This window comes from Pithys albifrons, chromosome 3 (assembly GCF_047495875.1).
Source record: "Pithys albifrons albifrons isolate INPA30051 chromosome 3, PitAlb_v1, whole genome shotgun sequence".
NCBI lineage: Eukaryota > Metazoa > Chordata > Aves > Passeriformes > Thamnophilidae > Pithys > Pithys albifrons.
Window position 1 is genome coordinate 12,075,367 of NC_092460.1, and position 121,145 is coordinate 12,196,511.

At 42.4% G+C, this 121,145-nt stretch overlaps 2 protein-coding genes across 3 annotated transcripts; one reads left to right on the forward strand and one right to left on the reverse strand.

The window, feature by feature from the left end:
• Positions 1 to 541: 541 nt before the first annotated feature.
• MGLL (monoglyceride lipase) lies at positions 542 to 65,193 on the reverse strand. 2 transcript variants are annotated; one of them, XM_071550481.1, is made up of 8 exons: positions 64,872 to 65,193; positions 63,705 to 63,843; positions 43,099 to 43,205; positions 16,960 to 17,096; positions 15,341 to 15,451; positions 11,299 to 11,388; positions 5,280 to 5,495; positions 542 to 4,311 (listed from the first exon to the last, which is right to left on the reverse strand). In XM_071550481.1, the coding sequence occupies exons 2-8, from the start codon at positions 63,827 to 63,829 to the stop codon at positions 4,186 to 4,188; spliced, it is 912 nt and encodes a 303-aa protein (XP_071406582.1). In that variant the 5' UTR covers positions 63,830 to 63,843; positions 64,872 to 65,193; the 3' UTR covers positions 542 to 4,185. The 2 variants fall into 2 exon arrangements, with proteins under 2 accessions (XP_071406582.1, XP_071406581.1); XM_071550480.1 differs by having other exon boundaries at positions 64,402 to 64,963.
• Positions 65,194 to 87,557: 22,364 nt separating this feature from the next.
• On the forward strand, positions 87,558 to 118,379 carry KBTBD12 (kelch repeat and BTB domain containing 12). Its single transcript, XM_071549711.1, has 5 exons — positions 87,558 to 88,627; positions 89,581 to 89,851; positions 92,928 to 93,078; positions 104,782 to 104,979; positions 118,210 to 118,379. Exons 1-5 carry the CDS (start codon positions 87,558 to 87,560, stop codon positions 118,377 to 118,379), a joined length of 1,860 nt encoding a protein of 619 aa, XP_071405812.1.
• The last annotated feature ends 2,766 nt before the right edge of the window (positions 118,380 to 121,145 follow it).

Below are 121,145 nucleotides of genomic sequence, written 5' to 3' on the forward strand. Positions count from 1 at the left end.
TGGCTTGTCCAGAAGTCTGCATGGGAAGGAGAGCAGGAGAGAACTCTGTGACCGCTTTGTGCCCCAGCCACACTCTCTGGGCAGGGGGGACTTTTCTGCAGCCCTGGGTCTGGATGGGCATGGGGCTGTTAGAGCACCTGGGTGCTGCCTGGGAGCCCAGAGCATCAAGCCCCACTCCCCAGTCCAGTCTGCAGCTGCAGCTGGGGGCAAGAGCTAGGATTTAAACAGCAGCTGCTCTTGACCACGGTGCAGATGCTTCCTGTTGGAATTGGTTTAATTCAGGACCAGCATCTTATTTTAATGGGCTTGTAAAAGCATGGGAATCAGGTCTTGAAGCAGGCTGAGTTTGCCTGTTACTGCATATCGTCCACCAGCTCCTCACTGTTTTGTCTGGGGTGTGGGAAGCACTTGAGAATGATTGTGGAGTTTTATTCACTGTTTCTTTTTTTCAAGCTGAACTGCAATTTACTATCTCTCTGCCTTTCTCTTCTCACCCTTCAGAGGGATGGCAGTCACCAATGATGCCCTCAGACACGCTCAGTTCAGAAAACATAACTTTATTATTAGTTGCAATATACATTGTATTCCTTTAAGAATCCTAAATTGTCTATGGTTTTTCCACTGAAAATACATGTGTATGTATATATGTTTTTATATATGTATATATATATATAAATGTATTTTATTTATCTGGAACACAGCGGAACAAGAGAGACAACCTCAGGAATTACTTGTAAAAGGAAATGTGATCCCAAAGGGTTTGTGCTGGCAGTGTGCTAACGTGAGTGGTATAAAAAGAACAGGCTAAATAGAAAACATGATGGGTTAGGCAGTGGGGAATGGCCTCTCAGTGCTACAGGTGATGATATATACAGTAGTTACACGTTGCTATTGCTCAGTCACGAGTGCCACCCATTCTCCAAGGCAGGTCAGATTCTGGTGCAGCTCTGCACAACAACATTCGTAAGGCTGGCTGTGCTCCCTGCAAATGGTACCTGCCAGCTGGAAATAGAGTGTAATTACATTTCCCTCAGCAGCTGCTCTGCTCATTGCTAATCTGGTCAGCGAAGGAAGAATTCCTCCAGGGCTTGGTGAAACCTAACTGGGTCAATATAAAGTAGCTTATAGGCAGGGGAAGGGATCAGCAACAGTGGTAAGAGCTGAAATGCACAGGCTGAGCTGTGGCAGGTGCAGAGCAGCATCTCACCTCACCCAGTCTGATCTCCTCCTCACCCCTGCCCTCTGCACTCATTCCCCCACCTGCAGAGGGGCTGTGGCCCCTCTCCACTCAGCAACCAGGCCAGGGATATGTGGGGTTGGAGTGAGTGGTGTCTGGCTTTTTTGGGTAGGTTTCCTCATGTTAAATGCCTCAGAAGGTAACTCTTCAGAAAACTGGCTGAGGGTGGCAATAACTGCTGCTGTGCCATGGCTTGGGGGTTTGGCTTTTTTTTTGTTGTTGTTGTTGTTCTTTGCATGTTTTGTTTGCTAGCCTGTTTTTCAAACACAGCCTCCCACGTGCTACTGCTGAACTTTGCTATAGACAGAGGGACAAGTCTTCCCCAGATCAACGTAATTGGTTAACCTTTATTTCTGTTGGGCTGTAGATATTTCTTGGGTGAAAGGACACATTTTAGCAAAGGCACTGACCACGGACCTTCCTCTGCCTGAAGCCAGGTTGGAGGGAGCAGACGGGCTCTGACCTTCCTGCTGAAGGGTCACGTCCCTCTCCCCTCCTGCAAAGTGCTTGTCAGTTTGGAAGGGATGTAAAGAATGTGGGCATTGATTTACTCCTCCTGACTTCCTCGAGAAAAGTGCTTTTAAAAATCCCATCCTTAAGTGATCATTTTGCTACTACCCCCACAATGTCTGTCACCTCTGGATCACGCCTACTTGTTTCCCCTTCCAGCTGAAGAAGCAGGTGAGATTTATCACTACTGTAGTATTTCTCTTCTTGCTGTGTTTTGCTAGCAGCATTTGGTCAGGAGGGTGCTTGCTTGAGGAAAAGAAGTAGCCTCAAGCCAGGCAGCTGGAAGATGAAGAGCAGGTGACCTGTGCATTGCTCCTTCCCAGAGCAAGTGTCACCAGAGGTTTAGTGGGGGCTGCTGAGAACAGCTGATTGCACTGGAATAATAGGTCAATAAACAGCTGGCATTGCTGGGAGAACTACAGCTTGTTCCTCTCTTTATAGAGGCAAGAAAATACAAATGGGAAAGTGCCTGGATCAACCTGTATAAAAGAGCTTCCCTGACTGCGGCCCCTGAGGGCAATTACAAGAACACAACCTCCATCCACACATCTTTAATCCACCTGTGCTGCTGGGATCGAAAGGGACTGAGCCCTGATTCCCTTTCCTGAACCTTGCCAAGACTTCCTTCAAAGGGAAGAGAGGTGGGTGATCCCCACAACTGTCAAGGTGGGATCCAACCCTGGGGAAGGCAACTCCAGGCATAGTGATGGTTCCCACTGCTGCCAGGGAAGGCACTCAGGGGTCTGGTTTGCCTTGGGGGGAGATGCCCCACCTTCTCTCATAGTGCAATATTTCCATTTTCTTCTTGAAAAACTGGAGGGAGAGGTGCAGGTTAAACCCCTTCCCTTTGGATAGCGCCAAGAAGTATACTCATGATCAGGGCCATTGTCATCACTACACAGTTTTTACTGTGTCAGTGCAATGTCTCTGCTCTATACCTGGGCCTAAACTCTTTCCTCTCACCCTGTTGCTACCACAGACCCAGGCAGCTCTAAGGTTGGGTTTATTTGCACCACAGGACCGGTCCACAAGCTCTCCGTGGCAGCTTGTACTGTAGGGTCTGTGGATGCCCCCAGTGCAGCAAGGTGTATGTTGGATGGATGGTCATACCCTGTGCTCTGTCTTCAGCTCTCCACATGTCCTAAAGGGGTGAGCTTGGCCCCTCAGTGATCTATCCCAGTGCTGATTTTGAGGACACTGGGATGAGCTTGGACAGGATCTCTGTTCATGCTGTGGGTCTCCTGCTAAACCAGTGGACCATGAGGACACCCACTGCTACTCCCCACCCACCAGATGCTCAGTGCTTTTCTCTAGCATTATTTTCAGGACACTTTCCAACTGATGAAGGAAAACAACAGATTATGACTGTAAAGTTATGGTGAGAGGACTGGATCCTGGTAGGACAACATTATTCCTTGCCAAGAGAAGGAACGATTAACCTCTTTTTCACTCTCCTCCCATTTATTCCCCAGCTTCCAGCCACCTCTATATTCATCATATATTATATTACTATATTCTCTTATATCTTTGACTTTGCTTTTTCAGTTTCAGTAGCACAAGTGATTAATTCCAAAAGGGAAAAAAAGGGGATTAAAAAACAAAAGGAAGGAAGGAAAAAACCCCAACCCCTAGGACTATTTACAGAATAGTTAATTTTGCAGAAGAGATAAAGTTTGTCATTGGGAAAAGCATGGGATTTGAATGTGCTAAGCAGGTTTGATTCCATATTCCTGCTCTTCCCTCTGGGATCCTTCTCTGATGATGGAAATTAAAGAGCTGTTCAACATGTTTTCCCCAAGTGCAAACTCGCAGAGGATGCAGGGTGGCAGGGGAGGCTGGCTGTGCTCTGCTCTGGCCTGGCCTGCTTATAAAGGTAGTGTTAAAAGGGGTCTGACCTTGAAAATCAGCCTTTCACCTTCAGGGAGCCATCAGCTCCATCTTTAGCCTCTCTTCACTACCCAGCACCTTCATTAGTGCTCTCCTCTCAAGGGCCAGGGCTTTTAAGGTGCTGGCTGGTGGGGCCAGAGAAGGGATGGTACACACCTGGAATCAAAACCATGAAGTGGAAGATACTGTCTTCTTTTACATACCAAAAGTTATTGCAGTATAAATACACCCCAGTCACCCCAGCAAAAGCAAAGAAGGGGAAGCTGTGAGGGGAAGTTTGGTGGGTGAGGGACATTTCAGTAAAGTTGCCCGACCCAGAAAGCTTTGACAGCTGCTCCCACAGCTGCCAATTATTCTCCAGATTAGGGCAATGGCCATTTACATTAGCAAATAATGCCCTACCCTGTGCCTCTCCCCCCACCCTCCCTTATGCTTTGTGTGATAAAATACCCCAAGAGTCCCTCCATGTTAGATCTTTTTCTGAGAGACTTCTAATAAGAAAAGCTTCTATTCCCAGAAAACCCCAGTAAAAGATGCAAAAGCAATTGCTCCTAAGTATGGCTGGTTTCCCCAGCTGCTGAGACCTTCTGGCCAATCCATGTTAGTATTTCTGTGAAGACAGAGGTAGAGACCTCAGGCAACTCTTTGTGGAGGGCATGATAAGCTTCCTCATACACCTGCAACCAGGGAAAGAGTGGAGATTAGCACAGAAAAAATAAATCTGCATGAACAAAACAGCCATCAGTCCCCTCTCATCAACACCCACAGGTCCAACACATCCTGCCCACACCTTGTCAGTTCTTTTCCGATATGTGGCAGGTTATGAAATCAAAGACATGCCACTGGTGGTGCTGGCCCTTGGCAAGCAGGAAGGTGTTGCCATTGCAGCTTGATGTCTATAGGTACCTGAGCACCCTGCTGCCCTTTAGGAACATAATGCTCATCCCAGCCCCATCCATTTCTAGCTTCTTAGTCCACTAAGGAGGAGGAAATACTTATCGTGCCCTTGGAGTGTAAAGGACAATGGGGGATGTTCCCATAATGCCTTGTGCAATTTTACTTCTTTTATGCTCAGACTATCCAGTTATTTTCCCAATTACAAAAGCTTTCCCCTGGTCTCCCTTTCTCTCTTTCAGGCTCATTCATGTGCTAACAATTGGTTAATCAGCTGTGGCTCTCTTGAAATGAGCAGATGTGAAGTGGCTTTTGTTGTCCAGTGCTTTGGAAAGACCCCCCCCGTACCTTTACATGCTGGGGCATGAGGTAAGGTTGGTGCTTGCTCAGTTGGCATTGTTCAGAAGAGCTTTTAGGGTCAGCACTTTACTTGCTTATGAGCCTCACCCTACTTCTACACCAAACTGCTTCATGCCCAAGAGACCTCTAGGCACACAGCCACTGCTGGAGCAGGTCTGGAGATCACCTACCACTCCCTGTCTGCAGCCTGGCAGTAGCTGATGAAAGGCCACCTGAGCTTGGACTACATCTTGGTGATAGGGGCTGTCACCTGCTCAGTGTCACCAAGCCACCAGCCCTCTTCACCTCCAGTTCTGGAGGTGAGCAGGTCCCTACCCCTCCCCTCACAGTCACTCATACTCAGGCCAACACTGACAGGATAATACCCCAAAAATCAAGAAAGCAGGATGACCTTGAGTGTTTTGTCCTGACTCTGCACCGTGTCCATCAGTAAATAAGACCCTCTGATATCACAGAGCTTGTCGGAAGAGCCGTGTAGCACCAGGATGGGCAAAGTCAGCTTGGGCAGAGCTCGCTCAATTCTGGCAATGGCATTCATCAGCTGGATGACAAAGGAGACCTTCATGCCACCATGGTAGACCAAGGGATCAGATGTGTAAGACTCCATCTGCCAGGGAGAAAGAGGTAATTTAAGGTTAACAATATTTCATGCAGATGAAGAAAAGCAGATCAGCCTTGCAGTGAGGAATCTCTTCCCTTGGCTTGGACAATAATTTCCTACTTTCTAAGGACATCCTGCCATCAGAGTCAAGGTCAAGGTCTTTACTGTGGCTTCCCAGAACTGCTCACACAACCTGACATGTTCTTTGCTGTGTGTTTCCCTTTACACCACTGGCAATATTTATGCCAAAGCTACTTCTGCAGCTAAACAACCAGTGTTGGATGAAGACTGTTCCCATGGGGGCACCTGCCTCCATTTTTCTCCTCTGCTGTGTCCTTCTGTCACTCAAACATGGTATCTCTTCTCCAGAGGGTTCTTCAGACTGCGTTACTTGACAGGTGATAGTCTCCAGGCCTAACCCTCTCTGCCGAGAGCTCAGATGTTCTTTTTACCTCTCTGAGGATAAAGACTATGACCTACACCTACAGACAACTGACAAATCTGACTGTAAAGCCAAAGGGTCATCTCTGGGTGCAAAGTGTGTACAGACCAAGGCAGCAAATGATGGTATTAGGTGGTAGGCAAAAAAAAGGAGTCAACAACTCACTCAGCCAGACTGTGAGTGGGTAAAAATGTAAAAGAGCTGGTGCAGAAAGTTGCTAGGAAGGAGTGGTTACTGCAGCAGGCAAATCTACAGTAAATATTTGTATACTGTATGTGGAGACGGCCCACACAGCCCCTACCATCGCAATATTTGCCAGAATGCTTTGATTATGGGCTGGTCTCTGGCACAGCCTCCAGTTTCTCCCAGCCCTGGCAGATGTTTATAGAAATGATGGTTATTTATAGGTTAGCTGAAAACAGTCTCCTCCTCTCAGATCAAGCGATGGGGTCTGTTCAAATTCTTCTTCCATTGCAGAAACTTGAGGTCCTCTTGCTGCAGCACGTGTCTGTCCTGAGCAGACCAACGGTAGGAGGGGAGCCACCACGCCACCCCAAGGACATGTAGCCATGTGTAGGTGTAGGCACAGGTCTGCAGTGCAGGACAGCATAGAAAGAAAGGTTTTGGGGTGGATTCTGCCTTCATTTCCCTGCGAGGTGAGATTCTCAGAGTGGCAAAAGAACACTACATGGCAGGGCTTTCCCACCTGGGGCCATTTACTTGCCACAGGTTTTAATGCCAGTTTCCCTTGTTGTCATCTCAAATGTGCTGGAGCACAAAGCACTGGAAATGGAGCTGACAGTCAGGTATGCTGGTGCTCCTGAGTCTCCATCACTTTGCTGCTTCCAGTCCCCACTATCTCCTGTCACTTGAATCCATGGTTTCTATCCCTGAATGCAGCAAGGTGAGGAAGCGGGGTGAAAATTGGGATTATTAATGCCTGGCACCCTTCAGGCCCAGCCCACAGTGCTGAGGACGGTCAAGGGAGGGACAGCTGCAGAGCCAATCTGCTTCGTGTTGAAGTTACACCAAAGAAATTCAAATTGCTATAGAACACACTTAGGGGTTCTTTGATGTGGTGGATGTTTGAGTAAGGTCATAACTGTGTTTTCGTTGCTGTGCAAGATCATGGCTACTTTGAAGTGAGGAGTAATTTTTGACAGGAAGACAAAGATAATCATCACAGCTCATAATATTAGAATATTACACACAGTGTCTCCCTTTCAAGTGGCTGTGCATGCTGAGGATCTGGAAAACTGCTTGTAAGAGGCCACTGCAAAGATAAGACTGTGGTTAACATATTAAGACATGCTGAACATCCTCTGCTCCTGCTAACATCCTTAGGAAGGTCAGCCTAGAGGGTTGGCAGCACATGGTTCTTTTGACTCTGCATAGATCCTTCAAGTGCCCAACCAGTTTGTCCGTGCAGAAACCTTCACCTGTGTCCTCCATGCCCGACATTGTTCAGCTTCCCTGCTCTCCAAAGTCTTTTAAAAAGGGCAAGAAGTTGCCTGTGTTTAGAAAGAATTTTCCTCTTGTGAATGTGCTCATGGAAAAAGTTCAGCCTTCACATCCAAAACACCAAGTTCCCAGTGTGGTGTTACTTGCTCTCCTGTTGACAGTTGGTGTACCCTGATATTCTCAGCCAAAGGTGATGACTTTTCATCAGTATTTTAAGCAAAACCCCTATGTTGTATTGACTACTTAGCAACTGACTTCAGCCTCATCTGGATCTATGTCACAGTGCTGTGCTAAAGCAACACAGCTTTAGAATGGATTTGAAAAAAATTTTTAGTTTGATTTCTTTTTAATTGAAGGCAATAAATGAGAGACTTTGCAAGGGGGATTCAGAAAGAGTGGGTGGATGGATTGACATAAGGTCGCTTCCCATGGAGTAAAACAGTATTGATGAATTCATGTGAGCTGGTCTGCTCTCCAGCCTCATAAATGCTAGAATGACCTAATAGGTTTCTTTCTTTCTCTTGTTTGTGTTAAAAGAACAGGGATTTTTTTAACTACTGAGCAGCCAAAAAATGTTTCTGTGTAGATGATGACAGGTGAAAAAAATAATAACCCCATCCCAAGCCAGATTGATCAGGACTGCAGGGGGAGTATCCTGTTCCCAGTCACTGAACGGGAATCCTTCTCAGAGTTAATGCTCAGTGCATGGGATGAGTGCCAAGCAGCAGCTTGGTGGGGAAGGAGGGAAACACAGAGAATGGGCTTTGTGTTCTGCAGGCTATAATCTACAAACCCTGCAAGCCCAAAGCTGTCATTGCTGCACCGAGCTCTGAGACAGCAGGGGCAGAATTGAAGGTGACCCTCGGAGAGCCTGCGACCGCTTCCAGCTGCAGCTCAGCGAAGGCTCTGCAGAGTCCGTCACAACAGCACTTTTAATTCTTTGTGTAATTGTAAGACAGAAGCAACCATCAGGCTGCTGCATTATACTGCCCTGTGCACCTTCCCTTTGCATTTTGCAGAGCAATAAAGTCATTATAAGGTAATTGCAGCCTTATCCTATGTGGGCTTTGCAGGAATGAGACTGAAGTCAGGGGACTATTCACTGAAATCAACAGCAGCTAACACAGACTAATGGGGTAAAGAGGTGCCTGCCACTGTGATGTCATTCCTCCTTGGAATAACAGGACTGGGTTTTAAGGTTGCTTCTTGCTTTCTTTTGTGTCTCTTGTGTTTGAAACAGCAAACAGATCAAACAAACATCTCCCTGTGTCTCCCTGTGTTTCAGTCCCTATACTCTGAAGACAGCCTTCTGGGAACATACAGTCATCAGGAAATTCTTGGATGACGTCCCAAAAATATTTCTAGCAAATAGAAAGTTGGTCTGGCAAGAGAGTATGTGTAACATATAAATAATGGATGTTTCCAGCACATTGTGTGCTTTGAAGCCGAGCATCCTGAGTCCAAAAGGAGGGTGGAGTGTGCATTAGAGGCAGCCAGAGGACCAAGATATTGTGTTGTCTTCAGTAAGTGCCTCGAGCCTCAAATCCTGGTGTCTTGAAGGGAGTCAGCAAAAATGCTTTACATCACAGCCCACAGCTACGGACAGCTCTGTGTTCACTTGCAGGTGTGAAGGCAGCACAGCACTGCGGTTTGTTGTCTCATTTTGAAAACTGCTTCATTCTAAGTAGGCACTAATGAAGCTGACCTACATCTCTATCCACTGCAAAAGGCTCTCCCTTGCTCCATAGAAAGAGCAGAGGAAAAACAATGCTCCAAGGAAGCTTTTGAGACTTGAAGCATCACAGAGCAGAGGAAGCAGCAGCAAATACGTGGTTAGAAAGACAACACAATAGCATTTATTATAAACTATGTCCAGTGGTTGCTGTGGTGATTCCTAACATCATCCCAACACGGAAATGCTTGGTCAATACTGTGCACCAAATTAAGGGAGCTCTCTGACACTTTCCTAAATGCATTATTATTCAGGATGTCCTCACATCATCACTTTTCTCCTGCAAAGTTATTGAGTTCAGCATAGTATCTTCCAGCAGAGGATCCAGCTCTTGGTGGTTTATTTAAAACCTCTACCCTTAAGGACCAGCTGCAGCAGGGAGTTTGATGTGTCACATAACAAATCAGTGCAGAACCAGGTAAAGATCCACATGTCCCAGCCACGCTCACTCTTCAGGTAGGAGGTAATGCTCTCAAATTCCTCTCCTCTTCCACAGCACAGATTGTTTTTATCCTCTAAATACAAATGTAGAGGTGAAACCTTTCCTCTGTGTGACTTTAGTGAATTGACTGTCTAATTTAAACCTTTTATCTGATTATATGCAACCAAAAAGTTATGGAGGCTGAATGTAATTAAAAACAGGTTTCTACAGCTTGACTGGAATCAGCCTTCTTCCTGAGTGTATATTTTGTGTAGCCTCATATGGTACTTTGGAACATATGTCACATGGTGCATCAGCGGATGCACATGATCTCGCTCCATGCTAGTCCTCACAGTTTCCTAGGACTTACTGTGTCTTCTTTTCCTCAGCTCCTTTAATCTTTCCACCTCCAACACACACATTGAAATCTTATGCTCTGTTCACAGATAAGTGAACTGAAAGTTGTTGGACCAAAAAACTCTCTGGCAGTGCCAAGAAACAACGCTGAAATCCTTGAGACTATTCTGGGAGACTCCTTGCTTTCCAGTTTTCTGAACAGGTGAATGAAAGACATGGGCTATGCTGGGGCTGGACGCATTGCACTTACACAGACACTGGCATCGTCTTAGCCCCTGATTCTTTCAGCTTCAATTCTAATGCCAGTTGAGCTGCCTCCCCAGAGAAAGGCAACTTATTAACTCCTAATTAAGATACAAACCATTGCATGAACAGCACAGAGAATTACAGCATCTCTCAGTGAGATGTGTGCTTATGTGGGAGCCCAGGAACAAGTGACCACTGCATCAGTGAAGCTCCTGAGACACTCTGGGGAGTCATTTTCTATCTATTTCACCAAGTTCTGGGTTCAGCCTAAGCACCTTCATTCACTTACAGTTCATGTCTTCCTCCTTCACTCCTCTCACAACAGTGAGAAGGAAAAGCCTTTGTTAGATATTGTTGCAGCAGTTGCAATGACATCTGTTCTTGCAGTGATGGCATGAGTAGGCTGGCAGTGTTGCTATTAGTAGGAGTGGGTGTGAATGGGAGAAGGGCTCCAAGCTGTTGTGGCACTACAAATACTCAACCCTGGGACAGTTTCATGCACAGTCACAGTGGTGAAGCTGGAGCTGGGTTGTTACAACAGCTGCTTCAACTGCAGCTCCTTTAAGTATTAATCTTGGGTGCAGCATAAATGCATCATTTGTTTGGAAAGGTTGTAGCAGAGTTAGAGCATTATCCAGGGGACCTCATAGCCAAGTTCTTTGGGATAAGCACGCTCTTTTCCTCTGCTGGAATGCATCTGGCACAATGTGATCCTCATTTGGAAGCAGGAAAACAAATTTCCAGTACTGTAGGATTTTACAAGATTTCACTGCAAAGAGTAGAGTTGTTAGCAGTGTCTTTGCAAATTGTATGAGCTGGCTTTTGCTGCTGTAATGAGTGTGGTGGTGCAGTAGAGACAAACATGTCTCCTCTGTGCTTCCCACTGCAGCTGTAGCTCTCTGTTACTTCTTGTGCTGAGGGTGGCTACGAGTGCAAGGGAAGGGAAGGGAAGAACAATTGGTTTCCCACAAGCTTCTTCTGTGTACAGTCAGTTCCACTGCCTCCAGAGATGTGTCACCTTTTTACACCAGCATAGATTTTTGCTATCCTGATTTAGCAAAACACTTGTGGCGTTTTTTTTAAAGAGAATAGTGGGTCCAGGACAAGATACCAACTACACAGTGATTTTAAATGGCATTAAGGTTCTTACCTCTTTCTTGTTCCGGGAAATTGCATTTGGATCTATTGATCCCAGTGACAGGTTTGGGAGAACAAAGTTGAGGACTTTCGCTGCAAAAACCTGTGGGAGAGGAAAGGAAGCAGTTAAAGAGCCAGTTAGAGCAAGAGAGAGAACATAGAGGAGCAAATCCTGAGCTGATGGGAATCAGCATGGGAGGTAAATAGTTGAGAATAGTCAACTGACTTTGGAGAAAAATCTGTCTTATATTTAAAGCATTTCTCTTTAACAAGAAAGTGTTCAAACTGCTCCTGGGACCAGGGAGTGGGTGTGCTAGACTGAAATGCCGTCAGCTGTCTGTCCACATGCAACAGCCCAACTTCATTGTACTGCGCCTTCTTCTCATTCTCAAGTTAATTTCTAAAAAAGCCTCAGTTAAGCACTTTGATATGAAAAGGTAATTTCCAAGTCTTGGAAAGGCCGGGGTTTGGTGTTGCATTGCCTTTTCCTTGCTGCCACAGCTCTGATTTCAGCCTACAGTGAATAAGTGATGTTGGGTGCAATTTGCAGGAGTTGCTTAGGCTGCACTCATTTTGATAAGCATATTCTCCAGGGAACCTGTATATAAACAACAGCGAAGTGTGCGTGCATTGGCTAAGGGAATCCACTGCTCACATGTCTCCTGGGAATGAGACACAAAAGCATTCAGCAGCCCAGGCTGGAAACTGCTAGCAGAAGAAAAGGTAACATCTTTCATTTCAATAGCACTATAGAAGCATGTTGATATCACAGTTCTGCTCTGAATCTTTGGTAGCTGCCTTTAATTAAGTGATCACCACTTAAGTCAGAAAATACACAATTAGTGTTCATTCGTCTGTTTTATGGCCTTTTGATGTTTACAGCTGGCATTTCCAGGTAGGCTCTTGCCCATGCCCTCTGTTCCTGCAGGTATGTAATCACTTCTGAAGTACTCTCTGACATTTCAGATCCCAGATGACACATGACAGAGTAATTATGATATTAGAGGAATAACACAAGGTTGAAGTCAAAGTCATCCAAGAGTGAAAAAGCACATTTGGGAACGCGTGTGTACCTTGCAGTAGGTATGACTAGGAGCCAGTGTGACTGTCTACCCATATACTGAGCCCCTCACTGGCTATAACATTGTGGCAGCAAAATTAATTTCTTTTGAGGTCTCAGAAGCTAGACTGGCAAAATAACATATGCACACCAATGCAGGTGTGAGCTCATGATGCAAACAAGCAGGAATGGGGGTGTCTTCATTTCATGTTAACTCCAGGCAGTGATGATTTGAGCTATGCGCCTTCGTAAATCCTAGGCAAGATTATGAACCCTGAACCTGATGACTAACATCTCTGCTAAATTGGACAGAACAAAGCCAAAAAAGGACGTTTTAATATAGTAATTTCTTCCAGTTTGATTATACCTTAGAAGTAAGTCCTCTGCACTGTTACTGGGTGCAGATTCAGGCTGAATGACAGTGAGCAACATGATGTCCAGCTGGCTTGGAAAGCAATAGATCAGCAAGAGGCGAAATGGAAAACACTAAAGGCAAAGAGAGAATATTGTGTAGTGAGTCCCTTAAACAATAGACTGAGGGTTAGTACAGGATTAATCACCAGGGAATATTTCCTAAGGCGTTGTCCTGCCCACCTGATTTCAAAGCATTCAATAGCAGAAATGTAGCAGGAGATGCTCTTTCACCCCTGCTCTGCCCTTTGCCAGCAGATGTGACTCCTATTTCTACACTCTGAAATTCTGAAGATTCAGAGTTAAATTTTGTACAGGTCAGTTGAAAAGAAAAGGAGGAAGGCAGCAAGATCCTTCTCACTCCACTGGATTTGAACTGGATGCTTCCATCAGGACACAGGATTTATAGGGCACTGATGAAATTGTGTTTCTGCAAAGGGCAGCATTTGATCTTCCTGCAACACACCGTGCTTCTCATGCTGCCAGGGCTGGTTCAGCAGCAAGGAAAGGTATTCCTAAGAGGGACTGAAGGACCCAGTGTTTAGTCTGTCTCGCTGTTATTGTTGCCTTGAGCCCTCATTTGTTCAGGCCAAGGTAAATTCTTGCTCAGCTGGAAACTTCCCCAGCAAAAGGATGAATGCAACGGTCCTTGGGAAATGGCCCAGGGCCGAGAAGTCATACGTGTTCCAAGGGAAAACCAAAGCCTTTGTGCCTCAGAAGCACAACCACCATGAAATGTTTTTTGACTCTCAGAGGAAAAAAACCACACAGCTTTATGAGAAAACGTGACTTATGCAGGAATACTCTGCCTGTTTTCAAATCCTTTCTCTTGTAAGTATATTTTCAACTACAGGATGGATTTCAACTGGATTTGACAGAGCAGAGCTATTTCAGGAATACTTAATTTTTTATCAGTTTTCAGATGCAACAATAGATTTAAAAGAGAAAGAAACTGACTGTGCTCTTGTAATACTGCATGTAAGAGATTCTAGGAAAGAGATCATATAAACACCTCCAAAATATTTCAATTAGAGAATAGGATTTCCTACACAAATAATGTATCATTGCATTTATTTCCTACACTGAAATAAAGCAACAATCTGGAACAGACCTGCAACAAACCCAACTTAAATAATGCTAATTCCCACGGAGTGAGTGAATCTTTTATTCAGAAAGGGTTTAGCATCAAGCAAAAGATACAGCTCTAGAAGAAGGAAAATCTTTCCCTATTTTCCTTAACTCAATCAGAAAGAGAAGGCTATCAGTCTCTCAAATTCACATGGAATTTTTTCCCATTCCAAAGTAAGAAACAGCAGGGGTACTGGTGCTCATGGGACCCTTATGTTGAGTCAGGTGTAGCCTCACCTGTGAAGAATTAGGAACCAGCTTCCTAAAGGCAGACTTTGGTGCTGACTCCTATTTAAATTAGTCTACCTGGATTACATGACTTCAGGATTCACTTCCCTTCTGAAAAGTAGAACTGTGGGGAAAGCACTTAGAAGGAAAGTATTGACTGGCACCCAGGTGGTGCAGATCTCAGTAGGGTTTTGCATTTTAAGGCTAGAGGTCTTATGGCATTTCCTTCAGTGTAAGAGAGAGGTGATTAGGAAACACCCTTTGGTGCTTGTAACGATTTGTGAGTTCAGTAGATGGCTTTGGCTACAGCAGAAGGTGGGACAGGATTATACTGAAAGGTGAGGTAATCTGTTTCCTTCCTCTCAGAAGAAAAAAAAAAGAGAAATAACTTAGAAGTAGATTAAAACAAGAAGCTAGCTCTAGGAGAAGAGTCTAAGGAGAAAGGATGAAGGAATGAATCCCGTGGGAATGAGATGCTTTGTCCTTCCTGCTTGTTTAGCTGCTCCTTCCCGTTGCGTCCAGCTTCTTTTAGGATTCTTGTTTATTCTTTTAAAAATGCAGAAGGCAGGAGAGAGCTGAGGCTCACCCTCCCTAGGGAAGGGCAAACTGGGCAGTGAAAATGTGAATTGGAAAGAGCTCTGGAAGGCAGATGTGAATGGGAGGAGGGTAAAGCCTAAATGTAAACCAAAGGAGATTGTCCAGACAAGAACTAGTTATGGTACCAAGCTAAGTGGGATGCAACTGGGGTATGATGCTTTAGCTGGAAGCCTCCTTTGAGGCTCATTCCTGGGACTTAAGACTTCTAGTTCTGTTTAGAAATCGGTCATCTCCCAAATGCCAAAAATAACCTTGGCCTGACTTAGCCAGCGGGCTGTGTTGCAACTACACCAGACTCTGCATGAGTCAGAAAGAAAGCTGTAGGAGAGGAAGGGAAAGGACAGCACTGTGTGGGCTGCTACAGGGTGAGGTGAAGAAAGCACAGTCTGCTACCACCTTCTGAGGTACCACCATTACCTGATTCTTGCTTAAATAAGTTCTCCTGGACAGGTCAGGATTCTCTTTCTCTCTGAAAAGTAGGTGGGACTGTGAGGAAAGCACTTAGAAGTATGGACTGGCATCCAGGTGGCACAAATCCTCGAAGGGTTTTGCATGTCAAGGCCAGAGATCTTAACACATTTCCCACTGTGGAAGAGTGAGGTGACCAGGTGCAATTAGGGTTTGCTCTTACCTTGATGGGAGTGGCGACTTCTGGGCTGGCTACCACTAAGGGAGAAATTAACAGCATGCCTGAAAACTCACTGGGTCGCTCACTAGCTGTCAGAATGGAGATGGCTCCCCCCTGCAATGCAAAATAACAGCCCACAGCTTAATACAGGTGCCAACATCTTGTTTTTATGGTAATCCTGTTACTGGAAGGGGTTTAGTTCAAGCAAGCAATTATTTCTGTTCCACTGAGAGTGCAGTGTGGTCAGTGAGGAAAGCTGGACTAGTAGGAGTGCTAGAAGTGTCTGGTTTTTGTGGGGAAGAGCGTTCTGTTTCTCATGCTATAAACTCTCCTGTCACACTGAACTCAACTCTCTATGCAATATCTGCCAGCTCCCTGTGATGTATTATGTCCTTCTCACTTAAAAGAACTAAGAAGTGGGAAGAAAATGTCTGAAGTGGTAGTGCAGGTGGAACTTGAAAAATAAGTTGAGGCTGTGTCAGCATGCCGGACTGGTGCTGCATCGGGAAGATGCCGTGAAGCCCAGCTCGCTCCGTGCTGTGGCACTGGTAACCTGGGCAACAGCAATGCTGCCATCAGCATGTGAAAATCTTCACTAATTAATGGGAATTAAATATTCTCCTCCTCAGAATCCCCAGCCCCTCCAGCCCCGCAATGCTGTGCCCAAGGCCTGACAGCAAACATCCAGCCCATGGTCCAGAGCCGAACTCCAGCCAGGCTGAGCCATCCCGCACGAGAACAGGGGCCAAAGGCAAGGGATGGGTATGGAAGGGATCTGGTGTGCTTGCTCGGGAAAGTTTGCAGAGGATTAGTTGCCAAGGGAAATACTTGGTGAACTTCCACACTGCTGGAGAACCAGAGGCTTGTTAAATGGAGCAGCAGCAAGAAGTATCTCAAAGACCTCACTGGGAAATTAGCTCCCTGTTACAGCACCTTTGTAGCCTAGCAAGCCCTTCAGAGCATGTCATGCCGCCTTATGCAAGAACACTTGTTTATCTGAGCATGGGCTGAATCCCAAAGTACTTATTCATTTTCTTCTCCTGAGGGAAGTCAGGGAGAGCAGATCAATGACATCAGTGGGAATACTGCTAGCTTGAATAAAGGGATTTGGCCTGTGCTGTCAGAATCAGGCTTCAGATCTGTTCACCAAATCAGTGCCTTTGTTTTTGCAGCCCTAATCCGTGGTACATTTTCCTGTTAGGTTGTTTAACAGAATGAGGCTACAGGATATTTTCGTGCTTCATCCCCAAGCCACTCACAAAGCTTTGGAGGGCTTAACCTCCTGGTTACCAGTTAAAATGAAAGGGGAAGCCTGATGCTGCAGGGAGCTGGTGAGACTTTGCATGTACCTGATGGGAATGAATGGTCCTATTAAAAAGCAGGGCCGTTGTAGCAAATGGCACTAATTAGGGCCATGATGCTGGTAGAAAAGTTAAGGACTGACTATACTCAAGGCAAATCTTGGGGTTATGGCATGCTGGCAAATCAGTCAGTGAACGAAGTGGAAGTGCAGGTTCCTTGTAGTTTTGTTTTCCTGCTGTGGAATGAGTTATTTCCTGTCATCCACATGAGTACCACAGCATTTGTCCTGGATGCTGGGAAGGGTAGGGGATGGTGCTTACCATGGAGTGCCCAAGAATGAGAATGGGCAGCTCAGGGTGCTCTTTTTTCATGAGATCAATGTGCTGCAAGCTGTCCCTGATGAAGACGTGGAAATCTGAGACAACCATACGATCACCCTCACTCTGCCCATGGCCAACTGTAGGGGAAAAGGAGAGCACATATCTAAGTCATTCAAAGCAGTGGTTGCAATCAAGAAAGGACCTAGCACAAATAAGCCTGTTGGACTGTTACTGTCCTAACTTGACCTTCTCCTCTGCAGTAATCTCTCAACAGAAAGAGTGCTGCAGAAACACAGAGGAAGCTGCACAGAGCTATTTAACAAGTCCCATACTGTCCATAATCTGATTTAAAAAAAAATCATAGAATGTTTAGGGGTTGGAAGGGACCTTAAATTTGGAGTTCTATTCCCCTGTGTTTCTGCCTGCTCTTCAAAAAAAAGAGTATTAATCTATTTTTTGCAGCCTTCAGCATCAGGGTGAGGAGAGCAGAGGGGCTGTCTTGCCTTGCTGTAGAGGTGGTGGGTGTAGTGATGCATTTCCCCCCACCCCCAGGTCATTGTATCCTGGGAAATGGTGTTTTGCCCCAGGGAGCATATGGGTCTGGTGGTTCACTGTACAGCTGTGACTGCTGTGTAGAGTCTTGGCAAGAAACAGAAAAATTCTGAAGAATAGATATCCTTGCTATAAACCTAATGAGCCATGGACTCTGCCTTTTCCAAGGCTTGGGTGTGCATGAGCCTGGCAAAGTCCTGCCTTTTTTCATGGTACCCTGGAGCACTGGGTGGGCTGGAAACCTCCTCTGTATGAGATGAGGGGTCTCAGCAGAGAGGGGCAAGTGATGGAGGCTGCAACAGCCTAAAGTGGGCAAGTATCCAGTGGCAACCTCTTCCTAAACAAGTGTTAATGCAAACTGTACTGCACCTGGACACTGTTCCCTCACTCTCTATCTGGGAATTGTCTTCTCTGATCAAACGGAAGGGAAAGATTAAAATGGAAGATGGTGAGTTGCCATGGGAACAGCAGCATCCATGGCAGGGGTGGAGCCAGCATTGCCACCAACACAGCCCCAGGCAATTTTGAGCTTGCAAAGGCTTGAAATTAATACCACCTTGGGGAAGCAGTTTGCATGTTTACCTGAAAACACATGCATGTTATTGTCTATCACAAAAAGGATTCATCCTTAAAAACAGACCCTTTGCTTGTTTCTGTTCAATGTAGGTAGGCCATCCAAAAAAATCACCTTGCAAATTAGGCAGAACTTCTAAGACAAAGCTGGACTAAATTCACTCTTTCTAGGAAAAACTGAACCCCAAACTTGTTCTTTTGTCCTGCCAGGTGGTCTCCATGACTGGGTCTTTTGGCAGTGAAGGCTGCAATCAGCCACGCTGGCTGCCAGAAAAACCCATACATGTCATGTTGGTCAGTTATAAATAATGTATTACTAGTTCTGCTTTCCATGCACACACCAATTTCTGCCAAAATATGGTATAGCAAGCATCTTCTATGGAACAAATTGAAGAGCACATTAAAATGCAAGCTGTAATAATCTACAGAAGTGAAACCCTGTCTGTGGCTAGTGGATCTATTAACTTTTAAACTGAATTTTATTACAGATGGAAAGTGAGCTTTTTACAACTTTTATACACATCCAGTCCGCTCACTTTATAGCCCTCAAATGTGTTATCTGCCTATTATTTAATTTCAAATGTAGCAAGTTAACATGAGTTCAACAGTCCAGAGAGAGGAACATTTTCTCTTAACGGAGCTCTGCACTTCAACTTCTTTCTCCAGTGCTATTTCACTTGCTTCTAGTCTCTCCTTCTCTCCAGCTGAGCAAGCAGAGACAGCAAAACCCTGTGGCCCAGGTCTGTATATAGGCCATGACTCCTTCTTGTGGAGCTGTGAGGATTTGATCTATTTTTGTATGAGAGAGACAGATCTGGAAAACCTCCTTGGTCCTCAGCATGGAGAACTTCCCCTGGTCCTACCATACAACAAAATCACTGCTCGTGACAGTCAGAGTAATGACTGTGGAATCCAAAAAATGCCTGTGCAATGCTGTGAAAAACTTCTCTTTGAATTTCTGCAGGGTTTGTTTTTTTAATTAATAACTTAATGAAATTCCACTCAGATGGCACAGAGCAGTGCCTGAGCAGCAGTCTGTCTGCATGTATGGGAAAGGAAGATGACACAAGTCTTTGCTTTGATACTATCCCTGCCCCTTGTGCAAGCTTAGCTGGGTGGCATTGCTAGGTCATGTTCTTTTATTTTACTGTTTTTCTCTTCTGGTCCAAGAAACTAAACTTATTCCACCAGAGAATGAGTTTATTGCCAGTCTTAATCCCCCAGTCAAGAAAGCTTCAGGGTGAGGAGCTAAGACTTCTTCTATTAGATGAAAGACTTTTCACAACCAAACTTTAAATACAGTCAAGAATATTGACATGTTTTTCTTCAATCTTTTGCCTTTAGAGCTGTTAAGAGTGAAAGGTCAGGTTCACCCTTGATGTAAAGCTATTTGCTCTGGGTTTTGCTGGGAATGAATCTGATGTAGTGGTTCTATGGTTCCAGTGGCAAAACAGTGAGTGGAGGATGAGGGGAACCACCTTCACCCAGGAACTGCAACTAACCAGAGGCTGCTCCACACCCAAGTGACAACAGAGAAGTGTCACAAGAATCACAGCTCCATGAGTTCTTCATCACAGCAGTCCCTCAGGGGCTGCCCGATAGGGCAATGTGAGGTTATAACCACAAGATGCTCATCTGTGCAGAGCTGAGACTGAGGGTGCACATCCACGTGGCACACTCGGTGTTCAAAATCAGCTAAAGAGGTTTCACATCTATCTGGCTTCACATCCAGCTTGTGTGGTTCACTGCTAGTATTGTGTATGTGCAGTGGATCAGTGATTGACCATTTCAGGTTGCGTGCACTGAGCTAATTGTGGGCACCTTTCCTAGGCACAAGCCTTTAAAATAAGAATCCAAAACACATATTTCCAAATTGCAAATCTAGAATTAGGAGGTCTAGGCATCCACTTCCAACCAAACACACCACTGCAAAATAACACGCTTTGCTCAAACGTAGTCTTATTAAAGGCTGTGATGACCTAGACCAATATGTCATAGCTGTTCAATTCTTCCCTCTGTGTTTTCGGCATGAGCCACCAGAGAGTCAAGAGCAGCAACTCATGATCAGTCAGTCCTGTCAGAAAGCATGACTTCAGAGCATGATTTCACCTATGAGTATAGATTGTCCAAAGCTACACATCTCTCTGGAGGGAATAATACTGACTGGCTGTGCAGGAAGACAAAGCTGAGAGTTCAGTGATGGAATATTTGTGGGTGTGAGGGCTCTGGGAGTGCATTATAACCATGTAGGTATGATTCTGCCTGCCAAACAGACCCTGCGGCCTTTGCAAATGCATACCTCTAGGAGTCCCTCCATTCCTCAATTCCCATATTCTCTCCTACTGTGGGGCTTGCTTTTGAAAACCACTCCAAAGCAGCCAGACTTTTCAGCTGACATGCCTCAAAAAATGTTACATCCTGCTCAGATTGGAGATATGCTGAAAAACATGTAAATAAAAAGCACAGTCCAACTCGACACTCCCTTCCCTTCAGTAAAAGCCAAATGGGAACTGCCTGGAGGAATAACCAGTCCAGCTCTGGGCTTGCCGAGCAGGCTCAGTCCGACAAGGGAAGTCGTGCTGGCTCTGCACCAGCATGATGCTCTTTTGCTGGGGCTTTGAGGCTACATCATAGCTGAAGAAATCTGTCCCTAAATGTACTAAGTAAGACCAACAGAGCATTAGACAAAGAAGAGCTCCTGGCAGTGCCTGTTCTCACACACCATAGGGTGCATCAGCACCCAGCCCTCCAAGGCACTGTGGGGATGGATGAGTGCAGCAGCACACCTTGTCTGCCCTCAGATACCTGCACTATTTTTGTTCTGAATGCTAATTTTTATACAAGCCACAAACTATGCATATTTATCTCTCTTTCCAAATGCCCAACCCATCTGACAAAGGCAAAGTCTGACCCTGTGTGCTCAGATGAGGACTGAATCACTCCTCAGACCTTGGGCAGGAATGTTTTCCTACAGAAGATGAGGTGAAGGGGGAAATGCAGGGTCAAATGTTGAGTTCAGCTATGCTGCTGTAAATTTACTGATTTCAGTGCTTCTCCTTAAAGCTTACAGTCATGGGAAAGCAGAAATTATGAACTATGTTGTTATTTCAGCCTTTGCTCCCTATTTATTATGGAAAAGCCGTAAAACAGAGAGAGAGAACAGGGGAAATCTGCCTGGGGAGCAGTAATTCTTTAGACAGAATTTGGATCTTGGCTTTTCACATATTTTGTTGCTTTCAACTTTGGGGAAAAGGGGATGGTTTGGATCCATTTTTATTGTACTGAGGACACCATCACTGGGGCCAAATGCTCTCCCTGTCCAACTGATGGTAGAAACAATCAGGAGGGATGTAGGACTTGACTCCTGACTCAGGATTCATCAACACTGTTTTCTTCTCTAGATGCATAACTCCAAGAGTTTGGAGTATGTGAACCAGAGCAGGGAGAGTTAGGAGTAAGATCAGGCACTTCAGGCTTACTCCTCCCTCAGCATAAATATGTTTTGAATTGCAATGGCACTAACACAGGAGCACCAGGAGTTTTCAGTAGTTAAAAGTCAGAACATCACATTGACTGCAAAGTTGATTCACAGACACAGCCGAGTGCCACAAAATCCCACACTGGCCAGGCATGTCTCAATTATAGCAGAGGGGGCCACTGGCAAGGCTTGGTACTATAGTGTCTGGTTTAATAAGCTGGAGCATGGGTGTGATCCAATTCTCAAAGGAGCTGTTGGAGGCCAGTAAAGGAAATTTTACTCCTTTAGCACTGGCACTGCTGCGGGAGTGGGCAGCAGCACACGACAGCACAGACAGGGGTGCACAAAGGAAGGAGTTTTGTTAGAGCCCACAACCAAGCTCAGGCTGAACACCCTCTTCTTTCACTGCCTCCATCATCAGTAAGCTTGTTGGAGTCTGACAGGTCCCTTTAAAGCAAATGCCTAAATGGATTTTGGAAAAGAAGGTATCAATGTTAGTATTATGTATTTATTGGCTTCCTGAAAGATTTGTTTTATTCCTGAATTGTGCACCTTTATTTTCTGCCCCAAATTTGAGATGAGATGGACTTCTCACTGGTGTTGGAACATGCAGGAAGGTGAGCCCACTTCACTCTTTTTTGCTCTCACCCCACTACAGGTGATGCTGCTGGTGAGAGCCATGAGAATACCATGTTGTCCCTGCTGCTCAACTGTCTGCGTTAAGACAAAACCCCACATAATTAAAGTTCCCGTAGATGTTTTTCCTCTGCAGGTGGCCCACACAGTGGAGCAATGCTGGCTCTGGAGCTCGTGGGAAGGAGATGGTAGTGACAGGAATTTGGATGGCTCTTCTGGTGCACAAGGTGTAATGTGCCAACCTAATCCCTTTCCCATGATTTTCCTGAGCTTGTGGCAGCTTGCTCAGCTGAGGACCTCAACCTGCCCTCAGATCCCACTGCTATGGAAAGGGACCACTTCAGCAGCACATTTTAATACCCAAACTCCATAGACTGGGAGACAGGGACCCTTATCTGCCTCTGCTTTCCTCTCTGTCTTTTACAAAATGCATTCAGACTTGGAGGTAAAACTTAAAACACGAGATGCAGTAAATACAGTTTTCTGAAATGTTTTGGTTTTGGATTCCACTGCAGCAGTTAATGGAGTGGTGTCACAAGGCTGATGCCTTGTATTTATGAGCTCTACTGAAATTCCTTTGAGCAAGGATTGCTTTATTTTACACATATAAAGCACCCAGCACTGCAGAGCATAACCACAGACCTTGGTCCAAAGTACAGTAAGATCTAAAAGTAATAATTAACTCTAATCCCAGACTGTAAGGCAGCATGGTTTTACAGAGGAGGGGATGGGAAAAAGCACATAGATGGAGAATGTGGGCGAGACACAAAACACAAGACGACACTAATAATGGGTTACATAGCAAATGTTGTGTGAAACCTTGGTTTTCTGCTTGGGTGTTTTTTATAGTTTAATGAAAAAATATTAATGAACTAGTAAACACTTGAAATTGTCATAAGAGTTCACTACTGAAAAAACTATACTTGCTTTGTGATGAATTAAGTACACATCCTTTCTGTCATGTGAGCAAAACTCATTAATTAAACATACTGGATTTCAAGCTCTCAGTGTTTAATTATTTGTTTAACAAGCACTACATCTAATCCACCATTCAGAGGCACAAACAACTAAAACAACAGGAAGAAGCTTCAAAGCAGGACAATCAACATCTGGCAAAGTCAACAGACTGTGCCTGCACTGTCAGTAACATGTAAAGAAAATGTTCCACTAGCAGAACAAATACACACAGGAAGAACCTCAGGGATCATTCTGCAGATTCCTGCTCAACAAAGCAGCTTCCTTGCCCTCAGAACAGAAATCACAGTGAGGGAGCTTGTTCTGGTTCTATTTCTCCAATATTTTCCCTTCCTCAAGAAAATCAAGTCTGACGTACAGAGGGCACCCTGAAGTGTCTGCTGTTCGCCTGTGCCTACTCTTCATTTTGCTGCAGGTGGAGAGCAGAGGCAGGACAGACACCTGAGCTAGGACAAAGCAGGGTAAGCTGTCCTAGGATTTGCCATGCTACCTTGTCTCCAGTCAAGCTGCCATCTAGGTCAGCTGCTGTACTTAATTGGTAGCTAAACTTTGCAGGTGAGTGTCTCAATGTCTGCCTGACTGAGCCTTATCTGTGCCACCACCTCTCTCATCCTCTTCCCACAGCTCTGGTTTCCACAAGAGGAAAAACTAGTTAGACACATGTCTGTGGTCTGTGGCTTTTCCTGAAGGACCACTTTCATGTCAGATGGGAAGCATTACAAACTAAAAGGAGAAGGTTCCCTTTCACCACTGATTCCACTTTCACATTCCTTGAGGATCCGAAATACAGCTTAACATATGCTTGTCCTTAGTGATTTTTGACTGCTCTTCTCTGTCTGGGTAGTTCTCAGCATCTCTTCTTTCACTACACCTGTACAGATGCAGTGAGTACACTGGGCTTTTCATGAAAATACACACATCATACCGCCACTAGGTATGATACCCAACAGAATTGTCTCTCCACCCTTGGTGTTTTAGGTATGAAGCATGTAACTAAGAAATACATGTGGATTCTGCCTCCCTTGTACCAAAAAAGAGTCTTATCCTGAAGGCACAAGTTCGTCAACTTCCTTCTTCCTCCTCAAGGTTAGGAAAATCATTTTCCTTTCAGCATTTGCTGGGTAGTTTTTATTCACTTGCCTCACACAAAGAGTGCAGCAAACTGAAAGCCTTCTCCTCCCACATCAGAGACACATTTGCAGAGCTGAGATATTTTTAGAATAGTGCACACAGAGATATATTGTTTGTTGTCTTGGTTAGAGAAAAAAAAACCCAGGCAATTTTCTATACTAAAATTATTTGTGCCTTATTTGCTGGAGAGCAGAGAACCAGTCATCTTGCTGAAGCCATGTAAAATTTTTTCTGTACTCCAGAGATGACAAACAAAATGCCCTGGTACATATCAGAGCAGTTGTTAATTCTGTCTGACAAGGCAAACTGTTTCTGTCAATGTTAAGAGCCAATTCTTCTCTAATGGATACAAACACAGTTCTTTTGGCTTTAGAAGTCTTTTGCCCATTTCTTATGTTGTTGCTGAATTTGGCTCTGAATTGCAGTTCCTTAAAAGTCTTCCTGGAACATCATGTTGCCCATGAAAATATGCTGAAAAAACCCATCTGAGTGTTTGTGTTGCAAAATAATGAGCTGCATTTACAAACAGCAGGCACTGTGGTCAGACTAGAAACATAAGTGTCTCCTGGGACGTTGTGTAATGAAGGGGGACAAGGCAGTATGAAAACCTGCACATACCAACCATAGTCACTTCCCACACTGCCTGGAGAAGGGCAGCTTGTCTTTCCTACCACAAAATCAGGAAGATGTTGTGGCATGGCTGGTGAAGCTAAGGCCCATAAAAGAGGAATATGGAGCCCACCTCCTTTTCCACAAAGCACACAGACAGACGTATTCCACCTTCTTCCTCAGGCCCTTCTGCAGTGGCACCTCAGCCAGCCCTCATGAACATTAAACCAAAAGATAGGAATGCCCTTCTCTACCAGGCTACTGGGATCAATGGTTTGAAAATGCTGCACAAAGCCAGTTTAAATTGTTGATCAGCTGTTGAGTTCCTCTGCAAAAAAGTTTCTTTTGCTGATGGATGAAATGATTCCTGCCTAATCTCTTTTCCCATGGGATGAAAATCACAATATAAGTGTAAGAAATATAATCAGTGAGGCACAACTTATGGTGCCTCTAAAGAGTCAGAGATACTAACTAATTAGGCACTAATTGATTTTATTTAAGACCCCATAATAATTTTTATAAAGTCCTATTATTTTTAACTCTTATTCTTGCAGTGTTGCACTGAGATTTTGCCCTCTTTCATGAGGAACAGATAATTTCCTGAAGTATCATTGAGGCAACTTTATTTAGAATCAGAGTTAGTCTTCAAAGACTTATTCTGGCATGACACGGAAGCAGCATCAATACCCAGAGACTGCAGGAAAAATGCATAGACTTTGCTGGAGTTAATCCAGGGTCTCACCAGTTCATTTGACCTAGATGCTGCTGATCTGCTAAGGGCCTCTTTTCTTCTCTTCACATATGACTTAAGAAACCACTAATGATGGCTAGAGTTTCACTTTCAGTGGAAGAGGCAAGCAAACAAGGACAATTTCTCTGATATTTTAATTTAGCTTTAAAAACATAAAATTTTCTTTTCTTGTCTTAGTACCATAAATTCAAATAAAAATATCAAATAAATAACTTTATTATTTCCTAGCTGAAAACATGGATGAAAGTCCATTTGCATTAGCTTTCTGATCCAAGTTACAGCTTTAACACAGCTGGGGGATCAATTCCAAGTGTCAGGATTTTCAATGAAAAAGCCAGCGCTGGAGTGGAACTGCACAATCCCCTTCCCCTTCCCTGCCCATTTATTCCAAAGCAGGCTGGCATGTGGGATGGCTCTCCAGCACGCACATGTGATTGAGTCCTAAATGACAGCCTGTTTAACTAGAAAACATTTCCATTTTTTTCCTTAACAAAGGCCATTCATTTCTTGCTCTTCTATTTGCTTAAAGACGGTTTCATTTGCCCTACCTGAGAGTTTGCACAACCCTTCTGATTGTTCCCCTCCAAATAGCACTGCAAGTTAATGACCCACCTCCGGGTGGCTGAGCAGGAGCCGCGGCCCGAACGCTGCCGCAGCATCGGCCCAGCTACTTACAGTGCAAAATCCATACGTCTGCCTTGAATATTTTTATGCTTGAGAAAACAATCGAATCAATTCATCTTGTGGAAGACAGACCTAATTCTTCCCTGCTAACAGTAGATTAGGCATCACGGAGAAAAGAAGATGAAAGCTGGATCATGTAAGAACTCCCTCCATGCTGTCGACGAATGTCTTGGGGGACGGATGCAACTTCCTTTCAAGCTATCTTCAAAAGGTTCCCCTTCATGCAGACCACCCACTGGGAACCCACATCAATAATAACAACAACAAAAAAAACAATTTAAAAGACCCATTTTTCATCTGATTTATTTACATGTTAAAATAAACACGAGTTCCCATATAGAGCAAGGGCTCCCAGTGGGTTCTGTTTAGTCTGTGAGATTCTTGGCACAGGAGAACAGCATTTCTCTGTTCCAAAGCAATCTTGGCACAGATTTTTTGGTTATATAATTTTTTTAAGTAACTGGTAAATGAATAATAATAATGTTTCTAAAAAGAGGGACTCATGTTCTAGGATACCAGTGAGGTATTTTACCAATTAATCTGCCAAAAGGTCATTGGCAAACCTGAGCTCCTAAGCTCCTGTATTCAGGGTCAGCTCTCCCCATGGGTTGCACTTCCAGTTCTCAATCAGCTTGTCCAAAGGGAGCTTTCCCACAGAGTTAAAGAGATTTTCACTTTTTGCTTCACTCCTTCGCATTGCCACATGGCAGTGCCACCCTCATTAGACAGGATTTGTCCCTGTTCCTGACAAAGCATGAAGGAAATACCACTCTCCCAGTGCTGATAGCTTTTTATACCCACTTTTACAAGTGCAATGGGTGAGCAGCAGGTGGATTATTTGAAATAAGGGTAAGTTTTTTAAATTTGGTGATGAAGGGGTGGGGGTTTGGGGGGGTGGGGTGGGGGTTTTTGGGGTTTGTTTGTTTTTTTAACAGAGTACATCTGCACAGAGCTGTAGCTCACTCAAACCCTACCAAATCTGCCTCGGAGCAACACAATTAAGGAAAAACCTCCTGATTAAGCAGGTCAGGCAGGAAGCGTTCCTGGGTGGGCCAACCCTGCCCAGAGTGCCAGAGCATAGTCCCAACAGCTGCCAGTTGGCTCATGGCTGGGTGGCATTTAGATGGTGCACGGGGGAAGTCACGGGGAAGTGGCAGGGCAGAAAATAGCTCTCCTAAATTTGTCTTGCAGCAAAGCTGTTGTCCTTTCTTGGTAGAGATTGATTTCAGAGTTATCGTTTCAGCTGCTTTTCAGCACTTGATACCCTTCTCTCTGTAACTCTTCTCCATGCAACTCTGAAATTCTCCTCACTACATATACCTTTACCAAACGAGCCAGGATCAAATAGGCAGCTTATTGCTTTCTATGCTCTATTACTCATTACAAACCATGGCTGGGTGACAAGAGATGGTGAATACCAGCTGCAGTTCAGTAAACAATGCACAGGTACAAGTGTTGAGCTGTTGAAGGTTACAGACCTGTATGTTGCTTCTGGGCTATACCAGCTACTTCACCTTCACAATCAGCCAGCAAGGGCATATTGGCAGCTCTGAGAGAACTCTCTTCAGAATCTGGGCAGCAATGGTGCAAGGTTCATGCAAAGGCATGGGACTGTAATCAAAATGACAGGTGGTATCAGGCAGTCAGATCAGAAGAGCACCCAGCCTTCTCTCCCTTCCCCCAGTGCTCTGCTGGGCTGAGCATGAACTTGGCACCATGATGGGTCAGGCTGCCTGCTCCATAGCATTGGACAAGCTGCCAGGATCTGCCAGCAGGCTTTGTCTCTGGTAAATTCAGAACCAGAAAATAAATGCAGCATGGAGAATGTCAATTTTAAGGGATCTGGGTTGATAGCATTAGTCTTTGTACCATCTACAATTCAGCACTTTCTAAAAAAAATATATTTGAAACTAAACAAGGATTCTCAGATTGGAGAGTACTGCCAAGCCCTGAATAAATCCCAGCATTAGAGATGCTGTGGGTATAACAGCTCTCCCCATGAACTGAATCTGCAGACAGTATCTTCAGAGAAATTAACCCTTGAGTGCCACAGGACAGGCATCAGTTTCAATGATCTGGGAAATCTCACCTTGTGGTTAAAACAGGTTCCTCCTACTCATGAAGCAATCAATACTGATGAAGGGTGGAGTAAAGCACAGGCTTAGACTAACAGAATAGCTGGCACAGAATAAGATTTCTGCATTGTTGAAGTACTCAAGTTTCCAGGTGCAATCCGGAAGACAAGGTCAAACAAAGGACATGTAACTATAAACTAGTCATGTGGCTTGTAATTACCTGACACATGGTTGTTTGTTTTCCAATCACAGTCCCATTCCTCAGCTGTTCTGAAAGCATCTTAGCATTGGACATAAAAAACCACTATACAGTTGCAACTTAACATTTCTTATTTTGCTGCCCCACCCCTTTAAATATTGGTGAGATATTTTATTCTAAGCTGCTCTCTTCACTGGCTGAATCTTCCTCTCAGCCTGTGAAGAGCCACTCACAATAATGGTTTTGCATTTTTGGAGCTCAGGTCTTTTCATCTGCCAGCTCTCTGGAAGTGGGTCAGCATCATGTTCAGATTTTCCCATGACAGACCTGAGATACACTGAGACAAAGTGTTTTTCCTGAGATTCAAGACAAACCTGTGGCAGAGCCAAGTGGGGGTTTCCAAACACCTTGCATAGCCTGATACTGTGACACAGAATGAGGCACATCCTCATCTGAATCGTGCAGGGTCGATCATAGGACTGACAGGAAGCACTACCTGCAAAAGACATCCATGGCTAAAACTGCTGCTTTGTTGAAACCTAACAGATCATAGGCCAGACCAAAGCGATGTGAAATTCAGGGAAGTCTTGAGAAATCTAAGAAAAAGAGCTTTTCTAGTTCACTAAAATTTGGCCACAGCTGGCACAGACCAGGACATGCTACTGTCTGAGGACTGGCTCTTGCTCACAGACATGAGCTGATGAGTTCTCCTTTGATGACTTAGAGCATTATGAAACTGAAATACCCTCACTGTGACTGGCTCCCTGACTGCCAGAGTGCACAGAAGACTTCAAAGCAGGCTTCACATACATCTTCAGGTAAGACTTCTTCCAGATGGCCTTAGGCTTTGGGAGATCTTTTGCCATCCTCATTTTCTTGTTACAAAGAAAGAAGATGCTCAAGGCTGAAAGGAATGTTACTGGGATGCTGAAGAATCTCAACTGGGTTGGAGAAGCAACCAGAGGTTAACCAGATGTTCTGCTTTACTTTACTAATGGGCTCAGAAGTGAAGATGATCACACTGCCAAAAGCTTTCAATTTTCAAGATTAATTTCTTAAAATTCTGAAATAATTTTTCTGAATCACCAACCACGATTCTTAGTTCCCTGTACATCTCTTTATGAGCTAAAATGGTATTTTCTTCTCTGAAATAATAGTCCAAGATATGTTAGCTTCTTACTAAAATAGGAAAAACAACCTTAAAACCTGAGTCAAATCCTGGCCCCACTGAAGTTAGTGACATTTAGCTACTGCCTTCAGAGAATGCAAGAATGTGTGTGTAGCAGCACAGAAGCAATTAAGGCTCAAGCAACTAAGAAATAAATCCCCAAACCATGTAAGAATCACATTATAAACATGGGTTTAAGTTAAGGGCATTCTGAAATGAAAGAGAGGCTGCAGTGCTGAGCTGGGCACGTACACATTGGCATCATCCCTGGAGGAGTGAGAGGCAAAGCTGAGGGCATCTGGCCCCCAGCAGGAATTAGCTGATGCCTCAAAGGGGGAAGGAGAGACAGAACCAGTAAAGGTTGAAGGGATGTGTGGATCGTAAGTGATAGACGTCAATGTTAATGCCTGACAGGCATTGCGTGAGACCAAAAGACCCCAATGTGAGCAGGAATATATTGGGACAAAAAGCGAGGAGCTTCCAAGAGTCAGAGGAGCAAGAACCTGGAACAGCCTGCTCAGCCAGAACAGTGTCTGCTGGCAGCCAAACTTGGTTAAACACTGAGCTTTGACCACTTGTGAAAAACACAGAAGGATGATATTTACAGGAACAAATGCCCAGATAAGGCAGGGAGTGTCTTCCAGCCTGTGCATCTAACAGGAGGATATTTTAATAAACAAATAAATGTCCTCTTTCACATTCAAAATGAAAGTGCAATGGGAGAAGCATGATTAACTTAAAACACCAAACACTGTAACCAAATATTTTTCTCTGCAACACTTTCTGACTTATGAAAAAGGGAAGCACCTGAATATATGAATTGACAAAGTATTAATTTTCCAGTTGTTCACTATTTTGCTTCTGGGACTTGCTTCTGCAATATGCACTTGTTTGCAGTCACTGCTAGAGAACATTTTGGTTTTTTAAAAATTCTCTGCATCTTTCGTAATAACAAATATATCTATTCATTTTAGGGCTTGTGAGATACTCCCTTAAAAGGTCTGCTCATGATTTATAACAAATAGAGCTGCTCCCAGGAAAATCAACAGGGCTATTATTTATGAAGGAGATCCACCAGCTGGAATTAGGCAATCCAGCCTGGGGACGACATGCTACACTTTATGAATGAGCAAATGAACAAACAGCGAACATGAGAACTACAAAGTATAAAAAGCAGTATATGGGCTGCTTCTGCATCCTGATTTTGCCAAGTGAAACTCTGCTCCCAACCCTTAATCTGATCTGTGAGCTTGGGTCATGAAAGAACGTGAGTCAGGAGAGGGGTAATGCCTCAGAAGGAGCCTGAATTTGGTTCAGACCCTGCATCAGCTCCTGCAATTTCAGACTGAGCCAACATACATAGTGTGATAGGTTTGCATGGAGCAGGTCCAGGGAATCTGTTAATAACAAATTCTGATGAAAATTAGATTGAGACTGACAGTTTTGATCAAAACACACAAATGCATGCAGCTTAGGTGAGCCTTCAGACCACTGCTTACATTATAAGGAAAATCTCTCATTTCAAGTTTTGAAAAATTTTGCTGCTTTAGAGAATCATTTCCTCTGATACTGTGGCTGTTCAGTTCAGTAAGAGCAATTTTATTCATCAATTTCCAATGTAGGCAGGACACAAAGAGCATTGTATGTATGGCCAAACTTTGCTAACGAAGATTTGGGAAGGGCTTGCCCCACATGGGGATGTGCCCTTCGAGCCTGCGCAGTGGATTTTTTAGGTGAGACTCAGCATGCGAAGGACTGGCCCCACCGTTTCAGTCCCAAGGTCCATCTGCCACGGCTGAGCAAGCTTGGACAGTGACAGTGAAGTCCTCAGGACTGTCTACAGCACCCGGTACTAACCAGGGCTGACCCTGCTGAGCATCCGGGATCTGATGGGTTCAGATGGCAGGGAGGCATTTAAGTGCCCGGTACGGTCTCCACTGAGACTCGAACTCACGACCTTGTGATCAGAGTCCGGAGTGCTCACCATTACACCACAGGACCACCCCTACAAAGAGCATTAAAACGAAGATAAAATGACAGTTTCGGAGCATTTATTGCCAGGTTATACATTTTCTCTCTCTGTGTAAAACTTCCTGTCCTTTGGTTTTGTTTGGTGCAAATAAGAGCGCTCTTTGTATACCACACTCCTTAATAGGTTAGTGCTGAACTCGTCATTAACCTGAGCTGGACTGTGCTCCTTTGACTCCTGTTATCTACCTAAAAAGGTATTGAATGAAACCAAATAGTGTTTTAATCCAACAGGAGTGATATACACAAAGTATATTTTTTCTTTACTTTTCAAATGGTGTTCAGTAACTTGAAACACTCACTTGTAACTCAATAGGATAACAAAGTCCACATCAGCATGAAGATACCTTTATAGGTGAGGAATCATCAGTAATTAGCTCCTGAAACAACTTCATCCAAATTAGTCACATCTGACAAACAATAGGAAAGATAGTCACATTAAAGAACTGCTGTTGCTATGCAAAAATTGTCCCTATAAAGGTGAAAATAAGCACGCTTCCTTTTCCTCATTGTGCAAAAACTTCAAAAAGTATCCTCCTGAAGATGAAGCTGTTCCTAACTGTGGTTACCATTAGAGTCTGCTTTTAAGAAGGTCATTTATTCACCCATTTCAAAATCTTCCGTGCTTTATTTTTGGATACAACATCCCAAATACTAGCAGCTCTTCAGTTCATAAAGAATAACTGATCCTGAGACATAAGTGATTATCTAGTTCAGGCCCCTACTCAATGTGCTTCCCATTCATTCAGGTTTTCAGGGCCTTGTTGAGTTGGGTTTTAAATATCTCCAAGTTTAGGGATGTCCCTACCTTGCTGGGTCCTGCTCCAACATTTGATTGCTCTCATGGTGAAAACATTTTTCCTTGTACATAATTGGGACTGCTCATGCTATGACTTGGTTCAGTCCCCTCTCATCCCATCACTGGGCACCTCCAAGAAGAGTCTGACTCTGCTGCCTCCACATGCTCCCACTGGGGACTTGTAGACAGCAATAACATCCCCTCTTAGCGTTCTCTTCTAAGGCTAAATGAGCCCAATTCTATCAGCCACTCCTCGTACATCTTGTTCTCCAGTACCCTAATTGTTTTGACAGCCCTCCTCTGGCCCTGCTCCAGTATATCAACATTTTCCTTTTACTGGGGAGCAAATTGGACCCAGTGTTTCAGATGTGATCCCAGAAATTCTGAATGGAAGAGAATAATCGTTTCTCTTTGGTTGCTGCTTATAATCTTTCCAGTACCACTCAGTATGTGGTGTCCTAACTCCCCACAAGGTCACACTGTTGACCCAAGTTCAACTTGTCTGCAAGGATCCCCGGGTCCTTTTCTGCAAAGCTGCTTTCCATTCATTCAGTGCCGAGCCATTAACGCTGAATGGGGTTACTCCACCTCAGATGCGGAACTTCACAAGTGCCTTTGTTGAAACTTCACAAAGTCCCTGCCAGGCTGTCTCTTCAGTGCATGAAGGTTCCTATGATTAGGAGCCTCCCAGCATATGCTCAATTTCTACCCTGTAAACTGACTGAAAGTTTCCTCCATCCCATCATCCACACCATTAATGAAAAAGGTTCACTCATAGTACATGCAACATTGATTTATTACTTTCCCCCTTAAAGAGTACAGATTCCTCTAATGCTTTTTGGGGCCAAAGGCCTTGATGACATGAACTAATGTCCTGCCACGGAAGTCAGTAAAGGAACAAAGTTTGAAGCAAGTTTGATGTCTATCCAGTAGCCCCAGAGAACAGACATAGCTAGCAACATGAAAGGATCTGTTCTCTCAGTCTTAGCTCTAATAACCATCTGGCCCTTGTCCTTCCACTCTCAACCATCTTGCATGCAGACGTTCGCCTACAGCCTGCAAAGCTGGTTATGGGAGAGCAAGTAAGCTGTTGAAAACATTACATGAGGTTGCCAACCCTTCTTTACTAATAGGAAACGCAGTTACAACTTGCATCCTGAACCTGCTTTCTGACATGGAGACAAGGTTATCCGGCATTTACCTGAGCACCTGTTAAAGCAGAATTTGACCCTTGATTTGGGAATTAATATATACAGTAAAGACTGAATACAGATTACAATTGCACAGAACCCTGAGATAACAAAGCAAAACAACAGGTTGTAAAACAAACTGAGCTGAGTTCAGTCAGGGTTATTTCCTCTTTAGTTTCTCTTATTAGCCAAAGTGAACCTTTTGTCCAAATAAAGGATGTTTTATTCCTGTTTATTTGGACCACTCCTCCAAAGTGTCTGTCACTCAGCCCCAACATTATCAGCGCCACACACCAATTCAGTGGCCCACTCCTCTTTATCATGGAGGGTATCTCTCATCTGAGAGGCAGAACTGTGGAAGGGAAGCGAGAAGGACTCAACCCTTCTGGGAAGAAAGAAGCCTTTTAAGATTCCTGAATGAATGACCTGTCTTTCCTCTGTCATGCAGTCTGTCTGCTAACAGTTAACAGTGACAGGTCGAGGAGCACGATCTGGACAGTGGCCAGAGCTGACAACCCCGTGCTCAGTCGTTGTGCTCAGAAGAGAGCACTCTGTTCCTTCTGCCACCATGCCCGCTCTCACTGGGGACTGTTGTTCCAGCCTCACGCCTCCTTGTGTGAAGGCCAACAGCGAGGCTTTGTTCAAGAGGCAGCTGCTGAGAAGATATACTATCTCATGGAATGACCCACTGACATTTCTCCCCCTGTTCATTAGTAAGCAGTGAATAATTAGGAGAACCAGGGCAGATTGTACAGCCCATTTCTTTCAGAGTAAAAAGCCAGCCCCTCAGAGCCCAGTGTGCCCCAAAAGGATTCCCTCATAAAGTGGGCTCGCAGCAAAGCCAGGGGAGCTGGTCTTTAGCATCTTCTCATCACCTGATGGAGCAAGCAAAGAGAATGGCTTGTGTCAGAAGGTGGATGGGGCATGACTGGAGTAAAGGGTGTCCCAAGTCTGCTCCCTTTAGAGCTCACACCACAGCTCTGCTGCACGATGAGCAAGTTCAGTTCAGCCAGGACTCAAGCCAAAGGTCCTGTTCAACTGGATGACATGTTGCTGTTTATTCAATAACCTGTTGTTACAGGGTGGATCTACAGTAGTGAGGAAATGGTTGAGCGGTTGGGAGGAGCAGAATAATCAGGAAACCATAACCACTCCTTTGCAATCTCTACTGCAGCCCAACATTATCATCTAGTGATGTCCACATACAGGGGCAGTGATGAAGGAGCGTCTGCACTGTCTTTTGCCCATTCCAACAATGCCTGCATCCAGCTCTGGGTTATAGCACAGAACTTACCTGCCTGTTTTACATCACTGACTGTACCCTGATTAAATCTGACTTAAAATAATAATTGGTCAGATAAACAAATAGATTGCTTTGAGCAGCCTGGGTGTGTTTGGCAGGTTTTCATAGCATATCGCAGATGACACTATGTGTCTAATTTCAGGTGCTCTTGCTTCTAGCATCTGTGCTAAAGGTGTATCTAGTCTTCACAATTTCCAAACTCCTTTGCCTGAAACAAAGATGCAGGACCAGGTTTTTCTCACTTGTACATCAGCATGGCTCCAGTATTACTCCTGGGAAGTCCATGAAACAAACAAAGTCTCATTCCCTGGGTAGAGAGGAAACACCTCTGAGTATCCTCTGTGCCTTCCCTAACCCAAACATTTTAAGCAAAATGCTCCACTGCAGCATATGTGTGCACTGTCAGACACATCAGCTGTGAGGAGCCTCACTGTCCCTTTATTTTCAGTTTGCTGTGGTCTAACTGCTTCCTGGCTTGACCACATTGTTTCATCTGCCTTCACATGACAAACAAAATAAAGGCTGTGCTTGCATTTCCAAGTCCCAGCTTGTGGCCTCCTCTAGAGCATGAGGCACTGCAGGTATTTGCTTTCATGAATTTACCCAGTTTCTTTTTGTTGTGTAGTTGCTCCTCTCAAATGGAACCAGCACGGACTGCCCTGAAAGCTGCCATGTGGTGCACACAGAGATTCAGGACTGTGTAATCCCAGTGTGAATGAAGGGTGAGAGTTAAAGTGACAGAGTCACTGCTGAGATTACTTCACCAGAGCAAGACCAGGCTGTGGAAGTCTGTAATGGGCTTCTCAAAAATAAAAATAATAGTGTGCAAACCTCCATTTAATAAAACCCCTCTCAAAGTCCTTACAATTGCCTGTTGTGCTACAGGATAGTCCCTTTGGGCTACACGGTATTATGATACAATTACAGGCACATTTCAGCATCATTATGTTACAGGAGGTGTATCCAGAGCACTTTTTCCTACATAAGCTGTGGTCCCTCTGGGAAGTACCATATCACAACCACCAATAGAGTCTGACCCCACACAGCCATTTGGGAGAAAGCAAAGGAAAATACACCACCCAGCTGAAAGACTGTGTCCAAGAGCTTGTCCAGTGTATGGGGAAAGTTATATCTTAGCAGTAGGAATCATTTTGCCTATTTCCAAGAGGCTAAAACTGAAAGACCTGGTTTTCTCAGCAAGCTGTCACTGCTGCTCTGAGATCCTGTGCTACAAGGCCAGTCATCACTCCAGAAGAGTTAGAGGTTTCACTTTGACTGGAGCTCATCCGTGGCAGGAGCGTTCATCTCTTCATGAGAATCCCCCAAACCAAAACAGAGCTAGAGAAAGAAGGCAGAACTAGGTTTACTCACTACCTATTTGTTTTATAGCATAACTTTGCTCCAAGTTCTCACAGTTGTCTCACTGCCTAAAGAATTACATGGTGTACTGCAGTATCTGAACTCTCACCTCGCGATTGCGTTACTGTGGTTTCACCTCCTTCGTGCCACACACATGCTAAGCTTTCCTCACCACTGCCTGGAAGGCAGATAAGCCTGACTGCTACCTTCACTCAACATCTGGAGAAGGAAATGCAAGGAAAGGTTAGAGACTGTACTGAATATGGAGTCAAAACAGGAATAAAACAGCACTGGCAGTACTCTGCAAGCCAGGACAAAAAGCCATCTCCTCTGGGACCCTGCTAAGAGGAAACTATAGCAGATGCTGACAAGACAGAATAGGAGAGGTGGGCAGACCAGAGTGACTCTCCTCTGGTGTATCCACTCAGTTTCCATCTCTGCCTGCATCTGCCTGCTCCTGATGACGTGACTGTGTTCAAGACTCAGTGTTTCCCAGGTTAGAACAGCAGGATGGATGAATTCCAGGCAGGGCTCATGGGTCCATATGAAACTTAACAAGGATCTAGGGTCAAGGAATCATTTCAATGTTACCTTATATTCCCACTGCATTTACTCTGTCATGAGTTTTCAATCTACCAGTTTTCAGAGTTCTATGTACAAAGATTTATGTCCATACACTTGTATCATGGTGGACAGGTTAATCACCTCTCAGCAGCTCACTTTCCACTCCAAATCAATTATCATACAGTACTGAAAGACAGGCAAGTCAAGAGAATTTGAATACCAGAAGTATACCTTTGCCATAGGGTGTGTACTTGCAAAATTTAATCTGAAACTCTGAGGAACGTTCTTTGTCTTGCAATTCTCATTGCTGCAGCAGTCCTCATATGACAAACACAAACAGGCTATGAGTCTTCAGAACCAAATTGTTAGTAAAAACATTAAAAGTTCTTCTGATTCTTGAAGAGTGGGGTTTTATGCAGAGGAAATACATAGGGAGAGAGGGGAACTCAGTCAGACAGCTGGACTCTGACTCTCCTGTCCTCACAGTCACCACTCCAATCTGTGTGGGGGAAACACTCTGCTTTGGCATGAGTGCAGATTTCACTGCCTGCCAGCCATGGTACCCTACCACAGCACCTCTGCCTGCAGCATGCAGTAGGTTCAGGACTTTTATTTTTGCATGAGACTGGGTAGCACTATGAATTTCTCCTGGGAGGACAACTTTGATCACTTCAGAAAAAGCCCAAAAGCAGATGCACTAATACAGGTACACAATAGCTGTGCTATGCTTTCTTTCCTAGCCAAGAAGAGCATCTGTCCAAGGGTGAGTGCAACAGTAGCAGTACAACTGCTGTGAGCATGGCTGCTAGTCTGGTTCAGGCTGTGCAACTTTATGTGCAAGCAAATCCCAGTTCTGTGTGAGGATCTTGCTGCTGGGGGGACAGGAAGAAGAATAACCATGGGGAGAGCAGTCATTTTGCACTCCTGCAAATGCTAACGTGTCCATATCCATGGTTATGACCAGTACCCCATATGGAAGATTGTATTTCCCAGCAATGTTCATGTATCATGCTGAAGGCCAGGAGCCCTCACCTGGAAAAAAGTAAGTAAAAATGCCCACAACCCAATGTAAGCCTTTTGTCAAAGGAAATGAAACAATGAGTGTCATTCTTTCCTATGGATGTGCAGAAAAGCAGTTTAAACCTGTCCTGCTCTGGTGCAGCAGGCTCAGCCTGAGGAGGCAGAAAGAGCAGATTGATGTGGTGGGTAAGCAGCCCCACACCCAGCCACTAAGGAGCATTTGTGCTGCTCTGTGAGCAAACCAGCTCCAAATAACTCTTGCCAAGGCTTTCCTGACTGCATCCATGGAGATGGTCCTAAATCCTGCCCTATCATAACATCAGGGAGTGCTGCTGTCCAGAACATTCCCTTGTGCTGATGTGCATGAGCTCTTACTTCACACACTCAGTGCTACCCTAATTCTCGTTCTTATTAATGCTGACATCCTTCTTGGTCGTTTTCCTCTCCTATTTGACCATATTTAGTCCTTTTTAACCTTCCTGTGTAGATCAATCCTTCTCAGTTCTATGAATAAATAAAAGCCTTCTGTTCTCATCAACAAAATGGTCTTTTAACAGTTGCAAGAACAACACAGCAATCATTTGGAAAAAAAATCCAAAACAAAAGCAGCAAATATTTGATGCATTTAAAAATCTCTGCTCCAACTATTTTCTACATTTTAGAAATAAATCCTTCTTTAAACAGAGAAAGCAGCGATAAAATTAATGGAGAGCACAAGCAGCACTGGGTGTCTGAGAGGGACCTGCTAACCCATCAGAAATGCTCCCCACACACAAGGCAGCAGCAGGGCTGCCAAAGCAAGCTGAACTTCAGTTAAAAACATCTAAGGAATGTGAATAAGCTGTTAGAGCTGCAACCTTTCCCTCTGCTTTGATCTGACATTAAACATAACTCGAGAGTGGGAAATTCAACAGCTTCAAAGGGGGTCAAAGAGTCACAGGTCTCCATGTACCAGGACAGGTAGAGGGCTTATTCTACCTAGAGAAAGCAGGAGGTTGGAAGTGAGTCTGATGGCTAGGAACTGCTGCCAGGTTAGGGCTAAGTATTTCACCTTCCTCATCTTGACATAACACAGCCACAATACCTGTAAGAAGAACCAGCAAAAGCAAGTGAAAAAGAGGGCTACTTTCAACTACTGTTATAAAGTGTAAGAGAAAAGTAAAAACAATTTTGTGGCCCCTGTATCTTGGAAATGCATTTTTTACTTCTACTAGTTGACATCAGTACGTTTGAAGGTGAAATTGTGGTTGTTCTGGGCTCTGGCCATGTAAATGCAAGCATAGAGGATTAGATCTCAGCAAATAAGATGTTCTAAGAAGAGAGACTAGGATAGCTGGAACATCATGTGCTTTACTAACTGAAAATGCCTGGTATGAGAAAACAAAGCCACATTCTCTATCCTTTATTCTTGTTTTCCTTGGCTCTCAGCTTTACTCATCCCTAAAAATACTGCATTATAACTAAAGGAGCTGCAATTGGCAGCTGACTGAAGAATTACAACATTACTCCAGTTTGATGAATCCACACAGGTATTCCTTCAAAGAGTTTTTCTAAACTGACTGCCAATAACCTAATGTGTTTGTCTGCCACTTTTTTTTTGTCATCAGAATCTTGCCATAATAAAAAAATAGTAAGATAGAAATGAAATTGGGAAAGTGAGATGTCATTTCAAAATACCTAATGTTGCAGAAAGGTACCTGAATTGCAAGGTCATCTCAGCAGCCTTAACTCTGTCTTCATGAGGCTGCATGCCAAGTAAACCCAGAAATCAGGGGAAATGGTTACCTGCCTGTTAAATGCATCATATAAGAGACCACAGAAAAAATGCTGTATTACACGGAAATTCCATTTTCCTCTTTCATGGAATTGACATAAACCAAAGCCATTAATAATGTTAGATGTAAGGTAAGATTAAGAGGTCTTCTGGAATTCCATTTCCACTATCACCACAGAAAATTTCTAATACATATCTATGAGGTCCAGCAGTCTTGTGATTACAACAAAATACCCTGAGGAGTAAATGTTCAGATCTTGACATACTAAGAGAACTGAGCCAGTGATACCTTTTACAGGGCAGTAAAGTACCAAAACACAAATTGGGGGGAATAGTGTTACTCTGTGAAGTACCAACCGTTTTGCTGAAGACTTGCATAAGAGGAAACATCGATGCAGAGCTGCCTTTGGCAAGATTTGGAGTCAGTGTGAAAGCTCCTACAGACTCAGCAATAAAAATGGAAATTATTTTTCCTTCTTTTGACTGAAGAATAGACACAGAATAAGTCATTCAAGTCATGCATATTACAGCCCTAGTAACTTCCCAACTCATTTGGGAAATCACGCCAGTCACATCATGAAACCACATTAATGATCTCATGAAAAATGTGCCTGTATTGGGAATTTTATCCATGAGAATATCAGAACCAGAATAATTGTCCAGGTCAGGAAATCTACACCAAACTCATATGACCAAGAGCCACTGTATGAGATGTGGAACAGACAGCTACTCTTGTGCTAATACAGTTGAATAATTAATATTATCCAAAGATATCCAAAGGATGGCACACAAAGGGGGAACACACTGCTGAAGCGATTTGAAATAGATAAAATGGTGGAGAAAAGCTATAAACCTCCCTGTCTGACCAGAGCAGATTTGGCAATGGAAGTGTTTATGTCCTTCAGCTCTTGCTGCCATCCAGCTCAGACTGTAACTTACATTCCATCAAACAAATTTTATCCTCTGTGCTTACCTCTTTACGTCCAAAGATTATTTTACAGAGCCTAAAAGATGTTTAATTGTCTTTCTAACTTACAGTGAATCAAGGCTTAGTTAAATCAGCTCTTTGTGTAACACAACTGTGTTCCCATTGTTCTGCTTGCATGCTCCTCTTCCCTTTCTCCTGTTTGCAAATGAGAAAACCAAAACGAATTTACAAAGAAAATTGTAGGTCTGACAGGGAGAATGAAGTTGTCAACTGACCTGAGCAACCAGATTTATACTAGTTGAACTAATTAATCCAGCAACATCAGTGCATAAAAAGCTCCAAAAAACCAAACAAACCACAAAACATTTATGTTCTCTTGTGAAAAAGATATTCAAGGCAAAGAGAGCAAATAATCACACAGCACAAAACATGCCTGACAGGAGCCTGCACCCCAAAGACCCTTCTCTATCAACAGAAGAGATCATATGAAACCCATGAAATAAATACAATGTTTTGTCATTTCTTCTATGTTTGTTTCTTCAAATACTGTTATTTTAGCTCTACTTTTTGCAACCTTTATCAGGCTTCAAGGGAATGAGGAACTGAGGCACAGCATTAAGCACATATAGTGAACCACTGCAGTCTCTCACAGGCTCATGGGGACTCGCACAAGTTGCTTGTGTGTCCTGTAGTTCAGTAACTTTTTATATGGACTGTCTGTGGTCTGTTAACAGCAGCTGCAGAGTGGGCACCATATGGCCTGTTCCATTCCCTTTCCCATGAACTTTATGCCATGCAGTTAAACAGAGGGGGATGAAGACACTTTCTACTGGGATTACTGCAGACTTGCCAGCCTACCACTGACTCAGAAGGAAGTGTATGGAGGTGAATGAATCAACACTTAGAAACACTGTGCCTAAAGCAGGAGAAAGAGACTCAGGTGGTCAACAACAACACTTCTTCCCAGGTCAACTGTCCTTGCAAATCCAGTCCCCAACGTGGCATGTGATCAGTTGTTCAAAAAAATCACAGGGCTTTTATTTATTTTCCTTGCAAGATGTCCCGAGGACTAGGTACTCTGCTTTTCAGAGAAAATGTAGGGATCATTTCTACACATCAATTAAAGTGCTGTGAGAGAAAATGAGTCACGAGAGCAAGTGTGAGGGGAAGCCTTGGCATCCGGATTCAGTCAGGTTTCCTCTCTCAGACTAAATGGTGCAATGACTCACATGCATTTGGGATCTTCAAACTCAAATTAAGCAGTTCTGTCTTTGAGAAGACCCAGGGGCAGGTTTGAGTCTTGGCTTCAGCTGTGTAAATTGCGGTATACTTTCCAGTGTCTGTGGATGATCTGACCGAAGGACATCAGATTTCACCAACATTCATTCCATTTCAACCTGTCAGCTCAGAATTTGGCCTTGCCTTTTGTCTGCTGCCATCATTAATCCCAATTATTCACTTTGCTAATATCTGTAGTGGCCCTTGCAGGAAGACAGTGGTCTGCAATGGCAAAATCAAGGCAAAGATTTCCAAGCACAAGGAAGTCATGAAGTTGTGAGGATGAGGTGTGACACGAGGCTACCAAAAAACAGACAGTTCAAATATGTTACTGGAATGTCTCAGCCCATGCACTGCAGGAGATCTGGTGATACCCAGCAAGCCTATGTCACAGCACAGAGCACAGAGCAGAGATCTTCAAGCCAGAAGAGGCAGGGACAGTGAGTGTACATTGCACAATGCTGTCCCAGCCTACTGACTGAGGGCCAAAGGGGTGTTGCTGTGTTACCACAGCCTTGCACACTCGGGCTGGTTTCTTGTCAGAGCTGAGGTGTGTACAGCCAGCCCTGGTGTCTCTGCTGCACTGTGGAGATGTGTCCAAAGATGTCTGTGATGACTCCACGCCTCTCCATGTTCCAAGGCTGCAGCTGTCTAGTCGTATACATAAATGAAAGCTATGCTGACATTTCAGCCTTCCGTCTGGGATCATTTAGGACATCAACCATGAACCCAGCAGAAATGGCTCCTAGTCCCACTTCCATAGTGGATAATACCATTTCATCCCCAAGAGGCATGTGAAAGAGAAATAATTCCTCACAGAGAGGTTAAAATTGCATCAGCAGTAATGTCAAGGGCAAGATTGAGGAAAACTCAATGCATACAGAGACAGCTTTTACAGATTCAATATGCAGATCTTTACAAAAGCAACAGATGAACCCTTTCCCATTTATGTCTGGTTGTAAATATTTTATTCACTCTTCTCTCGCTGCTGAGTAGCTTTAACAGCACTTACTTCAGTAAAGGCATGAGCTGCTGTAAATCAAGAACAGTTTAAGGGCTACTCACCATGGTCATGGGCAAACACAAACAAGTTAAGTCCTGTCAGCTTCTGGGCCAAGTCATCGTAGCGGCCGCAGTGCTCCCCAGCGCCGTGAGCGATAAATACCAGGGCCCTAAACGGAGCATCAATGTATAAAATCATTAACATGGCAATCAACCCACAAAGGCTTCAAAGCTGCAAGAGAAACCAGCGTACTCAGTTCAGCAACAGTACTTCAGACATCAGCAAAATACAAGGCAAGTATATAATGGCTGAGAGGGTTTGAGCAGAGAGGAAACTGTTGTCATCATGACCCACCATCAGCCCAGTCTTCACCAGGTGTAGTAGTACAGTACATGGAAGTCAACTGCTCATGAGGCAGAGCCACCATGGTCTACTGCAAGTTAAAGATGCAGATGGGCATCAGTGTCAGTCCCTGAGCCGGATAACTCCAACTCAGGCTTGAGGTGTCTACACTGCTCCTACAGTGTAAATATTGACATTTATTTCTTTTGAGATTGGTATTTCTCTGGGAATTCAAATAAAAATACTGTCCTTAACTTTATAACTCACAACATTGTCTGATGCTCCAGAGCACTCCAAGATGAAATTTTACCCAAGGAATAAATAGGTCCCAAGCAGAGTCCAGAACTTTGTTTGGAGTTTGGAATTTTATCTTTTGACCCAGCTCCAATAATTTTAACATTAAAGTTTCTGCCCCAAAACAGCTGCTTCACTTTTGTGATTAAAGTGACTCTTACGCAGCTGCTGTAAGGCCACAGAGATAATAAAAAAACAGACTACACTTATTTTTGTATATACTTACCTTTGAAGATTCCAGTTTTATGAATAATACTTTATTTTTACTGTAATGTCATCAAGTGAAAGTGACTGAACTTGAATAAACCTCCAAAGTGTTTTTACTAGATAAAGTTTGTATAGACTTAGACTAAAACTATAGCAGAAGTAGCAATGAAATTACAGAAGTTTTGCTGGATTTGACAGGTGACTATTTAAAATCCAGCTTTAGCAACATAAACATAACTTGTTTGTTTAAAAGAACCATCAGTCATTGCAACATCAGCAACCACAAAACCATTTGAAGGCTACAAGTTTGACATTTGCAGTACATGAACAGTGAAATACTACATGAACTGACAACATAAAACAATGACAGCAGTTAACAGTTAGTGAATTTCTCCACTTTATTTTGACTGAGGTTTTTGTTTACCTTTATAGACTATTCACTGCAATAAACTGCAATAAAATCTTAATATATTTAAACTTTAAAAACGTGATGGATGATGTAGAAACTCCTTCTCTAACTCTTTGATTATCACCTCCTTCAACGCATTTGCTTGGCTGGACAACTTGAAAGAGCATCCATTGAAACCAGAAGGATTGTACAGAGCACTACCACAAAAGCAGCAATGCAAAGATGCTCTGGTATCTGTCTGACATCAATTAGCAAGGGTGAATTTAGGTCATGCACCATATTTAACTTGCTGTGCCTTACAAATTGTCTTATTGTCACTGAGGGTTTAAAACCAATCTGTGTGGAGCAGTCATTCCTTCCTTTGTTATCAAGTCTGGTCAATATATTTGTCAAGTTATCAATACACCTGGCAGACAGACTGAATTTAGGAGTGCAGGATCTATTGTTCAAGCTCAAAATTCTGAAGAACTTGAGACACTGCTCATTCCACAGAGTAGAATATTAACTTGCTGCAGCAGAGGCATCACAGCTTTACATGCTCCACTGTGCCAGACTCAGGCAGCCTGGCAAAACACTGCAGCCAGTGCTGCAAGAGGAAATCATTATTCTGTACATCCCCCTGAAAACTGGAGGCACCATCCAACTGCTTCTGCCTCCACCTACACCTAATGGTACCTCAGCCCTGGTTCTGGGTCACCTAAAAAGACCTCACAAGGGGTGGCAGATGTACCAAACCTTCAGAAATGACACGGGGGGGGGGGAGGGGGGGGGGAGGAAGCAAAGTCAGGCTGTTAACCCACAGTCTCTGGACTCTGCAGCACAGTGAACGGTGGCACTGGCTGCATAGGACACTGATGGAGAAAATAAGGGAGTGTGAGAGAAATTCCTGTGTCCCCATTAGCTTGATATCCAACAGACACAGCAGCTTCTCTGAACAATGTCTTACTTAAGCCTTCAGTTACTCTTTAGAAGGCTTTTATTTGTTTTTGCTGACTAGGCACAGAGATTAAGGTGCACCTTGGTTGACTGAATGTAGTCCTTCATTTCTCAGAGAAATATTATTTGAATTTATACACTGAATGGCATCAAGTGAATGCAAACATAACGGGAAGCTGACAAAGAGATCTCTTTCAGGAAATTCTTGGTCATTTCACCGCCCCCCCCCCCTCCACCCGACAGCAAAGCCCTTGTTTTGCTTTCATTCACACAGATGCAGTACCACGACTTGGCCTGTCAGCATCCTCCTAGATGCTCAGACCTCTCATTTTCTGTGAAACCAGTGAGAAAAGAAAAAACCTCAATGCTTCAGAGGGGCAAGGTGTTCCTGTGACCTCTCCTCTCACCTAGCACACAATTGCTAGAACTGAGCAGAACTGAGCCTTTGTGCACCACAGGGAAGAGATCTGTGGGTTATTATTTGGCTGCCAAATACTGAATAAAATCCCCAACCCTGTTTGTGACTTAAGAATCCTAACGACAGTAGTTGTTTAGAAGACATAGGTGCTTTTGAAAGTTTTGTCCTATGAATAATAATAAACAAGGAGCAAAATTTCCAAATTGTTACAATGAAACAAAAGTAACCTGTTCTGTAGTTCAATAAAAAGTGACAGTGGCTTTACTGACTTAAAACTAGGTCACATCTACACAGCTCTTTAGTTCCAGCTTTCAGGTCTAAGCACAGGGGCTGCACATTAAATACAACAGCTTGAAAAGTAGAAATTAGTATAAGCATCATCTGAACAATGACCGAAAGAACCGGCTCTTTCACTTAATCCTCCATTTTCCATTACAAAAGGTTTAGATTTGGCAAATAGTACCTGAAGGCAGTATAACAAATACATGGTCCAACATATTTTCACTAGCAAGCTGCCAGGAAAATGCAATGAGTGATTAGATTGACTGACAGCAGTTCTTTACTGTATGTAAACATTTTTGCAGACTTCTCTGCTCTGGAATCACAGCCTACTCCTTCCTTACCACAATGGCTGGAATAACAGAATATGAGAGATTGCTTTCAATAGAGTCATTTAAAATTAATACAGGAGTCCTGCAGGGTTTGAGATTTTGCAGGACTGCAGTGCCTCTGTGAGCACTCTCAATGAGAATTTTGTTTAATAAAGGTTTGTGTATTGGTCATGGATCAAACTGGTATTGGGGAGAAATTTCTTCACCGCCAGCTCTTGCAGTTGTGCTGCTGAAATCCCTGAAAATTCACACAGATCACGTAGAAAACATCACACAGAGCCTGCAAAGCTTTCTGGTGGAGACTGACCTGTGCCCCAATACATGCTAATTCTGGTCTCTCTCACCTGATGTATCTTTGGATGCTTCAGCTGGCTTTGGCTGGTGGAACTGCAATTGCTGAACATCTCGAAATAGCATTACTTTGGCATCTGCTCAAGAAAGCACCTAATCACAACAGCACAACTCCCCCACACTCGGCAGGCGTCTCCACACAAGGCCAAGGTGTGAGCTGAGCATGAGTAAGTGCCCACACACCTGCTCTCACCCAACTGGTGCAACAACAATTAGGGTTATTAAAGGGAACCAGTTTATTGACTGTTGTTTGCAAAAGTAACAGATGGTTGTCACAGATCTCTGCCCTTCCCATAGCCTTCACCATCTCCTCCTCCTCCTCCTCCCTCCCCGTTGCAGGTTTCTGCCTCCTGGTACTGCACAGCTTGGCAAACAGATGCAGTTACTTATTGCAACAAGAAGGCAGGACAATATTTGTCTTTTTCTATTTAAATCAACTACTGGCTGTATTTAGCTCTCTCCCATAAAGAAGTGAAGTTTTACATCCGTGACCAGTCTCTGCTCCCACACTCCACTGTGCTGGAGTCTCTCCTATGTTGCAGATGCAGCCTGGTAAGCCAGCAATATTCAGCAAATGCCACACCTGCAGTTGGTACAAGGCACATGCAAATACCCTTTCCTGAATCAGGGAGGCTGGGAGTTGACAGAGGCCAGGTTGCAACACAAAGTCAGTTCACCAGCTGATCCAAGCTTTAGCTGTTTCCAACCCTTCCATATTTCTCACTGGAACATCACATGCTAATATTTCACTTCTTGTGTGGGGAGCAGCTTTGCAGGGCAGGGTGGTGTTTAGGTTGCAGTTTTATGTACAAAGATGATACCAGGCTTAGAGGTTCTCACTTTCTTTTCTGCTGGGCACATGTTGTCCCACCTGCTGTGCCAGGAGAGTTGTTTAGAAGTGCAATTCCACATTCAATTGCAATCAGACAGTGCCTTCTGGAACTGAGGCTCAGTTGTTAGAAGAAAAGTACCTTGAAAACACACCCAGAAAGCTGCTCTGCTATGAAACCTTGCAGGCCAGAAGCGCCAGTCAGGACTTGAGTCTTGCTGAGCATATGACCCATGTTCTTGCTTTACTTTCAACAAAATTCATATTGAAACTGAACTAGACAAAGAAGGTTGTGAGCAGGATGGTATGACTTTAATATCTTGTGTCCTCTGGGGGCAGAGCCACTTCTGTGGGACCCTGTGCATGCTCTTTTACCACCAGAAAATAACCCAAAACATTGGGACTAGACCAAAGAACGGAAGACAAGCTTCCTATGACTGCATATATGAAAAATGCTATCTTTTCCACCTCATTCAAAAGCATTCCTCTTCAGAACAATATTTAAGTACTTGCGTAACCTCAGGAAACTTTCTTAAGAAAGTCAACAGGACTCGCAAAGTACAAGATGAAAGTTAAAAAAGGATTTATAAATGCTGTTTGGAATAAGGATCGATTTAATCACATGCAGAAGTGATTTCCTGAATTGAGTCCTTGCAACTTAAACTAATACCATGTTATTCTATGAAGGCAACAGTGCTTTTCATTTGGTCTTATGTATGCTGTTATCAGAACCAGATCAGCTCTAACAAAGAACATCTGACTTGAGCAGTTTTGAATACTAGAGACTAAATGCCTAAAGTAATTTTTAAAAACTGACAGGAAAGCTCTGAGCCAGCTAGACTGCCAGAAAAATGACTGGCTTAAGTATTACATTTTGTTGTTTGAGCTGATTTATCAGTTCCTTTATAGCTGAACAATTAACCTTTATTTACCAAAACCATTTCACTAGTGACATTCTTGGACAAGCAACTGGACAGTTGTTCACAGATCTTTTAATGTCTTAAAAATGCAACGCTATGTGTGTACTTCACTTCCAATGTCTATCATAACGTAAAGTCACTGAAAGGTGTGCATTTTTGTGCTAGCTGGGTGACTGAACCTCACTGACTATGAAAATTAGTTATCTTTCGCATAATAACATTGTGCATTAAGCAACTTGTAACTTTGTTGGAGTTTAAGTGTCAATCTAATTTTCTACCCTTGCTATTTCTTTAGATTATCAGTAAAAAACCCCACAAGTAAAGCAGCAAATCATTTCCAAGAATGCATGATGAAGAAGAAATTTTTTGTTTGCTCTTGGTGACCTTTTCTCTGGAGGGCTCTTCAGCCCCTTGCTTTGGGTGTAAGACCTGAAGTTTGGAAGAAGGATGTCTCTGTATCTGTTTTTTGAGTTGGCTTTTGCATTTTTTTCCTGAGGCGATTTGTGTCCCACACAAACCTGACACAACCTGGGCTATGGGCAGGGATTACAAATAGCTTTGACAATTTCTCTCATCTTGTGCTCAGCCAAGGGTTCAGCCTGGAGACTCCAGTTAGACAGGAATATTTATAGTGGAGTCAGGTGTGTCCCTTCATGCCATCCTTCTGTCTCTAGGAAACACCTGAGTTAGCTCCTTCTGAAGGTCAGGAGGCAGTGACTTTGCTCCCAGTTCCAATCCAGTGCCAAGAAGGCATCGCATCCAAGGGCTTTACTTATTCTCTCACTCAGGTTTTTTGAGAAATGCATTCTTAGCCACTGCCCTACTGTCCCACAGCTGTGCCATATAAATCTGTTATCTGGGTGGCCACCTCTTTCTTCAGCTGTCATTGAATACTGTTGCATGAAACTAGCAGTGCTACAGCTATTTTTAGAAACTATGGGAAAAAAGCAAATCAGAATGGCAGTAGCCTGGTGTTGAGTCTCTATCAACCATCTCTCAGTATCACAGACCACAGAGCATCAGCATGGATGTCTCACAGAGCTCCCCATCTCAGGAATTCACATCTTCCAGGTACACTCAGGTGAGTACTAGTTCATGAATGTAATAGTTTAACTGTGAAAATCCTTTAAGCACAACAGAAGATATCAAAGGGCTATGGACTATGCTCACGCTACACAATTTCTGCTTGACTTTAAAGAACTTGTAGGGATTGAGGATTCTGCACATTTGTGTTTGACGTATTTTGGTCCAGTCTAGTAGCATCAGGAGCTTCATTCCTGTCCAGATCCTAAACTGGCAAGTAAAAAAATAACTCTTCTTCCTACTTTCTTTCCCCATTTCCTCTGGCTTGGAAGTTCCCATGGAAGTCTGTCCAAAGAGGCTGCAGTTAGTTTAAGCACCATCTTACTGTCCTATGCCATAGAGATTTCTTGCTCAGTTTTACAGTCTGTACCTGCTGGTATAAGCAGGTCTCTTGGAACATGTCTGCAAACCTGCTCTCATCATACATTTCAAAGTCACAATTCCTCACCAGCACCAAGTTAGAAGGACATTTGAGAACTGCCATGACATTCAGCAGGGGTAATATGTGTAAGTTCTCCAGCAACACCAGAAAGTGCAGACACTATAAATCAATGGGACAGAGACAGAAATACATAGTAAAAACATTTCAGAACAAAAGGTTCAACAGGATCTAGATAGAGCCAGCACAAAACAATGTGGAGAAACAGTTTACACTGATTTATTGTAGCTTTTCAAAATGTAAGCCCTCACCAAGAATAACTCATGAGCTGTCTAATACAGGGAAAAGACAGGAAGGAAACTTCAGGTGGGGGTGGGAGGGAAGGAATTATTGGATCCTTGAAACTGCATAGCTCTGAATAAATCTCTGCAAAGAGACCGGCTGTATTTTGTTTCAAGGAAGCTTTGAAGTAATATTTCTGGGGACATGAGGCTGAGATCAGAGTTGAAATGCATGGTCTGTAGCTTAAGACTCATGGGCTCGATCTTTCCACCCCTTTTTTGGATAAATCTGAGGAGGAGGGTTTCTAGGGTTACATGGACTGTCTCGGGGAGACACTCCTCCACTTTGATATCAGAGATGGGATTTTCCTGGGCAAAACTGACTGCCAGACCTGGCACTTTGAATCTGCAAGGAAGACAAGATTCCTGCAGACACAGGCAGCCCAGGTTTGGAGCTGCGCTTTCCTCTTGCTGCTGCTCTTCTACAGGGCACAGAAATTTTTGAAAGAAGATTATGACTTCTGTTTCCCAAGAGGGAAGGTGTAGGCATTGCCACACAGGACTGAGGAAGGGATGACATGGGGGCAGCCTGGGCAGAGCTGCCCAGGATCAGACTTGAATGAAGGCTGGAATTGAACATCCTGGTCCTGTACTTTTCTCTGCTTTAGCCCTTCCTTGGTACAAGGGCTACAAGAGAGATAAAATGAAGGTCAGATCTCCCAAGGGGAGCTACAAGGATAGATGCACAAAGCAGTCAGTGTCTTTCTGAAAAAAAAAATGGTGCAAAGCATTGCTTAAATAGAAGTATCATCTGCAAAATTCAAGTCAGTCTGAAATCACATCCAAAATTTTTAACTCAGCTTTAGGGTGTGGAGGAAGAATATGCAAATAAACAAGAGTTTCTGGTATAAATCCCACTGGAAATCAGGAAAAAATAAAACACTTCTGGTTAATTTTATTAAAAATTCATTTTGACTTGGAAATAAAGTCACTGCAGATGGAAGGTGGCTGCGGGACCACCATTCTCAATGGAGAACAAACAAATAGGGAGTAAGAGCAAGAACAGCTTCTGCAGACTGCCCCTCCTCTTTCATGGACTTGCACTGAACCTCCAATGACTTCCAAAGGGACAAAAATTACCATTTAGCCAGTCCTGTAGCAGTTTCTTCTTGAAATCAAAATGCAGGCACTGCCTGCTGAGCCAAAGCCTTGGAAAAAGAAAGTCTCATGTGATGAAAAGGACTGTCCTTTCCAAGCATGAGAAAACTGCAGTTAGAGGGCCAGAGGCTTCTTCTGCACAGTCACTATCACTTCAACTCAGCACTACTCACTAGTTCAGTACTAGATCCAGTCACAGAATAAAAAGGATTTCTTTTTTTAATATAAAAGTATGTCCTTGCTTCAAAGTAGCTGTGCAAAACCAGCTGCTTTTTGCTGAGCTCTCTTGCAGTCTCGGCACATTCTGAGCACTGACACCTGTTGCAGTGACAAGTCACTATTGCTGCTCTAAGTTCATAGCCTTACAAACCCAACTCAGCACTAAAAGCCTCCTTAACCAAGGGGGCTTCCTAGATAGAAACAAGGTGTGCTTCATTAAGGGATCAACTCAAGCCATGCAAGAATGCATGGCATGGTATCCCAGCCCCATTTTGATATTTTAATCTCACCTTTCAGTGTAGCACAGCAGACCAACAGCAGTATGACTGTACTGAGGTGAGAATTTCTAGATGAACCTCTGTAGCTTTCAAATTATGGAAATTATTTTACCTTGTAAACTCATCCCTCTGGTTAGGTCCACACAAGTACTTGGTAAGGTTCAAGTCCCTAGTAGCATGCTTGCTTGCTTGGTTATTTTCAAGTGTTTGTTAAGAAGGGCTCATGGTTTGAGACAAATAATCAAATGCTACAGAGAACATCACATCTAAATGTTAAGCAGCATTTGCTAAAGTCCTCTGAAGCAAGTCTGCAGACTTTTTCTGACTTCAGTTTTTTCACTAGATATTTTTCATGCAGGACATCACTAGTGGTCTAAACCTGGGTGCATCAGAGGCTCTTCACAGTCAATCTCTCCACAAGATTAGTGGTTCTTAAAAACACAGGGATTGCTCCTGTTTTATTCCCTAGCTATGATTCTGATCACCTCCAGTCTCAAGCTGCTATTTCAGGGGGTGGATGGTACAGACAAGTCATGACAAGGAAAAAGTTATTAAAGGAAGAATTCAGCTCATCACCCCAGCACCTGTGCAGGGAAGAGGATGAAAAGTGCACACCTGGCACAAGGTGGCCAGAGCATTTCCAAGCTATTGCTTGCAATAAGAACTGCATGACTGAAGGCATGCATATCAGGCATTTTGGGCTCATGTGGGCAAATCTTCACTAGCTCAGAATCATAGGATGGTTTGGGTTGAAAGTGACCTTAAAGGTCATGTAGTTCCAACCCCTCTGCCATGGTCAGAGACACCTTTCATGGACGATGCTGAGAATAAAGTAGGAAGAAGAAAGGAAATGACACTTTACCTGTTCTGCAAACTCAAAATAGTATGTTATTATTAGTTTTTAATAAAGCACTGACTGAGCAACTCCCAGTTGTATGGCAGCGGTTTTAAGAAAAACTTCAATTCCCTGACAGACTCGATAGTACTGTTTGTAGCCAGGCAATTCCACCCATAATGTGGAACTCTTGATTGCTTCCTGCACTGAGTCAATTGCCAGTTTTGTCAGCGATCCTCTGTGTTGGCAGAGATCTTAATTGGTTATCCTTAACTAACTGACAAACTCATTAAAAGTTCAAATGTCACAGGTAACACAAGTCTCAAAGTTGACAATCCTTTTCCGCTCCATTTTCCAAAAGCTAAGGTGGAATTCTCCCATAAACATAGAAACAGAAACTCAAGGACTGATTTCTTAATCATAAAGTGCTTATGTATATTTTAACATATTTTGAGATTAAACACATTAATTTTCAATGAAATCTTAGCACATCCCAGAGCTGCACTTCAGCCCTGCCCAGCTATGAGAGGAATCTTTACTGTGGGAGTCGTTACAGGCTCTGTCAAAATCAATATCAGCAGCTATTCCTCTGGGAAATCAGGGATGTCACTGGCAAACGTTTGCCAAGGCTTTGAGCATGTTCCAATTAATTTACTATTCCATGCTTGCTGTAGAACTGAGGTAGGAAGGAAAATTGAATGTAAGCAGTTAAACATGATAGATAGAACACTGCTAAGACAGTAACCGCTGCAACATGGGCTTTAACAGCTGCAACATTTATTCACATTTAGACCAAAGTAAATTTTAATCATAGGTGAGGTGTAGTGGTATACCTACAAATGAATTAAAAGTTAACAAATGGATACAGACTTCAGCCTATGGGCTGCCAAATTCAGATGTGTTATTTCTTGGCTGCATTGACCTAATCTGTGTGTCCAAAGACTTTAGCTATGGAAGGTTTGGTTCCTAAAATGTTCTTTCATTTCTAACACCTAGGCATCTTCACCTCTGGCAGTGGTGGCTGCCATGCAAACATAAATAAGGAACTTACCTGCCATGAGTTTTAATCACTGTTTCATTGATTTGTTCTCAAAAAGGGCCAGTAATAGCTTTAAGCTCCAAAATGTGGATGGGGACCTGTCCAACTTGGGGTGTAACTACTAACACAAGGATGAGTGGCAACAATAAAATAAAAGAGTATTTAGTTAGATAAATCCTTGGCTGCAATCACTGTAGGTACAGGCAAAAACAGCAAAAGGCATGTGGGATGTCTTTTCTGCAGAAAAGCTTAAAATAGAAAAGGAAATCAATACTCATTTACAGTATCTGGCAGTCACTGAACCAAAACATACATGTACACCTACAGACAAGCAGAAATAACATTTATTTAAACCACAAGCTGTTATTCTGCTGCAGAAATGCTGTGTTTTATGTGGAGTGCTTCACCAGAGGCTGTACCACATATTTCTGACCATTTTAAAAAGGCATGAGCAATACCAGGAACAAATACCTTCAATACCATAGCTATCAACCCCACCATTGCCATGCCAGCTCTGACTTCTTCAATTGCCAGCAAAGAAAGGGTCAGAGCTGATGTCTGCGAGAGCAGCAGGGAAGATGTTTTGTCTTTCCTCCCCACTTTCTCTTCTGCCAACTTCCAAGACATGTGTTAGTTCACATGTGAGGGGTGCATCTCTCACAGCCTGCCATGGGAATGGGAAGAGCTCCATCAGCTCTATTGCTGCAGCACAACACCAGGGTAGCTCAGGGCATTGGAGGCACGGAGCTCCCAGATGAGGCTTGAACCACTGCATGTGCCATGTGGGATCTGGGGAGAAAGAGAGCCCTAAGTTCTGTAGCTGTGAGGCAGGGATGGGGATCACTGGAGTGTTGTGCCCGTGCCCTGTGTGGTGCTCAAGAGCTGGCAGGGACATTTGGGGCAGCACAGGTTTGGAACTGCCTGTGGGATGGGAGGGTGGCTCGAGCAGCGACATGTCTAAAAATGTTCTTGGCTTAGCAAAATATAACAAACCTTGATGCTACATGAGGTTGTGCCGAGGGATCTGAGCACCCCTCCCAAAGCAACAGGAGAATGTGTACAGCAGGAAGAAAACCTCTGATGGGCAGCACCCTTAAATGATGTTTCAAAAAGGAAACATAAACCTCTGTGTAAGAATGAGGCAATGTTATCACTGAGTAAAGCTAAGGTCCTCAGAGGAAGGAACAGCATTTAACAAATTAACATTCCTCAAACACTGAAAGTGAAATGAAATGTAAACAAAGTAAATCTGCTGATTTTTCCCCATTCCCCAGCTCTGAGAAATGTGACCAGTAAATAAACAGGATAAATAATAACAGCAGCTGGATTTTGTACCACACTCCTCATTCAGAAAACCCAAAATGCTTTAGAGAGGGTGCAAGTAGGACACTTGTAGAGTCACATAAGGCAGAGATGACTGGCACCTCCAGAGAGCCTCTGATCCATCACCCTGTCCCAAGCAAGGATCAGTCCTTCCTCCCACTGCCACATAAACTCAAGCACAGAGGTAAAAAGCCTTGCCCATGGCAACACTGCATGCCAGAGGCAAGGATGGACATACAACATGAGGCAAAACCTGACCCTGCAGCAGCCAGCGGGAGTTTAACAGCAGGGTCAAGATGCCACTGTGGGTGCTACTTGCACAGGGCCACAGGGAGCCTGGAAATTAAAAATTCAATTTTTAAAAGCCTTTCTGTCCTAATGAATTTGTGGAGGTCAAATAATGTTATAGAGGTGCTCTGTACATATTCAGGACAGTCTGGGTTGAGATGCTCCGTGCCCCTTGTTTGCAGTGGGCCAGAGGATGACTGAATGCTGATTGCTTGAATATCTTTCTAATAACATGAGATTATGAATGCTGCTCAGAATACACTTTTTTAATATTTCAAATATTGTAGACTAGCTCTCACACAGAATTGAAAAAAATGAAGAAAAAGCTTAACCATTAAGTCAGTAGATGTTATCTCTGCAGCAATTTAATTACTTACTGTTTCTTCATCACTCCTCATGCCTTTCACCCAGCAAATTAAGCCACTGCAGATTTCTGGAATTTGACAGTTGAATTTGAAACACCACTGAGACAGTTTTAAAAATAAAAGCAAAAAATATGCTGAAAAATTATAAAAATAAGCTCATTTTGCCAGCTGGTGAACCAGCTAACCTGCTGACACCTACAGCAAATTAAATCAACTTTCTGTTCTAAAGGAAGGCCAAAGATTTAAGTTTTATTCCCTCACTCTGCAAGCTTCAAGCTTGAACAAGGAGGAAAGAAAACATACAGAGCAAGCTCTTTTACCTTAGGTCAGATAGACAGCTGAAAAAGATCAGTCATCTTTCTTGTATAGCAAATCTATAGTAGTAGTTTGTACATGTTCTCCTTACCCATCTGAACACAACACTAGAGCAAATGATTACTGCTGAATGTTTAGCTTCAGACCAGAGGTCAATATTTTGTTCCCTTTTTTTCCTCCTGTCCTTTCTTTTCAATAATTGCTGCTGAGACAATTTGCTTGTAGCTGAACAGTAGAGAACAACTAAGGCATCACTTAGGAGACTTTTTAAAAATCTCTCTTCAAACATCAAGCCCTCTTCAACCACCAGCTCCTCAATGAATAACTTACTTTCTTTGGCAACTTTCATCTAGGGGCTCCAGACTCAATTTGTATCATTTAGCTGGATGACTACACCCAGCTCCTCAATGAATAACTTACTTTCTTTGGCAACTTTCATCTAGGGGCTCCAGACTCAATTTGCATCATTTGGCTGGATGACTACACCCGATTTTAAACAAGGAAATAGTACAGAGGAAATAGTACAGGGGAAAAGTACAGAGAAATTAAGGGTCCGAATCTGTAAATCACTGGTCATTGTGTCACTGCCTAATGACTGTCTTGACCATGTATTTTGACTGTTCTCTGCTCCTCATTGACTTCTTTATTCTGTTTTCTGACACTAAATTCTCTAGGTCTAGTAAGCTGTCTTTGCTATCACTCAGTATGGGAGGGTTCAGAGGCTCCTGTCAACAAGGGAGTGCCTGCCAAACAGAAACGAAGATAGTTCCTGACTCAGGAGCCAGTGTCTGTCATGCAGAAGGGGAGACTCTTTCATGCCAGTGGATGTACTCACGAAGTTTAGTGTTGCTTGAAGTCTTGGTACGTTGAAAACTGCTACATGGCTGCTACTGCTAAAATAATGAATCCCCTCAGACACAAATGCATTGCTTCTGTCTAGGAGAAACACATTCCCAAGCAGAGAAAGACCAAGACCTACCCCATCTCCTGTGCCTAGCTGATGGGGATATCCCATAAGAGTGTGCTTGGAGGCAGGTAAATCTGACTGCATTCCTTTGGCCAACAGGACAACCTCCACCAGCTATGCCCTTCCTGTCCCCAAGGCTACACCTTGGTGTCACTGTCTGGGCAGTGAGTCTGGTCAGTGAGTCTGGTCAGCTTTGAGATGCCTCTCTGACACCACCACCCAGTGACTTCCTCGAGTCTGGTTGCTTTAGGAGATGTTTATGGTTGGGACTATCCAAAGGTTGGCATTTGGGACTGCTGTACCAGTACTTTTCTTTCAGTTAACATAAGTGAAATTTTATAGGTCTACAACAGGAAACCCTAGAGGAGATATAATTTTAATGATGTCTAAAACTTTACTTATCCTGGTGCTGCTAATTTTCTTCCTTCCTGTTACGGATAATAAGCCATACTGATACAGCGTGGGAATGTCTGTGCTGGCAGAGTACAGGACAGGGATGCATGGGTATAGTCAAGGATATAACTGAGATGTGATGAGGTAAGGGACCTGCCTAAACATATCTTTGGGAATCTCATGGGCAAGAGGAAATGTTATCTCTTTGGATAGTAGGATAATCAGCCATTTGCTATCAGAGTTGTGTCACCTCTTTTGGATAAGGGACAATAGGAGGTTTAAAACACTGATGGCTTCCATTCAAGTGGAAGCACATTAGGACAATGGCAGGTCTGAACCTAGGGGAGGCAGCTCAGCCAAATGTGTCTGCAGGGACAGCTCTTAGAACAATGCAATTTCCCTACAAGAACAAAGATATCAGATGTTCACCCTGGTTCCAAAAAGCACAAAGTCACAGCATCTTGAAGGGAACTTGCAAGGCCAACTCCTCTGCTACAGGCATCTAGAAAAAATACCTTCTTCTACTCAGAACACCTATGCCAGCCAAGACTTGTAGATGTATTCATGGTGATCTAAAAGAGCTGCAATGTGTTCCCAAGGGATGTTCAAGAGTGCTGGAGAAACAGAAGCAAGGAACTATGTGCAGCTGTTTTATTATTTTGACTAAACATACATATTTCTTGTATTAGTGAAATAAAATGCTCTTGCATCTGGAACCCTGATAAGATCAATGAATTTGTCTGCTTCAGCTGTGGAATCGCTGTCAGCAAAGAACTGGTTTGAAGCAGGGGTCAGTGCAGAGTCTGCTAAGGATAAACAGACCTGGAGGAGCTGGCAGGTCTGTAACTGCTGAGTGACCAAAGAGGAGATACATCAGAGCCATGGCACAAAACCAGTACTGATCATCACAACTGTATTCCAATTAAAAGCAAACACACTGTTTGTATGAGAGAAGCAAGGTTTGCTTACCCTTCAGACTCTGGCAGAATAATGAGCAATAAATAAGTTTTGCAACACATTTTCGTGACCAATTTTTTTTCTCCTGTTTCTACCTCTACCTTTGATATTGACTGTGCTAGAAAGCACCATTTCCAATTCATCAGGTGGCACACTGAGAACCAACACTGATTTTGCTTCTTTTGCTGCTCCCAGGATCAGGATGGGATTTTACTGCTTTGAGACTCACAACAGGGAACTCCAAAAGTCACCTTGTTTCCAGACCCCAATGTTACAAATTTGTACACTCGTGCTCAGAAGCTGATTCTCACAGGGCAACGAGCAAAAGGGATGTTTTAATTACAATTGTTATTTCATTTGTTACTCACATTTTTCCTTGAGTTATGTGGAATAAAAGAGATTTGCTTCTGTTGAACATTCCTGTGGAGTCTGAAAAGGATTATCCTACTGAAGAAGCCTGTTGGAAGTATCTACAGCAAGAACTAAAGGTGCTCTCCTGTCTGTCAGAGTCACTCTTACATGAAGCTGGTTTGCTAATTTGCCCATCCTCTCGAACTGCATAAGGAATCATAAAAGGATGCCCCTATTCATGGTGAATAACAGTCACAAGGAGCAAAGAGAACAGAGGCATTAAAGGAACACATACAAGGCTGATGAATAGAAGGGAGGCTTTAGAAACTCAGGCAACAGCAATACAGCAAGCAAAGTCCGGAATGTTGATTTGACAATGATCATTGTTATTTCCATTTGCAATGTGTGTGCTGTGATCAGACACATAGAGGGAGCTGAATTCATCCTATGGCAAACTGTGCTGACATAACTCACTTTGTACTATGCAGATCTGGCATTAATTTGAAGTTGACCTCATTAGTCCAAGCAAAGTGCACTTCAAGAGTGACACTGAGTTAGAAACTCCTTTAAGTATTTCTAAAGATTAAAACCACACAGTATAATTAAAGACATTCTAATCAGTGACTTGACTCTCTTTGCTTTGACTTCACTTGGATTTATTTATTTATTAATTAATTTAATAATTAGTTTTGGAAAGGTCTGAAAGTCAAATTCAGCTTTGTCATCTGCTCCTTCAGCTGTGCTGTTCTTCTGGAAATGCTGTGGAAGTGCTGGTAATGAGATGCCAAAGCCATCATGCAATATTAACAATTTAAGAGTCAGTTCAAATATAAATGCAGTTTGTATTTCTGCACCACAGGCACATCTGAAAAATCCTTGGGGAAGAGAGAAATCTATATTCTCCTTATCGGCTTGGCCTTTCATTTCTAACAAGTTAGAATGAATGACAGGCATTTTTCCAAAGAGTAAAACAAATGTAAAAAGTAAATAGAAAAGTGGGTGCTTTTTGTTTGTTTAATTTTGTATTTTTAATCACACTTGTCAGGTGTAGAAATGAAAGAACTCCTACAAAGGCACTGTTTACTCAGACAATTGCAACTCTTGTTTATTTAAACTGTTTATTTAAACTGTAGTCATGATGTCCAAAGTTGAGTCAATCCATTCTGGTGCACATTAACAATCCACCAGGAATGCATCTGTGACCCACAGGTGTCTCAGCTTCAGGCAGAGCACTTCAGTTGCTGGAACAACTGAACAATCTGAGTACACCTAGAGACCACTGTGTGGAGAGACACACAAGCACCATGCCAGACAATGATTTCTGCTTGATAGCTGAGGAAGCTCAGATTCAGAGATGTCTGGAACTCACATTTTCAAATTAATCCTCTAACTACCAATGTCCCAACCTTTAAGTAAGCCCAACCTAGAGTGGCTGATCTGCCAGGAGAGAGGCTGCAGCTATAAGCAGGTCTGAAAAAACTACCCTGAGTCAATAAATCTCACAGAGTTTACTTGAGGTCAAGCAGTGGGGCTAAAAGTGCCCCAGAATAAACTGTTTGTGCTTATCTAGGCAGCAACAAAAATGGAGGAAGCATCCAGAAAAGGCTACAGGGATAGAGAACAGAGAGGAAAAGAAAGTCATCTCTGAAGCTCCCCAGGTCCTTTAGGGGCCTCAACGGAAACATCCTGACTTCTCCTCCCAACTTTCCTTCCTCTTCCTCATCCCACCTCTATTCTTAGCAGTTTTGTCTGAGAGCTGGAAATAGAGCATGGTTTCTTAATTCCTCACCTCCTGTTACCTCATATTTTGACTCAGAGTGCTCAGGGTGGTGGCAGAGGTTTTAAACTTGCATGTTTCTGTTTACACAATGACTGCTTTCCCAATAAGCAGGGTTTCTTTGGCTACTGGGACATGGTATAGGCATGAGATCAATCCAGTTTAGTACAAATGATTTAATTCCTTCAAACAACATTACATAGTCCTGAAAATGCCCTGCCTTGCCCAGATCTTAAGCACTGCACTCGGTAGTGAGCACCCAGTGCCAAAATGTTACCCGTTTTCACGCTCCACAAATCCTGCTGTTGGCACAAAACATGAAAACGACACCAGAAAGTTCTGCTTTTTCTTCCCTGCTGTATTCAACAAGACCACTTAATTACACTTTAAGATAGAACTGGCTCAACAAGTTGGGCAGCTTGCAGGGCTGCTGGCTGGGGAAACTGCACCTACACTGCTGCCAGCAGGCAGCAAGAGAAGACGACACCCAGTCTCCAGCTCTGCTGTTGGGAGTGACTTCCCACCCGAAAAAAAGTGGAAAACAGTCTTTCTCTTTCCTTAGTGCCCTTACCACCTACTCCATCTACCCCATCTAATCATTATGACATTTGAGTGCCTTTGTGTGTCAGCTTCCTGTGAAGTAATCACCTAAATCCCCCTCTGAAACAAAGCAGACCCTGCTGAGGAACTCACAATAGGTGCCTTTCACTGGCAGGACAACCTTGGCCTCAGTGGCACTTATAACAAAGCTTCCATATGTGCACCAGTACAGGCTGATCAGTCAGATGAACATCACACAGGATCAGAGACTGGGTATTTGCAAGCATGAAGCAAAAGGGCCTCACAAAATTTCCCCATTTTCCTCAAAAATAGGTTTTTGTTAATTTGTTTTTAAATATGCTACAGCATATTAATCTGTAACAGCCTTTGCCCACCTTTGTGGGTCTGTTTGAGGTGATAAAAGAGAAGCACCAGCGCCAAGGGGTGATGTCTCTCAGTCATCCCCACTTTCAGAGACTGCCCAGCCATTGTCTGGTCTTCAACCCGAGGCTAGGGCTACTTTTGAATTTTTCTTTTGGCAGATATCCCGGGTTTTCCCCCTGCCTGGGAGAGGGATCAAGGACGGTAAGTTCTATTCTAATAGAAGACAAGTCAATGATAACCTTTGGGCATCTGCAGTGAAGAGGTATTTCTATAGTCCTAGCTGGGATTAGACACATAATGGATCAATGAAAGATCCCACCGTTTGGCGGTTATAGCATCATTCATTAGTGCTAAGATTTGAACCTGAATCAACAATTGAGTTAGAAGATTGAAAGAATTGCCTTCAATACTTGAAATAAATTGTAACGGGCCTGTGAACATCCCCTGAGGTGTCTTTCTCTCCCTATACATATATACAGAGATCACTTTTGCTGAACATTTAAAATTAGATGAAAGTTACTGAGCTTCTACATAGGAAGCAGAAAAAGCAGAGCTCCTCACAAAAAGTGACAGGGGGAAAAAATAATGTATTTTTGGTCTGCCTATCAAAGCACACTTCAAGAGCATTCTTAACTGTAGGATCCAGGCACTGACTTGTTATTCAGTCACTTACCATCGCTCATACATAACAATGCATGAAGAGCTAATAATAAACAGTACGCCCCCTCCTTATACACAAACATGCAAACACACACACACACATGAATGTACTCAGGAACTACTTGTAAATGAGCAACACTGATCCCATCCACTTTTGTTGTCACAAAACTAGGGCAAGCTCACTCTCAATTAACTGCTTGATGCACAGAGATCTAAAAAAAATTAACTACCCAGAGGACTCAGACACCAAGTTTTAACTCTCAGCTCTTTATCATCCTTTTATTTCTAGAACAAAGAACCATTCACTCACTACTAATTTGGTAAGAAATTAAACATGAAAAAAAAGCAATTCCACAACTGGGTGCTGAAGGTTATGGGTAGTTAGTGACTAGTTAGCATTATAACACTACACAGCCTAGTTTCACAGTAGAAGTTTAGTTTCACAGCATTTGTTTTCTATAGAGGAAATCTTCCGGCTGGCACAAAGACTATGTAAGGCATCGGTGCCAAAAACTTTCCTCCCTGTTTCTGAAAGGCAGTGAGTAGAAGTAACTCTAAAATGCTCTGTGAACCAGTTGATCTTAGCAGACCCCTGTCCTACAGACCAACCAGTGTGATGGAGCTGTGGTGAGGTAGTTGCCCTGTCCTCCCCTCTGGGGACAACATATTTTGGTGCTTGCCCAGCTGCTGCCTTACCTGGGTGCTCCCCAGCCCTATTTTATTCCCATGGTCTCTTAGTTTTGTAGGCATTACAGCCAAGGTCAGCTAACTTGGACGCATATCCCTCTCTCAGTGCAGTTTAAGACTGATTTGGACGCAAGATGATGTCTAACCTGTTGGGTGGTCAAAGATAAAGTTTAACTCCCTACAACAGCTTGAATAACTTTTTCCTGTGACTGTTTTCTAGCTGTATAAAATCAACACAGCTCTTCCTGTTGGCTTTCAGAAAAAGAAAACAATATCCAGATTTTTATGAAGTAGATACCTATATAAATAACTAGTGGCAGCATAAATACATACCAAGCCAGCAGACACTGCAGGAGAAAAGATAATAACTATACGAGTAACAGAGATACCTTTCTATAACACAGAAAGCTATTACAGTAAAGGGATTATTTAAATTATGACATTGTCTGGTTAATGTTTCCAAATTTTCTTTGTCCATGTTTATTACACAGGTCAGTTTTGAAATTGCAGTTGACAGTGAAAGAGCCTCCCAAATAATTTACTAACTATACATAATTTAAACCCAAACAAACAACAGTCAAAAAGCAACACAGTCAAACATCCTGCCTGTTGCCCGGAGACTTCGGCTACTACTGTTGAAAGTCAGATACTGATGTTTCATTTGTTGACACTGAAAAAATCAGAAAGAGTAGACATCCCTAAGTCTGTATTCCACACCTCCCTAACTGCCTGTGCTATTTGTTTGAGAATAGTTATTTTATTTATTGCTGATAGGCATCAGCCACCTGCCAGAGCCACTGAGTAGCAAATTGAACTGCCAACCATGCCAGCTGTGCATGGAATAACAGTAACTCCATTTTTTACATCTGTAAGGCTGGCTCTAGGGAGTAAAGGTTTGGAGAATACAGTCTTTACAGTAGGGACTCTCCCAGATGAGAGAAACCTCTCTTAGCGGCTCTGTAAAGCTCCATGCAGACAGCCCTGTAATGCCAGCCAAGCTATAAATAATAATTACATGAATAGAGTCTTATTTACTGATAGTAAAAAAAGACATTTGCTTTCAAGTGCTCACCTGGGAGTTGCTGCTGGCTTCCAATACCTGCAGAAGAGATACTGCCCATCAGCATTGATGATATGGGGCAGGTCCTTGTATGGGATGTTTTGAGGACTTCGCTTTGGCGAACTTTCCTCTGGCATTCTGGAAGAATGACCTGCAAGGTGTTGGAATAAACAAGACATACTTTAGAACAGGTAAAGGCAAGATAAAAGCTGATGGGCTTGGTAGCCAGAGACATTCAAGAAAGTCAATCAGCAAGGCAAGCATCACTCTCTCCAAAACCCCAGCCAAAGAGCCCCCAAAATCTTTGCTTTAAAACAGACATGTAGCAAATTTTTTTCTTCAGGAAAGGCACATATTTGGGGGTAGAGCACTGAGGGGGAGAAGGAAAATTAATCCATCATCAGTACTTCATTACAGCTTTCTCTCCTCCACTTCTCCCATCTGTGTTTATTTTGCATCATTTTGTGAAACGGATCCTAAAGAGAATATTTTAACTGCAATCAAGTGCAGATTGTGCAGCAGTCGTTACAGACATGAAAAGGCAGCTGCATAAAAGATTTATCTCTGCCCGACCATCTCCAAAGAACAGTGAAGGGTACACAGCAGAGGTATCTGCTACCGTGTCATCATTAAGATCTCCTCTGACATCTCAGACAGGAAGGTGGCGGCGGCGAGGAGCGAAACATTTCCAGGAGAATTTGCCACAAACCTGTTTTCATCCTGTGCAAGGGTTTGCATTCTAGTGAGGAACCGGCATCGCAAGTCAAACGCAAGCAGATAAGGCTTTTAGCATCTCGCTGCGGAGCCGCGTTCACACCCCGGCAGCCCCGCGGTCCCTGTCGGGTCCCTCCCGGCGCTGTGCGGGGCTCGCCGCGGCTCCTCTCCCCGGCTCGCTCGCTCTTTGAGGAAAGTCGCTTGGGTAATTCAACACTTCTTGTTCATCACTTTTTTTTTTCCTTCTCAAACAAATTGCGTGTGTGGGCTGAAGTGGCGATGGTGGGAGGGGAGCCTAGGAAGGGTGGGGGAGAGGGAGGGCTGGCGGGTGGGAAAGCTGCAGTCCACTTTCCAGAAGCTGCTGCACGTACATCAAAGGCACCTTGAGCACATGCAGCTGGAGCAGCTCACAAAGTTCCTGCCGCTGCAGGTTGTTTGCAACTTTACTTCCTTCCTGCCACTTACAGTTCGGAGGCCACGGCGACGGGGGGAGGCGAGGGAGGGGGAGACCTTTTCTCAAAGCGATGCCCGCTGCGAAGCCATCTCGCTTGTCAGCGCAACTTCCCCAGCCCCGCGCTGCCAGGCGGAGAGCGGGAGGGAGGGGAGGAGGAGGAGGAGGAGAAGGAGGAGGGAGGATCCAAGCACCGACGCGATGCCAGGTCGCCAACCCCGCACACGCATCCTCCCGCCGCGGCCAAGCGCGGCCGCCCCGCGTCCCCCGGCGGAGCCGAAGCGCGGTGGCTCCACCGCCCGGTGCGCACAGGCTGCTGTCGGGAGGAGCGAGGCAGCGGCGGAAGAGCAGTGGGTGGTTGGATGGATGGATGGAGGGATGGATGGATGGAGGGGCGGGCGGTGCCTCGCCCGGGACGCGGTCGCTGCTGCCGCCCCCTCGGCTGGGCTGGGCGGGGAGCCCCGCCGTGCCCGCGGGCTGGGGCGGAGGGAGGAGGCACGGCCGCCCTCTCCCGGGAGTGCCGCTCGGGGGAAATCCGAGCCGGCCCAGCCGCCGCCTCGCTGTGTTTGGATGGCCACGGGTGGGGGGAGCGGCCACAGCGCTCCTGAAGCCCCCCGGCACCGGGCTCTGGCCACGGGAGCGACCCTCAGCTGCGGGCTGGGGACAGCGGGGGCACCCTGGGCGCATGGGCGGCTTCTTGCGCTAAATTTCAGGGAGGGGAGACTGTGGAGCCCTGCTGCCTCCTGGGCATCCCGGTCTGAACCGTTCCTTGGCATTTCAACACCAAACTTCACTGTTTGCTAGATGGGCATCACTTCAGGCTTTGAAACAACCGAAAAGATCGTTCAGGTACTAGTCCGGAGGAGCACCCAAGCCCCTTGCTTTGCACCCTTATTCAGAGTAAAGGCCATTTATAAATACAGTAAGCATATATACAGATACATATATATAGATATATATACACCATATATATAAATTTTATATGCACTTCACGTAATAATTTAATAGTGCCCCGATCACCATAGATTCTATGTGCTTGCTGCAACTCTCTAATGTGAGATCTATTTGGTGGTATATGATACTTGCTTATAAAAATTGTCACAACAAGGCTCCCCAAAGCTAAAATAGCTTCCCAGCCTTAAGATATCCCAATACAGAGTTTTGTCATTTAATACTGGTAAGTGCTTAACATTTAAGCACAGATTCAGGCCTTCCACATTTCATCAGGTCCTTTGATTTTTACATGCCTACATGTACTAAGTGGTCTCAAGCCTTTCTAAGAAGAGGCAGCTATTTACCATATTTTTTAGAGTGAGGCAATGTGCTCATCAAGTGCAAATCTGTGAACAAAGGCTGAGGAAGGAAAAAAATATGTGCTAACAATAATAACAATAAATACAAAACCTCAGAGATGAGCCATATAAAAACAAAAAGGAAACCAAAACCAGATTTATTTTATTCGTCTTTCAGTGTCATTTATATTAAATGCCCTGGGGGTGGGGGTGGGGGTGTTACAAATGGCAAAAGCAAAATTACATATTCCCATAACTGCTGTTGTTTGGAAAAAAATAAACAAACCCAACATTTACGGTTGTTTATAATGAGTGAGATTTAGGTCAGATGAGTCTTAACCAGAGCCTTGGGAACTGTACCTGGAGATGTACTGTTTGCTAGGCCAGCTACTGTCTAAGCATGGATGGGTGGAATTAAAGAGATATCACAACCCAGCTTAAGAAATGGTAGAAGCAAGGACACATATATTTATTTAAAAGATGCAGGTCAGATAATAACCGGATTAAGAAGAAAAGAAAGACAGAAAGAAGCCTCCTCTCCTTCTCACAGTTTGTCTGCCAGGAACACTTTACTGCTTCCCTACAGCCATCCATGAAATCTGATGCCAGGAGCAGGAATATCAGAGTTCCCAGGCCACAGAGGGGTGTGGGGAGTCAAGGAAAAAATCTCTTTCTAAAGTTCTGGATAAAAATAGGATCTCAAGGAAAATGACCTTTGTTGGGACATAAGAGCAAGATCCTGCCTTTGAGAGCCTGCCTTGGTCGGTCCAGATACACAATGCCCTTGATACCCTGTTAACCTCTGTGGAGCCTAAACTGGAGACAGCAGAACTGTGGTCCAGTCTGCCCTTTCTTGCAAGCCCAGACCCTCACCACTGCAAAGGACTGAAGAATCAGCCAATGCCTCCTTCACTTCTCCACAGCTTCCCTAAGCCCCCAGGAATTTGAGGCCATTTCTTCCCATAGGTAGCACACACTCCCCCATCTCAATGTTCACATCATAAAAATGAATGAGAAGCAACTGCTGACTTGTTGCTGAATTATTTTCTGAAGTTTAAACTGTGAATGAGAAGCCACCTGAGAAAACTGGATTGAGTCTGAGGAATTCACCTAGCTGATATCCAGACTATACATTGGACTTTAGCAGAGCAATTATTGCATACTGTCTCCCTGTAAGAAATCAAAGGGATGCCTAAACATGCAGTATTTATGAGATTGCAACATCTTCTTTTGTCTCAGTGGAGTGAAGTAACGTTTTGGAAGCAGAGTTTAAGCTAAATCAACTTCTAATAAAAATAGATTCACACTAGGTGAATCTTTACACTAACCCAGTAATTGCTCAAGCCTTGTAGGGAAGGGTGTTTGGTTTATTAAAGACTGAGCCCTGCTTAGTTTAAGCATCTGCATTGACCCCCAAGGTACACACAGGAGAACAGAGAAAAGGAGTACACTTTCAAGTGAGGCAAATTTTAGGAAAAAGAGCAATTACTGTAATGACAGAGAAAACACTTGCAATGAAATTCGTTATCACAGCAGGGGAAGGGAAAGGAAAGGTAGGAAAGGGGAGGGGAGTGGAGAGAACGTAGCAGCCTGGGTAAGGGAACAAGACAGGATTTTCTTTGTCATTAGGCTTTTATTCACAAAATGAATTTTTAATGGATCCTATCCTGTTGGCATGCAGAGGAAGACTGTATGAGATCCTTCTGCTCTGGTTGATAATACCATGGTCCTAAACTGCAAAGCAGTATTTTTGTTTGAGAAGTGGATTCGATAGGGTGTGGGACCTAAACCATTTGGGGATTCTGCTCACCAGGACCACAAAGTGAACTTTTACTTACAAGAAGGAATTATAACAGAGGAGAAGGACAGAATAGTAAAATATCTAAGAAGTATGTGGTTATAGAAGAATCTGCTCCAAAACCAGAAAAATTTTGGAAGTTAACAGTAGTCAGGGAACAGCTGGAGAAAGCAACAGACAGCGCAAGCAAGAGCATGTGGGAACCGATGGGAGATGAAGCATGAAGAGGAAGAATTAAAACCAAGTGAAAAGGAAATAAGCCAATGCCACTAAAGCTGTCAGTTTAGAGTCATTAATATGGATTTGCCCTTCTCTTTGGATGTTTTTTTTTTGTTAATCCCTAGCCAGAGTCCAGTCATTCAGCTTTACTTATTTCTGTAATCTGCCTTTGCTTGCCTGTTGGTTTTCCTGAGTAAGACATGTACACGGATGAGGCAGGAGTGGGGGCTGGAATGAACTGCTCTTATTTTACTGTAAAATATGTATTTTAATGTCTTGTAGCCAAAACCAAGCTTGGTGTAAGGCAAACCAGACTGAGAAACAAAATGTAAAGGACAATGTTGTATTGAGCAGGTTCATCTTAACAATATCAGGAGAAATTACAAGTAGCTTGCCATTGGTCTCCTCACTAATTAGTGCCAAGAGAAATGGAGAAAGGTTGAAGGGTAAGTGCAGGCATGTCTGAGTATCACAGAAATTATATTCAGGCTTCCACCAAATTTGTTGCCCATCAGTAATTTCACTTTCCCTGATCAGTGGAAATAGAATTATTAGATTAAGCTACAAGAGGTTTAATACCCCTAGATGTAAACTACAGTCAAGTAATAAAGTAATTTTACCATGTAAATTAAAATAATTAGTGATAAAAATAGGCCAAATATTTTGTAGGTAATAAAAATTCTGCAAATCATGCTGTCATTAAAAGCTGTGACTTGATAACAGTACCTGTATGAGTGGAGTGATTTGTATCTTGCCTGCACTCCTTATTTGACAGGGCCAAAAATCCTCACTTTAAACACACTATTTGAATATAAATTTCAACCCTTTAAACTGATGTGTAGAAGATGACCTATCCTACATAGATGTTAATTTGAGAACTGGTTGTTTTTAATTATAGAAGCAGTTTTTGGTTGTTCATTTGGGGATTTTTGTTTATTTGTTTAATTAAAAAATCCACATGATTATTAATAACAGATTCTGAGACATTCTTAGTATGAAATATATAGAAGGCTCCTCCCAATGCAGGAAATTCAAAATGAAAGGGGAAATTCTTGCCCTAAAGTTTTTTCTGTAGAAGGGAATTTGATGGAGTTATTCTAGCAGCCCTCTTGCTTAAGGATAGCCTTGTCTTGGGAATAAATAGTTTTTTTGTAGAGATGTGGAACTGCAGAGGCTCAGCTGTGCAGCATTGCAGGTGTCCGGCACTAGAGGGCACAGCCTGAGCTCTGCTGGCCCTGGGAGCATGTGGGCATGGCAGCCCTGCCAAAAACCCCTTAGCCTGACTTTTTCCCCAAAATCATTTTACCCTTTATCTCGATATTTTCTTTTGGTATTTGTTCCTTTTTATCTCTGTGGCCCAATGTTGGTTTCTAAATAAAAGTTTCCTGTGCTGGTATATAATTAGTCCAATTTTCCCTCTGGATTCACTCACATCATGAGAATAAACTTCAGGGGCTTATACCCTGGACAAGCAGGTTGCTAAAGCACAAGGGAAATCCTGTCCTTGTCACTGTGAGGACAGAGAGATTAAAGAGTCAGTTACAGGATGGCATTTCTTATTTTACCATTATATGATTGCTTGTGGCCATAGTAATGTTCACAAAATGTTGGTCACCTCAGTCGAAAGAGGATTTTGATGACAGAAATTATAATTGAAAGGCATCCTAAAAGAAATGGTCTTAAGCTTTGAATTTTAATATGCATAAAAATCAGAGTAAGACGACAAAAAAGTTTTCTCCAGCAGCAATTATGTTCTCAATTTTGAGGAGTACCTGACCATTCCTTTTCTCATTTCTGTTCCTAATGCTGACTGCATAATCTGCTCTCCAAACCCAGTACCATTGTACCAGGACTAAATCATACAGCCAAAAGCTACTTTTGTTCTGCTATGGTTAGAGTGGTGCTATATTTTGGTAGCCAAACTGGAAGCATTGACTGGAGAAGAGTTATTACTGTGATGCCTGGTTTTCTTGATGCTTTGCAATTGACAAAGCATCATTTATCACGCTTTGCATTCCAATTTTTCTTTGCACGTTTTCCAGCTCATCATAACATAATTATGTTTCTGTTTCCTTCAGCCAGGGGCCGATACTTTCTTTTACTAAGACAACAGCTGCACTGCACAACCTTGATGAATCCCCATAAGGGTAAAATGTGTCTGTGGTGCTTGTTTCTGCTTTGGCAACCCAAATGTTCAAGTTCTTTTTTATGAGAGATGCTGTTCTAAAATGCACCCAACCCCGATGCTTTCACAGCATTTTTCAAAATGAGGTTTTATATTGCAAATTAGATTTGAAATATTAAACATCCTGGCTGGTTTGCGATTTTAAATTCTCCTTTTGTAACATTTCTGTTTATAGTGTTTGTAGGTTATAAATGATGGGATGGAATTTAGAAGGTTATAGTTACTGATGTGAAATTTATTTTTTGAATGAAATTGATTTTATGTGTGACAATAAGCACAATCTGGAGATCTGCTTTATGTCCCTACAAGGCACCTTAAGGCAGTTTTCATGGTACAGGTGAATCATTTCCGTACTTGGCCTCGGTTGTTCCAGCCACACTGCAGCATAAAGGTAATTATACAAACCTCAGCTATAAAGTGCATTAACTGCTCGTGATGGAAAAAGACACACAGTATTTTTATTATTAGTTATGGAGATATTTTATTTAACTCTAATTTAGTGCTTTGAACCTGGATTTCAAAGACCTTGAGTAAGGAAGGATAATATTTTTATTTTGCATGGGAGAAATCAGGGCAAAGAAAAGTAGGGCTCAATGCTGGAGGCAAGCTGAGGGCAGAATCCATTCTTAATGCTCCTGATTTTGTTTACCCAATTATACCATTATTAATTGCCATTTCATCTCAAAATCTATCCATCAAAACATTGTGTACAATGGAAGCAGTAACTTTTTCAGTCACCGAAGATTACTCAGATTTGTGAATGGAGGGGATATTGTGTCCTGGATAAAACCACAGCCTGGATAATTGCATTCTTCAGGGTAACATTTTCTCTATGATTTTACTTTCTATCCTGTTCTTCTGGTGTTACTACTCCTGCTGTCATCATTTGAAGATAGTTTGTATTTATATATCAAAATTACAGTAATTCTGTACATGGAGATAATAGTTCAACTGTTATGCTCAGTCCTATCAGTCATATCTATGTGCACCATGATCTAAGGATACTTTGCCATATTTGAGAGTGTTTTAGTTTTGCAACATTTTCTGTCTACTACGTTGGTCACTAACGTAATTGCTTGAAAGGCTGTTAGATATTGATGGGAACTCTCCCTGCCCAATCAGGGCCAACTTCTCTCTGTGAATGGTGAGTATGGGTTTGCTGTTGATAGAAAAGGTAGAGGACTGCTTGTTTTGGAAAGACAATGAACACATGGCTCATGAGAAGAGCTTGCCTCGTGCTGTTTATTCCTTAAAACCCTGAGGCAAATTCTGGAAGATTTCACTAAGATGTATTTTAGCTTTTTTCTCATCTATCATCAGTTTCTTTAGTCAGTCCACTCACACATGTTCATTGTAAGATGTGCATTTTCTTTCTGATTCATGTACAGTAATTGCTTCCTAACATCTGCCTGACACATTTTGTAAGAAAAGTAACTCTGCAAATATTAAGAAAAAAATTAATGTATGAAATCTTTGAAATCTCTATTACTGAGGTTTGTTATCCACAGCTGACTGGATTCATTTCCTGGCCAGGAAGCTGCTTCAGCAAAACAGCTGCATTAGTTATTTAGCTGGAGGTTTGATCCTGCTCTTGCTCACAATGATGTAAAGCAGGAATAATACCAGAGAATTTAAAGAATAACCCTAGTGTGAAGTGTACATTGGAGAAAAAAGAAGCATTATGATATTGAACAAGAGAACAGTAGCAGATACTCTGCGATCCTGTCATAGGTGCTTAGGCATTATCTCCATGTCTTGCAGAAACCTTACTCCAAATACACCACTCATTCCTGGAAGTGTTATTTTACTTGGTAGCACCAAGTGGCCAACAGAATTAAGGCCCAGTTGTGCTCAGTGTTGTGCCCTAACTATGAATTCACACATGACTTATTCTGTACTAAGCACCACACTCATTATTGTTTGCATCTGGTTCATAATTGTTCCCTCTCAGTTGTTTAATTTTTACAGTGTATGCTACAATTACTTTATACTTTCTAGTCCAGGAAAACACACTCCCTGGTTTTCTTCTAGTCTGAATTAATGTACATGATAATTAACCCATAGGTACAGAGAAAGAAGAAATCAAATGAGCATTGCAGCCTAAAAGGGAACAAAGCTTCCTTTAGTCAAAGTATTTCCTATCTAAGATGGCAATGCTATATCTCTGGACAACAGGGGATTGTTACGAAAGCCTCATGTGCTTTATAGATGGATTACTTCAATCCCCAAGGCCATTAACACCCCTCATTTGATCTTGTAAATTAGCAGCATGTACTGTTAATAACATCAGAAGTTACAGTATCCTAGAGTTCAGTCCCCAAACCTCATCCTGTTTCCTCTAACAGGAGTTATCTATTATATCTTGGCTACAGTCCTTGGCTCTCATGTAGCAAAGGTATCTGTGGTTTTGTTTGTGCTTTGGAGTCATGGGCATCTGCAGTTGCTCTGGGCTCATAATGTCAGTTCATATTCCTGTTGCAGACCTGTGAGAGGGGATTCCTGAACTTATGCACCTGAGAACCTTCCAATCCAGAGTACTATGCTTTGATATCAGCATGCTTTGATTATTTTTACTTGTTGACTTTTCCCTGTACATTACGGATTCCTCTCTGGAGTTACAATAAGTTTTTAAATGGAAACTAATGTTTGGAGATGCTACACTTTCAGACACAAGAGGAAGGACTCAGCTCCTGGATGGAGATACCTAAATGAAGCTCCATCATTCCTAGACCTTGGGAGGTTTTGAGGAAAAGGACAGTAGAGGAAAGGCTGCAACATTCAGCACCTCTCTTTCCCTCCTGTGCTCTGTAATGTGTACAAGACATGCTAAACAATGTGTGTGTCCTCAGCCCCATCCCAAGACCTGTGCTCAGCACCTCAGCACTGGCAGGGATGGGGGTAAAGCAGCAGCTATGCTTTCGTTTACAATAATAAATTCCTAGACTTTAATTTTGTGGGGCTCTCTGAAACAAGACAGGAGTGAAACCAAAACAACAATGTCTCTCCAAGTCCAAAACCTCCCCCTGCACCCAATCCAGACACGAACCCCAGACTGCACCCAGCCCAGCTCTGCTGTGGCTCGTCTGCCTCCGCCTCTGCCCCCAGTTTCAAATCTCTGCAGCAATATGTTCTGTAACAATCAAGGATTTCTGGGGCAGCTCCAGTAAGATGAGAAAGATATCCTTCTGCTTTGAAATATGTGAGCATGAATGATTCATTCAGCACAGCACCCCTTGGCCATTCATATCTATCTGATGATCAAATATATTTTTAATTATCAATCTATCTGAGAGGATTTTTTTTTCACTAGACAATACCCAACTGTATTGTAAAAGCCGTTTGGATTTAGCCAGAGAATTTGGCAGCAAGATAGGGAACATTTGGGCTTTCAACACTTGGGAACATATGGAAAGAGGTTTGGAAGATTGCCACATGGGATGTAACTTGGAAGATGCTACATTTCTTCATCCTTTTTTTGTGAAGATAAATACAAGAAAATTTACTTTTTTTTTTTGAAGGATCCTAATTCCTGTTTATTTTCTACGATGTACTGCTGCTCTAGAATAAACCGCTATACTCAGCTGCAAGGTTTGAGCAAAATCAGCTGCATATTTATGGGCAACTGTAGGTGGGCAGTTAAAAGGGAGACAGTATTAGAGATCTTTTCATGTTTTTACCTCCTAATTCATGAGATCCCTCATAGGTGAACTCACAAAGCTGCAGCCTGGTGACTCAGATCACGGGCTGAAGGAGGATACCTGGTGTCCAGCTCAGTCAGGATGTGCACCATTTTACTGAGGTCTGTGAGGATAAGGCCCTGTTGGTGGTCCTTCTTTCTTGCTCCTGCTGTGATCATCTGTCTCTGCATTATCTTGACACCCATGGTGGGACAGACAGTTCAGGCTGGCAGTGTGCCTCTGGTACAGAGTTTCACCATGTGACTTGGAGCTCCAGAACTACGTTACAAATCTCAGTCACCTTTGGGACAGGATGGGAATGGAAGAGAGGAGCAACCTCCAGCTCAGCACTCAGGACTGGACATGTATGAACCACCATCATCTTCACAGAATTACAGAATGGGGCAGGTTGGAAGGGAAAACAGTGAGTTACCTTTGTATCACTTTAGGGGCAGATGCCTCAAGTGCATGATGGGACCTGTCTGCATCTCTCAGAGTTATTGCCTCTGTTTGTCAGTTTGCTTCATATTTGATAAATCATTCACCATAACCACTGTGTAAGAAAGGAGTTTTAAATGCTTTCTTTTTGTGTGTGGCTCAGCTATGTGCCAGGTTGGCGGGCTGCAGCAAATGCAGAATTTACCGGAATACACAAATATGTATTTGTAAAATTGGCAAGTGGACCCTGCAGCTCAGTAAATGCTAATTAGTCTCTCAATCTGGTAGGAAATCATCACCCTCCTGGTTTAGCGATGAGACCAAGACCAATGAGAGTGGCAGGGGCTTGTACTGAGTGACAGATAAAGTCAGAGCAACCAGAATTCCAGTCTTCTTTGGTGTCCTGAAGAGTCTGAACACCAGAATGGAGGTACTTGGGGCTTTCCTCTCAACCCCTGACTCGAATAGCTCAGTTCAGAGCAGGCTGCAGCTCTCATCCCTCCTGCATGCTCAGGTTTCCTTTCCTCAAGAAGGATTAAGAGCAATGAGAAGGAGGTGTATGCCAGCTCTGACTGCAGCAGGCACCTGGAAACCAGCCTGACTACGCATTCACTTCTGGGAACTGGGCAGCACTCACAGTTGCTGTGTTTTGATAATAGTCTGAGTGGGTTTTGTGCGTAAATTCATTGTGGCTTTTTATCTTGCATTTTCATGTTAGAGTTTGTTTCAACACATGCAGCCACATAATAACTAGATAGGACAAGTTCCTGTTATTTCTTTGCTAAGGGTCGCTAAGGTTACCCTAGGTTAAGAAAAGTACTGAGTGAAGGATGACATCCTGGAAGAGGAATTGAGCATGGAGAAGTTGGTGATGAGGGCAGAGGAAAGAGCATCTTCTCCCCTGTGGCAATGGCTTTCAATAACTGACTGTCTAAGTCAGAAGAGCAAAAAGAGTAGGCAAATACCCAAATCATGTAAATGGGACGTTGAGCCCCTGAACTGTGGCACCACTGCAAATAAAATCAGGTTTTTGTTTATACCAAAGGGTCGGCAGTACCTCCCTAATCAGGATGTCAGTTCTTTGGAAATCAGCAGATATTTTGCCTAAAAGCATCTGGCAGTGCAGTGTAACTCAGCAATAACTGCTTGTCAGGTCTCAGGAGGTAAACCCCAGAAGAAAGACTGGAGCTGCAGTTAGAAGCACTTGTGAGTAGTTGACTTCAGAGAATTTCTTTTGCCTTTTTATTTTTTTAAGAATGCCTGAACTTGATGGAGACTCTTTCATTTAAAAGCCAGAAAGAAGACTTACAAATTAAGCAACATCTAGCTCCTAATGTGTGAAACTGCAATTTGCATACATCATGGCAGCTGCTGAGTCGGGCCTTATTACCTCTGCTGGAGTGTTAATTTAACCACAACTTTCTCATTTATTTAAATGAAAAAGCAGCGGGTGGCTGGCATGCCACATTATCTGTCAGGCAACCTGGGAATCTGTTGACAGAGCCAGAAAGAGATTTCAATTCAAAGGGACTGCAGGGTGAGGCCCCCCTGGACCGGTGGTCACAGGCGAGCACAAGATTGGCCTTGCTCTGCTCTAAAGGTCAACACTTACCCTCAGAAAAAAAAATAAGATCAATGTTGTATTTGGATAGACATAAGAGAATAGATAATACGATTAAACTGGAAATCTCTGTGTTTCTGTTTTTTCTCTCCCGATGTATCCAAACTAGCACTGTACTGATAACCAAAACATTGTTACTGGTCCTGACATAATACAAATAGAAGAATCACCATTTGTTGAGCACCCAGAGGAACGTGGTCCAACCCCACCATCAGCTGGAGTGCTGAACTCCAGCTCTTTGCCCAGACAGCAGGATGCCAAAGCTGCCCACTCAGGATGTACTGGGAGGATGGAGCAGCTGTGGCAGTGAGTGGTGCTGGTGCCACCACTGCTGCAGCCAGCCTGGAGTCACTTCCGTGCATGTCTGGTGCCGAGGGGATGAATGAACATGCCAGAGCTACTCGGGGGGAAGTAAAGCAAATATAAGATACCAGTCACCAAAACAGAGGCTGCCTCCCTCTCCAGGAAAAGAGGCTGCAGAGCCCTGAGGAACTGCTGAGATGGGAGCTATGAAGAGCAGTAGCCACACTGAGGAGTCACCCATGGGCACAGAATCAAGCATGAGGGTCTCCTCTTCTGAGCTATGATGATGTGCCACCATTTAATGACACAACTGTGTAAAACTGTATTTTTCAGCAGAGAATGAGGTTCTGCTCTGAACCACGGCAAGAGTGACAGGGGACATGAATTCAGTTCAGTGCCTTGGTTGAGATGTTTCAGTGAGAGCAAAGAAAAACCCCATCCTGGTGCCAGCCAGAGTTTAACTGAGTTAATGTTGGTCTCTTCTAAAGTTCAGCTGTAGCTAACTGTGGCTCATGAGCCTGCTCATGACAAACCACAGACAAGCTTCACCCATGGACAGTTTGTGTGCACCTGCCTGTCAGAACAGGTGTCCTGCTTTTGGATGAGGTGTGATTGTTTTATAGCTGTTCCCAAAGGCTGGGAAAAACACACCCTTAGAAGTGGTCAGACTTTTTCCTAAGGAAAGGGCTATTTTCCCATTAGGTGAATCACTAGCAGTTGAGATTTAGAAGGGAGTAACTTTGTTCAAACAGTGCCAGAACGTACTACATGACTGGTGTCATTAAAATATTGTTCTGAAACATTAAATTCAACACATATTTCCTAAACACTGATACAGTCAGATCAAATGTGCCTTTTTTCTGTCTCTGATGCCTACTGCTTCTCACTGTTTAAGAATACATTGTGTAAAAAGATCACCCATTTGTTGAATTACCACAGATTCTCTTCCCTTTGTCATTAACTTATCAAAGTTCAGGGAAAACTTTTGTCTTCGCCCACTTCTCAGCCACTCATTTTTATAATTAAAATCACCATGACAACAGATAATGATATCAGAATGAAAGGATTATGATTTAATTATATGAAGGTGAAAACAGGCTTGGCTTACAGCAGAGAAAGCTTTTAATTCCAGCAAAAATATGGGGGGCACACTCTCCATTGTATCATCATAAAGTGCTCCTGAGAGCTGCTCAGCAGTTGCCCCACTGCAAGACAGGGTGTCCCACTTAATTCAGTGACATACAAGAGAAATATTCAGAATTTCATCCGCTATAAAAAGAAAATTGCCTTAAAAGCCTTAGTGTTTTTATGAAACAAGTTCATTTATAGAAATTACCTGAAGAAACACAGCCATAAAAGGAAACATGAATATTATTATGGTAGTGGAGTGGTTTCATGTAAAGAAAATTCATTACATAAACTTTGCGTGTTAACCAGCATCATACTATAAATTGTTCCAAGTTAAAAGAGAATAGGACAAGTTAGCGAATATGGTCCATTTTTATTACAGCTGTGGCATTTCATCAGCTCACTGTTCCATCTTGGGTTCTGGGAAAGCTGTGGTATCAGATTGGGTATTTTTGCTTCTAAGATAAAACTGAACTTTTAATAAGAACAGTCTGGGAGTTTAGGCAACATATATCTTTGTAATCTGATCTATTGAATTTTCTGACATGAGTAAACTTTAATGACTTTGATTTTTTTCCTAGTTTCATTCACAGATGGTATGAAATGTGCTTTTTAAATGATGTACTTTAATTTTCCCTCTAAAACCAACAAACTGCTATTAACAGTTGAATGTTTTTGTACACTTCCTCTATGGCTTTTGGAAAAATTCTGTAATAAAACCATCAGACTAAAAATCTAGATAAGGCAATACATTTCAATTTTCTCAGAAGCTATTATGATCAATCAACCAATTAGGACAGTGAATAAATAAATTAATGCTATTTAAAAAAGAACATTCTGAAAACCCCTTAATGTCTTTCTAAACTAAAAGTATAGGCTCAACATTAATCAATTTTATAACCCTAAATTTTGCTTAATCTTTTTTCCATCTTTGCTTAAACATATGGAGATATAAATAGTGTATTATGGCCCTCTCTGTTCCCCTTTAATTTCCAGAGTACAAGATCTGCAGCTGATGTAAATCAGTGCAGCCCCACTATTCTGGACCAATTTAGTAGATCTGTTTCTGATTTACACCAGCACAAACAAGAAGATAGTCAGGCCTTAAAATATACAGATAACACTTTGTCAGCAATCCTTTTATGTAGAACTTCAGCTCTTGGTGATCTAGCAAAAGGGCTAGAGGAGAAACAGTTTGGGAAAATTTCTGTCAGTCGTGAAGCCTTGGGCTTGGGAGTGACTGTGATGGGGTCAGTGAGCAACAGCATCTCTTCTGATTTGGTACCCAGACCTCAGAGGTAGGTGGGAGTCAGTCTGAGCATCACCTACACCAGAACTGCTCCAGCCACCCAGGAACAGCTGCCACACAGAGATGTGCCCAGTTCTGTGGCAAGGTCTGTGGGAGATGTGATTCCTGAGGCAGGCCACCAACACAAGCTGTGTCTGTGCCATTCCAAAGAAGAATCTGCCTCTTGTCAGCCCTGACAGGCAGCAGGGCAGGCAACACACAGACAGGGAAGGAGAGAGGCACTGGTGCCAGTTGGCTATGTCCTAATGTGCCCCTGTGCCTGACATTGGAGCAGCTTCTCATTCCAGCCAGGAGCCCAGCACGGGCTATTAATAGCACTGGCACCTCACTGTTGGCCAGAAGCTGTGCTGCTGTGTCAGAGCTCTGTTTGCCTCTTCCACGCACTCCCACGGACACCTCCCACTCCCAGCGTCGGAAAGGTACATTTAAATCGTTTCCCCACTCAGAGCAGGAAAGACAAGGGAGTTTAGTGCTGCAGTAGATGGGCAATGTGAAATCACCAGGCCAGTCTGCCTTGGGCTGCAGGTTGCATGGGAGGCTTGTGGGCAGGGATACTTGAATGCTTGTCTTGGGGAACCCTTAAAGATCCTGGAGAGGCAGCCTCAATACAGTCATGCAGGGCCAGCTGCAAGGCAGTGACTTGGGGAAGAGGCTGCAGGACCCAGTGTTGGTGCCAAAACTGAGGCCCTCTCAGTTCCTTACAGCTCCTGCTGTTCAGTTCATAAAGGAAATGTAAGGGATTAATTACAAAGTAAGAACAGGAACCTCTGACCAGTATCAAATCTGGGATCTGTTTGCAGCTATGTGGGATATGCCAGAAGTGTGGAAACAGAATCAGCCTGTGGATGCAGAAATTTCCATGCCTGAGGTCTGTGCATGGTGGGGAGCTTTGCATACTCCACAAACCTGCAAACATCTGGTCTTGCTTCCAGAAAAGAAGCTTAGTGAAACTCTTGCTTTTCCCATCAGGATATCTCTCTGTGCCTGGGACTGATCCCTGCCATCAATACGAGGGTTCAGTGGGGATTGCAGATTTAGCAGGTATTGAATGTGTGTGTTAGTGCAGGGGCCATTTTGGAGGTGGTGCTGTGTTATTGCCATGGGTGGCTCTGAATTTTAATTTCTGTGGATATGGACATACTCAGATATTTGCTTAGTAGTGATTGAAATTGAAACTAGAGAAATTTAAGGAGAAGTCTGGATTCAGACAGTTACCAATGGAATGCTGATGTCAAATTATAAGGATTTACAATGGGCACTTTATTCTAATTTTGCTGCTGAGTGACAGGGATGTTCAAGTTTTCACATACTAGCATTTGTTCACCAGAGGGATGCATGATCCAGAGTTAGGCAAATATGAGCAATTAGAGTTCACAATCTTTTCTGTTGTAAAAATGCAAATAAAACTTAGTTTATTAAGTTATTAAATTATGTTTAATAATGTAGTGATAATAAACAAGTTATTAAATTATGTTTCTTTTAATTGTGATACAGTCAAATTTACACTGTATGACATAACTGTTCCAGAAAACTGTTTCCTATACTCACCAGTATATTTACAGAAATGCAAACTGATAAACCTCTAAGAGCTTTGCCAGGCTCCTTAAAGAGCTACTGAAATGCATTTTAGAAATACATTTTCCTTCTGCTGGCATCTGTCATTGTAAAATACTTGGGTAAGAAAAATGATCTGCATAGGTGAACTATAAAAGAAATGGGCTCTGTGTGTATATCTTTAACTTCTATTCTTCTCATGCAGTTAATGCACGTAATTGGCTTAGACTGGGCTTTGTTTATGGGCATTTGTTTGGGAATAGAACTACATTCATTTTCTACTTAAACCATGGGATTCTTTTGACCAACTTCACTGAGCTTTGAGTCAGAGTAAGATTAAGGTCAGGTAAAGACATATTTTAAAAGATGGTCCACAGGGTCTTTCATTTCCAGCTGCTTTGATTTTTTTTTCATGAATCTATAAGAGTTTAGGGGAAAAAAAGCCTGGTGTTTGCCAAGATATGATCAATATTAATCCAATCCCACATCTAGGCTTCTGTCTTGGCAGTAAATGGAGCTCAAACTGTCAAATCTACCCAGAATCAGAAACTACCCAAAGGCTTTGAAAACTGATCAAAGCATCTTCAGGTCTCCGATGGTCAATCGTGCTTCCAAGCACAGTTCCTAGAGCTTTGCAGACTGCTTCAAAAATCTTCCTGTTAGGCGCCAAGTTCTCCTAGCCCAGAGAGCCTTCTTGAGTCCCATTTTATGTTTATTTTAAATTAAGAGCAATGAAATGAGAAAGAAAACAAAGCTGCTGCAGGAAGGCCAGGCTGTGTCTGTAGCAGTGTGAGCGGAGGTGACTGCAGGCTCTGCTGGCAGTGGGATGCACACAGGAACACAACACTGCCACAACAGGAGCAGCCTGTGGGTCAGTCCCTGTCCTTCTGCACTGGCAGCCTCCTGTTACACCACTTACAGACTGTAACTGGCTAAGAAAGCTCCCATGAGCCTGCTTAGCAGCACATCCCAGAGGACCTGGCCCATGCTTGATATAGTGAGACATCAGCCTGCCTTGACTCAGTCCCTCAGTATCAGATGGCATATGGAAGTAAACAAGGTGCCACATGGACAGAGGGGAAAAATAACTAAAATACCTCTCAGAAAATTTGTCAGACTTTTTCTTATATAGATCAATGACATAATTTGACTTGTAGTGTTCACAGTTTCAAGACCTCAACATTCCTCCTTCCCTGGCAGCAGTTAAGTGAGTTCAGGTCTCCTGAACTGTACCTGCTATGGGGTTGATCCTAGGAGATTGAGAGGGCTGAACAGGAAGGGCTCCCTCTACGACTTTAATGGAAGGAGATCCCATCATCTGGCAAACTTTTTAAGACTTCCTAAGTTATTTAAGGCTGAAGTTTTACCTTTAAGAGTGATGTAGTCACTGGAGTTCCCAAATTGCACAGTGAGCTTAAGTAGGAGCCAGACTTTTAACTTGATTAGAGCCTTTGAAATTCTGATAATCCTAAATCACTAAGTAACTGGTAGCTGGCAGAATATAGAAAACTTCAGAAAAGGTACCCAGGCTGCTCATAGTTATGGTGATACTTGAAACATAGCCCAGCACTAAAGATCTAATTGTCACACAGAACCTTCTTTGAAAGATGCTTACCTGTATGCCCATATAAGCATAAATTTCCTAAAAGAATTTGTTGTTCTCCCACTTAATGCTGTGTCACAAGACTGTATATTTTATCTGGAATGGATTAATTTAAGAAATAATATCTGAGTCAAAGCAAGAAACTAAGTGTTCCCTGAAACTGTGAGTGACCTTTTCGGCACAGATGTCCAACCACAGGCTAGAAATGCTTCCCAGTCTGTCCACCATAGCTATTCTTTGAATCTGCTTTTTCAGCCAGTTCGGCAGCTCACTGATGTTCATTTAGTCTGTTGATTTCATCACAATTTGTTTGCAATAATATCACATAGGACCATATCAGTTACTTAAGACAAAATATCTAATTTATCCCTTATTAACCCAGAAAAAAAATGAAGCAAATTAGATTGGATTGACACAATTTGTTCTTGATAAATACGTGTTATAATGCTTTTATCACCTTGTTACTCTCTAAATCTTTATAATTCAATCACATAATAATTTCTTCTGGCATCTTTCCAGGTAGCAGAATTAAGAGAAGAATTGCTGTTATCCTATAGATATAGAAACATCTATAATGCCTTGGAAGCTTCCTTTTTATATCTTACTCTTATTATACCTTTTCCTTGTATCAAGATTAACATTATTATTTGCCCTTTTTGAGCACTGCAGGATCTTTTGCATTGTTTAAAATCTTGATCTTAAATGCCAGCACAGCCTTCATAATTAAACCCTGAGATTATAATGTTATTATCATCTGGATACTGATTTCTGCCTTACTGTGGATGTCAGCCAAATGTCATAATGCATACAATTAACAGATTTGCTTCTCAGCTTACTGATAACAAAGGAAGCACAAATAATTCATAGGCAGAGGCACCAGTTCTTTGATGTGACTGAACTCTGATCCTTTCAGCACCTGAAGGGAGGCAGGCTGAAGGCAGGGCAGCCTCATTAAGGCAAAGAAAAAGAAATAAAAAAAAAACCAGAGGAGGAAGAGGAGGATGCAGGAGGTGCCCCCCACGCTGGGTGCTGTGACCTCTGCTGGGCCAGGTCCTGCAGCTCCCACCCTCCCACAACGGCATGGAAAGAGGAGATTCCTTGGGAAAATACACGAAAAACCTTTGTCCCAGACAAAAATACAGACAAAATAATGTCTCTAATTACAAGGTAGCTTTTTTTCTTTTTCCCAGAGATTGAGGGAAATTCCTCATGAGATACTTCCATCTGGTTTACAGTCCCTTTGTGTTGGGGCAGTTCAAAGAGGCTGCAATGTAACTGAGAATTGAGGACAGCATTTATTTATAGTTTGATAGCCTCATAAAAGCTGTAGAGCTGAGCTCACAGCAGTGCTCTTATTTATGTTTTAAACTGCTCATGCAGCACCCTACTGCCTTGCAAAGCGTATGCTGGAGCTCCTGCATAAAATTATATATGGCTCTTCATAAGGTTCTTGGCACAAAGGCAAAAAAGAAAAAGTGAAATTAGACTAACAAAACAGTTGATAAAAAAAATTAAAGTAGCAGCCAGAACTGGAGGAATATTAATAGCCCAGCTCTGAAATAAAGTAACATCCAATGAACATTTCTACCTGAATCCATTTTTCTCAATAGAAGAAAAAAATATCCAAAAACTCTGAATAAGGCAGTAACTCTGATTTCAGCTCCTGGTGACATTACAAAGGATTTGAACCTTGTGCTGGGAGGTTTTATAATGACAACCCTGCCTCTGGCACAATCTGAGAGCAGTGTCTCACTTCAAATTATATTTGTATCACATTTATCCTTTCTTTAATATCAATGTACCATCTTTTCCCCTCCATAACCCAGAGGGAAAGCAAAGCAGCACTGTTTCATTATTACCCTTTAATAGTCTTTCCAGTGATATAAAGGAGAATATTAATATCCTTCCAATGACCTCACCTAAACACTCCTAAAAGCCAGGAGGGAAGTGACAAGTTTGCAGGTGATGTACAGGGATGAATTTCTGAAGTTAATGAAAGGATTTCACCCCTGGGTTTTAATCCTGTTTTCTTTTTAACCTTTTAACTTCAGTTTCCTCAACTATGGAATGGAGAAAGTAGACTTACATACAAGTCACCAGCATGATTTTATTGAGTACAGTTTAGTCAGGAGCTTGCTGTGCTGTCAAAGCACAGAAATGAAGAAAGTGCATTCTAACAAGAAAAGGCAAATACTGTCTTCCTGAAAGTGTGAGGTGACCACGTTTTTCCTACAGCTCTGCCTGCAGAAGCAGCATTGCTCTGCAGAGCTTAATGAGGTGGGGGAAGACGGGTTGGGGAGTTGCAGGTAACCCTGCCTGCAGGGTGGACACTCCTTGCAAAATTCTGCCCAAGGACCAGCTCCAGGAGAAGGGGAGTCACACCATCCCAGGCTGTACACAGTTGTGCTGCTGCTCCTGGGGAGGATGCCCAGAGCCAACCCAGCAGCTTTGTGGTCAGCTGAGACCACCCACCCTTGGTGCAGATGGGCAGTGCCTTCATTGCCTGGGTAGTGGTTAGAGGACTTATCCATGAGACAATTAGTACCTAAAGTACATCAATGGCATGAGGTACTTGGTGCCTCAAGATTCCTGTTGCTAATGTCTTACTGATGAAAGAGAGAAGATGGCTGCAAGCATGTTGTGCCAGATATGCTAATCACTGGTATGAACACTTAAAATTCTCAGATCTGATGAACAGTGTAATCAAAGACACAGTGTTACTCTTAAGAAGGCTGAATTAACAGTGAAAGAAAACTTGAAGGTGACTGGCAAAGGAAATGAAATCTTCCTGATCTGTACAAGTCTGGGAAAGATGATGGTGATTAATCATCTCACTTGTTCTTCACATTAGAAATGCACATTTTGACCATTATGGAAAAGCTGGGGGATGTGTGATGCTCTGGCACCACAAAAGAGAAAGGAGAGAAGTTGATAAACTTTGAGGATAAGTCCTGATTGGTCAGACTGAAAAACAGGACTGGGGACTTGTTGGTAGTGACTAACAATTTCTTACAGTTGCAGAGTGAACAATCTGGTTCAAGACATTACAGCAAGATGTCTGTGGTTATGACCTTCGAGATACAGTGTGGTTCCTTTATCAAAAGGCAGTGGAGATCAAATATTGTAAGGTGATAACATAGCACAAGGGAAAACAATAAACATCTAATTATCATGTAGGATTAAAAGAAAGAACATTTTCTAACTCATTTTTATGACATTTTAATGACTGAAAAGACTTCTCCAGAGGCAGCTGATGCAGAATTAAGACCTGTATTTGCTCAAAGGCAGTATTTAATTTCATGGACCCAGGAAAAAAAAAAAAAGGAAGTAAAAATTCTAGATTTCAAAATGCCATAGCTGGTTGTTTTTGTACTGAACTTACTGTCTCTGATTGGTTTTTTAAAGTACCATAAGAAGAACTCAGAGCTTGGCATACATTCAGACTATAAAGTTAATGTTTTGTCTTCCAAATCCGTTTTTAAAATCTGGTAATAACCCAGATTCATTTCTTACATTTGTTGCTTCTAGTTCCAGATTTGGAATATGGAAAGAATCGACAAAATCAAAGAAATGCTACTCTTCAGCATGCTTGGCTTTTAATTTAGCACTCAAAGTGAGGAATCTATGTAATTTGCAGAGTGATGACTGCTCCAAAAACAACTGAACAGCTAAAAGAGTAGGTTTGAGTTTGATGATATGCAGATTTCCTTTTCACCTGGGAAATATCTATAATATTTAAAAATATCCATCAATCTAAATCTGTAGAGAAATCTGGACTGTTTGTAAAAATACATTTAGATTGATTTCAAAGAATTTCATATGCTCATTTTTTATGTTGATACATACTTCTTTAATGAAACTGAGACTTCTCTTTGTGCTGCCAGGATTTGAGAAAACAGGTTCAATCTGCCATAGAAGCCCCAGATCCTGCGAACAGTTAATCTGGTGAGGAACGTTACTCATCTCAACAGTCTCATTAAGCACTTCATAGCGTGTTTACACTGTGTTTCAAACATGGTTATTCCACAGCTTTAGGACTTGTTCCTGTATTGGTGATTCATGACATGAGTCCTTAATGCATTTTTAAAACATAACTGTCTCATTACCACATTAGAGCCAAAAACTGTTTTAAGGACTGGTATCTCTGAAGTGATGGGTGAAGGTCATTCTCCCACTGAAACTCTACCACTGTACCTCACACAGACAGATTCACTAGAGGATCCCAAACTCCAAAAAACCCAAAAAAAACTAAAGCCAAAAACCCAAATGGAAATAGGACCATGAAATTCCTTCTTTTTTCCCTACCATACATAAAACTGGAGCGAGTATGTGAATAATTACTATTTAATTAAAAATCTCCTTTGAGCTTGCAGTAAGTGGAACCATAATTTTGTAAATCTGCAGCACATAAACATCCCACTGAGAAGTGGGAGTACAGCTCAAAAGCTGGCCCCTATTTACTGATCCTTTATTTATCCCAAGGGAAACCAGTAGCAACTCTGTAGAAACCAGTGACCTTCACTCTGGTGTGAAAGAGTAAAGAATCTGGCCAATGGAACTAAGTTGCTTCCTGCCAATTTGCCACCATCCTTTGGAAGTGAAAGCTGTCTCTGCCCACAACATTATTTTGGCTCTCTCAGCTTGGAGGCCAGGGATAAAGGCACTGGTGAAGTGGGGAGTGATGGGACAGAGAGAAATCCATTGGTAAAGTGAGGCAGCAGCTTCCAGACCTCTTTGCAAGGGTGTAAGTGCAGGGCTTTTGCATCAAAACCGTTCTGCAAACTGGTACCCAAGCCTGTGGTAAGGCAGAATATTAAATATCCACACATCCACTTATGGCTCTGTAAAATGCCAGGGAACTGGGTGGTACTATTTATTTCCCACCTGCTTTGCAGAGGTGTAGATCACTGAAAAAATAGTGGGAGAAACAAGTCTCATGTTTTTTTCATATTTTAGTCTTGTCAAACCCTTTTCTGAAATCTCTGCTTAGGCATAACTCCCAGTCTGAGAGGCAGAGAAGGCTCCATTGCAGCAGTCTCACCCAAGGGCCTGGTGAAAATACAAGGTAATTTCAGCACTAAGCAAGGACTGATGTCCCTCAGGTGCATGAGGACAAAACTTGAATAGCCAAGGCACTAATGGCCTGATCTAGAGTTCATTAAGGTTTGTGAAAATCTTTTTCTCAATTTTAATAGGATCTGGATCTGGATCAGGATCAGGGAAAGGATGGAGGTGGCAGTTGAAAAAAGCTACTTTTAAGGGAAGTCTATAATTGTCTTTAATCACAAAACTTGGGGGTAGGTATTAAATATTGAAGTTCATTTGAAGTGTTGATTTTTCTTATGTTTTGTACTGGACATCCTGAACTTGAGACCTCACCACAATGTTACATACTTTCTATGCATTACTGATTTATATCACAACCAACAAAATGACTGTCTTTAAATAGTAACAGCAAGATTTGTTTGTCCGATAATTTGTTCTTATTGCACAATGTTATGTTTCTGTTTCTAGAAACATTCCCAATGAAGATCTTGAATCCTGAGGATATTTGAAGGGTTTGGAGGTCAACCATGGATCGCAAGGCTGAGGAGAAAAGAAAGCAGCGCCATAGCTTGACTTTATTGGAACAAGTAAAGAGAATGAAAGAATCAACACAGATAACTGATATTGTGCTCATTGCAGAAGGTGAGAAGTTCCCCTGCCATAAGGTGGTGCTGGCTGCCTTCAGTCCCTATTTCAAAGCCATGTTCACCTGTGGCTTGGTTGAGTGCATGCAGAGAGAGGTGGTGCTGTATGACATCTCTGCAGAGAGCGTGACCACGATCCTCCACTACATGTACACTGCGGATTTGCTCCTCACCAATCGCAATGTGCAGACTGTTGCGCTCACTGCATATTTCATGCAGATGGAAGATGTTTGCAATATGTGTCAGAAGTACATGACGGACCATATGGATGCTTCCAACTGTGTGGGCATCTACTACTTCGCAAACCACATTGGGGCAGAAGATTTATGTGACCAAGCAAGGAAATACTTGTATCAGCATTTTGCTGAGGTGAGCTTGCAGGAAGAAATATTAGAGATTGAATTCCAGCAGCTGATGGCTCTCATAAAATCAGATGATCTGAATATTTCCAGGGAGGAGAGCATTCTGGACCTTGTCATTAGATGGGTCAAGCACAGCAGAAAGACACGTTCAGAACACCTTATTGAGCTCCTCAAGCAAGTGAGACTGGTACTCATCAGCCCTTCCTTTCTTGTGGAGGCCCGGAAAAGAAACACAATGATTCTGTGCAATTCAGAATGCAATGATATGTTTGAGGAAGCACTGAAAACCATCAAACTATCCAGCCACCCTTCCCTCAGCCTGCGATACGGCATGGAAACTACAGATCTCCTGCTCTGCATTGGCAACAATTCTCTTGGCATTAGGTCCAGACACGGTAGCTATGCTGATGCCAGTTTTTGTTATGCTCCTGCAACAAGAAAGACTTACTTCATTTCCTCTCCGAAGTATGGAGAGGGTTTAGGATGTGTTTGCACTGGTGTTGTCACTGAGAAAAATGATATTATTGTGGCAGGGGAGGCAAGTGCCGTCAAAATGTCTAGACAAAAGACCAGGAACATTGAAATTTATAGGTGTGTACCCTCTCTTTGAAAATCCCAAATTATTTAAAGATTTTAGCTAAATAATATCTCTGGGGACCAAATAAAAGACCATTAGACAAAGCATTCTTTATTTGAAATTGTTTTTCCCAAAGATTTTGATTACCTTAATCAGTCTGTCACAATTTATTTTCATATCACTAAATTATACACATACAACCAAATCCTGATGCATTTTCTCCTGAAAGAAGGAGGATTTACTCCTATGGATTTACTCTTTTCTCTCTGTTTAAATGAGCTTGATTAGATCAACGCATGTGGATTTTATATTCTCCTTACTCAAATCTCAATATTTTCCCAGGATACTTCTTTTCTAGGTCACTTGCAGGGGGAAATGAGGCAAGGAAATGATCCAATGAGTCCAGTAAGACAGAGAAAATGTAATTCTCTGTTAATGCTGATGATAGTACTACATATATTAAAGATACTGGTTGATGTCTAAACCCTCATTTTGTTTTTACTCATGTCTTTTTCAGATGCACCATTTTTAAAGAAAAACAGACATTTTCTGGATTAAAGATAAAACTTAAAAATGGTGGCACCATTTTCAAATGCAAATGCCTAAATTTAAGGAAATACATCCCTACTGAATCAGCTGAAGTAACCTTATTTTCAGCAGTGTTGAGCTCTTGCTGTTCCCACTAACTTCAGTGGAAAGCAATTGAGCACCACATGCAGAAATAAGGGACTTCTTACCTTAATTCGGGTCAAATATCTTTGAAAGGACATATAGGATTCCTCATACTAAAAATGCTTGATCTTGCTAAATCTGGCTCAATTTTATAACTTCTCTGTGAAGGAGAAAGCTCTTTTTGTCATTGTACCATTGTCTGAGTAAACATTGATGACTAAGGGGGTAACACTTCCAAACAAGCTGATGGGACTTCATTGAACCAGTGCATTTACATCTCTGGATTTTCCTACAGATATCACCAGCGAGGAAACCAGTTTTGGCACAGCCTGTGCACCACTCAGCTCCGTGAGCTCTACGCTTTGGGCACTATCCACAACGATCTCTATGTAATAGGAGGGCAGATGAAAGTGAAAAATCAGTATCTGGTCACAAACTGTGTGGAGAAGTATTCCATGGAGCAAGGCACCTGGAGAGGCACAGCACCCCTTCCAATACCATTAGCCTGCCATGTGGTGGTGACGGTGAAGAACAAGCTGTACGTGCTGGGTGGATGGACACCACAGGTTGAGAAATGCACCAGTTACTTTGTTTGTTTTGTGCACTAGCAAGCAGTGTTGTGTAGTTCTGCAGTGCTTCTTGCATGGGAAAGCTACATCAGTGACAACAGAAGAATAAATTGCTCACATTCCTCTTTTGTAGGAAAACCAAACAGGGTGAAGAAGAATAGTATCCATCAATACCATCCTCCCTGTAAATACCTCACTGTAAATAAAATAAAGGGCAGGTCTTTATTCATAGAGTAGTGCACAGTGAGCAATAGTTTAAAATGCATCTTCTGTGTCATTATGTATTCCAGCATTTCTATTCCTTATTTATCATCCTCTTAATTTTTCTAGATACCATAAATAATGGTAATTAATCATGCAGGCACCCTTAGCTGTGACCTGTCTTCAGAAAGCATGCCACAGGTACACTTCAGGGACAGATTTATATATGACATTTAAAGTTCACCTTGATTTCTCAGGAAGCTTTCTTGGTTAACTAAAGTTAATTTATTCAATTTTAATTATATACATTTTAAATTAAAAGTCAAAGCATTCTCTGGAAAACAGAGTCCTTCGACTAATCCATTTATTTGTTTCAGTTGTATTGCTTGGCCATGTAAAATTTTTACAGGAATTTTCAGCAGGGCCACAAATATGTTCAGTAGGACAAGGAATATACAGAATTATGCTACAAGGAAGATGGATGCCAGGAGCAGTTGCTTCCAGTGCAAAAGGTCTTTTGTAAGAGCACAGTCCATTTTTATTTACTGCTCAATGCAGCTTAAATTTGAGTGCTCAGGATAAGGCCCCACAATTACTTGACAATGAAGTGGAGCATCTGTAATCCTCATTGCTGACAGCAATATGTTCAATCTGTCATCACAACTCAATGGCTTGTGTCCTCTTGAAATAAATTAAAGCATTTAAAAGTGAGATACATTCAGCTAACAAGACTTCCACCTCTTTGGATATTTTGAATGCAGGAGTTCCCAGGGAGACAACAGAAAGACCAGAGAGGATTTCTGATATGGAAACAACTGAGCAAGTGTATCTCACTATTTAAAGAATTAAAATATGAAAACACTTAATGTAGAAACAATCTGCCTGTAAAAAAACCACTTGAACTGAAATATATGTCATATAACAAAGATAGATATTGAAGTCAGCTTTGTTAAGCTTTTTCCCAGAAAAGATTGTGAAAGGGAAAACTGGCTTAGAAGCACAAGTCAGGAATATTGAGCCAAGAATAGTTTAAAAAAAGACACCTAAAGTGGATACCTGCCCACCAATACTATCAGTAACGATGCATGGGAGTCTGAGTTTATATATAAATAGGTTTGAGATGAGCAAATTAACAGTAATTGATTAAAACCCACAGCTTTGCAGGATGAGGGCGTACCTGAACAAATCAGAATAAATTATCTAAAGCTCTTAAAAACGTGCTTTAAGACCAGCACTGTAGAGGGCTGAATTCTTCTGCTACCATCTATCTTCTCCCTGTCAGATGCAGCGAGTGTGTGTGTGGGGATACCACAGCTGCACTGGGAAAGCAAATGAACTCTCCAAGGCAGGGCTTGTCCCTGTGCTTGAACAGCACTAAATGTTCTGTGGATCCTGAACAAACACTTAGGACACAGCATTGATAGAGTGACCTGGGTGCACGTGTCCATTACAGGACAGAGATAAATACATGTTCCCTTCCCATTCAGGCTTTGTAACTGAAACAAGACAAGACAAAGTCAAGCCAGGACATAAAATGACAGCTTAGGAGGGCAAGGACTCGGCTCACAGTAGCACTGCCCTGCTCAGCTTTGGTCTGGTCTGACTGATGCCAGCAGAGTTAGAATCCCAAGCAGCTCCAGTCTTGGTTACTGGGAGCTGTTTAAACAGAAGGTGGCACTAGGTGAGGCTGAGAGGAAGGTTCCAGACCCTGGTGACACTGAGAAGGGCTGCTGAAGTTTTGTTTTCTGTACATAAAGAGCTCAGGGTACACTCTGAGGCAAATGTTAACCACAAAAATGAGGTTGGATGTGAATTTACAGCATGTGAAATGGTGCCTGCTCCTAAGTATATGCTTAGTCTGTGTAGAAAATGCACAGCTTACCCCTCTTTCAGTGAATAAATTAATGTTTCACACTTACCACAGAGAAAGAACATGCCCTGGGCACTTACAGAGAGTAACCAAGGGGCTATATATTTACTTTTCAGTTTGCCTCCTACTATCTTGTCCATGACATTAGTGTTGGAAAGGTCTTTTCAGAAAGAAAAATAACAAGAAAAACAAGAACACATGTAACACCATTGCAAGCAAGTAAAGTACTTCTCTCCTTCTCACCCTCTCTATGTGAAAACTTCCAACCCAAAATATTTCAGGATCCTCCCCCCACATCCCACTGCTTACATTTAAGGGTGTTGTACCCAGAAAACATAATCTGAGTTCCCTTCATCATATGAGACAGGCAGAGAAGGGGGAAGAAGATTAGAGAGAACAAGAGGAGTAGGAGTGAGTATAAAAAGAGTATTATGGCAGCAAATATATAGCAGGGGGTAGGAGCTTATTATGAAAACTATTGAAGTTACAGCAGCTGAACATTACTGTGGTTAGACTGACTAAATAAACATGCAAATGTTTAATAGAATAAGGCATGTTCACATATAGGCCTGAGAAAGTCCAGCAAATTATCCCACTGAGACTCATGGTACAGTTTGACTAAAAGTAGGAATAGATTTCAACATTTAGCAGGGAGAAAAATGACAGACTGGTTTTCCCTCAGAATTATTAGGACTGTACAGCAGCCTTGTGAAAGGGGTACATTCTCCCAGAGTTGGGATCATGAATGTATTGTTATCACCCACATCCTAAGGTTTATTGCTGCAGAATATAGATGCCCACTCACTCCTTTGCCTTGTACAGAGGACTCCCAGCCACAAGCCATGGGTGCTGTTAAACCCTGGGGAGTACAATCCCCTGCAGCCATAATTGATGTGTTTATGCTATTTATCTGCCGAGCTGTCTGCTGTGATTAATTGCATGCAGGCCTGTGCAGAGGGCTCCAAAAGTTGTATTATTATATGGCTGTCATATTTCATACAGATGGATCTGCCTGACGATGAGCCGGATCGATTAAGTAACAGAACGTTTCGGTACGACCCAGGCCAAGACAAATGGACGGAAGGTGCTCCAATGAAGTACTCAAAGTACCGCTTCAGCACAGCCGTAGTCAGCGGGGAGATTTATGTCTTGGGTAAGAGGAAACAGATTTTTAACAGATAGCACCACGACTTTTTCTTCTTTCCAGCAATTTGCCTCTGCGAAGTGAAATATCTCACCCTTTGTTATGTACTGCAGGACAAAGTGCGTTGGACTAAATGGGTAATATTTTTCTAAAGTTATCTGTTCCCCTCATTGTTTCTTCCTTCCTTGATTTATGTGGACTAAATTAAGTGAATGTTTAGTGTTCTGGATTAATGAAACAAAGATACTTCACTTTTTAAGCTACTTTTCTTTAGGGTATCAGTGTGTGCTATAAGTAATAATGAATTTTAAAAGGTGAGTAGAGAAGCCTTGTAAGGATCTTTTCACAAGTGAGCAGTGAACAGCTAAGGAACATATCCAGCATTACGAAGGAATGTCATAGGGATACAGAAAATTTGGATCTCTCAGTCAAAATCAACATTATTTGTATATCCTGATAAAACTCAATGACTCTTTCTTTTCCACTTACCTCAATGAATGTGAATTCCTTTGAAAATTCAAATATCTCATTTTGTCATTATTTTAATTGAATATTTTCATTTTTTTGTTTCAAAACAGTATTACAGCCAGAAGTTTTAAGATTTGTTTGAAAAAGCTCAATAATCTCCTACAACAAAATCTTTTGTCCCAAAACAATCCCCATCCATATCCCCCAGTTCTGCAGTAAATCCATAAAATGACCCTTTTCCCAAAGACCATTCTTCATGGTGCTATCCCAGCCTCTGTACAACCTAACAGAGAGAAGATCACCCATTCCTGAATATTGGCAAACAGCTCAGAGGGTGGCAAGCAAGGGATTTTTCTGAAGAGGAAATGAAGATGTGAGGAATGGCAGATACAGAAGAAAGGCATTGCAGACATTGGGAAGAAGTTAAAAGGTGCATCTTAGAAGGGGAATGGGAGTCAAAGAGGGTCCAAGTAACAAAGAGAAGGATTATAAATAGATGTATGACTGGAAATTTCTTGGAGAAGTGGGGGAAAAGCTCACACAGTCAAGTAATCCACAGCTGGGCTGTGAGTGATTCACACCCTTCCATACTCCCATGGTGTCATGGGCACCATCACACATGAACAAGGCAGAAATTGCATCAGCACCTCAGGACATTTCCATCCCTTCTGCTTCAAATTATTCCTGCTTGCAAGCTTATCAAAGTGAACACAAAAATACAGTGTTATCCACTTAATACACCTCCTGGATAATGGTGTTATGGTTTTGTCTGGGTTGTTATATGCTGTGGATAAAGCAGAGCTCGTTTCTGGTGTGTAATACAGAAAGTGTTTTGCAGGGGGTATATGTAAAAAAGGGGTCTTTGAAGTAGAAGAGAGAAGTGGCTTTAATGCTGCATTTGTCTTCTTTTGGAGAAACTTTTTAAGTGGCTTGAGAGAGCCCTGTAGGCAGAACCAAGAGGATGGGTGAAAGAAGCCCATGTGGAAAAGTGTTGTAACCAGAAAATCATATCATTATTGTCAAAGGTTAGTGATGGAGAATGTCAGTGTGCTGCTAAATAATGAGAGTGTTGGCTGCCCAGGATCAAAGGTGCTTCAAAATTGTGGAAGCTCCATCCTTTGTAAAAGGTTAAATATATATAATTATTTATACTGACACTGATGTGCTAATGGGGCAGAAGAAGCAGCTGGAATCGTTGGGAAGAGAAAGGCTGCATTCATGTGTTTCAGTAAGAAGTGCTCCAAGATCAAGACCTTGAACACTGTGATGACACAAGAGAGTCAGGGAGCAAAAAAAGGGAGACGCCTTGGGATGCATGTGATAAAACAAATTGACAGTCTTCCTCACAGCAAGCCTGACACTGAGACAAGGAAAAGGAGTAGCTAATAGGGAAAACTGCATCCATTTTCTTCCTTCAAAATCTCACAAAGCAAGAAGCATATCTGAACGATTACAGTAATGAAATGTACAGATTGAACACAAAGCTCAGCATTAAATCTGAAAAGTGCCTGTTTAAATGGCATTGAGGCAAGTTCATAGTCTCACAGGCCTTCAGAAGCATTTTGCTAATTCTAAAAAAATAAAAAGCCTTGTTTTTCTTTGTATAGCTGCCAGTGCTGCTGTATTCAGGGAGCTGAACACTGACTTGAATTCTTTCTTACATGCTAGCCAATACCAATAATTTTTTTGTGTGTGTGAGAAAATCTTTGCTAACAATTAAATCTGCACATGGGCCAGAACAGGCTCTTGCTGTCTCCATCATTTTGTTGTTTCACATACCTTCCCATGGCAGTCCTTATTCGAGCCTATTCCTAAGGGAACCAACGCACTTAATGCTGAGATTAACAGTTTGCTGCACTGGACCCTTCACTCTTGCCACTAAATCTAACTAAACGTTCATAAAGGCAGTGTTTGTTCTCAGTTTTGAGAGTGTAAATCTGGGGTAATGTCCCTGTAATGTAAAAACTTGCACGTGATTTATATTAAGGGTAACTAAGCTCACATGCTGCTCCAGGGAGCAGATTTTTAAGAAAGACTGGGCTATTTTTGCTGCTACATTTCTCCCTGCCTGCCTCCCTTCTGATGCTCTGTCCACTCAAGGTGTAACTGCAGCAGGGGTAGACATGAATGAGTTACCATCAGTGGCAGAGAAGATATCGTGACCTGGGTCTGGGGTGCTTTTGCAAACTTTTGACTGCTTGTTTTCACAAACCTTGCAAGGACTTTAACATCCATAAATCTGCAAAATTTAGTTGAAACTGGGCAATAGGCACAAAAGCTATGAAAGGCAGATAAGATAATGTAAGTGCAGATAGAGAACACACATTTAGTGAGGATAATTGCATAAGTCTTGTTTGCTTAGGAAATCAAATAATATTACAACTACTTTTTTAATTGGAAGATAAGCCTCACACTGAGCAAAAAAATTATTTTTCAACAAATTCTGCCAAATTCTTCTGCTTATTTTTCAACAAAAACATAAATATGCTGGTTTAAATCCATCTGTAAGCATATGGGTGGAAATGGAGATTTATCTGTTAAAATTAAGAAGACTACGTGGTTGGTAAATGTTAACTATCACGGTCTGAAAACACTGTGGAAGAGATTAAAGCATTTTCCAAGACTTCTAAGAATGATGAAGCGATTTTCAAATGAATTCTCTTTGGAAACAGTGATACAGTCATGATATTGGCATCTTACTCTGCTGGTATCACACATGGCCCCATGTCCAGCTGTAAACTCACACTCACCAACTGTAATTAAAACCTCTCAAGAAAAGCTACATTCCACAGTTTATCCATGGTGACAAGATCTTGTTACCTTGTGAGTTCTCAGGCTGCTGGGCTGCCAGGTGGGTCCAGTTTTCCTTTGGAAATAATTGTGATGGTAACCCTGGCTGGGTGAAGAGGCAATTCATGGCATTGAAAGGAAGGCAGTGAAAGTGTTCCTAATTTGGATGATGTCGTACCTGATCATGGAGATGACATTCAGGAGAGAATGGGAATGGAAAGAACAGAGGTTGATAGTGACAGAGCAAAGAATAGAACTGTCATGAGGTCAGAGAAAGCGTTGCAGGCTCCTCAAAGCTGTGGATCCTTTGGACATCACCCTGCTTCATAAAGAGTATCAGGCATTCTGGGAGTCTAGAAAGATGCTGTCAGGGGTGATTTGTGCAAAAAAGACACATTCTAAGAAGGAGCATAGCTCGTAGGTTGTTCTTCTGTTGTGACCTCAGAGGTGTCTGTGCTCAGGCATGATGACTAAGCTTTTGTGCTACAGATGAGAGAGAGACTTTTGTGGGTCTCTACCATTGCTAGTGATCCCCTTCCTCACTCCAAATGGGGGTTCCCCACAGTGAAGTTTGAACAGTGTGCACAGAATTTGAACATCTAACAGGCTCCCACACCACCCCAGTCAGGGGACACTCAGTGAAGGAGCCATCAGAATAATGGAAGGGCATTGCTTGGCATCCCTCATGTCTCATATCATACTTGTTCTTCGTGGGGTGCACTGTCTCCACAGGCGTCCTGCAGTTTGCACTCAGCTTAGAAGATCCACTGGGGACTGCGGGGGGCAGAGGAAAGAAAGGAAGGAAGGAAAGGTAGAAACAGATAAATGTGAGATATTTTCTGTATGCCTCCATGACCAAGCCCTTCTTCCCAGAAATAAAAACATGAAATGAAGAAATAGATGGTCTTGGCTGGATACATAAAGTAGTGTTGCAGAGACATGAGATTTCTTTCAAGCAATCTTGAAAACAAAGTCCTTAAATGATGTTTGTCAGCTCTTTCCAGCAGGATCTCTGTCTTCCTGTACAACTTATACAGGTGTCAGTACACTGAGGACTGTAGAGCAGAAATAAAAAATCACTGCAGAGAAAGTTGATCCTCTCTAATATCTCTGATGTATGAAAGTAATTTCTGTCATAAATATGAAGCAGAAAAAATAGAATACTAGCTTTGAATAAGGTGCAGCAGAAGTCTCTTTGACAGACAAGTCCAATTTTTGCTCTCATGCATGTAGGTGTAAATCTATAGTAAGTAGTCTGCTGATGTCAACTGTGTTGTGTCAGGCTCATTTTATTCTAACCCAGATCAGAATCTGATGCTTAGCCTTTGAAGTGCTAATTTCTGGAAAGTCCTATTGGCACAGAACAGACAGTATGTATTCACTGTCCAAAACCTCTTCCCAGCCTAATTGCCAGCTCCAGCATGTAAAACCCTAATGACTTAAATGGAATTATTCCAGAGACACGCTGAAGGAAGGAAAATGAGAGATAAATTAGCGTTTTTGGTCTGAGTAATAGTATTGTTCAGGAACCTGTACCGTGTGTCTTAATCAGCAATCCTGCAATGCAATTGTCTGTTTGTTGTGTAATGTTCCTAGAGAATCTTGTGCTATTTATACACTATACATAATCCTCATAAGTAAATGAACAGCATTTCCTAAGGCTCAAAATCCTTTCTCCTATTCAGCTCATCTGACTGGGCTGAGCTCTTTCTCTCCATATTTTCCCAGGAACATAACTATATTAGTTGAAAAGCCCAAGAAAGAGCAGTATTGTGTTCTTAATGACAGAGGCAATTGAGACACTTTTGGAAGAAAACCAGATGGGAGGGCTCTATTTAAGGTCATGCATTTCAATCTTTCTCTTAAAAAATATCCTTTCCAGCTAGGTCTCTGAAAACTTATCACAGCCAGCACACAAATTAGAAAAATTTATCCAAATGAATCCATTTGAATGCCATATTCATTACTTTATGTTAAAACACACTCAGTAGAACTACTGCCTCTGAAATACAGGCCACTGGTAAAACATGTATCACCATGACAGTCTTAACCATGTGTTCCTTTTATTGTTATATAATTCCTACCTTATAAATAAGAATGTATTGAAGGATTTAAATGAGAAATCCCACTAGGGAAGATTTAGGAACCAAAGAATTTTTGGTTATCCTCTTCAGCCTGACATCCCACCTCTTACAACTTGGGTTTTTTTCCCTGAGTTCTTGCTGAGAGCTTCTTTCAAAAATTTTATTAAATAATGAATGTCTTGATCATAAAATACTTATTTGAATATGTACTTTGGGGTCTCTCTGGAAGAGAAAGTATGTGTGGGAGGGGCTGGAAGAAGACATTTTAGCTTTCATGCTTGAGTATTAACTGTGCATTCGAATAACACCTTCTTCTAAAATAAACCTCTCTATTTATAAATATGCTTTGGACTTGTGACAAGTAGCAGCTTTTGGGCCTAATTCTGCTCTGTTTTACCTGTGCAACAGCCTCCATAGTGCCTATGTGCCAGGAGAACCAAAAACAGGCAAAAAATGAGTCTGATAGATGAGATCAGAAATGCTTTCTACACACTTTGGGATTATTAAAGGAAATGAGAATAAGGCATTTCATGAGAAAAGAAGGAGCTGGATCTGAAACACTGACCATGTTTAGGAAGACAATCATTCGATTTTGTCAGCCCTGATTCTAATCAATCTTTTGCCCTCATGTCTTCTACAAGCTGCATTACCTCATCTGCTGTGCTCTGAGTTAAAGGATGACAGTGCTCCTCGGTTTCATCTTTGGAAGTGCCTGCCAGGGTTTTATGCCTCCCTCATTTCTCTGAGAAACCTGCTATGCAGTCCCACTTTGCAGAGAGCAAGAGAGAAACATAATTGCTGAGACTCAGCTTGAGTGCTGTTAATGAAGTGAAATATTACGTAAGAGATCAGCACTATTAAATCCATTGTGCATTCCAGAGATCGATTTAATAGTGAATTATTCTACGGGAGGCAAAGTTGGATTTCATTTGCTTGTTGGAGAATTACTCCTTTTTTTTTTTTTACCCATTCCCTGGGTTCCTTTGATAAAAATTCAAAGAAGCACTAGTAAGAATACACTTTGCTCAGTATTATGATCTGAGGTCTTGATTATATGATAAAGAAAAACAGTGTCAGTGCTCTGAGGACACTAATAGGTCTTGATCATCCTGATCAGCATCACCTGGAGCCTCCACCCATGCCCTCTGCCCATAGGTCCAGGAACATCATTTAAACACAGGCCTGGGGGGTTGTAGTTAGTTTGTCTGTACTTCTGTCTATCTTTGCCTTTCCCTGATAACTGCAACTGCCTGTTCTTGGTTCTGTGGAGCTGTTCCTTGATGGTGAGTTTGTTACCTGGGTCACCCTCCCTTTGGAAACAGCTCTGCTGTAGTTTTTTCCCTGATATGCTGCCCTGGCTGAGAGACTGTAGTTCATGTCTATTTTCAGATATCTGCTAGTGGGGGAACCAAATAAAGTGGTAGGAAATCTGCTAGTCAGTCTCACTGGAGAGTTGTTTTCAGTTCTATCTGGACCCCAAACCACCTTGCAGGTGTCATTTTGGTCAGCCATCCTGTCTGTGCAATGAGCAATCCAGACTTGGATCTGTGTGGTTTTCCTGGAGGAAAAAAATTGTCCTTGTTGGACTTATCTGCCTGGCAAATTTATTTGCACAAGCTTGGTGTGGATGAGGCTTAGAAGTGCAATTGCTCTGTGCCTGCTTTTACAAGTATCAGGGACGTGGATGAAGTCACTGGGTGCACTTAGGTAGGAATGTTCCCTATCTGTTGTAACTCAGCTGCATGTCAGGTTCACTTCTATAGAAATATTCAGGGATATCTAAGGCACTTACTGCCTTTGCACCTGCTGAACTAAACATTACCAGTGACTCTTTATCACTTTGCTACCACTTATAGACATTTCCCCTTAAGTGCTGGAAGGGTGTGCTGTTATTAGAGCTGATGTGGCTCAAATTGCATTTGGTCTTCTCAGATGAGCACGGGGCCAGGGAGGCAGCTGACCCGAGTCCAAGCTCTGTGCTTTGCCTTCAGCCAGCCATGAGCAGTGTGGGTAGAGCACGGCACAGAACTGTGCCTCATTGAAATGCTGAGGATGTGCTAATCACATCACCTACCCTGCCTGGCCTTCTGGCACCAAAGTCTTGTCTTCTCAATCCTGATTCCTTAATAAGGATCATGTATTTTATTTATATATTTATTTTACTAATGGAGCTTCATGTTAAATTTAAAGTCCATTAGAACCACTGCTTACAGACTGCCCTTGAAAGTATGTTTGATTGCAAACTCATCCAAGCGTGATATGAAAAGCTCTCAAGCATTAATGAGTTTGGGAACACAAAGGTGGCTTCACTGGCTTTTTTAGTCCTGCAGTGGCATCTGAAATATCTCCTGGGGAAAGTGCATAATGTAAAAAGCCTAACACGTTGAAAGGGTGCATTTGGAAGGGATGGGAGAAGGCTGAATTCTGGGATTAAATCCTCTTCTGTATCAATGTGAAAATGACAGAAGTATTCAAAACTCCCAGTGAGAAATCCATCTCCCCTGCACAAAGGACGTGTACTTGGACTTTATGCAGAGAACTAAGCCAGGTGGGGTTGAATTCACCTGCTTTGTTTGAGTGTGGCTTAGTGAAGGACCCTCCCCAGCATACATTCCAGACCATGGGCATGGAAATAGCCATTGCTGCCCTTGGCACACCTGCTGGGACTCCCAGGAGGCTGTGACCACAGCAGGTGTGTTTTAATGACCCCATCTACAGCTCTGGCTGCTTTAAGGTAAAATTGCAAGTACACCATGCACTGCTGACAGGTCGCTTGGCACAAAAGTCTGCCTCAAATGACCTAAATCCATCTGTGCTCTTTACAGCGCTCTTGATTTAGCTTCCTAAAGTTTACCCCCATTTTATTTGGAGGTTCCTGTAGAAGTAGAGTATGAGCCCAGTTGTTCTGCTGCTTTACCCAGAGGACTGGAGACAAAGTCAATCTTCATGTCTTAACTGTAATTCCCTATGTCTCCACTTGCTCTCCTAATGGTTTTGTAAATCTGAATGAAGATTCAGATCTGGAGTCTTGAGAGATGGAGCCAAAAGTGGCCTGAGCTGTCTGACACAGCAAGTTTATTTTTTTCTGCCAATATAAATTCTACATTGTAGATGATGAATAGCCTGGCTAAAGTGAGATTCCTCCACTTGGTTGTAGGCATGAATTGATTTAAATTTGAGACTTTTTTTTTGCTGATTTGTCTATTTGGTTCTTTGAAAAGACTCCTCACACATCCATCTCCTCAGAGGAAAAAATATAATGTCTCAGAGGAGTATTTCTCAAGTAGTGCATCTGGGAACACAGCAAAACAGGGCAGATAGTTTAATATCCTCAGATTCCTTTGTTAACAATATTTCAGTGTTAGCATTACTTTAGGAGAGGAGGTTGAAGTTCCTGATTTCTTGTTTTTGAGTGCTACTTTTTTTAAGCTTGAAAATTAAACTTTACTCCTTTCTAAATTTTCCTTTTTTTTTTTTTTTTGTTTTTGTTTTGGTTTTGGGTTTTTTTTCCCCTGAATACTTAGCTTTGCTCTCCTAAATTGAACATGAATTTTGATTTAGCTGAAATAGCTGTGCAGGATGTTAATAAAATGGAGCTATTTTTTATCTTCAGGACTGTCTCTAATAGTGACAGGATTAAAGAAGGTTAAATAAAAGTTGCTTAAACTACCCAATGAAGGTTTCATAAATGCTTGAAAACATGGTAGCTATGAAATTTTTGAAGATGCTCTAATAGCTCCTGGAAAATTACTTTTCTAATAGCTCTACAGGAAAAATGTTTGGTTGTTGATCCCCTGGACTGGCAGCTGAATGTCTTCATTAACAGTCACTGACTGCTGTATCAGTTTTGTATCTGATTATTTGTGTTCTTTCTGAAGTTACCTTGCCCTACAGCTACTCTATTTAAAAAATTACAATAAAAACACAGGAAGAAATAAACAGCTATTATCCCTCTAGAAGAGTTCTGGGCCATTTTTTTCACCTCCCCCTCCCTGCTGAAATATTGAGGCAATCAGCAAAGCTATTGTTTTTTGACATGCTGCGTGCATTCCCTAACTGGTACCATTCATTCCTCTGACTAAACAAAAAGCTCTTTCATTTTTTAGATGAAGACTTTTCTTATGCGTGAGTGCATATTCTTCAGTGGGGTACAGCAACACCTGGGCTAATTTTAAAAAACTCAGCTTGATAACCAACAGGAATCTGTCTTTGGCACCACAAAGCTGCCTTTTGAAAGGGTCAAATTAGTCTGTGGGTAGTTTTAATATTAAAACTGCCTTGAGAATCTCTGCATTACACTGCACTCTGTAGGCTATACATACCCTGGTAGCAAATTGTCTTGCATGTTCTACTCTGTGGTTCTACTCTGTGATTCTACTGATGCTGTAGAATCAGCCTATGAGATAAGCAATCAATTAAATAGCCTTATAATTTAAAAATTTTGATTAGCTCTAAAAGTTTCCTTGGTAACTTTAGGGGAATAGGGTTGTGTCCTAAGAGAGGAATGTCTCTTATAAGCCATTAAGGAGCAGTGGAAAATACTACATAGAAGAGGATAATACTTCTGGCACAGAGGACAATACAATGAGTAAACATCTGAATGAAAACCATTTCAAAATAGCCCTAAGGAGTAGCTCAGTGAGACTCCATTGTGCGAAAAGCTCACCAGGGTGGTGCTTTCCTTTTTGGCAAGGAAATGATCAGAAAAATTCCATGAGCACAATTAATTCCTACCTCAGCTCTCTTAGGTGAATCGAGCCTCGGAAGAGGAGCCCATCAGAGTAAACAGTGCTTGGCTGAGGGTGTTAAGCTAATGCCAGGTGTGTATGGATGCCAGCCTTGTTTAAGCAAACATGAAAGGGTACCTACTACAAACTGCTAGGACCTTGCTGGTAGGTATTGAGGCAAGTAGAGACCTGAAGTGCATGGAAAAGGAGCTGAAAACCAAACTCAATGAAGGCTTTGAAATTCAAATAGAGAACAAGATCAAATGCTGCTAACTTTAGATGGAGGAAAACTTCCTGCTGATCATAATGGACTCTGAATTTGGTTCTAATTTTGCTACTCTGATGCTGAGTTAACTGACTTTATCTCTACCTGACTCCAAAATACCTCAGAAAGAGTGTACTAGCAAATTTGGAGTAATGTGTTCCCCATGTATATGTAGTTACCTCTTGCAAACACCTTTGCAGAATGGACAAAAGATGGAAAAAAAAGAGTTTTAACAAAATGGAAAATCATATGCAAGTGAAACTTGTAGCAATAGAGGCTGTTTTCTGACAGACCGGCTTAACAGCTCTAGGGACAATATATTTTAAAAGCAGCTGCACCAACCAACAGGTTGCACTTGCTGTTGGAAAACTTGTTGTTTCCTTTTGCATATACAAGGACATTATTACATTCCATACAATGCATCTTGGATTTGCACAACTGAGCAGTCCTACACATTTATCTGTAATGCTGGTCTTCATGTGGAAATTGCTTGCATACTGCAGTAATTTTATATTTAGAAGTGGTCACCTACACACTCATGCACAAAAGAACCTCTTCAGAATGCCATCAGTGCTCGTTATGGGGTATTGTGTCCATTGGCACAGATGGAAAACCTGCATAGAAACGTAGGCATATTAATTCTGGAGAACCAAGGCTGTGAATTCAAAATCTGGATTTGATCACTTGAAGGGATTTGGGAAGGCAGTGTTTACAGCGATTTTTAGTGTTTCCAGCACTCACTGAGATCTCAGGTATATCTGCAGCCTGTTGCAGTATATCCTAGCCAAAGAAAACTGAATCTGTTTCAATCCTGTGCACTGCCTTCAAGCACCCTAACGAACCCTTCAACAGCAGGGCTTGTTGCAAATTATTTGGTTGGCATTCCTGTGTATAGGATGGGTTTGTTTATGGAAGTTCATTTGCCTTAAGAAATAGGTGTAATTTGCCTTAAGAGATAGATGTAATATTCTTCTTTTATTGAAGAAAACTAACTAACAAATGAGAATGATTGTTGGTTAATATATGTGAGGGTCAAATCTACCAACATAATTTGAAAAATAGTTTTTGATCCATTACCATTTGTCCAGCAAATGGAACAAGTAATTAAAACAATTTCTACTATATGGGGAGAAAATAAAACAAAATAACTTTAAGTTTTGAAAACATGCTGCTTGTCCTTCTTTTGATACAAGACTTCAGAATGGATCTTGCTTCAGTGTCTGTAGACAACGTGGAGTAGCTTCTGCACTGAGTTTACTTTCTCATAAGTTTCTGGAGCTGCAAAAGGGGAAGAAAGGGTGATGAGAACATGTAAACAGAAAATGTACTTTTCAGAAGAACACAGGACTTCTACATTTGACCTACATATCTTTTGCAGGAGGAATTGGGTGCCTTGGTTATGACAGAGGACAGACACGGAAATGTCTTGATGCAGTGGAGATTTACAATCCTGATGGAGACTTTTGGAGGGATGGACCTCCTATGCCTTCTCCCCTTCTCTCCTTACAAACAAACTCCACCAGCGCAGGTTCTGTGGAAGGAAAGCTTTACCTTTGTGGAGGATTTCATGGAGCAGGTACTAAAATGTGTCCAACATTCCCTGTGTAGTTAAAATCAGTTTCACTGAACACAGACTGACCTGCTGAGTGATCAACCCTATCAGGTGGCACTGGCATCCCCTGGAACCAGAGACATGATTCTGTCCTTTGGACTATCAGCTTCTAATGTCAATATGAATTTTGTTCTGTTTGACCTTTGCTTTTTTTCTTCAACAAAACATGAAAATTTAAGGATGTTTCCAATTTGCACTAAGCCTGTCCAAATCTAAAGCCTCAGTGGAATTATTCTGGATTTATATCCAGAGCTATAGAGATCAGAAGCTTAGTGTTTCATGGACGTTAAAGAACTCAAGCATATTTGTTGAACATTAAGGTCCTGTCCATCTGTCCTTTGCCACACTTTCTCTGCCTATTTACTTACATGCTTTTTGTTATCAGTGTTGAAAAACCTTGTGTATTTAATGAATACTCTGGATAGGGAATTGAGATACAAATAGACTAAAGTTCCACATTTGGCGGTTTTAAATAATCCTAGCCCTATGGACACCTTTCTTCTTTTGTCTTTTTCTTTCCAAATGTGCTTAGCTCTATCTAAATCTTCAGTACTTACAACTATAATTTTTTCATTATAAATATAGAGTCACAAAACAAGTCCACTTAAACTCTTCTGCTACATAGAGCTGTTACCCTAATTTCCTTTCTAGGATAAAGCAATAGCACAGATGCATTATCCACTGCTAATAAATGTCATGTCAGGCTCACTATTGCCCAGGAATGGCCACATGGTACCACTGGATGATGTGTCTTCACATTACACTGATTCCAGTTGCACTGACTTGTATAACAACCTCTAAACTTAAAGCCACTGTTATTTTAGAACGATGGTTTTTGTCAGCTTGTTCCCATCTCGCCTTCCAATCTGTGCATTGGCTACTGTTTGAGGAAGCTACTTCCTGAAAACAATTGTTTGGCAGCTTCTAACAGGCTTGTTCTCCTGTCATCTCTGATGGAAGTTCTTTGACCTCAGAGCAGTTATGGGTATGACATATCACTGTGTTTCCATAGTGTCATCATAGTTGTCTTTTCTCAGCAATATTATGAAAAAGCCTGAAGTTGGTAAAAATCTCAAAGTGGGAAGTGGTTGAGTCACTATCCCTGGAGGGAAATAAAAGATGTGTAGATTTGGAGCATAGGCACATGGTTTAGTGGTGGGCTTGGCAGCACTGGGTTGATGGGTTGGACTGGATGATCTTAAAGGTCTTTTCCACCCTAAACAATTCTATGACTCTATGGTCATTAGCACTGACAAATGAAGCAATTTTGTTCAAGATGACTAACAGGTTTGTATGAGATTTTTCTGACTAGGGTAGCTTCAGAGCCATACAAACACTTTCTGTACAATACCACCACATCCTCTCTCTGACTCATGTATAAAGAGTGGTTGTTCTGGGAGAGGTTAGAAGTCCTCCTGTGGCTTTCAAGAAGGCCATCTTTTGTATGTTTGAATAATGCCAGCTCAATGGGGTCCTGATTCATCACTCTACTATTGCAATCTATATAATTATGTATAGAACTCTCCTGCACCAATACTGTTATTTAGGTTGAAAAACAAGAAGTCAAAGTTAAAAAATGCCAGTTTTGCAGTTACCTGTGCAGCCTGAATTCTGACTCCCTATGTGTGCATTCTGTATAAGAGTAAAGAAGTAGTATATGATTGTGTTGTTAGACATTGTTATGGTGCCTATTTACAGGGGAGCCAAAATAAGATTCTCACTCTCAACTGTAAATCAGGTATAAATACATATTTAAGGAGTTGAGAGGAATTGTGTCTTAAAGACAGGCTTCTTAATGTGACTTTCAAGTTATTAAAGGAAAAGGGCTTTCTAAATCCTGACAGCAATAATAGTTTCCAGCTACTGTCATCCAGAAAAAGATGAGACGAGGCCATATGCTGAACTTGAAGAGTTACCTGGCTGGTCTCTCTCCCTGGCCCCATCTCTGCGTGTTGGAAAGGGCTGTTGTGTGATATGCTCTTTGGGGATGAAGGGTGGAGTGAGAGATGGTTATTACTGTCATATGGGAGCTTGGAAAGGGTGGCTTGATTCTGTGCTTTTGCAGTTACAGCTGCTCAGTAGCTTCAAGGTACAGAACAGCATGTGCTGCTGCTTTAGTAGCAGACAGGGTTATTTTAGAATGTTCTTGTTTGGTTTTAGTCTTTTGGACTTCTTGGCATGTCACTTTGGTTTTTATGAGGGATGCAACCAAGAGAGGATATTTCAATTTTACAAAATATTGTAATTTAGTTTCAAGAAAGTGGAGTTCTTGGAACAAGCTGGAGGCACAGCTGTAGTCTTTGGGGTTTCTGCCTGCTGAATGCTAAAAGGCTGCTGGGAACATTGATGAAAAAGTGCTTAGGAGGAAACAAAAACAAAAAAAGGGCACCAAACCAACAAACAAAAAAACAAACAAGAAGAAAATAAGCCAAAATCACTGCTGCAATGGAAATTCGTAGCCTAAGGGGCTGAAATCAACCCCTTGTACACTACAGATCTGTCCCAAACTCTCCAGCCTCAACTTGCCTTTGCATTTGCTTAAATCCATTCTTGATCCAGCAGTGTGAAAGCTGACGTGCTAAAGACACTGTTGCGTCTTAATTTTAGTGGTATGTATCATGCTCTATATGCCTTTCTGCATGACTATAGACCTAAATTACAGAACCAACTAGGTTGGAAAAGACCTCTAAGGTTATGCATAGAGTTAAACCCTTGACCAAACACCACCTTCTCTGCTACACCATGGCACTAAGTGCCACATCCAGTCTCTTCTTAAATACTTCTAGGAATAGTGACTCTGCCACCTCCCTGGGCAGCCCATTGCAATGCCCAATCACTCTCTCTGTAAAGAACCTCTTCCTGATGTCTAACATAAACCTCCCCTGGCACAGCTTAAGACTGTGCCCTTTCACTCTCCCTAATATTCCTCAACCTTTCCACTTCTTCCTTAAGCTCTGCCACTGAACAGAACAGATCATTCCCGTGATCACATCTTATGCAGGTGTATTTTGCACTGTTCTCGATGCTAAGGCCAGGCTCACACACTTGTTCAACCAGTGACCTGCACAGCTGCCTCCTCCTTGGGGGGGTTCTGTCTGGGCCACCACACTCCTGCTGGCAGCAGCAATGGCTTTTGACAGTTTGAAAGCTCTTGCTGGATCTAGTTGAGTTAGGAGTGTAAAAAAACTGACATAAACCCCACCCAACAAAGAGGTACGGAGAGTGGCCGTGCCCTGCCTGCTCAAACTGCCGTGCCAGGCCGTTGCCCTGGAGCTGTTTAAATTACCCGCAAATGGGCCTGGCAACACCCCTTGCTCGCCTGATTGGCTTCCAAGAGCTGCCAAGTCCGGGCAATGGATCATTACAGTCCAGAGGTGGTGTACACAAAGCTGAAAAGCAGCTGTCAGCTGCTCAAAGGGCTTTAAATTTGGATGAAAAAAGGGTGCTGCTCAGCTACCATCTTTTTTGAGTCCCATGTGACAACTGGAATTTTGTGGTGGCAGGATTTCCATTTTGTATACATTGACTCTCACAAATCTGTGTGTGCTTGAAGGGAGAACAAGTGGTGCAGCCTGAACAGCACCCCTGTGAGCAGAGGAAGAAAACCTGCAGCTACTCCAGGGGAGAAAGTCAGTTTGGCCAACTGAAAGTAGCAATAGCAGTCTTTGTAAAAGATGAGTGAGCTCCAAAGTGTGTTCAAGCTTCCTCTGAACTGCAAGGAATGTTGTTCTGTGTTGAGGTGTGTTGCTAAAGCTGCTGAGGTTTCCTCAAGTTAGAAGCTTGCTTAAAGCCTGCCTATGAAAGAGGAAAGGGGATTAATTCATCTGAAGCTTAGACACTTCTCTGCAGTGCCTACACTACAACTTTAGTGACCCCAGGCTCCCTGCAGCAGGGGGAGAAGCACAGACACTTCAGAGGGAGATTCAGGTCCTTGGTGCTTTACATCTGCTCTGAAAGACCAGAAAGCAATTCAGAACCCTGAGTTGTTCTCCTGTCTCTTAAAGCTTTGTGTTTTGATCAGGATCTGAGGGATTCTAACCTGGCTTACCTGAGGCAAACACCTCAGGAGGTTGGTGTCTGTGGTTTGATGGTACAAACACCCGAGACCTGTGTTGTATCATTAGCTGGCAAATGTTTTATGCTCTTACAGTCATTTCAACTATCCAAAACCAGCACTTCTTGTTCTGAATTTGTTTCCTTCTTAGCAAAGAAGGAAACTTCATCTGCTGGCCAGCAGTTTATACAAATTAGCTCATTTTCTACTGAAACTGTTGTGGCAAGCAGGAACCATTAATCTGTTTGTCTCAGCTCCAGCTCATGTAGCCTTGTGTCATGAATGTTATCATTTTTCAGGAGTGTTTTAGCATTCCTCAAGATAATCAGGCATGTTTTAAATGGCTGATTTTGTCCATTAGTTTGTAGTTCTGCACAGAGTGGAAACATTAGCCCTAGTATGAGTACTCAGCAGGACTCAGTGTGCAACAGCCAGCCAGCTTTCCACTGACTGCTACAATACACTGCCTCATTTCCTGCTGTAACTATGGATTTTAAACCAGCTCTTGCACTCTGACTGTACAGTGTTTTTTATTGACATGTTTTATTTCCTTTGCATCCAATGAAAACCTGTCACCTGCACAGGCTGACAGCTACTGACATTTGCCTGTGCCTGGCAGGAGACTCATTAGTGTGGCTCCCTGAAGGAATGGGGAGCAGCTCTTCAGGAATGCAGGATTGCACCCTTAGAAAATGCCTGCTGTATTGGGTTCCCTTTCTTTTTTACTGTTTCTGAGCATTATAAATATTTTTTCTGGTGAAAATAATGAAGACATGCATGTGTGCCTGTTTGCTGGGACCTTTCATCTGCTGTCACTGCCACTTGCTGAGGCAGATGTTTGTTGACATTCTGTTGTTGCTGCACAAATACAGATCTCATAGCTTGTGTCTGGGGGTGGTAGCTTTAGTTTCGGATTGTAGGGGTTGGCACAACAGCCTGTTTTATACATTTGGATTAAGAAATTGAAATCTAGAGTTGATTTTTTTTTAATTTGATGCATCCTGATTTGTGTCAACTACAGCAGGACCAGGGCAGTGACTGTCTCCCTGCATTTGGCACTGGTGAGGCAGTGCCTCAAATTCTGTGTTTTGTTTTGGGTCCCTCCTGACTAGACACACATGGAGGTGTTGGAGTGGGTCCAGAGAAGGGCAACAGAGCTGGGGAAGGGGATGGAGCACAAGTCTGATGAGGAGGTGCTGTGGGAGCTGGGGGTGTTTAGCCTGGAGAAAAGGAGGCTCGGAAGGACCTTATAGCTCTACAACTGCTTGAAACGAGGGTGTAGCCACGTGGGGGTCAGTCCCTCCTCCCAGGTAACAAGTAGAAACAGCCTTGTGTTGCACCAGAGCAGGTTTAGTTTGGATACTAGGGAAAGCATCTTCACCAAAATCACTGTCAAACAGTGGAAGGGGTTGCCCAGGGCAGTGGTGGAATCACCATCCCTGGGGGTGTTTAGCAGCTGTGTAGATGTGGCACTGAGGGACAAGTGTATTTGGTGATTGGCTTGCCAGTGCTGGATTAACAGTTGGGCTTGATGATCTTAGAGGCCTTTTTCAATCTAAATGATTCCATGATATTAATTAGATTGCCATATTTACTGTGATATTCCCACCCATGTGACACCAACTGATGTGCAAAGTAAAGGTGCAACCAGCTCAGTGAAAATAACAAAATATTTAACAGTTCTGCTCTTGGCAGCACGTGTCCCTTAAAAGGTTTTATGACTTCATCAGCTCATAGGACTTGATGTGGAACTGTCTTTTCCTGAACTGGCAGTTTTTCCATCTCCCTCCTTTGTCATTTATAGCAGAGGAGATGAATGTACTGATTCCTTACTATACATGTGGAAAATTTCTGTCATGTGTTTAGCATCATATGCGGGACCAGAGCTGCTTAACTCTGTTTTGTTGATTACTTACTGATATCAAGTAGAAATCAATTTTCATTTAATTGGTGTTACACTCAGAGGAAGGGGAAAGGGAAAAATTATCTATGCAATAATCTCAATTTTGTTTGCAACTGTTAGCCAAGATAGGTGATAGTGATACTGAGTCCTACTAACTGTAATTCTGATTCTACACACACAAAAAAAAAAAAAGAAAGAAAAGAAAAAAGATAAATGCTTACCTGGATTAATTTTCTAGCCTCTTTTTCCTCATTTACATGAACTGCAATCCATGCATTGGAATAGAACCAGCTCTGCTTGTGGCAGTGTGGAACTATGTAGCAATTACTGTATTCCAGCTGAGCTAATGAGTTTGCATTGCCACACCGTCCACTCCTGACAGTGGACTAGCTTAATAGTTATTTATTTTGACTAATCTCCCATAAAAGCTGTTCCCTCTAGTCTCCTCCATTATGTGACTTAGATGGAGAATCATTCTAGTGCTTGTTTTTTATTATAGTGGTTATGGAACATTACTGGAATCAAATTAAATATAGACATATTAAGGAGTCTGGCACAGTAAATACTGCACTTGTGAAGTTTGGGGGTTGAGAGATTGGAACAAAACCTGTTTCTCCAACACCTTCCCATGTTCCCAGCTAAATAAAGCAGAGGTGTAAACCCCGGGCTGCCTATCTGCAGCACTGTTCGTTTCCCTCTGTTAAAATTTACTGGGCACTGTTGAATAATTAAAGTTCTCCTGCCCACAGTTGTTACCATTTGCATAAATATTCACACAAATGGAAGGGACTCAGGGCCCCTGTGTTTTGCTCAGCATAGAAACCCGCTCAGGGCTGCCTGCTGTGCTTCAGGCATTGCCACAGCTCTCCAGCCCATGTGCTGAGTCCACCCCGAAAAATGCTGCTTGACCTTTTGCCGAATTCTCCTCCAGCACCAGCGGGAGCTGCTGGGACTGGGAGCGAGCCCTGCATGGGGCTGCCTGCCCAGGGAGGGCTGCCCATCTACCCCCCTCATTAGCTGGAAATACGCTGCTGTAAATGAGGCCAAATCAGGTCAGGGGAATTGCTGGGGAGCAGCACCTGCTCATTTCATATCTAAATTTGACCCACTATCCAGCAATATGGTATTAGCAATTCAGCCCTGCTTCTTTCTAAATCTCATTTATAGTTTATAAAGGGTTAATGAATGATTAATAGATATTTTAATGCATTTTAATTAATTGCTGAAGAGGTCAATGGGTTGTTTAGAAACACGGCTTGTAGCCATGTATGACATCTTCTATTGTGTTCATAACTGCCTGTCATGCATGCTGTCTAAACATGCTTTATATCCTCTATAAATAATGTATTAACCCATTGTAAGGCATTTAGGAACAGTATCTCAGGACGAGCTGAGCCCAGTAGTTCTTATTCTGATCTTGCAGCTTTTACTCATATGAATGGTGCATTGACTTCAAGAGCACTGACCCTGCTGCCCCTGTAACCTGTGATCCTGCTATCACCTGCAGCGCGAGCAGCACCAGTGCTTGTAAGATTCTGCCTGAAAGAGGCCTTGCCTATGAACAGCAAACAAAACCTGGAAGGATTTTAAAAGCTGAAGCAGCTGGATCAGTGCAAGAAAAACAGCTGAAGTAACTGAATTAGAAGTTCCTTTCTCTAGACCATCCCATTCTTTATATATATTTTTTTAAATTTTAGTATACATTGATTTGTGAGTAAATGGGTGGATCATGAAACTCTGGTCCTGAGGAATTACACAGCAGAACAGGATAGAGGACCTGTCTATGAGAGTAAATATCTTACCTTACTCCATACAGGTGCTCTGAAAACTGTAAGCTGCCACAGTTGTAAATTCAAGCCCCAACCTTCCTCCCAGCTTTGGCTGTTTCTGGTGGGATACACTGCCTGGGTACTTCTCATCATGAAGGCTGGCCAGCATGTTAAACAGCTAAGCCAAGTTCCCTCTCCTGTGTATTCTTGCCTGCTACTGCCCACGGGCAGGGATGATGGATGTCCTTGACCCCATGAGGGGTGCTGTGCTGCTGCTGCTGCCTTGTGTTACTCTGGTGGAGTTCAGGGGCAGCTCACATACGCAAATGGGATTGAAGGCCACAGGCTTGATGAACTTATTGTTTTTCCTACTGCAAATGAGGAACCAGGACATCTGGTGGTAATGATCTAAATGCACTTTTATCCCATTGCAACACAAACATGAATTCCCAGGTCACCTAACTCTGCATCGTGTAATTATGAAAGCAGCTATTAGTGGTGAGGAAGATAAGTAGCAGAGGCTAGTCCCATATGTTTGAAATCATTCTCTGGTACAGATAATAGCATTAAAAAAAAGGTACAAACCAGCACTGGAGGCTGAACTGCTTCAAGGCAACTCTGTAGGTGTCAAGAACTGGGGAAACCAGTGAAAGAAACACCTGCGTAAGCATTTTGAGGACTGTTAGGGAACAGTTACCTTGTCCTTTTTCCCATGGAAAGAGCAGAGCAGACAGATAGTAGGCTAACCATAGGTTTAGTGCTGGTTTGGTGTGGTTTTTTTTATATAAATTGATTCATGCAAAAGAAGACAGCATATTAGGAAACTGCAAACAGGAAAGGAAAATATGACAGCCTGAGCACTGGTGTCAAGAGGAGCTCAGGAGAGTGGCCTGTGTGAGGGTGTCCCTGGCCACAAAGCTGAAGGACAGATGTGACACTGAGACTACCCCCACCACACAAGGTGGTTCTGTGCTGAGGTACCTGACCCTGCTCTGGATAAAGTTGCTGAGGTGCTGCTGCCCATCCAACAGTGTCTCAATGTGGTTCTGTCACTGCTGGTGGGTAGATGAGCTTGTCCCCAGACTACTTTGGACATACCTGCCCTGCACTGATGCAGAGGCATCATGACTTGTGACTTGGCATGTGCTCTCACCATCTCTATAACTCTGCTCCCTAATTCCTAAATTGGAGCAAATATACCAGCTGATGTCAATGGGCTTCTGGAATAAATAATGAAATATCGACCACATTTCAGCAAACTTGCCACAGATTTAACTCCACTGAATGGAATTTCAGCATGAAATTTTGAGTTCAGTCCTCTAGACACTAAGCAGGCTACAACACAGTGAATTTATTTGTCTTGGCTTGCAAACATAACAGCTGTGTGATTAATAGTCCTGGATGAACTATGGATTTTCTACCTGTTAAGCATATTGCTTAATTCTTCTACATCTGCCTGCCTTTAACCTTCCCAACCCGAAACCTAATAATTGTACTTGAATTTTTGGTTACGAATAGGAAAGAGAAAGCAAGGTTAAAAAAAAGACCAAAAGTGGTAATAAATACTATTGTCACATGGAAAGTCCTTCCTCCCCCCCCAATCTCTCAATCAAAAATGAAATGTGAGTTAAAAAAAAAAAGGAAAAAAAACAGATGAAAAAGCAGATCAAATATTTATGTTGCCTGCAGTCATACTGAGGGTCTTTCCAAGAATCATTCATCCTGATTTATGGTCAATCTTCAAACGACATGAGAAAACTTATGGCATAAAATGAAGTCTGGCCGCATTTGGGGAGTGAATCACAAACTTTTAAAGAAAAAACATGATTGTGTATATGGAATGCAGGCAAACACTTTCTGAAAATCAATATTTTTGTTCATTTTCTGCACATTCAAAGGAAAACTTCATATGAAAAGTTGTGGGAAAGTGTTTGGTTTGCAGACCGGAATATCAAAAATAATGTAAAGATTAGACTCATTTTGCTTTGAGTGCTGTATTTGTATATATGAAATACGATTTTAGTGTTTTTAAATTAAACATTTTCAGGTATAACTCAAGTCTTGTCGCTGGGAAAAGATGGGTCAGTGTAGCTTTAGTCTGCACTTGCACATAAAAAGGCATAACTTTTGCAAGTGTTCTGACTCTTTTTAACATACCACACTTTCTGATGGGGATAAATTTATGATTAATATTCCCTTTGCTGGTTTAGCCTTTTCCTTTCCTGAGCATGAATAAATCATACTGTTATAAACACTGTTTTACTGCTAGAAAAGGATCTGCATTACGGTTAGGTTTGTACAACCAGAATAATTCTAATATAAAGGGGTTTAACTCATTTGGATAAAAAGACAGTGTAAGAAAGTTTCTTAAAACTTCTCACAGTTAAACAAGAATGTGCAGAAAAATACTGCCTCATTTTGTAGCAAAAATGAGTGAAATCCTTTCATTAGGTAAAGTGGTCGTCTGGTAAGTGAGGGAGAATAATGCTATGATAATAGGGAGTTGTGTGGTGTGGCTTTTTAAGCAGGTAAGTTCTTAAGTTCTATATTACAGCCAATATGTTTTTGCAGGTGTCACATGATTCCCTTGTAAGCAAAATTGGCTGCTAACAAATTGTCTTTCAGAAAATAAATTGCAGTTAAATAAGGTGAATCAATGAAACAGAATCAGGAATTATTTGCACCTTCAAGCTTAAAACTGTTTATTGGGATTAAAGCTGAAATCCAGCATTACAACCTGGAACCAAAGGTACTTACCCTTTCCATTGTTCTTACCAAGAAAAATTTAAAAAAAAAGGCTGAAGAACTGAGGTTTTAACTAATTTCTCTTTTAAAAAATAAAGATGTAATTTTTTTCCTGAAGTATAACTGTTTTGAGCAGTGCTTTTCCTCACATGAACATTCTCATCTAAAGGGTACTGTTTCCTTTCATATTAAACAAGATAAGACTAGATAAATTATTGCTTCTCTTCTTTCAAAAACATACTCATTTTATCTCCCAAGGGTTAAGAGTTAACTAACACTCCATGTGCTAGAGAGCAGAATTTGTAGAGTGGAACAAAACCAGTTACCATGTCCTCCAAAAAAGGGAAATAAGGGATACCAAAGGTTGGGAGTCACCAGGGTCAGGAAAAAACACAGCAAGGCTTTTAAGGAAGGGTTGCTGAATATGCCTTTGATGTTTTAATTATGATTTTTTTTATCTGAAGTGTTGCAATCACTCACAGAATGTCTTGGTTCCAACATTTGATTATTTTTCCTCTGGTTGTCTTATTTTTGTCATCATCCATGCCAAAGAAAACCCAGGCATAAAAATTTATTGCATAAAAGGGATGATCTAATTAAAAAATACGGGGTCTGGAGCCTCCCATGTCACAGCTTAGGTCTGTTTGTGTCTCAGTATTTGCCTCTTAGGAAAAACCTGTTCACCCTTGCAGGGTCATATAGAAGTGAGCTCTTTGCTGGTACTGGCACATGTTGTTTGCTGTTTGTCAGTCATACTTTCTCTCTTCATATGGAACTGGGTTTTTTTTAGCAGTTTGCTGTCTTCTGTCTTCAATGGCTGCAGAATTCCTCTGTATTATTATTCTCCTTTAATATACAGGTTCAATAAGCAAACCACCATAACTTGTGTCACAGAAAGGAAGGCTCCTCAGGTGTGGCTATATCATGAAACCGTACCCAAATTTTACTCAAGCAAGCTTCTAGAGGTCTGTGAGAGTCTCAGAGGCCTGAGTTTGGACCAAGGAAAATTCTACCATGAGTAATTGTGACAAACTGAGGGGAAAATGACTACAGGCTGTGGAGAGTGGGGTCCAAACACTGTGCTGCCCTCTTTTAACACATGAGAGGCGGCAGAGATGGTGAATGGTTGGTGAGTGGTTTCCTTAGATAAACGTGACAAAAATGTGCAGAAACATCCATAAAACTGTAACATCCACAAATCATGTGCAGGATCTGCAGAAAACAGACCTGTCCTTTATCTACTCATTAAGGAAGCTAATCCTGGGAGGAAAAAAAGTCTTGTTTCCATCTGCCCTCTCCACACCTGAAGCTCCTCCTTGCAGAGGAGCCTTAGAGGTATTTTAAATCCCACTACACATCATCATGATGACACCAACACCAATTTTGAATGGAACCTAAACCATGACAGTACTGGGGGCACTAAATCCCCAGGGTTGCTGTCCTCTGGAAAAATAGGTGGTCCGTTTCCAACAAGGGAAATAATGTATGTCTCTGGATGTTCTTCTTCTTTCATTCTTTCCCCCTTCTCCAATCCTTTGCTGCAGTGCTCAAACAATGAGATGCAGTTAACAGATGTGAGACAGTTGTTGTTGGGAGGCTTTTTGTTGTGGTTTTTTGTTTGTTTTTATTTTTTTAAAAAGCTTTCTATAAGTGAAGGGAATGGAAAGCTCAGTCAGGACCCTGTAAAGTTTATCCAGTCACCAGTCTCTTATGACTTATAAAACCAGTTTTGAGTATTCAATGTTTTTAGCTATGATGGTTCTTATCCTGGTACCTGTGAAGTGTTTGTTTTTGGAAGTCTCTGAGACCAGACTTCTCCTGCATCTCTTCAGAAACTCATCTGACAGCAATGCACATGCATGTCCTCAGCTCAAAGTAAGAAAAGTTTAGGCTAAGGTTACTTGCTGAGAGAAAGAAACTTTAAGATGAAAAGAAAAAGTGAGCAGAAATGAAAGACATTTTTTATTTTTAGGAGAGAACTTGGCCTTGAGTAACAACTGTTGCAGAGTTCAGGACTGTTGTTATAGCAAAGAAAGGGTTTATGGTCTTGTAAGAAGTTTAATATAGCCCTGCTGGTGGACAGATATGGTTCTCTGCTGCATGGTGATTCTTTCATTTTTTGTTAGTCTCTGTAAAAAGCTTCTTGTCTTGAGATTGGCTGTGATTTAATGACAGTCTTCTAACCTGACTGTTCATGACAAATTCCTCAGCACTTCAGAACATCTAAAGTACCTTTGAAACCTTGGAGGTTTTTTATTTCTCCCTAAATCACAGGATGTCCAGACTTTGCACCCAAGAAAAAACAGTATTGGAGTGCTTCCAGCAGCCTCAGAGCTGTATTTTAGTCAGGGCAAAGCAAAGACAACACACTACATGTAGGCATACTCAGGAGTGAGAGGCAATGCTCTGTCTCTAAAAGATGAGCATTTAACAATTCATTGCAGGCTGAAATGCCACCTGCATAATTGCGCCCAGATGGAGCATCAGCTGCACCTGGAGCCCAGAGTGCAAGGACTGACTGCACTGGGCAGATCTCCATCTGAACTGTTTCATTTGCTGGACATTAACAGCTCATGTGTTCTTTGCACAGTGTAGCCATGAGTACCACAAAAGTTACCTTTTTATTGCCCCCGTTCAGAAAGGTCATAATAACAACAGCAAAAACCTCAAAAAACCTTTGATCCTGTTTGACTTGCCTCATGATGTCTTTCTCTGTTTTTCAGCTCGTCATGAAGTTATCACCAAAGAGATCCTTGAGCTGGATACCTGGGAGAACCAGTGGAATGTGGTGGCCACCAATGTCCTCATGCACGACAGTTATGATGTTTGTCTTGTAGCTCGGCTGAACCCACGAGATCTTATCCCTCCTCCCCCAGATTTAGTGGACCAATAGAAGTTCAGTGACTCTCAGTGCTTCCAGATTCTGGAGAAACTGAAGAACTTGGAGAAACAAATGCTGCGTTGGCTCTGGATGGCAGCTGAGTCCCAGAGAGAGGAAATGGCAACATGTACTTAAGGACTGAAGTGCCTTTGAACTGTGCTGCTTGGACAATGCTTCATTTGCTAGAACTGCTACTCTGGACTTCTGAGCTTGAAACTCAAGGTTGTCCAGCCCTCTTCATCTTCAATCTGGCTGTGCAAGCTCCAGCACTGGGCACAGCCTGGGCTGCTGGGACCCTTTGCCTCACAGGCACAGCCCAGGGCTCACTTCACAGCAGACCATGATATATTAACAGAAAGCTTTAGCCAGGGAAATCCCTCTTTTGCTGTTCATCACGCTTGGTTCTACTAAGCTACCCAAGATGCTAAGAAATATATGAAGTCAGCTGATGAAAACAAGTGCCAAACTGTACTTGACTGATTCAAGGGAAAACAGAAAAGCCTTTGTTTTAAAGAAAACCCCATCAGTCAAGGTTTATTAGCCAAGTACACCAGCTACTGTAAACATTATCTAACTCACAGACAGAACAGGCGAGATCCTGTCTTTGCCAATAGAGCTTAAACCTATGCTAGTAGAAAACTGGTTTTCCAGTAGGGTTAGTGGGCAGTCTTCATCAAAGACCAGAGGAATCCTAAATTTTTACATAGTTCCTACCTGCTACAAGGCCTGGGGCGACCAGGATCTTAAAACTCAGTTAGGAAACATCCTTTGAGAGACAGATAAGGGGACGAAAAGTAATAAAGCAGCCCAGTATTATCTACATATTAGCTTTGCAACTACAGGGAAAATATAGATGTGCTAAAGAATAACTGTTTATATAACAGGAATAGCTTTAATGAAGTGGGTAAATCAGGTAAATTCTCCACCAGCAAAATTAGCTATAATCACAGGGAAGAGGAATAATTTAAACAGTGCCTCTGTAGGGTTGGAAGACCGCAGGTTAGAGAGAACATTTTTACAGGTACTGCTATCCCATTTGAATTACCAATAACTATTCATCAGTTCTCTAGTGTCTACCTTACAGTGTATCTGTCTCTCACTGTCTGGGCAGTACAGACAAGGGAATTGGGAATCTCAGTTGTGCTCTTGGGCCACAGTTATAAATGACAGCACACTGCAATGCAGAATGAATGTCAGAGGCAAACACTGAGTAAAGTATGATGTAGTATGAGAATGATCATTGTCAGGAAGAAGTTGCTTTTGATCACTACAAAAGCAGCAACAAAACTGAAAGCTAAAAACTGGCAATGAAAGGAGGAAATCCATCGGGTAGTTTATTAATAATTATTTGCAGGATTGGCACTTCAGAGCACCTCCACTTTCTTTTTCAATCTTGTTTAAGGGTGCAAAAATGCCAGCTGTTTTTTTGGTAGGGTTTTTCTGCTTGAAATGCTTAAGGCAGAGAGGGATGGATAGGATGACCCAAAAGCCCTTTCCCAAATCTGACTTTTGTGATTTATGAACTATTCTCTAAAATATACAATGGGAATATTAAGCTGTCATGTAAAAATTACTAGCATGAAGGTCACTAAATCTTACTTGACAATGCTAGTAGGACACTGAGGAGTGCTCAGATAATAAGGGAGCTTGGGGGAAGAAGCTAAGGAAAACGTGTAGAAAAGGAGTAAATCTGTGAGCAGCTGATTGCTTTTCTCCCTTTAGGTTTCCAAAGCAGAATGGGTGAGACAGCCTAAATTCTTGTGTTGGTATCATTTCTGTATTATCCAGCTGTTCTTTATTCTTTCTGTTGCTTATTTGTAGGTCATCATCTGCCTAGAACAGAGTTCTGACAAGCACGAACTGCAGTGGTACAAATTAATGGCTGATTCCTACAATCTTAACCCCTCTGTTTGCTAAGTGCAGTTGTAGGCATAAGATCAAGGAGGCAAATTCTGCTTTAATGTGTTTTTAAACAAAATCAATAGAAAGTTCTTTCGATCAATAACTATCCAATATTGGAATCCCTTTGGCTTTTGTTGCTACTGTGAAGTAAAAGTAATCTTGTTCTAATTTCTCTACAAAGTTCTTAAAGCAGCTGGAAGTGATGCTCTTGAGATTCCCTCAAGTGTTTCCTTGTAAAACTCCAAATTCTGCAACTGTATTAACTGATTTTGCTTATTTCACCCTTTCTTGTTGTTGTTTTAAGGAAGAATGTTTTGAAGGGGTTTTTTTGTCTTTGGTCTCTGCTCTGTGGTCGATTGCTTACAGTTCCTGTGGTTTAAAGCCTGGGCTAATCTACTGGATCTTGCTCTCTGAAAGACAGTCTAGCTGGGATATTTCAAGGGAAGAAGGGAGCCATTTCCAGGTTTTCATTAGTCATACTTGACCATGTATGTGAAACACAGCTGACACTTCTCTATTAAACTTTTACTCCAGTAGTGATCTGACCATTTCTTTCCCACTTCATATGTTTTGTTTTTTCAACTGATATTTAATGAGCTGGATGGAAGGAAAATATGTACTCTGAGAAGGTCTGTCTTAACTGAGGAGAGTAATGACTTATTTTATACACTGGCCTTGCAATCAGTGAGCTTGAGCTGTAGTGGGCAATTAACAGCTTTATTTTTTATGCAGCACTGGCAAGTGACCTTCCCTTGCGTGCACCAAGAATCACCTTTCCTGCTGCCCACAGGGTCTGACTGGCAGTGGGGACTCTCATGTGTCTCTCAGTTTCTGCCCACGTGGGAATGTCTAGAACTGTGCATCAAGCACCAGTAT

What these genes read in the sequence shown, in the direction of transcription:
- MGLL (XM_071550480.1), bottom strand. An exon ending in TTTCCCGGAACAAGAAAGAG is followed by an intron (nt 5,496 to 11,298) that starts GTAAGAACCTTA and finishes TCTCCCTGGCAG; the next exon opens with ATGGAGTCTTACACATCTGA. An exon ending in GTCAGGACAAAACACTCAAG is followed by an intron (nt 4,312 to 5,279) that starts GTCATCCTGCTT and finishes CCCTGGTTGCAG; the next exon opens with GTGTATGAGGAAGCTTATCA.
- KBTBD12 (XM_071549711.1), top strand. Translation starts at nt 87,558, where the DNA reads ATGGATCGCAAGGCTGAGGAGAAAAGAAAGCAGCGCCATAGCTTGACT. An exon ending in AGGAACATTGAAATTTATAG is followed by an intron (nt 88,628 to 89,580) that starts GTGTGTACCCTC and finishes ATTTTCCTACAG; the next exon opens with ATATCACCAGCGAGGAAACC. An exon ending in CGGGGAGATTTATGTCTTGG is followed by an intron (nt 93,079 to 104,781) that starts GTAAGAGGAAAC and finishes TATCTTTTGCAG; the next exon opens with GAGGAATTGGGTGCCTTGGT.